The 143,377-nt window shown below is 39.6% G+C and overlaps 1 protein-coding gene across 1 annotated transcript; it reads right to left on the bottom strand.

Annotated features, from left to right (window-relative positions):
• Positions 1-44,384: 44,384 nt before the first annotated feature.
• cold (coiled) lies at positions 44,385-142,017 on the bottom strand. The gene is made up of 4 exons (XM_067139590.2): positions 141,816-142,017; positions 125,806-125,925; positions 73,947-74,125; positions 44,385-51,355 (listed from the first exon to the last, which is right to left on the bottom strand). The coding sequence occupies exons 1-4, from the start codon at positions 141,874-141,876 to the stop codon at positions 51,266-51,268; spliced, it is 450 nt and encodes a 149-aa protein (XP_066995691.1). The 5' UTR covers positions 141,877-142,017; the 3' UTR covers positions 44,385-51,265.
• Positions 142,018-143,377: the final 1,360 nt, after the last annotated feature.

Genomic DNA, 143,377 nt, shown 5'->3' with positions numbered 1-143,377 from the left:
GCAAATACATACGTAGCACAATCGCCGGCGTTTGGGTAGTATCCAGGCCATCCACAAACTAACATTCCAACATGTTTCTATATCGTAATTTGAAATTATTCAACGTAATCGCACTGAGGGGTAAAACCTTTTTTTCTAAATGTTCAAAGACAATTTCTGGTAATTGCAAAAAAAAAAAAGCCACGAAGGTCACGCTTTCCTGCGGATATGTTATTCCTCGAAAAACATGTAATTCCATCCACCCGCATACATCTTATCTTTTTTTAAAACAATCTATCACCTTCGTTGTCCACCCCCGCATCAAGGAATAAGTAAATGTAATATATGTTCCGAGAGCTCCAGGAAGTTAAAAAAAGGGGTAAACGAGCTCGTTAATCAAAGACCAAACAAAATAAATGACTGAGGTCAAAACAGTGCGAAAAACGATGGGAAAAAATAAATTAAACCGGTTGGCAATAAAAAGAAATAATATAGTGAGAAGCCAAAACTACAAGCCTAGAATCACCAAAAAAAGATAAAATGGAAATGAATATTCGAAATGGGATATCAATATGACACATGTACTCCAACACACCCACGCACTCACCCACATCGCCATTCATTTCGGCACTGATATTCAAACATAAGACATGGCACACAGATCCAACAGTAATATAACATCACAAATATCGCGACCCCAATGTCATCCAAGGGTCACTCAGACGGGCACAGGAATGTGCATAAGGAGCGTGCACGAGGAATACAGCAGCAAGACTGTGTAATCCAACGCACCAAAGTATTCCCATCACGACCGCGATTCGTACAAGGCAAGTGTGTTCTCGCGATGATGAAACAAAAGGCAATCACAATCTGATTCATGGCAAGCGACAAAGCTGACACAATTATACTGTATATGCTGGACCATCTCATAATCAAAAAGCATATCAATCAAGTACCAAGATCACATGCACACAGTCTGTTCATACAACAGAGTAAACATTGCATATCGAACATAAGAGGAAGTCAAATTTAAATATAAGATGCCCCCATCACTACCTGATGCCAATAAAGCCTCGCTTTGTTCGAAAACTTGCCTTTTATGTTACAAACTTCATATTTGGTCCGTATTGAAAATGTACATCAATTTAAGATTATTAAAATTTTATTAGTCAACCTATTCAATACAAATGATATTTGCAAAGTTAGGACTTACATCCTATTAAACTAAGGTCTTTTTTTTTTTTTTGCTAGTTGCTTTACGTCGCACCGACACAGATAGGTCTTATGGCGACGATGGGACAGGGAAGGGCTAGGAGTGGGAAGGAAGCGGCCGTGGCCTTAATTAAGGTACAGCCCCAGCATTTGCCTGGTGTGAAAACGGGAAACCACGGAAAACCATTTTCAGGGCTGCCGACAGTGGGGTTCGAACCTACTATCTCCCAAACTAAGGTCTAAAGGGACATGTTTCGCCCTTTAAAAGGGCATCATCAGCCTTTTTACACTCATGCTAAAGGTAAAAATCAGGATCCTGATTGTCGATATAAGAAAAAGTATATAAAATGAGAATAAAAATTAGAATGAATATTATACAATATGTGCAATCATGAGTTCTCAAATGACAATTGACAATTAAAAATCATTTAAAATGTTTGCGAAGAAATAAGAGTTGGTATGGTTATTACATCAGCAATCTTAAAATGATCTTATAAAACTGTACAAACTAGGCCTTGACCAAATAAATAATAAGAAAGTCTATGGCTAAAGTTGCCGTATCAAGGTTCGTGAAATTTGGCTGGAAGCAACCTGATTTTAAATGGAGAGCAAATTAGAATCCAAAGGCCACTCAAGACAACATAAAACCTCTCTCGTTGAAAAGTCGTAATGAACCTGTAGTATGGCGCATGTAGATTATAAAGTTGTGTCCAATCAATCCATTCATTAAGATATCGATATATATATATATCTCTCTCTCTCTCTTTTTTTTCTCTATCAACCGTTGACCCTTCCCATCGTTCCATCTAACGGTTTAGACCACATGGCAATGAAATAAGTCCATCCTCCGGTCCTTTCGCTGGTAAATTTATCCATTACCAGTAATGGAGACAGACAAACACATAGGCAAGTAACAGGGCAGCAAAGGCTCTGCACCCTAACACATCTTTCACTCAGTTGGCCTGGTCTAGCAAGTGAGAGAATTGCACATGACTGGGGGTGAGTGTTGCACCCTGACTTTAGCCTGTGGTAGTGAAAGTTCTTCGGAATGTGTGGAGGTTCCGTACACCACACACTGTAACTCACAAAAACTCACGCGCGTAACCTATCGTATCGCATAGTCTCATCTCCAAATGCCCTTTACGAGACTGCCTTACCCCTTATCCCCGCTATGAGTTTTGGTGCCACGAGCACAGAGGACCGCTCGCAGGATCCCGATATTGTGGTTCTCCCAGGAAACATGCTCATGTGAAACACAGATATATAGTAAGTAGACGGGCATAGCTCTATTTCATAGCATTGGTTCTAGTGAAGCCGGAAGCTTGCACCTGTGGCCATCTTACATCACTACAAATTCACTGTAAACATATAAGTTACTGTGCTACGTGAAGCTTTGGTTTCAGTTGTTTTATGCACATTTTGAATTAATATTTCAGCAAATTACATAGTGGCAGAATGGTAAATATCTGCATAGTGTTTAAGTGTAGCTTTTCCTATTCACGTAGCTAGAAGGAATAGGAGTTCCTGTACACCAATAAGTGGCTAACATTGATTAGCTATTAAAATGTCCGCCTCCGTAGCGTAACGGTTAGGGTCATTAGCTGCCGTCCTCAGGGGTCCGGGTTCGATTCCTCGTACTGCCAGAAATTTAAGAATGGCAGGAGGGCTGTTATGTGGTTGAAATGGTACATGCAGCTCACCTCCATTGGGGGGTGTGCCTGAAAAGTGCTGCACCACCTCGGGATGAGGACACGAGTTTACTTCTAGTTTATATATATCCCAGCGCTAATGGGGTGAAAAGGGGGTGAATTATTAAAATGAGTGTATCTATATCTCAAAAACTGACTGACTGACCGGGCCAAAACTACTGAACATAAAGAAATGAAATTTTGAGGATACATTTATGTTACAATGTAGGTGCTCACTAAGGGAGGATTTTTGGATATTCCATCGTGAAGGGGTGAAAAGGGGGGTGAATTATTAAAATGAGTGTATCTATATCTCAAAAACTTAACATTTAAAAGATGTGAAAACTGGTATATGGAATCTTCTTTAAAATTAAGGAAACACATTTTTTTCCGGTAAATCCTCCTAAGGGGTGTGAAAAAGGTGAAAAGGGGGGCCTTTTATGAGGATACTTATATCTCCAAAACTGAAGATATTACAGATGTGAAAATTGGTATTTGGAATCTCCTTTAAAAATAAAGAAAAACCTTTTTCTTTTTTCTTTTTTTTTTTCAGAAAAAACACTTAAGGGGGGATTAATGTCAGAAGGAATTTCTCTTCCCATTCTGTATTAAACTATCCCAATGTTCTTTTCAACATCTTACGAATTTACTTCCACTTAGTTGCACGAGTGAATGTACTTATCATCCAGTTGTCACACACAACAAGTACTCCACCTTCTCCTTCCACATCCCTACACGCAAACAGCCTAGTCCTCTTGCCTGCACTCTATGCTAGGAACACAGAGCTCTCTGAGAGCATGGATGGCCAGATGCTAATCGCTGTTCTAGACCACAGAATTCGTTGTGATGAAAACAGTGAAGGTGATAAAATTGTGCTAGTTGAAGTAAACAGCAGTGTCATAAAGTAGCGGAAGTGGACATTATCTCAAAATTTGAAACAAAGTATAGTGGAAAGGCAGGGATAAAATGACTCCTTTACAAGTAGCTTAATAGGATTAGACAGTATTTAGGTAATGTTCTCCTGATTTGATGAAAATGATAATTGCATCATACTATACATGAGGGAACAGGGAGGAAAGCAGTAACTATTGTGGTAATGCTTCGGACAGTATACCAGGCTAAGAGTGCAATCATTGAGAGTGAAATTTCTAGATCCTAATGGGTGGGTAGGAGCTGCGCTCAGATGGCCTTCACTTAAACCGCAGTGGTACGTATAAGTTAGGAAATTTGTTTGGAAGAGTAATAGGGAGGTACATTCAGGGAAACAGGGTTGTGTAGGGAGCGGTGATAAGGGTATAGAGATCTGGAAGTCAAGTAGGGATGACATAAACATGTTAGTGTTGAACTGTAGAAGTATTGTAAAGAAAGGAATAGAATTAAGTAATTTAATAGATATATATTTACCAGATATTGTAATAGGAGTTGAATCATGGCTGAGAAATGATATAATGGATGCAGAAATTTTCTCACGGAACTGGATATTCATTCTGGTGAAAGAAGAATTTGTAAGCTACGAAAAAATGAAAGATGAGAAACATGAAATTCTACGTGTAAGGCTCATTTCTAAAGATAATAGGAAACTTGATGTCTTTGGAGTGTACAGACAGGGAAAGGGTAGCACTGACATGGATTCAGAATTATTTGATAAGATAATCAGCTATGTGGGAAACGACATGGAAAGGAATGTGATTGTAGCAGGGGATCTGAATTTACCAAATGTCAATTGGGAAGGAAATGCGAACGACTGGAAGCATGACCAACAAATGGCACATAAGCTAATATGGGAAGGACAGCTGATTCAGAAAGTGATGGAACCAACTAGAGGGAAAAATATCCCGGATGTGGTGCTGGTAAAACCCGATGAGCTCTATAGAGAAACCGAAGTAATAGATGGCATTAGTGATCATGAAGCTGTCATGGCGATAATACGCTTTCATGGTGCAAATGATTTCTTGATCGCATGGCTGAATTAATGAAGTCATATTCGCCAGTAAGAAAACCACATTGGTGTTCTTGAGCTCACAATTCACAATGCGTCCTGTACAGCTGTCAACCAGCAAAACTATTTTTGGGTCCAGCCTATTATCCCACTTCAGTAGCCATTCTTTGAACATCAGGGCAGTCGTCCATGCATTAGAGTTGGAATGATAGTCCACTGGAAACTTATTGATGCCTTTAAAGCAACGTGGGATCTTACTTTTCCCAATCACTAACAGTCTTTTTTTTTCACCAGACATACTCGTAGAACATAAAACTCTTACTCGTTCCTTGTAGGGTTTACAGCCTTTAACACTTTCATATTTGAAAAAGTAAGTGTGTTCAGGCAAGGCGCGATAATACTCGCATACTTGAGAATGAAATCCTTGAAAACAAATATGATAACATTAACCGAATACATGATCACAATAAACGGAATATTTTCAACGGTTTACTATTTGTCAGTACTGTACTTCATAAAAGTGATTACATAACATGGTTGATAACATTATCTGTGATTATAATAAACGGCGTCCACTGTACTTATATCTCAAAAACTGAAGATGTTACAGACGTGAAAATTAGTATTTGGAATCTCCTTTAAAAATAAAGAAACACGCACTTGTTTTTTCGGAAAATCCATAGAAGAGGTGGGGGGTGAAAATAAGTACATAAGGAGTTGAAACATGTTTAAGAGGATACTATATCTTAAAAACTGAAGCTGTTACAGACATGAATGTTGGTATTTTGAATTTCCTTTCAAAATAAAGAAACGGGTATTTTTCGTTTTCCAAAAGTCCACTTAAGGTGGGAGTAGGGTGGAAAGAAGTGAAGAAGAAGACGAAGTTGAATTACTCTTATGAGTATACATTTATCTCAAAAACTGAAGGTGTTACAGACATACAGACATTAAAACTGGTATTTGGAATCTCCTTTAAAAATAATGAAACACGTATTTTTTTGTTTTCGGAAAATCCAGTTAAGGGGCTGAATAGATTTGGAAAAACAGGTGAATTTTTAAGATGAATACCGGTATATTTACATAATATGTCAAAAACTTAACATGTTAGAGACAAGAAAATGAGTATTTTTGAAAAGTCCTTTAAAAATACAGGAACATATACCTTTTTTGTTTTCGGAGAAGGCACTGTACAGGGGGTGAAAAGAGGTGAAAAATAGTTGAATTATTTTTTATGAGGATACTTATATCTTAAGAAGTGAAGATGTTACAGACGTGAATATTGGTATTTGGAATATCCTTTAAAAATAAAGAAACATGTATTTTTGTTTTTGGAAAATAAACTGATGGGGGGTGGGGGTTGGGGAAGGACTGATCAAGGGGTTGAATTCTTTTTATGGGGATAATTATGTATATCTCAAAATCTGAAGATGTTACAGTTGTGGGAATAGGTATTTGGAATCTCCTTTAAAAATACAGAAACGTATTTATTTTTTTGACTTGAGAGAAGACTGTTTCTCACATGTACAGTTCTATGTCTCATGGTCGTCGTAGCCCCAAAAGGTAATACCACAAACATGGTTTACAAAGAATTTCTGGAGTAAATGAAACTCAATTTTTGGGTGAGTTTTTATACTTTAGGAATTTTCAGATAATGTCTTAGTACAATGCCGAGGAACGATTACTTTGATCAAATTACGAAATCCACGTGAGCGAAGCCGCAGGTAATAGCTAGTTATGCAATAAAGTTTATTATGTGCTTTCACCCTCACCTCTGCTCTTCATCCATTTAGGGGTGTTTTGCTTTCAGCGAAATGGATTTCTAAACATATCTGTCAGTTTTAAAACTATTTCTCAAGAGAAAGCTTGTTGTAAAATCCTGGGGATACAGCATGAGCCGTCACCTTTGTAGAAGATCTTCAGAATGTGCATTATGTAGCATGAGTGTGAACAGCTACTGCTTCACCAATTTCCAGAACAGTACAAAGGTACAGGGAAACTGAATGTTATTCTAAAAGACCAGGATCAACCCAAGAAGAGCCACATTAGCTAGAGATGATCAGTTCCTCCGGCTACAAGTTCTCCGCGACTGACATACCACTGCTGTTGAAATCCAAAATCGAATCCAGCAAGTCCCAAGGATGAATATCTGTGAAGGAACTGTCTGAAGAAGGTCAGAAGAAGTCAGTCTCCCTTCCAGAAAACCTTCTACATTTCCAGACCTCACGTAACAACATCACATTGCTCGACTGCATTATGCGACAGAACATCGTAACTTTACGGTTCAACAGTGGAAGCAAGTGTTGTTCACTGATGAGTCTTGATTTTGCTTCTGCACCGTCATCTCAAGTGTGGAATAAACTTTGACGTATTTCGGGTATACAAAGATCATTTTCAGTACCGGGAATTTCCATTTCAAGCAGTATCGTCACTGAACCACTCTCGATTGCTAACCATCTAGCCAGTCATTTCACAGATGTGTCTGGCTCCGAGAATTACCATCGTGATTTCCTCATTCTGAAGCGAGAGGCAGAACGTCATCACCTCAGTTTTGCCAGTCATACTTCAGAGGACTATAACGTGCTTTTTACGGAGTGGGAACTCCGCAGCGCCTAGGCGCTTTGCAAGGACACGTGTCCCGGACCAGACAATGTCTATAACCAGATGTTGAAACACCTTAGGGAAGATAGACTGTTATATCTCCTTCGTGTGTTCAACCGAATCTGGATTGAGGGTGAGTTTCCATGTCAGTGGAGAGAGGGCATAGTAATTCCTGTCCTCAAGCCTGACAAAAATCCTAAGTATGCAGGAAGTTACAGACCTACTTGTCTTACTAACTGTTTGCGTAAGTTATTTGAGAGGATGGTAAATTGCCGACTTGTGTGGTGTCTGGAGAGAAAAGGACTTTTGTCTGAGTACCAATGTGCTTTTCGAACCGCTCGCTCGACCACTGACCACTTTGTACTCCTGGAGAGTTCTATCCAGGATGCATTTCTCTGAAAACAGCATTTGGTGGTTGTTTTCTTTGACTCAGAACAGGTCTATGACACCACATGGCGATATGGTATCCTTTCAGTCCTGCATCAATGGAAATTCCAAGGTAATTTGCCGGTATTTATCACAAACTTTTTGTCCCTCCATCTATTCCGTGTCCAAGTAGGGAGGGCATATTCGCAATACTACGTTCAGGAAAATGGAGTCCCACAGGGATCGGCTCTTAGTGTAACTGTGTTTGCGATTGCCATAAACGGTATTCACTTTACAAAGCAAAAAATTAAATGTATCCTCCTAATTCAATACCAAACATAATTCCATTATTAGATGATCATTAGATGATGGAATTAAGTTTTGTATTGAATTAGGAGGATACATTTAAGTTTTTGCTTTGTACAGTGAAAACCGTCAATATGGAATGATTCTGTTATCCTGTAATAAAAAATAAACGGTATTGTCGCTGCTGCTGGTTCAGCAGTAATACCGTCGCTGTATGTGTACGATTTTGCCCTGCATTATAGCTCCCAAAATATGGCAGTCGCAGAGCAGTAATTACAGCAAGCTATTAGGAGTGTGGAACAGTGAACTATGGAACATGGCTTTCGGTTTTCAACCTCAAAGACCTCTGTTGTACACTTTTGCCGGAAGCGCACTCTTCACTTGCATCCTGAGTTTTATTTGGGGAATGTCGCTCTTCCTGTGGTTGGCACCGATTTCCTGGGCTCCTTCTCGATAGCAAATTATTGTGGGAGCCATACGTGTGGCAGTTACAAGTGCAATGCACTAAGAAGTTGAATATTTCAAAGTATCTTAGCAGCACTACTTGGGGGGCTGACTGCATGGTGCTCCTACGATTTTATAGGGCACATATTTTATCCAGGTTAAATTATGGCAGTGCAGCATATGGATCAGCAAGGCAAAGCACCTTTGGAAAACTAAATAGCATCCACCACAGTGGGGTTAGGTTGGCAATGGGAACTTTTAGTACAAGCCCCATTGCTAGCCTGCTTCCTGAATCTGCAACCTTTACACCTGAGGCGCCAGCAAATGCTTCTATCCTATGCTGCAAATTTGCAACAGATGCCACTTTACCCAAGCTACCCTTGTGTATTCCACAATGGAAACCGTCGGCTGTATGCTGCTTATCCTCGAGCAACACGGCCTGTTGGAATCTGCTTGGATAGTAGTCGCAGACTGTTTGATGTACCTTCGATTCCCTGTCTTGTCAGACAACCAAGTCGGGTGCCTCCGTGGATAAGACGACGACCTGAAATAATCCTGGGTCTGCACACTGGCCCAAAGGAAAACACGGACCCCTCGATTTATTGGAGGCTCTTCCTGTCTGCTGTTGGCCGGTATCCAGACTCAGTCGTCGTTTACACAGATGGTTCGAGGGCAGAAACGAAAATGGGCTGTGCATTCATTGTCGACAATGATAGGTTCCTTTTTGCTCTCCCGGAAACCTGCAGTGTGTACACAGTAGAGCTCTATGCTATCTGTGAAGCTCTGCAGTACACACTGTCCGATGAGCGCTGACAATTTCTACTGTGTATAGACTCCTTGAGCTCACTACAGTCTATTGATACATGCTTTCCTCGGGACCCTCTGGTGCAACGGATCCAGGACCTGCTGGCCAGGTTTTCGAATGCCGGCACCAGAATCACGTTTATGTGGCTCCCAAGCTACGTGGGTATAGAGGGAAATGAGTTAGCTGATAAGGATGCCAAGGAGGCCACTCCACTTCCGAATAAGCTGAGAGCTATAAAAGGTACAACGACGGTATGGAGGACTTCCTTTCGGGCTTGTCGGAGGGAAGCAGTGGTATTATGTTGTCTTTCGATCGGCCCCGGTATAGTAATGTACTCCTATTTAATGAAAGGAGAACCCCCTCTGGTGTGTGCTTGCGGCGATCATCTTAATGTGATACACATCCTTACGGAGTGCGTGGACCTGGTTGATCTGCGCTGTAGGCTAAAACTTCTGAGTACCATCTCACTCATCCCGCGAGATGACGAGCAGTGAGCAGACTTTAGTCATCCATTTTATGAGAAATAGTGGTTTGTTTTATCACACATAAACATACTGTTTCATATTAGTCTTCGTATTATTGTTTACTACATTTTATTAAATTGACTCTGTTTTAGTTTGTGTTTGTATATTTCAATGTGTTTTTTAAAATATTAATATGTTATTGCATTTTCAGGCAATATCTTACTCTACCATAACGTATCCCCTATCACTTTAACTAAAGGCATTGCAAATTAGATCCACTGATTATTTTAAATTCACAATCATTGTTCATCTTCATTTGTTTTAAATTCTAGTAAGCGGCTACATTTTAAAATTTTTATTATCATATCATGTCGTCCATCTCATAACATTAGGGGCCGATAACCTTCGATGTTAGGCACCTTTAAACAAAGAAGCATCATCATCATCATCATTTCAGTCCACTGCTAGATGTAGGCCTCTTCCGTATGCTTCCATCGTCTTCAGTCTTGAGCCACTTGGAACCAGTGTGTTCCAGCTAACAGCTTTATGTCATCAAGCCATCTCTTCTGGGGTCTTCCATGCCACTCTTGTGTTCCCATGGTCTCCAGTGAACCATCCTAGAGGTCCATCTGTTGCAGTCTTGTCGAGCTATGTGTCCTACCCACTGCTATTTTCGTCTTGCTACTCTCTCCAGGATATCTGTTACATTTGTTCTTGTCCTGATGTCCTCTGAACGGATCTTATCCCTAAGGCTGATCCTTAGCATCTGTCACTCCATGGCTCGTTGTGTTTGCTGAAGCTTGCGACCACTTGCCTTACAGTCATTGTTTCTAGACTGTAAGTAGTAACCGGCAGCATGCACGTATTATAAACCTTGGCCTTCAGGTTAATTGGAACATCCTTGTTGGTCAGGATGAATCTTAGTTTTCGGAATGCTATTCAACTCATACCTATTCTGCGAGGAATTCTGCATGTTGGCTGTCTTTTCCAGGTTTTGTCTTGTGTCCAAGATAGATGTAACCATCGGCAGCTCCTACATATTGGTTTCCCATTTTAAGTGTTCAACCAGTCAATAAGACTACATAAAACTATAATGATGATACATAAGTTGTCCTTCTTATGGGACATCTTCAGTCACACATAAAATAATTGGAAATATGATAAAGACACATTAAAATTAGTAAATAAGAGGTCTGTGAATCTTGTGATGTGGTGTATTAGTTTCTTGTCAATCTTGAATCTTAAAATAACGTAAACATGAACATGATGTGAACCATGAAGTCCAGCTATTGCACAGGTTAAAATGTGGTTACATGTGTAGAATTGCACAAATATAATACAACATGAGTGACTATGCAAATTAAATTAATCATAATAGTTATCCTGACATTGTGTACATGTTCTTGAATGTGTACATAAATAGCGCAAATATTAATGCCGCCGGGCTGAGTGGCTCAGACGGTTGAGGTGCTGGCCCTCTGACCCCAACTTGGCAGGTTCGATCCTGGCCCAGTCCGGTGGTATTTGAAGGTAATCAAATACGTCAGCCTCGCGTCGGTAGATTTACTGGCACGTAAAAGAACTCCCACGGGACTAAATTCCGGCACGCTGGCATCTCCGAAAACCATAAAAGAGTAGTTAGTGGGATGTAAAGCAAATAGCATTATTATTATTATTATTATTATTATTATTAACATTAATGCCATGTTAAAACAGCTTCTTGTGGTGACCTGAAGAAAGGTGGACTTATGTTGAATGAAGCAAGTTGAACCTGGCTGTGTTGTTGACAATATGGGCCTAAAAAGGAAAGAAATATGAATGAACCAATGAAAAAATTGAATGTGAAATGTAAATTGTGTGCCCATCTGGTCACTCACCTCCTTGCCCGTCCCGTGCCGTCCAATTCACATCAAGTGTTCAAGCTAAATGAGCACAGTCCTCGAAGGTCGTTGAGAACTGACTTGGAGAGGAGGTTGTGGGGAGTTAGATGTGAGGGGAGAGGTGTAGGTTAAAGCATTACTTACGTGTCTTCATGTAAAGAATTTAATGATTATCTCCTTGAAAAGTATATTGATTTCCTTTTCATTCAGATTATAAGCTGGGTTGCATTTTTGATCAATGTTTATAAAAATGTGTTTAAAAATATTCAATAGATTCCCTTTCTTACTTAATTGGAGGATTTGAATGTCTTGCTTTACTGTCTGTGAATGTATGATAGGTATCCACCATATGAGAACCCACTGCCGAGAATCTGCCATATTTCGACGCATTAACATGTTCCTTATAACTTATGGTAAAATTGTGGCCTGTCTGTCCAATGTAACTTGGGGGACATTGCTGGCACTTTAATTTGTAAACTCCTAATTTTGAAATTTATTATTGACCTTTATTATTTATTTATTTATTATTATTATTATTTATTATGTATTATTTATTATTGACTGTAGGTGAAAAAGGCATAACTGTCTTCTTTCTTTTTAGTATCTTTAGTTAATGTTGAAAACAATTTCTTCTCGACTTTGCTAATAATTTTGTCCACAAACTGCCTGTTGAACCTGTTACTTTTAGCTATTAAATAAATAGTTTCCAATTCATTTTTATGATCTACTTCTGACATGGGTATAATATAAGCCCTATAAATCACACCATAATAGGAGGCCCTCTTATGTGGTACCGGGTGCATAGTATCTTATCTGATTACGTTCACTGCTTGAGTGGGTTTTCTAAATATTTTATACCTAGTTTATTGGAGTCATTAATTAATTTAATGCTTTATTATTCTCACTTTCAAACGAAAATTTTATCTGTAAATCCATATTATTTAATTGTTCCAATACCTCCTCTCCATTAGTAATGCTGTGATCAATTATTGTAAACATGTCGTCTACGTATCTCAACCATAATATTATCCATTTAATGTTGTTGATTTTATTATTTTCGAGAAAATCCATGTAAATTTCTGCCATAATTCCATGGGAAGACCTTCCTGTTTATAAATCTGGAAATTAAAGGTGAAAAGATTATTAGCGGTGACAAACTCAAAGATATTAATAAAATCTACTACCTCTTTTCCCACAAACAATTGAACCTATAGATGTAATATTTGTTGTGAGTATCCATAGGGTTTATATCTACATGGGAGGTGAAATATATTTTGATCATAGTTAAAATTTTTCTTCTTTAGGTGTAAGGAACCTGTCCCCAAAGTTCGTAAAAGTATTTTAGAATCACCCTGAGTTTATCATAAAAAACATAAAGGTCCAATAATACTGCCTTGAGGAATTCCCCTCTTAATGATTAAAGGATAACATAAAGCTTTACCTACTTTAATTCTCTGAGTTCTATTTTCTAGAAATATAGCCACCCATTCAGTCACTCTGTTGTCTAGTCCAACTGCACTCACTTTTGCCAGTAGTTTCCCATGATCTACCCTATCATCCCTTAGATTGAACATTCACAACACTGTCCATTTAATCTGCTGAATGCAAGATATCTGATATATCTGGAATCCCACCAGTTGGGCTTCAGTGGAGAAACCTTTCCTAAACCCGAAGTGCCTTCTATGGAACCAGTTATTAATTTTGCAATTAAGTCTAATATAATCAGAAAGAATGCTTTCCCAAAGCCTACATTCAACACGTATCAAACTGACTAGCCTGTAATTTCTGGCTATACGTTCATCGTCCTTTCCTTTATACACTGGCTATTCTAGCAGCTCTTCATTCATTTTGTATAGCTCCTTAATGTAAACAGTATTTAAATAAGTACTTCAGATATGGTACTATATCCCAACCCATTGTCTTTAGTATATCCCCAAAAATATTATCAATTTCAGCAGCTTTTATAGTTTTCAAATTTTGTATTATATTGTAAATGTATTTGCTATAGTAGGTAAATTTTAATACTTTGATAGTATTAGTCACCTCCTCTATCTGGACATTATCCTTGTAAGCAACAATCTTTACATACTGCTGACCAAATACTTTTGCCTTCTGTAGATCATCGCATACACACTCCCCTTTTTGTTAATGATTCCTGAATTGTCCCACTTGGAACCTGTTTCTAGAGGTGGGGACGGAGCGAGTAATACCAATGAGTAATCCGGTTGTAGCGGTAGAGCGCACCACCGATCCCCTCCGCTTACAACTGCGAGTACTCGCGGAGGACCTGAGCACAGTGTAGCGCACAACACACGTACGAAAGTACCTGTATTCAATCTGTGTGTTTCGAATGTACATATATTTCCTACGCTTGTTATGTTTTGTAGATAATGTAAAGTCTGTTAGATTATATTTGTGGTGTTAGTGTGATATTTAAACATATTCGTAGATAGTAGTTATATTTTTAGAACATTTAAAGGAATTTAAAGAAATTTTTACAGAACGTTGTTTCACAAATGCCACGAAAACCGTCGGATGCCTGGCAGTTTTTTGACATCACTGATAATAGGAAACACGCAAAATGCAAATTTTGTGGCCGCACATACGCGACGGGTGGTGGCACATCAAATATAATATAATACACTGACTGACAGAGCAAATGCAACACCAAGAAGGAGTGGTTCGAAAGGGATGAAAGTTGGGGAAAAAACAGAGACGGCACGGACGAATAATTGATGTTTATTTCAAACCGATATGCAGGTTACACAATGCGCACGGCATCGACTCAGTAGGATGTAGGACCACCGCGAGCGGCGATGCACGCAGAAACACGTCGAGGTACAGAGTCAATAAGAGTGCGGATGGTGTCCTGAGGGATGGTTCTCCATTCTCTGTCAACCATTTGCCACAGTTGGTCGTCCGTACGAGGCTGGGGCAGAGTTTGCAAACGGCGTCCAATGAGATCCCACACGTGTTCGATTGGTGAGAGATCCGGAGAGTACGCTGGCCACGGAAGCATCTCTACACCTCGTAGAGCCTGCTGGGAGATGCGAGCAGTGTGTGGGCGGGCATTATCCTGCTGAAACAGAGCATTGGGCAGCCCCTGAAGGTACGGGAGTGCCACCGGCCGCAGCACATGCTGCACGTAGCGGTGGGCATTTAACGTGCCTCGAATACGCACTAGAGGTGACGTGGAATCATACGCAATAGCGCCCCAAACCATGATGCCGCGTTGTCTAGTGGTAGGGCGCTCCACAGTTACTGCCGGATTTGACCTTTCTCCACGCCGACGCCACACTCGTCTGCGGTGACTATCACTGACAGAACAGAAGCCTGACTCATCGGAGAACACGACGTTCCGCCATTCCCTCATCCAAGTCGCTCTAGCCCGGCACCATGCCAGGCGTGCACGTCTATGCTGTGGAGTCAATGGTAGTCTTCTGAGCGGACGCCGGGAGTGCAGGCCTCCTTCAACCAATCGACGGGAAATTGTTCTGGTCAGTATTGGAACAGCCAGGGTGTCTTGCACATGCTAAAGAATGGCGGTTGACGTGGCGTGCGGGGCTGCCACCGCTTGGCGGCGGATGCGCCGATCCTCGCGTGCTGACGTCACTCGGGCTGCGCCTGGACCCCTCGCACGTGCCACATGTCCCTGCGCCAACCATCTTCGCCACAGGCGCTGCACCGTGGACACATCCCTATGGGTATCGGCTGCGATTTGACGAAGCGACCAACCTGCCCTTCTCAGCCCGATCACCATACCCCTCGTAAAGTCGTCTGTCTGCTGGAAATGCCTCTGTTGACGGCGGCCTGGCATTCTTAGCTATACACGTGTCCTGTGGCACACGACAACACGTTCTACAATGACTGTCGGCTGAGAAATCACGGTACGAAGTGGGCCATTCGCCAACGCCGTGTCCCATTTATCGTTCGCTACGTGCGCAGCACAGCGGCGCATTTCACATCATGAGCATACCTCAGTGACGTCAGTCTACCCTGCAATTGGCATACAGTTCTGACCACTCCTTCTTGGTGTTGCATTTGCTCTGTCAGTCAGTGTATAATATAATATAATATAATATAATATAATATAACTGTATTTATAGAAGCATTCTACTGATAGCTGTTTGGCATTGGGACGTGTAGTAGTATGTTGTCAGATATGTTTTGTAATCACATTTGCAAAGAAGGACATTCCAGTCAACATTCATTTACGTAATTACTTTTGTCATCCTGTAGATGAAATTATGTCAGTGTTTTTCATTATATTCTGATAGGATTCTTTATATTCAGGTTATTCTTCTCATTAACAGTGTACCGTATCACATGAACTTACGAAATAATTGTTAATACATTACTTTTCTGTTAACTTCCAATCCCCTTGTATACAAACCCTTTCGGTAGGTATGTGCCATACTTTGTTTCACTATTCGAATGAGTTAACTATACGAGTTACTAACATTTATTCCACATACTACCTCCTACTCCCTAGCAGTTACGTATATAACAATTATAGTGAATATATATGCAGTTATTTTCAGTTGTTACGTTGTGAGAGAAGGGTATTAATAGGGGGATGCAATACCTTCGCAGTGCCATACCTATAATGTGTTTAAATGTCCCGCGTCAGGACATTCACTCGGTACTACCGGGTGATGACGTCACAACTGCTCTGCTCCGTCCCCTGCACTACCTGTTTCTGCCTTAAAGTACACTTCCATTTTTCAGCGAGCAAGTGGCCGCGTAGTTAGGGTCATGTAGCTATCAGCTTGCATTTGGGAAATAGTGGGTTCGAGGCCCACTGTTGCACAGTGGGTAATTTCTAGCATCCAGCCGGCCAAAAATAATATTTTTCACTCCTGTCTTTGATGCGCATTTTCTGTGAGCCGTGTTTATAAGACTCTTGAGTACAGTAATTAAGTATTGAAAGGTCGCGCTGTCTGGTTATCTTATCTCACCGAAGGCCTAAAGTGGCTCTTCTCCGTTAGGGGATAATATTATGGCGATGTGAGCGTACAGTTATTTTTTTATGTGAGGGCTCAGTAAAGGCGTCAGAACTAAATATTTCTTTAGCGTGCAGTGTGATTATACTAGATGAAGGTATGTATTTTATACACTATGTAGCATTTGCTGAAAATTACTGTATTATTGTCTGGGATGTGTGCTTAAATGTCAGGTACAGGATGTCCAAGCGCTGTCTGATTATACAAATTTGAGCTGACTTTCAAAATGAATTACCTTTGATTTCTGTAATGAAAGTTTTTGGAGGAGTTGTGTATACTTTAATGAATAGAAAACTGTGACTTTTTGCTGCGACCATGAGAGTAATTAATTTTTTCAGAAGCCATGTACTCTGTAACCCGGAGGTCGGTTTTCTAACTGTGGAGGTACAGCAGGGAATATAAACGGAAGAATGATATTGCAAATGTTGTAATTGCACATTTAGGCCTTGAGGATTGTTCTGAGGATATATCCAAGTCAATAAGGGAATTGATCGGTGTTTTGTGTGCTAAAATTCAGTCACGCTGGACAAAATATAGTAGAAAAAGGGACAAATTCCTGAAGTACAACAAAAGTTGGTTGAACCAGAAAGTAAGCATTGTAGAAGGACGTGCATCACAACAATGTCGAGATGAGCCTGCCAGTACTAGCACTCGAGGACGTCCGCGTAAACTGTTCACAGAATTGAGCGAACGGTCTAAGAGAAGGAAAACTAGATCACTTCTTGAAGAAAAATCACAAGAAGAGATAGTTTCTGCCACTCAGATGAGTCTTCAAGCTTCTGGGAAAAAGGATGCCACTGATACTGTTGGTGAACTGTTACTTGCCTCTCCTCGACGTGAGGCAAAAATGAAAAGGTCACGCAATTTATTTTTGCAGGAACAACCGACAATGTCCCCTGTTCAGACTCTCGCTATGATAACTGAATTGGAACTGTCATCTAATCAGTACAAGGAATCAAGGAAAAATGCTAAAACATATAGCTGTAACTTGTAACCTCCATATTACCTAGTGAGCAAAAGTAAAGACGAATGTTACCCAAGTGATATTTTAATCACTGATTCATCTGCAGAGGTCAGATTACAAGCGATTCTTGACCATACAGTATGCCGAATTTGCCAAATACAAGGGACTATGTTGAATTTGGCAGATCAAGAATGTAAGTATCAGTATAAATTGGCAACGAAGTGGGGCTGTGATGGCAGTTTTGACCAAAGTCGTTATAAACAGAGCTTTTCACATGGTCGATCATTAAGTGACGAGTCTCTGTACTGCATTTCACTTGTATCCCTTCAGCTTTTGTTTAGCCACCCAAGCACTGGAAACCAGGATACAATTTGGCATAATCCTAGACCATCATCATCTCGTTACTGCAGGCTATTAAATTTCTTCATGACAAAGGTCCATATCAATATGACGCATACCAGCTTCAGAACTTTCTCGAAGATTACCATACACAGCTAAAATCAACATAACATAAAAGCAAAGGAACTACACAGAAGAATGGAACCTATGTAACATGAACTAAAAATTTTTAACAAGTGTCTACCTATACTTACCAAATTTTAATGTGTTAAAACTTTTTAAGTGTTTTATATTATGACCCATATGTTTTAATATGTCCTACATACTCATGTTCTAACTTATTGTAACTTTTTACCTTGACTACTGATATTTTAATTACATGCTACTGTATACATTTCCATCCCCCATTAGACATCCGGATGTCTAAAACAATAACAACTTGTGAATTGTCTAATGGCTGGAAACAAATCATGTACTAGCTGATGATTGCCGTTAAAGAGCCAAAACCAGTACTAGTTTAATCTATTTAAAATAAATTGAGTATTGATTGGTGGAAAAACACTTTTCTTATCTATACTATTAAATTATAGTTCCAGAAAGAAACAACCGACTTAATCCGGGTCGAGGTGCAATGTATTAGTGCCCAGGAAAAGAAGTTATTGCCTACTATGATAGTCCTGAATGATGAAAAGCAATAGTGGTTGAACATGAGCTACATTTCACTATGGTGGATAGAAAAGTCTGCAGTACATTGTCTTCCTAACAGTCTTCCCAAAGGTGTTATATATGTGGCGCATCCCCTAAAGAAATGAATTTATTCCTGAAGTGACCGAGAGAGTAATTAACCCAACAATAATTAAGTTTGGCTTATCACCACTTCATGCACGGATTCGATGTTCAAATGCCTTTTACATATAGCGTACAGACTTGTCGTAAGAAAGTGGCAAACAAGAGATGCCGAGGAGAAGAAACTGGTTGAAAAAAAAGGAAGAAGAATATACAGGTTTGGTTCAGGGAGGAAATGGGTTTATTGGTTGATATACCGAAGCAAAGTACTGGCAATACCACTGGAAGATTCTTCAGAGAGGCTTCCACTTCTGCGGATATTACTGGAATAGATCTAAATATAATAAACCATCTATGTGTCATCTTAGAAACTCTTTCATGTGTGGTATTGAACCCATAATTCTACGGTGAGAAAAATTTTTATTTTTCCCAAATATTTATTTGGTATTCAGAAACTACTGTATGTTTGAGGGCAGCCATTTTTGCGCTCCCAAGAGCCCGATGTTGCGTGGGAAGGTTCCCGCAAGGCGAGCTCGTGGATTGCCGGGACACTTCGGTGGAACTCGAGTGCCCGACAATTTTCTAAATTAATGAATTCTGCACAACGAGGGATTTTGACAAGATAGTAAAGGAAGAAATAAATAAGCAAAATTATTCATATACCCTTTGTGGAGGTAGTGACACCAGGGAAAATTTTAGATGCAGTTAAGCCCAAGTGTGTGTTAGCGTGAGAACAGTGAGCTAGTTACACGTGCCAAGGTCGTGGGCAGAAGAAAAACGCGCGAAACGCACGGGCAGAAACAATTTATTTCTCATGTTGTGAGTGTAGAAAAATTATAAAATTAACACCTAACATAAGTACAAGTCTGTCCGGAGTTCTGGGACAAGTCTTATCAAAATCGGTTTATTAGAAGCAAATTTGGCAGATTTCACAACCGAGCCTCATAGAGGGGATAGCGTCCTTCCGGAAATTATAAAAGAAACCCCCCACCGTAGATTTTGCAGAGTCGATCTGGAACTTGAAGCCGCGGGAGCTCGTGCCCGTCGTCATTAGAATTTCGCGCCAGATTGACCGACAATAATCAAATACATGTTCGTGGCTAAAGTCCATATATTTAGTAAGAAGAAAAGTGAATTGGAGAAGCTGTGAACGTTTGCAGACGAACTGGGAAGGTGTAGGCTGGTTGAAAAATACACAGCAGATTTTATTTTTATCATTTCCTGTACTCTTGTAAGTGAAGAAGGTCTGGGGGAAGCGATTCAAAATAGTTCGATTCCCTTATCGGCCGAACACCTGTTCTTGTTGAAACAACGGGGAGAGAAACCACTCTGGGAGACGCATCAGACAGTTATAGCCGACTGCAGAACGAGGGAAGTTCGTGGTGCAAGTTACAAAGAAAATGCATTATTTATGGTAATTTTAATCTCGTGTGTGTGTGAAGGGTAGTGTTTGGATGAGTGAGTTTTTAAATATGAAAATGTTATCTGTGAAAATGAGGGGCTAAGTACGAGGTTGCTGGGATGATGCAATCAGAATGCTGAGAATGTCACCAATGTGCAGGTCTGTCTATTTTATATTATGTTGTAGTTAGTAGTTAGTTACTGTCTGTCCTAACCAAATTTCCAGATGATTGTCGGGTGAGATTCGTAATTATCAGGCGAAAGGCGTTGTAAATTTTGGTCAGCGTGTGAAAATTTCAGTGTGTAAAGTTCATGTCAAGAACGGTAAAATGCGACGCTTAAAATTTTGTGTTGAGATGAGATATCATTCAAAGTGCGGATTTGTGAACGTTATAAGTGTAAATTTGTCGTGGCGAATATTGTAATTTCAGGTGTCAGTTGCATTCAGAAATGCTGGTCGATAATAATAATAATAATAATAATAATAATAATAATAATAATAATAATAATAATGTCTACCGCGGGATAAGGAAATTCTTCTATGTCAAATTTCATTTAACCAGTTATTTTTACAAGGATCGTAAGCATGTTTAGATAATGTCAATGAAATTTGTTAGAGTCACAGTCATTAATGGGAAGGAAATTTTGAGACATCGTGTATACTTGAATTGCGAAAGGTCGATGTGTGCTCTTGGATTTTTGAGGTTCGAAAGTCGTAATTATAGTAAAGTCAGAGATGGGCTTAATAATGGTTGTCGTTTTCACCAGGGGATCGATGTATGAAAAGGGGTCTCGAAGGAAAAGGGATTGAAAGCGATGGATTTATATGTACGTGGAGATGAGAGAGAAGTGTTACCGCTGAAATAAAGCGATGAGAAAGAGTGTTGAGACATTTTTGTAGAGGAAGTATTTAGGAACAGGCTGTGTGAAACAGGCTGTATTGTTTTCCGCAATCAATCCGAACTTGAGACGACTATGATGTGAAGCATTGTAAATTGATAGAACGATTCCAAGTGAAAACGACTCTAGTAAAACGTAAAGGTCTGGGTAGTAAACATCCAGTGATTTTTGTTAAGATAAGGTACGGCCTCCAGGATTAAAGAGCACTTTGGACACACGGTTGGGTTATATTTAATTTGTTCATTGGAGAGGTCATGGATAAGATGGTTGGAATTGATGATAGGCGATCTGCGAATTTCGAATGTGATGGTGATGATTATTATTTTGAAGGCATCCACTAAAAGGGAAACGTGTGTTGGGAATTTTCATTGGCAGCCCTGACACTTCAGTGCACAGGCTGAGATTGTGTTCGAGGTGGAGAATCGTTCGTCACGTCTATTTACTTTTGAGTTCACATATTATGATGAGGTAGACACTTGTATTTTTTTTCGAGAGGTAGGCACTTACCGTGTTTCGACTTGTATTCTTTTTGATAAGAGACGTAGTTCCGTCGTGCGTATTTTTTTGTCTGACCAGATTCAGTGTTACTGTTGGAGGTTTGTTGGAAATTGCGGTTCGCCTGATATGTTAAGGGAGACGTGGTGCGACCCACTTTGACGCCCAACGATAGATTTAGGACGTCACGTGTTTATTCTTGGAGTCATTGGTGATGAGACGTCCTAGGTCACGCCCGACGATAGGATTTGGAAGGCATCATGTATATACTGATTAGGTTTAGGGTGTACAGATTTCAAGTGAGCCCGACGATAGGTCTGGGATGGTAGCTGTACACGCTCAAGTCTCGGTTTAGATGTTCCTGTCTTTTATTTCTTTTGTGAAGTGGCCTGGGGGAAGGTAGCAGTTACAGTACGATATGATTTATTGTAGAGGGTCTATGCGAAGCTCTCATTGAGATAACGGGACTGTTGTTGATAAACGAGGGCTGTCCAAGTGCGGGACATCGACCCGATCTAGATTAAATATTTTTACTGTGTTTCTTCGTGCGTGTTAAGCTGTATGACTGTGAGATGTTAATTTATTTTTACGAACTTTATTGTTTCCTCGTCTTGACGTCCGTTTTCGTTTGATAGTGTGCATATTGACACTCAGTGTTTTAGAATGAGACTTGAGTTGCGAATGCGGTTTTGATTCGTCAGCCAGTAATTTATATTATTTTCATCTTGTCGTAGTTTCACTCGTATTCATAGTTAGAGTAACTAAGTAATCACTTTACCAGTAGTGTGTTGGGACAGACAGTAAATAGAGAGATCTGTACTGGTAGCATTGTTGTCAAGGGAAAGAATTCCTTAAATTTGTAGTAAATTTTAGCGTGGACTGGTAAATTTATTAAGCATAATAAACCCATTTTTAACCTGAAAATCGGTTCAATAATAATATTTTCAAGTGACTTTTCACTTTTTGATTAACTTCAGTGTTTGGCATTTCTTCTAAATGCATGATTAGTAAGTGTTTCCTGCATTTCGCAGTTTTGTTCCTTTAGAACGACTTAACGTAAGATCCTCTCGGATCATGTTGTTGTTGGTTCCTTCCGAACAGTTGTTTGGGGTGATGCACAGTTAGCATCGGGATTAACGTATCACTTAAGGGTGTCATGAATGACAAATACATGGTGGAATTTTAGGTCAATTGTGAATGATGCTGTTAACTTGTAGTGAACACCATGCTTTCCCATAATATTTCGCAACCTATCCAAAGCAACTGATAGTCAGTTTGGTTCGATTAAGGGTCCATTCGGCGGATGTTTCCGTATCCGTGAAGGGTATTTGACTGGTGGATAACCTTAATTGAGAGAAAATCAGGCGTTCTAATTGTTGAAAGTCAGATTTTCCACGGATCGTGTGGATTAACTCTCAGTTCTTGTTTGGAAAATAGGCGCCCGGTTTTCAGGTCTTCCCTTTTTCAGTTTTTCAGTTTCGCTGTCCACTAACATATTAGCTTCTCCGAAGCAACTCTTCGACATTGGAAGAAACGAAGTGACGTGATGTAATGTGACTGTGTTGGGAACTTTTCAAAAATCAATAATTAATTTTTTTTATATTTTGTGGCAAGAATGCATATTAAATTAATTATGTTATCGTGCTATTTCAGTTTAATAAAAGTTAGTAAGCACATTTTTGCTCCTCATTTCAAGTAGTTAGGCTTTCTTCTGAACCCCATCGTTTGGTTAAGATCGTGACCGAAGTTATTCCCGCAACGACCCATGATTTAAGAGTTCTAAATTGTTCTACTATAGCAGCCGTGGCCGACCAACGATGGAATGGTAAGTTCAAGGGTTCAGTAGAAGTGGCGCCCAACGTGGGGCCTTAATGTCACGATAACGATGAGGAGCCCAAAGTCACGATAACGATATGATGCCACGATAACGATAATGAAATTATCCATTGAAAATAAATGTTAGAAAAATATCAAATAATGTTGAGGCTTAAGCCACATTATAAATAATACAAGCGGGTGAAAATTATGGCTGAGCCACAGTTAAACGAATTATGCCCAATGAGAGTGCTAGATATTAACACGTTTAATGAGGAGCGTAACTACTTGGTAGATAATAATAATAATAACAGTCACAATGCATTTTAGGAAACCAGTATTTAAAGCTGTATTGAAGCTTATGTCATGTTGCCAATATAAATTTTGGAAGTGGTAATGCTGAATTACATTCAAAGTTTATGCGTTAACATGTTCTTTATTTACTTAATTTACGGAAGCGAAACTATTTGGGATATTTATCCAGAGTAACTTATTAACTTTAGAATTTTCTTTTTTATTAAACGAGTTTGTGATACCAGCCATGTAAACAAAATTTTATAAGACAACTGTTGGAATGTTGTCAGTTTCGGTATTAAATTATAACAGCGTTTGTATGTGAAAACGCAGTAGGTAGTGAATTCTTTCCTTAGTAGTTTGGAGTATTCTGGTTGCATCAACAGCCAGCGTACTCATTATTGTATTCTTTGTGATATTGTGAGATGGAAGGTCAGGTGACCATGGATCTGCTAAGGCAGGTGATGGAAGAAATGAGTAATAAGTTGAGAGAGGACATGAAAGTCCAGAATGAGAATTTGAGTAGTAAGATGGAGGATACGAAAGGGCAAATGTTAGATAGTTTGGATAGTAAGATAGATAGTTTGGATAATAAGATGGAGGACGCGAAAGTCCAGAGTGAGAAGTTGAGAGAGGACATGAAGGCTCATAATGAAAGTTTGGATGGTAAGATTGAGGAGTTACAGAGTAGTATTGAGGATACCCAGGCTAGGTGTAAAGAGTCTAGTGATGAGTTGAAGGCTGGATTGAAGAACGTAGTTCATGAGACATACACTATGTGCACCGAACTTAAAGAGGAAGTTAGGGGTGAGATAGGTAAACTCAACCAGCGTTTTGATGATAGCCGAGTGGAAATTAGGGATGAAATTGACAAACAATTTGCGGAAGTGCAGGTCAGTTTAAAGAACGATTTCGACAAACAGTTTTCTAAAATCCATGACAGTTTAAAAACCGATATAGACAAGCGTTTTGACGAAAGCCACGACATGTACAGTAGGTTATGCGATAGTCAGGATGAGATGAGAAAGGAACTTGACAAGCATTTACTGGAGAGCCAGGCGGCGCATAAACAGCTGATTGACAGTCAGGTTGAATTTAAGGACGACATTACACAACAGGTCGTAGAGATGCGGATCTCCAGTGATAAGGAAAAGGGGAAAACGCTAACCATAATAGAGGAACAACGTCAAATATTATCTGCGGACATTCAGTCACTGAATAACAAGGTAGATAAAATTAGTGTGGAATTGGAGAGTCAGGTATTGTCAAAAACCGAAATCATGGAGAAGAAATTGTTGCAAGTTAATGAGGAAGCAATTAGTAAACTCCAAGCGGCTAATGAGGACTCCGAAATTTTAATTAAAGAAATTCAAGAGGAGTTAGTTGAAATGAAAAACGAACATACCAGGGAATTCAACGACAGGCAAGTTAGTATAGAACAGGATTTAAGGGAAATCACGTCAGCCCAGGAAGAGACAGACAAGAAAGTTGGGTTCATTAAGAGCGAAGTGAGCAGTTGGATTAGCAGCGTGGTAGATATGCAGTCCAAGGTGGACAAAGTATTGAGTCAAGCATCGACAGCTGTTAACTCTGACCTCAGTGGTCAATTGCCAAATATCAATCATGTGAATAATAACGGTCAGAGCTCGAATGTAGATACCAGTCGATCTCAAAGCTCAGGGGTCACCAACGTTATTAACATGATCAAGTTACATGAGGACCAGCCCAAGAAATTTAATGGAGGTCCACATACCACGCCGAAGGGGTTTCTTAAGGATCTCAGGGAGTACATCCGGGACGCCAAGATTCCTGAGGAACGTCAGTTGAGGGTAGCTGAAAGATATTTAGAGGGGGCACCACTTTTATGGTTTAAAGGCTTCCGATACCACTTTGATACCTTTGATGAGTTCCAGAGGGCGTTTCTTAATAAATTTTGGAGTACGGAAATTCAGCAGAGTCTTAGATTAGAGCTATACTCACGTCGGTATAATGCAATAGGCCCTACAAAGTTCAGTGAATACTTTATTGCACAAATGGTAAAGTTCAGAGAACTTGAGGCGCCGCCCTCGGAGCAAGAGTTGGTACAGGCCATCCAGAAGCAGTTACCTCCCGAAGTACAAAGGATGCTCATTGCATCAAAGGTAGAGACCCCCATGCAGGCAGAAATGATCCTTAGGCAATTGGATCATACCCATAATCAAATAGCACCCAGAGGGGGACGATCGCACGAGCAACATGTAAACACTGTTAGCCAGGTCCCAGAGGGAAGTCCAGAGGCACCTGAGCAGGGGAAACCACAGCCGACTGAGCGGAGGCGTGAGTTTCGGAATAACTGGGAACCCTCGCATCCACGAAATGAGGATTGGAAAAGGCGTAGGGGTAATTGGAATTATCCACAAAGGAGGAACCCTTACTGGAGGCGATACGATGGGGACAGAGAAAACCAGAGGAATTTCAGGAATGGACTTAATAACCGCAGGGACTGGGGAAATAATCGAACCCAGAACTTCCGCCGTGATGAGGATGAACGGTACCGTGAACGTGTTCAGTACACCGACGGGTTAAGGAAGGACCACGAAAGGAAAAAATGGCAGGGGGCTATACAGCGCCAGGACGTCAACACCGATTGTTTCGGGGCTGAAAGTTTGGAATTCCAGAAGGCACATAGGCAAGACCAACGAAACTCCGGTCTGAACCCATTTGCGCCAGATTTTGAGCAGGAGTCAATGTCTACTCTTGATAGAAGAAAAACAACTTCAAATTCCCAGTAGGAAAAGGTTCAGAGTCTTTCATCCCAGATTCTGAAGGAGAGACGACCAAATGACGCACATTACATCAGTAACATCAAGAAACAGACTCCTGGCAACTCCCAATTCAATGATGACCGCAACCCGATAAGAAGATCAAAGGTTTATCATAGAGCCGAAGAAAGAATTCCACTACAGGATGACGCAGTCTTACCAGCTGGGGAAATGGTCACTGAAGAAGAAGAAGAAGAAGTACAACCCGTAAATATGATCGTCACGTCGAGAGAAAGACAGGTCGAGGCACCACTCCAAGGACAGGCAAGCAGTGGGAGTAAAGAAGAGGAAGACGCTGAATGTTTACAATGTTCATTCTTAAGAGAAGACTTTGTTGATGACATCTGTAACGCAATTCTATTGTTGGAAGAAGAAAACAGGGAAATACGTGAAAGTAACAGAGCCCTACGTCAAGAGTGAGATCGGCTGGGAAAGTTTACGTAGAATCATGGTTCATCTGTATCAAAATTCCCATGTACACTTTAGAATTTTGAAGGAATATATCTGTTTAAATATTTCCCCTTTCTGGGTAAACATTTCGTGGTTGTAGGTGGATTATGAACCCATAATTCTACGGTGAGAAAAATTTTTATTTTTCCCAAATATTTATTTGGTATTCAGAAACTACTGTATGTTTGAGGGCAGCCATTTTTGCGCTCCCAAGAGCCCGATGTTGCGTGGGAAGGTTCCCGCAAGGCGAGCTCGTGGATTGCCGGGACACTTCGGTGGAACTCGAGTGCCCGACAATTTTCTAAATTAATGAATTCTGCACAACGAGGGATTTTGACAAGATAGTAAAGGAAGAAATAAATAAGCAAAATTATTCATATACCCTTTGTGGAGGTAGTGACACCAGGGAAAATTTTAGATGCAGTTAAGCCCAAGTGTGTGTTAGCGTGAGAACAGTGAGCTAGTTACACGTGCCAAGGTCGTGGGCAGAAGAAAAACGCGCGAAACGCACGGGCAGAAACAATTTATTTCTCATGTTGTGAGTGTAGAAAAATTATAAAATTAACACCTAACATAAGTACAAGTCTGTCCGGAGTTCTGGGACAAGTCTTATCAAAATCGGTTTATTAGAAGCAAATTTGGCAGATTTCACAACCGAGCCTCATAGAGGGGATAGCGTCCTTCCGGAAATTATAAAAGAAACCCCCCACCGTAGATTTTGCAGAGTCGATCTGGAACTTGAAGCCGCGGGAGCTCGTGCCCGTCGTCATTAGAATTTCGCGCCAGATTGACCGACAATAATCAAATACATGTTCGTGGCTAAAGTCCATATATTTAGTAAGAAGAAAAGTGAATTGGAGAAGCTGTGAACGTTTGCAGACGAACTGGGAAGGTGTAGGCTGGTTGAAAAATACACAGCAGATTTTATTTTTATCATTTCCTGTACTCTTGTAAGTGAAGAAGGTCTGGGGGAAGCGATTCAAAATAGTTCGATTCCCTTATCGGCCGAACACCTGTTCTTGTTGAAACAACGGGGAGAGAAACCACTCTGGGAGACGCATCAGACAGTTATAGCCGACTGCAGAACGAGGGAAGTTCGTGGTGCAAGTTACAAAGAAAATGCATTATTTATGGTAATTTTAATCTCGTGTGTGTGTGAAGGGTAGTGTTTGGATGAGTGAGTTTTTAAATATGAAAATGTTATCTGTGAAAATGAGGGGCTAAGTACGAGGTTGCTGGGATGATGCAATCAGAATGCTGAGAATGTCACCAATGTGCAGGTCTGTCTATTTTATATTATGTTGTAGTTAGTAGTTAGTTACTGTCTGTCCTAACCAAATTTCCAGATGATTGTCGGGTGAGATTCGTAATTATCAGGCGAAAGGCGTTGTAAATTTTGGTCAGCGTGTGAAAATTTCAGTGTGTAAAGTTCATGTCAAGAACGGTAAAATGCGACGCTTAAAATTTTGTGTTGAGATGAGATATCATTCAAAGTGCGGATTTGTGAACGTTATAAGTGTAAATTTGTCGTGGCGAATATTGTAATTTCAGGTGTCAGTTGCATTCAGAAATGCTGGTCGATAATAATAATAATAATAATAATAATAATAATAATAATAATAATAATAATGTCTACCGCGGGATAAGGAAATTCTTCTATGTCAAATTTCATTTAACCAGTTATTTTTACAAGGATCGTAAGCATGTTTAGATAATGTCAATGAAATTTGTTAGAGTCACAGTCATTAATGGGAAGGAAATTTTGAGACATCGTGTATACTTGAATTGCGAAAGGTCGATGTGTGCTCTTGGATTTTTGAGGTTCGAAAGTCGTAATTATAGTAAAGTCAGAGATGGGCTTAATAATGGTTGTCGTTTTCACCAGGGGATCGATGTATGAAAAGGGGTCTCGAAGGAAAAGGGATTGAAAGCGATGGATTTATATGTACGTGGAGATGAGAGAGAAGTGTTACCGCTGAAATAAAGCGATGAGAAAGAGTGTTGAGACATTTTTGTAGAGGAAGTATTTAGGAACAGGCTGTGTGAAACAGGCTGTATTGTTTTCCGCAATCAATCCGAACTTGAGACGACTATGATGTGAAGCATTGTAAATTGATAGAACGATTCCAAGTGAAAACGACTCTAGTAAAACGTAAAGGTCTGGGTAGTAAACATCCAGTGATTTTTGTTAAGATAAGGTACGGCCTCCAGGATTAAAGAGCACTTTGGACACACGGTTGGGTTATATTTAATTTGTTCATTGGAGAGGTCATGGATAAGATGGTTGGAATTGATGATAGGCGATCTGCGAATTTCGAATGTGATGGTGATGATTATTATTTTGAAGGCATCCACTAAAAGGGAAACGTGTGTTGGGAATTTTCATTGGCAGCCCTGACACTTCAGTGCACAGGCTGAGATTGTGTTCGAGGTGGAGAATCGTTCGTCACGTCTATTTACTTTTGAGTTCACATATTATGATGAGGTAGACACTTGTATTTTTTTTCGAGAGGTAGGCACTTACCGTGTTTCGACTTGTATTCTTTTTGATAAGAGACGTAGTTCCGTCGTGCGTATTTTTTTGTCTGACCAGATTCAGTGTTACTGTTGGAGGTTTGTTGGAAATTGCGGTTCGCCTGATATGTTAAGGGAGACGTGGTGCGACCCACTTTGACGCCCAACGATAGATTTAGGACGTCACGTGTTTATTCTTGGAGTCATTGGTGATGAGACGTCCTAGGTCACGCCCGACGATAGGATTTGGAAGGCATCATGTATATACTGATTAGGTTTAGGGTGTACAGATTTCAAGTGAGCCCGACGATAGGTCTGGGATGGTAGCTGTACACGCTCAAGTCTCGGTTTAGATGTTCCTGTCTTTTATTTCTTTTGTGAAGTGGCCTGGGGGAAGGTAGCAGTTACAGTACGATATGATTTATTGTAGAGGGTCTATGCGAAGCTCTCATTGAGATAACGGGACTGTTGTTGATAAACGAGGGCTGTCCAAGTGCGGGACATCGACCCGATCTAGATTAAATATTTTTACTGTGTTTCTTCGTGCGTGTTAAGCTGTATGACTGTGAGATGTTAATTTATTTTTACGAACTTTATTGTTTCCTCGTCTTGACGTCCGTTTTCGTTTGATAGTGTGCATATTGACACTCAGTGTTTTAGAATGAGACTTGAGTTGCGAATGCGGTTTTGATTCGTCAGCCAGTAATTTATATTATTTTCATCTTGTCGTAGTTTCACTCGTATTCATAGTTAGAGTAACTAAGTAATCACTTTACCAGTAGTGTGTTGGGACAGACAGTAAATAGAGAGATCTGTACTGGTAGCATTGTTGTCAAGGGAAAGAATTCCTTAAATTTGTAGTAAATTTTAGCGTGGACTGGTAAATTTATTAAGCATAATAAACCCATTTTTAACCTGAAAATCGGTTCAATAATAATATTTTCAAGTGACTTTTCACTTTTTGATTAACTTCAGTGTTTGGCATTTCTTCTAAATGCATGATTAGTAAGTGTTTCCTGCATTTCGCAGTTTTGTTCCTTTAGAACGACTTAACGTAAGATCCTCTCGGATCATGTTGTTGTTGGTTCCTTCCGAACAGTTGTTTGGGGTGATGCACAGTTAGCATCGGGATTAACGTATCACTTAAGGGTGTCATGAATGACAAATACATGGTGGAATTTTAGGTCAATTGTGAATGATGCTGTTAACTTGTAGTGAACACCATGCTTTCCCATAATATTTCGCAACCTATCCAAAGCAACTGATAGTCAGTTTGGTTCGATTAAGGGTCCATTCGGCGGATGTTTCCGTATCCGTGAAGGGTATTTGACTGGTGGATAACCTTAATTGAGAGAAAATCAGGCGTTCTAATTGTTGAAAGTCAGATTTTCCACGGATCGTGTGGATTAACTCTCAGTTCTTGTTTGGAAAATAGGCGCCCGGTTTTCAGGTCTTCCCTTTTTCAGTTTTTCAGTTTCGCTGTCCACTAACATATTAGCTTCTCCGAAGCAACTCTTCGACATTGGAAGAAACGAAGTGACGTGATGTAATGTGACTGTGTTGGGAACTTTTCAAAAATCAATAATTAATTTTTTTTATATTTTGTGGCAAGAATGCATATTAAATTAATTATGTTATCGTGCTATTTCAGTTTAATAAAAGTTAGTAAGCACATTTTTGCTCCTCATTTCAAGTAGTTAGGCTTTCTTCTGAACCCCATCGTTTGGTTAAGATCGTGACCGAAGTTATTCCCGCAACGACCCATGATTTAAGAGTTCTAAATTGTTCTACTATAGCAGCCGTGGCCGACCAACGATGGAATGGTAAGTTCAAGGGTTCAGTATGTCATTGATAAAGTGGCATTTGGCATGTATGCAAAGGAAACTATACAATTGTACTTACAAAAATACAAATGGCACTACATGCCTGTAACTTTGCATAAACTCTTGGTACATGGAGAGGAGGTCGTTGGGCACTGTATTATACCTATTAGACAACTTTCCGAGGAAGCCCAAGACACCAGGAATTATGATAATAAACGTTCCAGAGTAGTATTCACCAGAAAAAATTACCAGTTTAGGGAAATCAAGGAAGAGGAAGTTGATTCCGCTTTAACGAGAAGTGCTCAACTTACTGTCTGAGCCTCCTGTATCTGGTTCTGTCGAAGGAGATAATGACAGTGACGTTAGCGATTCTGATGGAACTGCATCTAATGACTAAACTGTTTAGTAAGTACATATGTCCCTGTATCTGTTTTTAAACATTCTAAACAGCATCTTCCCCTATTAACATCTATTTAATTTCTTAAATTTATAACGAAAAATGTGATTAAAGTTACTAAAATTGCTAATTCTATTCTTAGCGTAGTAATTTGTTCTTTGTACTTGATTGACCATACTCTTAATTATCTCCAATAATACCAAATACATCCTAAGTCTTATGTAAATCGGTCCATTAGTTTCAGAGATACGATTTTTGGCCGGCTAGATTCCTTATATTAAGCACTGTGTGTTGGCGGCACTTAAGATGATTTTCTGTGGTTTTACACTAGGCAAATGCTGGGACTGTACCTTAATTAAGGTCACAGTTGCTTCCTTTCCACTCCTAGCCTTTTCCTATCCCATTGTCCCATATCTGTCAGTGCGATATAAAGTAGATTGTAAAAAAAAACCCACATATTCCTGCAAATCATAATACGATATTATGCTAGATACCATTTCAGGACCAGGGCATTCTCAAGCATTCTAAATCATCTTTTGTGCCACTGTTGAAAACTGTCCCAGAATTTATTACTACAGCTGTACAGTCACTAAGAAAAGAATGAGCGCATGGTATTGTAAGTCCCTCATATTTAACCCTTTGACCGCCAGCCTCATACGCGGTGTCCATGTCCTATACCGTCAAGGCCTAATGTACACTTTTTACCTTGCAGTAAATTATTCGTAATAACTTCTGTTCAATTTATGTAAATTAGCTGGGCATTTTTTTTTTTTGATGTAAATTAATTCACCTTTATATTATGAAATGATAATTCAAATAAATATTATCTTTCTTTGAAAAAGTATTTCATGATCAAAATACGTAAATAAAAAGTATTTTTACTATAAAAAACTGCAATATTTTAGAGAGGTGGTGTTCCCTATGCCATATATAAAAAGAGCTTTATGTACAATATTACAGTTACAATGTTTTTATTATTATTACATTAATGTGAAATTTTCTTATCTTACATTATATGCAAATGGCTGCAGTTCCTGGTTTGTTTTAAGCAAAAAATTATTACTAATGTCTATCTCACACAAACTGAACAATCAAAATTTCACTTTTTGCCTTAAAAATATAATACAAGAAACTATTTACTACAGTAATATTTGCACATATTTATGACATGCTCTAGCAAATGTGCTTAAGGAGGCACAAAGAGTGTACACCCTTCTTACACTGTTTACAAATGCATCTGGTCTTTTTCCTTTTACCATCTTGACTAGTACTAATCTTGCTGCATACGGAACAGTTGCATTCAGGAGTTCGGCTCACCAGATGCAGGTCTTTAGATATGACTCCCGTAGACGACCTGCACGTCGTGATGAGGATGAAATGATTATGAAGACGGCACATACACCCAGCCTCCCGTGCCAGTGAAATTAACCAATTAAGGTTAAATTTCCCGACCCTGCCGGGAAACGAACCTGGGACCCCTGTGACCAAAGGCCAGCACGCTAACCCATTTACCATGAAGCCGGACAGAACTTATCAATAAGAGAACTTTTGAGCTTGTGAAAAAAGAGGGGGAGGGGGGAATATTTGCACTACTTTCCAGTAGTATATACACCCTATATGTACGTCTAGATACACATAAAATGCAGTTCTAGTCTGCCTCTAACTTGCTTGCTCTTCCTCTCATTTCTGATGATTCAGAAAATCTATCACCCATAATATTATTACCAGAGACTGTTTCATCTTAGCCACTGCCAAAGTGTATGAAACTATCAATACTACAAATATTTCAGAAAACACGGGAGAGACGTATAACTCTATACATCTCATAAAACAAAACAAAAAAAAAAAGGAAGGGAATACCATACCTGATTTTGGTGTATGATGGGAAAGTTTATATACTAATCTTTGGTGGAAACAGTCTCATGAATGAATGAAGGAATGAATCCTAGTAAAAAAATAATCTTTATTACATAACAATTAATACAATAACCATTTTACAGTACAATTACCACAGTAATTATTGGACGGAGTATATTTGGGAACAGTCCCCAAAAGTGTATATAAAATGTCTCTTTAATAAAGATCCATCAGCAATAGAAAATATCACATTACAGTGAAAACTCCATTTACTGTTAACTAGGTATCTAACTACTTTGTACCTTACACAGAGAAAACCACTCAATGAAGTCCAGACAAGAATGCACCTGCTGACTGTTAAAATCATACACAAAATATTTTTAAAAATACATTAATAATAAATGGAAGAACTTAAAAATTTGCAAGGTTGTTGGAAAATGTACTGATGTGAAGTCTCCTTAAGATCACTTGCAGAACACTGTAAGAAACTAGCAAGTTTTGAGTTTTGGATTATCATGTTTGAAATGAATGATCTTTCCCATCTTTTGTTTATAGGAAAGAAACTCTGCACACTCAAGAGTACATTGCTGCAGTGAATATAGTGAATGTGTTCTCCCAGGTGTGTCAGTCTGTAAGCTAAAATCCTTGTCCCTTTTTGCCTACTGGGATTGTCATAGAGATGACACTAAAATTAAACACTATGGACAGCTCAAGACTCTTAAGAGCACTTGCTATTGAAGACTTATTTGATAAAGAATCAGACTGTATCAAAAAATCTTTGGGAATGAAAATATGTCACAGTTGAGGAAACTGAAGCATGCAGCCGAATAAGTATCTATGTTACATTTTTACTCATGTAGAGTATTTGGCAGAGCCTATGGACACAATTTCCACAAGTTATATTAGAGGATCAGCTTGTGCGGAATAAGGGTCTACGTGCGCACTTGCTTACCGCCACACGTACTGAAGCTCTCTGACCTTTTCAAGCTCATAGCTGCAAACACACCGGATGTAACAGATCCTTATTCGGCTGCACACTTCAATTAACTTTTTTGCTGCCAAGCTAAAATGCTGTAGTACAGCTAAAACTGCCAACCTAAATTGAGGTAAAATGTAAGGTCTTACTGAAAATTTTGTACTCACCTCAGTTATGAAGCTATATAGATGATTTTTTTTTTTTATGATTCACGATATATCCATGTATATGTCCTGTGATTTACTTTGTTGGCGCTTACATCTTTATGTTTAAAAAAAATTAATGAATTATTAATTTCCACTTTCTGTACTTAATTTTGTAAATTTCAATTAGTATTTGGCACAGAAATAATTATTTCACATACATGTTAATGTCACTATTAGAATCACTAAACTGTGTTGTCTTTTAATGTTAAAAGTTTTAAAACTCTATGTTCAAAAATGTCCAAATGATTTTAGTTTTTGAAACTGAAAATTGAGGTTAGTAGTAGTAGCAGTAGTAGTAGTAGTAGTAGTAGTAGTAGTAGTAGTAGTAGTAGTAGTAGTAGTAGTAATGAGGAGGGATAACAGCATTTGGTCTAATATCTGTCACATGAACTCTTATTGTCTGTCTCATACTTTTCATCACTAGAAGATATATCACTGTCACTTCCTAACAACATAGCCTGAATGTATATTTAACACAAGCGTTCTGAATAATATTTTGCCAACTTACTCTACACAAATTCAGTGTATGTATGTTCAGTCTTCAGCCCTAAGGCTGGTTGGATCCTCAACAGCTCTGCCATCAGCTGTCATAGATGGCCCAGGCATCACTGAAGAGGCGTACCAGGAAAATGAGGAGTGAGGTAGTTTCCCCTTGCTTTTCTCACTGAGCTAGAAATTGCTATTACATATCAGTCTGCCAAGCCCACTGAAATGCATGTACGAATAGACCCTATGAGCAACATTTTCACACCATTCATGGCAGGGACTAGCTGCAGAAGGAATGGCATTACTAGTATCGCTCATACCTCACTCACTTTCATATTGTCAAAGCCAAGGATAAGACAGAGACAGATCAATGAAAGTAACTAAATTGCTCTAGTCCATACCAGAAGACATAATGCACAAATTCGCAGTAAATACCTCGCGTCAAACAAACTTCACGCGAAGTCCGTGGCCACATCACATGGCTAGCGCGTGCAAACCTCTCCAAGAAATAAAAAATAAGAATGTTATATTCTCTTTGTCAGAGAGAAAATGGTATTTACTTGTAGTCAGAGATACCATGGATCGGCCAACATGCATACGCCATTTCTGTAATTTTGTAATCTCAGAATGACTTGCCAATCTCAGATTCGATCACTGCATCTATTCCAAACAACACTTACAGTAATACAGTGATGCAAGGAACAATTGTTTTTATAGTGGAAAACTTAATTGGCACGCTTCAACAAAAAGGAGATGCCAAGGTACACACCGAACTCTTGTATTTCACTAAGCATTTTGGAGTGTTTAGCAAAGCACATTGCTATAAAGAATGCGTGAGACTGACTAAAACTGTTTTGGGGGAATGTGACAAATGTGAAAGTATCGATTGAGGAATAATAGATCTCCCAGACCGGATGGAATCAGGACTGAACATCTTAAGCAAACTACAGATGAACTGTTTGCAGTATGGATGGTGCTATTAAACAAATGTTTAGAACTCGGGTGAATACCAAGTGAATGGAAGAAATCAACAATTAGGCTTTTCTAAAAGGGAAAGGGGAGTACTGATGATCCAAACTCGTACCGAGGAATTGCATTGGCGTCGGCTGCCCTGAAGCTATTAACAGGGAGACTGACATCCAGGATAAACGTAATTATAGACCCACTGCTGCCAGAAGAGCAATATGGCTTCCGTAAGCAAAGGTCAACACTCATGGCAGTAGAGAATCTACTACAACATATAACAATGACGCTGGAGAAACCTAACGGCAAACTTTATGTAGTCTTTGTTGATTCCTCGAAGGCCTTTGATTTAGTCAACAGAACTATACTTATAAACAAGATAGAAACGGTAACAGGCAGAACAAGAACAACGACCCTCATATCAAATATATTAGCAGAAAACTACACACAACTCTACGACGGAGTTGGGAATTCAAACTGGATAATGCAAACAAATGGCGTACTGCAAGGTGATCCCCTGAGCTCCACCCTATGTAATGTGCTCACATACGATGTTGGTGACAGAATTCGAGAAACAACAAAGGCAAAATTATGTATACATGCGGACGATACGGCAATAGCTTCAGAGCAGATAAATGACTTGCAAAAGGCAGTAGACATATTAAGTGACTGGGCCCAGAAAAGCAAAGTTACAATCAATTAGGACAAGACGGAAATTATAATTTTTCGAAACGGTGGAAGGCCAGTAAATGGCCCTTCGAACTTAAGATCAGGTTTCAGGAAAACAGGTACATTCCCCACTGCTTGTAATATTGAAGCTATCAATAGTTCATTTATGGAATATCTTAACACCCTGAGGACAGGAGACAATGTAGCAACTCAGAAGAGAAAGCGCTCCAAAGTGAACGTGGAACCAGGAAAAAGCACTGGACCAGAAGACATTGCAAATGGGAATGGGAATGCTGAGCCCACAAACAATGGTCCTAACAATGGCTTACATGCAGCTGGTTCTTCACAGACACAAACATTCAGGGAGAAGAAAAGAAGACAGGTATGATGCAACAACAGCAGCACTGAAGATGAGCATAACGTCCTTCTCGAATCTGACACACACTCTGATTTTCACCAATCAGAAGAAGAGCAGGAGGTGTTTTCTAAAAAGTGTGATTATGATCCTGCAGTAAACGATTTTGTCAAGCTAAATAAGTAGGATTAAAAGTATCTGTGTGAAAATTAAATTAATATTGACATCTCTTATTCAGTTACGTGCTTTGGATCATATGTAATAATAGGAATGTAAGTATTAGCTGCTGAAACAACGGAATTATGTGATTATGGGAAAGAAATTAACTCAAAGAGAAGCATTAGCCAAATACAACATACCTCGCAGTACTCTAATTCTCTAATTCTAATTTCCCAGTTACTCCACTGGACTTGAGATTTATTGTCAAAACATATTTAGATAGCACTGGGTGGAAAGAAGAGAGGTTCTCAAATAATATGCCTGGGAAATGCTGGGCGGAATCATTTCTGCATCGCCATAAGAAGACGTCCCACAGATTCGGTAGCAAAATTAAAAGGAGCAGAGCGATGGTGAATGAACAAATACTCGGAAAATTTTTCGACAATATTGAGAAAGAAGTTGAAAATGTTCCTCAGGAAAATATATTCAATTTCAATGAAACTAACCTTTACAAACTATCACTCATTGTATGGATTTCTAACCTTGTCGACGATCCGGGAAAAAAAATATCTTATGCAGGATGGGTTGCAAATACCCAGAAATAATAAGGAACTCCACTAAAGCTGCTGTTTCGGTGATGATGTGCGGCAATGCAGCTAGTGAAATGTGTCCACCCAATATCAACTACAAAGTGGAAAACATGTGGGACACATGGACTGAAGGTGGCCCTGAAGGAGCTCTGTATAATAGAACAACGAGTTGACTGCAAAAGTTTTGAGGACTGGTTTTTTTACAGTACTGATTCCACGTTTCAGAAAATTAAGTGGGAAGAAAGCTGTGATTGGAGACAACTTAAATAGCCACATCAGCAACAAAGTTTTGCGTGCATGTTTAGCCAACAATGTAACCTTTGTTGCTTTGCCGCCTAATGCAACACATCTCGTGCAGCCACTTGATGTGGCATAATTCAGGCCAATGAAGGTGGCAAAACGCCAGGTCCTCGATGGATGGAAAAGTACTCCACTGGGAAAAAGGTTTTGAACTATCCCTAAAGATACATTTCCATCATTGTTGAAGGAACTAATGGAGAAATTGAAAGTAAATGGCCCTTCGAACTTAAGATCAGGTTTCAGGAAAACAGGTACATTCCCCACTGCTTGTAATATTGAAGCTATCAATAGTTCATTTATGGAAAATCTTAACACCCTGAGGACAGGAGACTATGTAGCAACTCAGAAGAGAAAGTGCTCCAAAGTGAACGTGGAACCAGGAAAAAGCACTGGACCAGAAGACATTGCAAATGGGAATGGGAATGCTGAGCCCACAAACAATGGTCCTAACAATGGCTTACTTGCAGCTGGTCCTTCACAGACACAAACATTCAGGGAGAAGAAAAGAAGACAGGTATGATGCTCTACATATTTATACACTGAGAACATTGTTTAGCAAGCTTTTGTAAACTAACTTTATTTGTTAGCAGAAACAGCGAAAAGGAAGCAGCAACAACAGCAGCACTGAAGATGAGCATAACGTCCTTCTCGAATCTGACACACACTCTGATTTTCACCAATCAGAAGAAGAGCAGGAGGTGTTTTCTAAAAAGTGTGATTATGATCCTGCAGTAAATGATTTTGTCAAGCTAAATAAGTAGGATTAAAAGTATCTGTGTGAAAATTAAATTAATATTGACATCTCTTATTCAGTTACGTGCTTTGGATCATATGTAATAATAGGAATGTAAGTATTAGCTGCTGAAGCAACGGAATTATGTGATTATGGGAAAGAAATTAACTCAAAGAGAGGCATCAGCCAAATAAAACATACCTCGCAGTACTCTAATTCTAATTTCCCAGTTACTCCACTGGACTTGAGATTTATTGTCAAAACATATTTAGATAGCAATGGGCGGAAAGAAGAGAGGTTCTCAAATAATATGCCTGGGAAATGCTGGGCGGAATCATTTCTGCATCGCCATAAGAAGACGTCCCACAGATTCGGTAGCAAAATTAAAAGGAGCAGAGCGATGGTGAATGAACAAATACTCGGAAAATTTTTCGACAATATTGAGAAAGAAGTTGAAAATGTTCCTCCGGAAAATATATTCAATTTCGATGAAACTAACCTTTACAAACCATCACTCATTGTATGGATTTCTAACCTTGTCGACGATCCGGGGAAAAAAAAATCTTATGCAGGATGGGTTGCAAATACCCAGAAATAATAAGGAACTCCACTAAAGCTGCTGTTTCGGTGATGATGTGCGGCAATGCAGCTAGTGAAATGTGTCCACCCAATATCAACTACAAAGTGGAAAACATGTGGGACACATGGACTGAATGTGGCCCTGAAGAAGCTCTGTATAATAGAACAAAGAGTGGTTAGTTTGACTGCAACAGTTTTGAGGACTGGTTTTTTTACAGTACTGATTCCACGTCTCAGAAAATTAAGTGGGAAGAAAGCTGTGATTGGAGACAACTTAAATAGCCACATCAGCAACAAAGTTTTGCGTGCATGTTTAGCCAACAATGTAACCTTTGTTGCTTTGCCGCCTAATGCAACACATCTCGTGCAGCCACTCGACGTGGCATACTTCAGGCCAATGAAGGTGGCATAACGCCAGGTCCTCAATGGATGGAAAAGTACACCACTGGGAACAAGATGTTCAACTATCCCTAAATATACATTTCCATCATTGTTGAAGAAACTAATGGAGAAATTGAAAGTAAATCGCCCTTCGAACTTAAGATCAAGTTTCAGGAAAACAGGTACATTCCCCACTGCTTGTAATATTGAAGCTATCAATAGTTCATTTATGGAATATCTTAACACCCTGAGGACAGGAGACAATGTAGCAACTCAGAAGAGAAAGTGCTCCAAAGTGAACGTGGAACGTGGTTTCTAAAAAGTGTGATTATGATCCTGCAGTAAACGATTTTGTCATAGTGAATTATGAGGGAGAAACCTGGCCTGGTATCGTTTTTAATATTTCTGATTCAGGAGCTAAAGTTGCATGGCTAGGAGTGGTAGGTTGTGGACCTGGCCAAGAGACAAAGATATCCTTAACTATGAACTTTCCGATGTCATCTCTAACATAAACACTCCAGTAAAGGTATCCTCCAAACGGGAGTTATATTCTGTGAATGAAATGAGTGCTAAATGGAGTAAGTGATAACTTTGTGATTTTCTGCATGTTCATTGACATTATTGATTCAATTAAACATCATTTAATAAGTACAAGCCATTTTATTGTGAATTTCACAGTAAAATACTAAAAAGAATGCTACAAGTATGAACCATGGTAAGGAATGTGAGTTGGACCATAGTTAGGCACCTCGATATACAACTGAATCGTGCAGTCGAGTAAGGAACTAAGTCAAAATCGGTCATTTTCATTTTATTGCCTCATTTACCTCACATAACCAAGCCCTATCGTTTGGTAAAGGAAAGAAATAAGTCAGCCTTCTCCTTGTGGGAGAAACAGTGGATGGACATCAGGCATATTGTGAAGAAACGCACTAAGTCGATGACTTAGTGCGTTTCTTCACCACTTGCTATTCATGACTTAGTTCCATTCTTTGCCGCACGTTGCATGCGATGTAGGTATAACAGGGGTATTTTCAATTTACGGCGTTGGTACAACACAAAGGACAACATACTGGAGGGAAACAGAAATCGTACTGTACATGGTGGGTTATAGTGTACAGTATTTCAGTTTGTATCTCGGTGGATGACAAAGTGATCTTTGTATTACGTTTGAGAATATGACTCCGAAAAGGAAAGCACAGCCTGAGGGCCATAAACATAGTGTTCTGAAACACGCAAGACTCAGAGGACTGGCATATGTGAATAAACGCGGGAGAGTTGTGGAAGGCAAAGAAACCGGTTCTGACTGCAGGTAAGTAAGGAGCTTGAGAAGTATTACTAGGGATTGTTTAGTAAATAATATTCTAACATGCAACCGAACTTTCTACTCTTGTTTTAGATAACAATACATATGGTACAGATTTATACTTAGTATTAATAATATGTTATTCTTCTAGATGCAGAAAGAAGTGCTTTGAGATTATCAACGAAGAGGCTCGCATGTCCATTCTTTCCAAGTTTCTTCAACTTCCCAGTAAGGATGCACAAGACTTACACTTGCAGCGCCTCATCGAGAAGAATGAAATTAAGACCAGAAGACCGAGGAATGAAAATTCAAAGCAGCGAGCAGCAAGTTTCACTTACTTTGTTATGGATGGCAACAATAGAAAGAAGGTATGTCGTTCAGCTTTTATGAGCATGCATGCCGTCACTCAGAAAAGAGTATTCTGTATCACAATGCTTCTTCTTCATGGAGAAATTCCCAGGGACAAGAGAGGAACCAATCCAAATACCAGAAAGATACCAGGAGATGTTACTAAACTGATATCTGATCATATTCAATCATTCCCTCTGAAACGGACTCATTATGGAGGTAAAGAAGTGCATTACTTAGATGCCCGCTTAACTATTAAAGAAATGCACAACATGTTTGTCACAAAATACCCAGAGTGTGGAGTCAAGTACAGCTTCTACAGGACTTATTTTGTTGAGAATTATAACTACCGATTCGGACGACCACAGATCGATGTTTGCAGCAAATGTGAGGAGTTCACAGCTAAACTTAGGAGTCCACATATTTGTGAATCAGCAAAGCGTGCAGCTCAGGCTGAATATGATGTTCATAAAAGAAGAAGCAGGAAATTCTACAGGTCTTTGAAAGAAGTTGCAACACTATGCAGAACAAATGACAAAGTGACAGGCCTTGCCTTTGACTTTATGCAAAATCTGCCCCTGCCACACATACCGGTGCAAGAAGTGTTTTACATGAGACAATTGTGGGTGAATGTGTTTTGTATTCATGATCTTGCAACGGACAAGTGTGTTGTGTATATGTATCATGAAGGCCAAGGAAAGAAGGGTGCGAATGAAGTTGCTTCTTTCCTGAAAGATTACATAGACGAAATTGTGTCAGAAAATGTTGACCAGTTACACATTTTCTCTGATGGTTCTCCAGGCCAAAATAAGAACCAAACGGTCATAAGACTAATGCTAGGCCTGGCAGCTTCAAATCGATTTAAGGAGATTAGACAGTACTTTCCCGAGAGGGGTCATTCATTCCTACCATGCGACAGGGACTTTGGGGTATTTAAGAAAAACATTAAAAAAGTAGACAGAGTTAATACTATCGACGAGTATATGGCAATTATTGTAAACAGCAAAGCAAATGTTACAGTTAAGTTAGTAGACTCAAGTGCAGTATTTAATTTTGACAAGTGGTGGCCTGAGTTTTTTAAAAAAGTGACTGTATCAGCTGAAACATCGACAAAGAATACTCCTCGTGCTGGAAAGATTGCATTTTCTCCTTCTTCGTTTAAAGAATACAGATATAGGGCAGAGAAACCAGGAGTTCTTGTAGCACTTCCCTTTATAAACAGCACTGTGGAACATACGTTTCATCTTGGGAAAGGTAACTTTTGCACATTTTCCTTGCAACCAAGGGCAGCATATCCAGAGGGTGGGGTTCCAATAAAAGCTGAGAAGATAAAGGACTTGCGTAAACTGTTGAAATATGTTGCGAATGAGGATGCTTTGGCATTTTATTTGGACATTATTTCGCAGCCAATGAATTCCCCTTAGGTTAGTAGTCTCGGTTGTAATACTGTAGTTATTTGGCGCTTCAAGGTCATTTGTATTTGTTTTCCCTGTTTTTTTCTGTTGGATAAACTGTAAACAGTGCTTATGTATTACATTATGCTATGTTTAATATATAACAAATGTTGGTGTAGTTTGTATGAGAGATTCATTCCCAAACTTAAAACTTTTTTCGGTATTATTGGAGAAAGGAACTAAGTCAAAAAAGTTCAAACGGTCATAAAATTTATAAATTTTTCTTGAACATTTTCCTGTTACCTCCATTACATATCTATCACTGATCTAAATATTATATAAAATAATGGGAACTATTCACTGAAGCGTGTCGAAGAAAATCAGTTTTTTTGCTCTCCTGAAAAGTAGCAAAATCTGACTTAGTTCCTTACTCGACTGCACGATTCAACTATGTACCATGATTCAAATTTATTTTACTTCATGATTTATAAATATAACTCAAAAATAACATATATATTATATTCTGATCAACTTTTCTACTTATTGAAATATTTAAAATTATTTTAGCAAATTGTATGCACCAACAGTGGAGAAAATTGTAAGAAAGTAATGAAAAATGGACCATAGTTGTAGGCTGCCGAGATCCGATGTAGGCCGATGCTCCGTGAATCGTAAAACTGTCGTTATCTGATGAGATCCGATGCCGCAAAGGCCGGTTTTCAAATACAGTTTGTTCAGGTTTAACACAACAGATGACTAGCGCGTACATGCTGGCTGACCCATGGTATCTCTAACTACATGTAAAACATTTTCTCTGTGACAAAGAGATTATAACATTCTTATTTTCTACTTCTTTGAAAGTTGGCACGCACTGACCATGTCATGTGCGTCACAAACGTTGTGTGGCAAGTTTGTTTGACGCAAGGTACTGCTTTTATTGTGTTTTTGTGTATTATACTGTGAATTTTTGTAGGTAAGATGTTAGAATATTATTTGGAGCACTTGCATTAAAAGATACATTCAGGCTATGTTGTTAGGAAGTGAGAGTGATATATCTTCCAGTGATGAAGACAGTGCGACAGACAGTAACAGTTCATGTGACAGATATTAGGCCTAATGGTGTTATCCTTCCTCAAATTACTATTACTACTCTACTAATATTACTACTACTGACAAAAGTGAAGTTGACAACGATCTCAATGCTAACCAGCGAAATGCAAGTCAACATGACGACGAACCTAACCTCTATTTTCAATTTCAAAAACTAAAATCATTTGGACATTTTTTTAAACAGAAATTTAAAATTTTTAACATTAAAAGATAACACAGTTTAATGATTCTAACAGTGACATTAACATGTATGTAGAATAATTATTACTATGCCAAATACTAATTCAATTTTGCAAAGAAAAGAAGCTAAGAATTATATATCAAGGTGGAAAAAAATCTCTGGTACCATCAGAAGAGGAGAGCCATGTTCTTCGAACATATCTACAGAATGAACCCGGAAAGACTGACTAATCAGACATTAAGATTTTTTGAGATCAAGAAAACTATGGTGTGCTGGTATCAGGAGGTGAATATGGACCTGGAAGAAATGGGAATACAAGGAATGGAAATCAGCAACAGGGATGCTTACAAGTCGAGGATCAAGACCACCAAGAGGTACCCAAGCTCCGTGGACTGAAGAGAGGAGGAGATTGCAGAGTGAAAGGATGAAGGTGTAATTGTCAAGGATTAAAGCCGAGGAACAGGTGAAGCTGAATTCGAATTAACATGGTCCATAGTCGGCCAATACAAAAGAAGAAATGGAATTTTCACTGTTAATCAACTTCAAAACTTGAGCCCATTTTCAGACACTTCAAACATAAATGTAAGCATTACAGGAATACATTTAACGAAACTCATCACATAAAATAATAAAAGAAGAAAATGCAATAAAAGAGGGTGAAGTATTCATTACTGGGCATATGTGGTACTGACTTTCACATTTTAGTGGCATCCATTCCTGATCTATAACTGAGAGGTTCTTTGTCTATGGAAACTAATTCAGACAGACTGATTTTTTTTTGTAATATCTGAAGCCATCTATTTTCAGTTTCAACTCAGTTAATTAAGTTGTTTCTTTTTCAGGTGTAATACTATTAGCATATGGTTTCTCTTTCAGGTAGTTTATAAATTTATTTACTCAAAGTTAGTTTCAGCAGACTGAACAGCCTAACAATTACGGTATATATGAAAAATAGAAAAAGACTGAAGAACCTCACAGTTACAGAATAACTGTTGAAACTGAAAAGAAATGGCTTCCAATATAACAAATCAATTCCTTAGTTGAAATATAAGCTCCAAACACTGCAGACAGATAGAGCATTACCACCTATCACAGCTGAATTTTAAAAAGGCACAACTTATTCCTAAGTCTATTAGCCATCATGCTCCACAATGTCTCTTTAAATTGTTTAAAATTCTATACCATACCAAATTTCAATGCTTGATTTTCCAACTTGTTAAATTTTCCTGCTAATGTCACAATAATTATTTCTTTCTTCTTTACTATTGTAACTATAAAGCATTACTTCAACCAGCAGCACTTCACATTGCAAGAGAAAGAGCTTAAGATGACTGCTGTTTAAATTCCTGGGCAGTTCCACAATCTAAGAAATCACCAGTCAATTCAGTCTAGAGAAAAGTTTCCACACACCCTTCGAGATGTGATATGGAACAAGAGGTGCCATTGAAATGCAAAAGTGCCATTATACCAAACTTACAACATACGGTTCATAATGTGAACAGGAACCAAATTTCCAAAAATACATTTATTTGGAGTATAGCTGGAAAAACTAGCCATGCTGCTTATCACTAGGCCTATATTCTATAGTGTCATGCCTTGGGTTATTAGACTATCACATCTCGATCCAAATGGTCTCTGGGCATGACAGACACAAACGTATCTTTTTTTTTTAATTTTTAATTTTGACCACAGTACAAATAAAACTCTTATTTTATTTAGATCAATATGCCAGTCTACACTGAGAACCCTTAGTCACAGAGGATACAATTCAAACAAGCAAATATGGCATCAATATGCCCAATTTACACCTGTTACTAGTTAACATACTGTACCATCACAGACTGTTCAGAGCAACATGAAAAATGTCCTATTCAAGAGCTAGGCAGTATGTCGGCAGTATTTTACGTACAATTAATAACCATTTAATTGCTGACTATCTTGTTAGTGAGGTAAATTTTGAAGGCTTGTATTATCTATTTAAAATAAAGGTACAGGTAAAAGTACCTTTTAGGTTACATACACTGATATACCAAAAGTTATGGGACAGCAGTATTTAAAAGGTAATAGTCAGTGGCGACACCGTACCATGACGTCCTTAGAAGTGCCCAGACCTGTATCAGGTGTGATCTGATATCTCGAGAGTGAGTGGAACATCGTCTGTGCTGCTCGCGGCAAGGTGACGTGAATTATAGTCTTTCAAACAGGGTATGACAGTTGGGACTGAATGAATGGAACATTCCATTGTCGAAGTTGTGCAGGTATCTAACATTCCTTGATCGATAGTGTCACGTGTGTATTGGAAATACCTCATGGAAGGCATTACCATCCACAGTGAACAGCGCAGTGGGTAACCACAGATGCTTAATGATAGACATTAGCAGTGCATGGTTGTCCGTAGTAACAGAGAGGCCACACTGGCCCAAATCACATCCACATTCAATGCAAGAGGTACCAGAAGCATATCCAGAGCAGGTCAGTGCAGCAGAAGACCTGCCAGAGCACCCTTGTTAACACCAAGACACCGGGCACAGCATCTCACCTGGACGTGCAACATTGCTAATACGAGCCTGGAGGACTGGCGACATGTAGTCTGGTCTGATATGTCAGTGTTCCAGTTGTTTCGAGCTGATGGTAGGGTTTGAATATGGCACAGGCCCCATAAAGCCATGGACCCCAGTTGTCAACGAGACACCATACAGGCAGGTAGCAGCTCCATAATGGTGTGGAGTTTATTCACGTGGCATGGGCTGGGTCTGCTGAACCACCTGAACAGGTCATTGACCAGTGACTACTACAAAGAACTACTTGGTGACCACAGGCAGCCCTTCATGAACTTTACGTACCCCTACAATGATGAGATATTCCAGCAGGAATTCCACAGTGCCATCACGCCCATGTTGTCCAGAACTGGTTCAAGGAGTATTCTGGAGAATTTTAATGACTGCTGTAACCACCTCATTAGCCTGATATGAACCCTGTCAAGCATCTATGGGATGTGGTGGTGAGGTCCATTCACACACATGACCCTGCATCTACAAATAGCAGGAAGCTGTGGGTAGCTATCCAAAGGGCATGGGTCAGAATCTATCAACAGGTGTTTCTTCCACTTGTAGAATCAATGCCATGATGAGTTACTGCACTTGGCCAAGCTAGAGACGGGCCTACATGATACTAGACCCCTATCCCATGACGTCTGACATGTCAGTGTATAAGACACATGGTTTTTGATCAAGGAGATGACACAACCTGATTATCAGCAAGGTGTTCGCCCCAGTTACTGACTTATGCAGCTGACACTTGGACTTTGACTAGCAGGCAAGAGAGTAGAATTCAAGCCAGTGAGACAAAATTTCTAAGTAGTATGATAGGAAAGACAAGGAAAGACAGAGTGAGAAATGAAGATGTTAATGAAGTTGGGATAGGAAAGCTAAATGAGAGAGTTGAAAAGAATAAACTAAGATGGTCTGGACATGTACAGAGGATGGAGGAGAATAGAATTCCAAGACGGATGCTAGAGGCAAAGTGCGAGGGCAAGAGAGCAAGAGGAAGACCTAGAACAAGGTGTACTGAATCAGTGAAGAGCGGCATAAGAAGACGAAATTTAGACTGGGACAAGATCATGGAAGAGTGTTGGTGGAAGGCAAGAGGAAGATGGAGAAGTACCATAAATATTCCAACCCGGCAGGAGCTGGATAAGGGGAAATGATGATTATTTTTGCCCCAGTCTTCAAAATAATACTAAAATGTTAAACAGGCAGGATATCTACATCCCATTGTCATCTAAAATACTATGTACTAGTTGCCTTATTCCATTATTTTATATAAATGAGAAAACCTCTCGCTTCTAAATTGACATCTGTATTATTATATAAAACACACATCCCCAGAGCACTCAACACCACCTTCAAATCTGCTTGCAACATGAGATAAATTTATTGATGTAACCCATATTGGGACTCTTGGCAGTAGGAACTACAAAAACTTGCAACAGATCTCAATTAAAATGTAGTAGGAATTAACTCAAGTCAAGTGCTTTCACAAATGCATTCAAGATTAGGGCTCGGATTTTTTTGATGTGTCATATTTTTATCCTGGCTTGTTTTTCAAAGCCTAAGGTAATCTAAGCACATTTCTAACATTTACGAACATGAAGCAGATTTTACTGGTCAAATAAATGTGTATTTGACCATAAAATCTTTATATACCTAGAACAGCATGAGCTCATTTGAGCTGCTAAAAGTACGATTCATTGTGTGCGAAAAAGAAACAAATAGCTACTTTTCGATCCCTCTTTCCCGATAACCAATGTTCAGTTTTCTTGTTCTACGGAGTAGTGGTAAGAAATTTCAACCACACACTACCTTTTTTTTTTAAATAGTATGTGGTTGAGACTCCTTACCACCACTTATCACATGCACTATTTATGCCCCTGTACAGAATTCTTTTGTCTCTGCTAATGAGTAGTTTAGTGCAGTTTCGAGATGTCTCTGACAGTGTGAGGTTCTGTTAAAGATTTAGGTGAACAGTATTTTAGTACGGATGGATATATTTTATTTTGTAAAATGTGAAAGGTAAAATTTTGGCTGAGAAATGTTTTACAAAGAATATCGCTAAACATAAAATCTGTGTAAACAGAGAATTACCCGCAGAAAGCAGACAGAGATTGCTGTTTGAGAAACCATACAGCAGTTCATCTCAGTTTTCTAAGGATCAATATGAAATGATGGTTTCATCAAACATCCCTTTATATAAAGTATAGGGACCTACTTTCCAAAAGTTCTTAGAAAAGTATACAACTTATCCCATTCCCTCTGAGTCCACATTAAGAAAGAACTATCTGACTTCCTGTTACGATGATACAACAAACTTATTGCAGGCACTCTCAAACATGAAAAACCTGGAGAAACCTTTTCTGTGATGTGTGAGGTGTTGGATAGGGTGAACAACACCTCCATCGCTGTTATTTTCGACACTGCAATGAACTTGTTGTGGCAGGAAAAGTAGTATGAGGGAATGTAATTTCGACACTGCAATGAACTTGTTGTGGCAGGAAAAGTAGAATGAGAAAATGTAATGGACGCTGCTTACATGGTAAAAGGAGCAAAATGTCTTAAGATTCTGTATCCCAAAATGGTGCGTGTAACTTTCCTTGTGCATGCCTTACATAGAGTGGCCGATGAGGTTAGAGGGAACTACCCTAACGTGGAAACGTCATTGCTAACTGCAAGAAGATTTTTGTTAAGGCTCCACTCCCCACAGTCCATTATGACACAGGGGACTTGGCTTAATGCAGCAAATTGTTATTGCACGAACTACAGCGAGAATGATAAGATCTTCAATCAAAAACTGTATGAGAGTTGTTTTCATCCAGCATGTCAAAACACTTAACCTGCATAAAATCAAATATCTCTGCCAATATCAAAATCCATGACTCGCCTTGAAACTGTGGGCATGCAATTGTGTGAAACATTGAAGCAAAGTGAAAGAGAGTTATAGAGAGCACAGGGCAAAGTAGCTGACATGGTTAGGGAAAAATTACGACGTGTGCTTGAACAAAATCATGAATATACAACATTGTGTAAAGCTGCCGACATACTTTGAGTATTAGAAGCAACATTTGATGAAAAGGAATCAGAAATTTCCACAAAACTCTACTTGCTGATGATCTGACATTCTTAATGTCAGACCCTCTGAAAATGCACTTCGTCATCCAGTGCAACTCAAGGCTAAGGGAGGTATGAATTACTTCATCTGTTGAAAGTAAATGCATTTTCTTCAGGTCACATTTTGGTAAATTTTAGAGCATAAATGCATGCCTATCTTAAGAGCTTTTAGGTCATAGAAATCCAAGCCCTAGTCATCATGATGTAAAAGTGAAATGATATTAAAAACAACTCAAGTTAGAATAGCACGTCTGTGCAGCATGGGTTGTAAGGACCAGGTTACCTTATCATACATAAATGTGGTTTACTTAAGAGATATACTACTAATGTCATATGAGTAATATAGAAACCATAGGTACTTCAATGGAGCTTGTTAAGAAAAGGCAAATGACTCAAAAGTAATTTTCATGAAATTCCTTGTCACTCTAAATGAGTATTATACCCAGAATTCAGACCACTCATAAAAAAATGAAAATGAACTCAACTGGTTGATGACAAAACAATGGCACACAGTGCTATTAATAAAAATTATTATTAGACTCATATATCTCTGCGCGAATACCTTGATTTTCCTCCTTGAAGCCAATGGTGTACACAAGTTGACTACACAAGAATACAGAAATAAATTAGCAAGGAAATAATGCACAGGATCAGAAACCAAATATTTTCATAATAAGAGTTCTGAAACATGGAAGACTTGTTTGCTCACACTATTTTTGGCAAACACATGAACAAAAAAATCATTCATAGTAAATAATGGAAACCAGAAAGATTCCATTAAAGTTAAATTACCACCTTCCCTTTGGTTCCACCAAATTAATTTCTTTCTTTTCTAAACCTGTTATTTCTGACAGTATAATTTGAGTTTTTGCATTGTAAAATGATAAACAGAGATAAAGACAGAGGTATTAAACATGTTTTTAATACGAGGCTTTTACCAGCCATTTCAAGTCTGAAGGGTCCATGGAGGCATTAAAGTTCTGGAAATCAGCACTGCTTGGTGAATAATAATATGTACAATTGTGGAATGAAAACTGCAATACTGATTATGGTAGTGATATTCTGTACCTTAATACTGTATATAGGCTGCAGTTAATACAACACACTGTGTCTAATAAAATTGTATAAAATTGAAAGCACTAAAAATGTAGTTAAAACTCATGTAAAAACTTAGTAATATAATTATCGTGAAGTAGACCATTCTTCTGTAAAATTATACAAAAATTGCTTCATGTCAGTGTAGCAGGCTTTTACAATCAAAAATGTTCTCATCATACTATAAATATTGCAACCTTTGTTTACAGCACAACAGGAGGCTTCTCATCCATTTGACCCCATGCTTCCTTCTACTGCAGGATCATTTTGCCTATTACAAAAACGGCAGCAACTCCAGCAGTCAGGATAGCAATGCTGGAGTGAGGCAGACTGCCACTAAGCTGAAACAGAAGGGCATACACTGATCTATTGATGTTTCATTTTTTCTGGCAGGATTAATGCCAGATGGCCTTCTCTTAACACCTAGCCAGATTAATATAAGACTACATAATTTTTATAATATTTACAAACATTACAACAGAACACATAACAAAAAATGTATGATGAGTGAGACTAATAGTACCCAGAGGGTGCATCAAAACTTAAGATTTAAGAGAGAAGAAAGAAAAGGTATAACAACAGGTCGTTAAGACGTCAACCTGACACCGTGGTTAGCTGGTTCAAGTCCCGTTGATGGAAAAAATCACTATCAGAATGTTGGCCGATAGGGTAGGGGAGGTGGTGTGATGACAAATTTTATTCACTAGATTGCATACCGCCGGGTTGAGTGGCTCAGACAGTTGAGGCGCTGGCCTTCTGACCCCAACTTGGCAGGTTCGATCCTGGCTCAGTCCGGTGGTATTTGAAGGTGCTCAAATACATCAGCCTCGTGTCGGTAGATTTACTGGCAAGTAAAAGAACTAATGTGGGACTAAATTCCGGCACCTCGGCATCTCCGAAAACCGTAAAAGAGAAGTTAGTGGGACGTAAAGCAAGTAACATTATTATTAGATTGCATACCAAACGCCCAGACATGTATAGTTGTAGAGTTGTCCAAGCAAGTATTTACCAAGTGCATGCTGATACGCTCTGATTGCCGGAATAAAATGTGAAACACCGGTTACTTAAACCCACTGTACTTTTACCTTGAGTTACAAGTCAGGTCTGTAGTGCATTCGACTGCTGTTGATGAACCAACTCGACTTCCGTGTATCGTGGTAGCCTGTCAGACAGTATGCACTGCACTAGGCATTTTTAATCATCTTAAACATAACCATGGTTTTTAAGGAAGGCCTTATCCAAGACTGCAAATTAATTTTGTATGAAATAATATAAACTGCTGCCAGTCACATGTTGTATTCAATTTATTACCCAACGTGTTTCGCTGTTTGCTTTATGTCGCACCGACACAGACAGGTCTTACAGCAACGATGGGATAATAAACACCTAGGAATGGGAAGAAAGTGGCCGTGGCCTTAATTAAGGTACAGCCCCAGCATTTGCCTGGCGTGAAAATGGGAAACCACGGAAAACCATCTTCAGGGCTGCCGACAGTGGGGTTTGGACTCACTATCCCCCGGATGCAAGCTCACAGCTGCGCGGCCCTAACCGCACGGCAAACTCACCCGGTCCAACGTGTTTCAGAGACTTTGCTCCATCGTCAGGAGGTGAACATGGTGATATACACTGAGTGGCCAAAAGTCACGAGAAGACACTGAATGTGATATTAATAACGAGTTGCTCCTCTGTGAGCCCTCAAAACGGCAGCAATACGGTGAGGCATCGACTCTACAAGGGGTTGGAATCATTCTGGAGAGATCTGGACCCAGCATTGACAGCATCCCATAAATGTTCGACTGGATTAAGATCGGGGGATCTAGGGGGCCAATCCATGGTCGTAACTGCTCCTCCAACCACATACGCACCACCATAGACCGGTGACATGGCGCATTGTCCTGTTGGAACATGGCATCTCCATCAGGATACTCTACGGCCAGAAAGGGATGCAGATGGTTTGAATGAATGTCTACATAACGCGCACCTGTCAGCGCTCCCTGTAGCCGGAAAATGGGGCCTAATTGCGACCATGAGAACGTCGTCCAGACCAGAAAAGAGCAACCTCCCACCTGGACACAACATTGTTGACACGCTGGATCCACAGTTTCATAGGGCATACTCCACTCTCTCACACGCCCATCAGCTTGATACAACTGGAACCAGGATTCATCGGACCATACCACACGCCGCCACTGTTCCATAGTCCATTGCCGATGTTTGTGGGCCCAAGAACATCGTTGAGCTCTGTGTCGAGGTGTCAGCAAGAGGACAAGAGTTGGTCGTTGACTGGTGAAGCCTATGCAGTGCAGTTGCCTCCTTACAGTCCTGGTAGAAAAGGGTTCCTGACTCCCAACATTCAACTGGGCAGTGACCTGACTCACAGTAGCCCAGTATGGTTCTGTGGAGGCAACATGATATCTGTTCGTTAAACACCCGTGGTCTTCCTGTGCAACGATTTCAGTGGGTGGTAACATTCTCTCTGAGATATTGAAGATCCACCCTCGACTTTTTTGACCTCGGAATCCCAAATTCACATGTAATCTCCATGATGCTATGACCTATGCACCGTGCGCCGATGATCATCCCACGATCAAAGTCGGTTAACTCACGAAGTGTTGCCATGTTCGCGACATTGGTGTCTGTGACAGACTGCTCAGCTATGCCACAGCTAGCCACAATGCTCAGGGGTCATACACGGCACATTTTCTAATCGGACACACCTTCCTCCGACTTTTAGCCACCCAGTGTAAGTTCTTGCTCTACTTAATACACAATTGTTTGCCCATTATGATCTAGTTTTATGCAACCAGGCACATTTACCACAATTCTGAAATACATCAGTCCTCTCCCTAAACCGGGTTAATATAATAAGATGTGTGGTTACGGGCTAGAAGACAGCAGGAACCACGAGCACCACTATTAATTCACTGTTGGTACCCTGAACGAACCTTTGAAACTAGTACAGATATGAAGAACAAATACATTACAGAAGGAGGCGCGTGTGCGCACCCGCCCACCGACCCACCCACCCCACACACACACACAACGAACAGGTACTGTATAGGCTGGGAAAATGCCTGCCATGAAAGTTATTGCAAGGCTTGACATGCAGCGGGCGGTTCCTTCCTGTGTGTGCACCTCCTGTTGTAAGGTATGTGTTCTTTGTACCTGTGCTCATTTTGCAGACTTATTCGACATGTAATGAATTAATAGTGGCGCTCCTGCTGGCTTCTAGCCCATAACCACACATCTTGTTACATTACCCTGGTATAGGGAGAGGCTCCGTGGCTCAGACGGTAGCGCGTCGGCCTCTCACCGCTGGATATCGTGGTTCAAATCCCGGCGACTCCATGTGAGATTTGTACTGGACAAAGTGGAGGTGGGACAGGTTTTTCTCCGGGTACTCCGGTTTTCCCTGTCATCTTTCATTCCAGCAACACTCTCCATTATCATTTCATAGCATTTATCACTCATTAATAAAAATCACCTTGGGAGTGGCGACCCCATTGTAATAACAGCCTATATATGTTTCATTCATTACATCCCTGACCCAGTCAATGACTGGAAAACAGGTTGTAGGTTTTCAGGGAGAGGGACCGATGTATTTCACAACTGAATAAAATCGAGGTGGATTGCATAAAACTAGATCACAAAGGATGGGTTGGCCACCCGGTATGTTGCCATTTTCACCAGCTGACGATGGAGCAAAGTCTCTGAAACGTGTTCTTTTTTTTTTTTTTTTTTTTTGCTAGGGGCTTTACGTCGCTCCGACACAGATAGGTCTTATGGCGACGATGGGATGGGAAAGGCCTAGGAGTTGGAAGGAAGCGGCCGTGGCCTTAATTAAGGTACAGCCCCAGCATTTGCCTGGTGTGAAAATGGGAAACCACGGAAAACCATCTTCAGGGCTGCCGATAGTGGGATTCGAACCTACTATCTCCCGGATGCAAGCTCACAGCCGCGCGCCTCAACGCGCACGGCCAACTCGCCCGGTGAAACGTGTTCTGAAATAAATAATTTGCGAAAATTGGTGACTGGCAACCGTGTATATTACTTAATACAGAATTTTTGATCATGTTCGTCACTCAGTAAGAGGAGTTCACTTTGAACATTTCATCTGATACAGGAATAGTGCATCCCAGCTGGCATGACAAACATATCCAATGTAACAATGCAACAGTGCTGGCAAGGTCAGATTGTACAACATTACAAAAGGTTGGATAATCTGCAATTATGCATTTCTGGACCCATGTTTTCATACTTGTTTTTCGTCTTTCTCTCTACATGAAGAATTTCCTGTTGAGTTGTGATACAACCCGTATACCTACACTGCCTGGCAAAAAAAATTTAAGCACCCAGAAGGGGAGGAGGAAATGAAAATTCATGTGTGGAGAGGGTATGTGGTATTGTTTCAATGATTACAAAATCGAGTCAAATTTACAAAGAACTTGGCAATACAAGCCCACTTATCAGTATGACTCTGCACCCCCTCTGGCCTCGATGCATGCACTGATTCGGTTGGGAAGGGTGTCATACAGCCGTTGTATCCTATCCTGAGGCAGTCTGGCCCACAACTGTTGTAACTGGTCCTTGATTGGATACTGGCACTGGTCCGGAGTTGGGGATCTTGCTGGCCACGGGAGTACCTCAACATAATGCAGACAGTTCATAGAGACACGTGCCGTGTGTGGACAAGCATTGTCCTGTTGGAAAATAGCACTACAATACTATCGCATGAGAGATAACACATGCGGAAGTCTGTGACGTACGGTTGCACAGTCAGAATTCACCCAATCACTACCAGCCGTGACCTAAAATCATACCCAATGGCTCCCCATATCAAGACGCTAGGAGTAACACCTCTGTGCCTCTCCAAAACACTGGAAGAATGGGACCTCTCCCCAGATCACTGTAATACTCGGAGAGGATGGGTCATCCAGGGTAGGGCAGAACCGCGATTCATCGCTGAACACAATGCGACGCCATTCATCAGCAGTCCATTGCTTCCCGGTACAGGCACCACTCCAAACACAGCTATTGGTGTTATGGTGTTAACGGCAGCCTATGCATGGGACAGTAATTCCCAAGTCTGGCTGCCGCTAGTCTCCGACCAATGGTGCAGGATTACACAGAAAGTTGCAGGAAACCCATTAGTCATTCTTGGATGGCAAGAGCATGTGCGCAGCGGTTACGATGTGCTTGGTGCACAATACGGCGATCCTCCCTTGTGGTGGTCAGAAGTGGTGAGCTGGAACCTTGACAACGAATGTGCCTGCTCTCACGTTCCCATGCAGTCCAACATTCGGCCACTATCACATCAGAATGCCCCACAAATCTGGATATTGCTCGATTCGACCAGCCGGCCAAATGGAGACTCGCAACAACGCCCCTTTCAGATTTGAGAGGGATAATTTGAAATTGATAAATTAATGATAGACAGATGAGTTTATATTGAATTTCTGGTTGGAGTGCAGAAGTGATGGTGTTAGCTGGTCAGATATTGAATGATCACTATGAAGGACATAGAGCCAAATACAAATTGAACATCATGTGATAACTAGAGCCTGGATTCATATGCGCGGAAAACTCCAAAAATATACATGCACATATGCACTAAAAATGTTGGAAATATGCACGTAAATATGCACTAAAAATAAAAGAAAATAATCTTACCAAATGCATTATTAAATTTTAACTTGGTGTTAAATTGATAAACATGTTTCATTCCTTGCAAAAATGATGCATGGCAGTAGGTTACCAACAGTTTTTCAACGTTTTCAGGAGTCAAAGACTTTCTGTTGTCGTAGGCAGAATTAGTTTATACGCTGAAAATGATCGTTCTACATCGACGGATGTAACTGGGCAATACTAACCTTGTACACTGGCACTGACTGCTCGGAATATTCTTCCAGCAAAGAATACCCGATTCCACTATGTAGTTGCTTATGGAATTGAGTCCAACACCGCACTGAGTTTCCTTTTAACTTTTTCTCCAGTTTCAACAGGAACACCATTTAAAAAACTAATGGGGTTTTGAATTAACTGAAGGGATTTGTGTAGGGGTGTACCGCGACTTTCTAGGCCCTTAATCCCCTTTGGAAGGCAAATAATGCACATGGATGAAACTGATATCTTTATATACAGTTTCAGATTCAAATGCGCACTATGCATCACGAACAAACGCAGTATGACTATCTCAATGATTTTAACTACATCTTTCACTTGATTAAAGGTCTCTTGGGAGAACGTTACTGCGGATAAACAAGTACCCCATCTTGTGAGAAAAGTTTCCAGCGGAAGAGAAACCTGAGGTAGATGAGTTCTGTACAACTGTACATGAGCCAGTGCTTTTAGAAACAACTTTTCCCCACTTGATATTAATTTGTTGACAGATGAAAAGAGGGGGTGTATCTCTTCTGCAATACGATGCAATCCATGGGCCAAACATGCGACATGGATGAGATTTGGAAAAAATACTCAAAGACAATGACCAGCTTTCAAACTAGCTTTCAGCATATACGAAGCTGCATCTGTGACTAAAAGGCACACTTTGTAACAATCACTCTCCGATTCACTAGCCCACAAAAGTTGCATGGAATCGTTAACAAATCTTGCAACAGTAGCGTGGTTTTTTTTTTCCAAGCACTTTGCATGAAAGTAAATGAGGTTTGCTGGGTTCTTCTGGACATAATTTACTCTCTATGAAGTTTGCAATGTATCGACCATACGAATCAGTTGTTTCATCTACCGATATCCAGACACAGTTTCCTCTTATGTCAGATCGCATCGAATCCACGACAGAAGCGTGCACTGAAAGTAAATATGGGAAGGGTGGAAGGAGGCTAATTTGCTTTATGCTGCACCAACACAGATAGGTCTTATGGCAACGATGCGGGACAGGAAAGGCGTAGGAATGGGAAGGAAGCAGCCGTGGCCTTAATTAAAGTACAGCCCCAGCATTTGCCTGGTGTGAAATGGAAAACCATCTTCAAGGTTGCTGACAGTGGGGTTCGAACCCACTATCTCCCGGATGCGAGCTCACAGCTGCGCGCACCTAACTGCACAGGCAACTAGCACAATGCTTTTCAAGAAACGTGCGTAGATGTGGATTATTCAATTTATGCAGCAGAATGTTGCTGCATACAAAAGCTTTACAAATATCAGCGCAGGAACGTTCAGAAATCTTTGATAATCGATCACAGATAAGAGAAAAATTTATCTGTATATGCACTAACGTTCAAAATATGCATTTTTAAAATATCTGGGCCCTACTGATAATTAAAACATACGTATACAAAGACAATGTTGCAGGAATAATTATAACATTAACACACATATAATTACAAAAAATTTTGGTTCTGATCTTCTTGTCATAATATGATGTCTTTAAAATGACTTTGGACCTCAGGCAAAGAAGTAAATCTGGAAATGATAGCCAGAATTAGGAATGAATAAACATATAGAAAAGAAATTAAAAAGGAGAAAAGTTATTTATGAGACTAGCCTCTGTTGTGAAATGTACAGTATATCTAATGTCTGATGTAGAACAAGCACTGACTTGCTGGAAGAAGCAGGCAAGCGATATAAACAAAGAGGTGGATAGCGAATAAGCACCGACTTGTTGTAGGAAGCAGGCAGTGTAAACAAAGGAGGAGAAAGGGAGAGAAGAGGAGGCAAAAAGGGAAGGGGAGGGGTGGAAGGAGACTATTTGTTTAATGTTGCACCAACACAGATCTTATGGCAACGATGGGGGACAGGAAAGGCCTAGGAATGGGAAGGGAGCAGCCGTAGCCTCAATTGAAGTACAGCCCCAGCATTTGCCTGGTGTGAAAATGGGGAAACCACGGAAAACCATCTTCAGGGTTACCGACAATGGGGTTCGAACCCACTATCTCCCGGATGCGAGCTCACAGCTGTGCGCACCTAACCGCACGGGCAACTCGCCCGGTGGTGGAGGGGATATCTAGGGTGGGGCTGACGAATGCAGAAAGAAAGACTGCTGCTGAGAGGGGAATTTAAAGAGATTATAAAAGAAAGAATTCTTTTTACCTGAGACATGATTACTAAAGATAGGAATATCGTCGCCATAAGACCTATCTGTGTCGGTGCGACGTAAAGCCCCTAGCAAAAAAAAAAAAAAAAAGATAGGAATTAAAAGGTCAAATAAAATGTTTGATTTCTCTGAAATTTCATTTAGACTGAAGTTAGGATTGAAAAACTGTTCCGGATGGACAAAACAATTTTCCGTAAAATTGAGTAGGGGGGTCTTTTTGTATAACTTTGAGAATTTTCATGTCTTGGTTGATATTGGTGAACTTATGGTTAGTATCACCCATGTGCTGACCCATGGCTGAAACTCTGTTATATTTCAGGGTGTTAACACGCTCTAAGTACCTTGTATGGAAGCTCCTACCTGTTTGAGGGAACTCTGACGGCACAACGTCCGTTACCTCTCACTCGACAGTATCATGGTGCCATTTTCCAACAGGACAATGCTCGTCCATACATGGCACACATCTCTATGAACTGTCTGCATGATGTTGAGGTACTCCCGCGGCCAGCAAGTTCACCAGCCTGATAGAACGTGCATGAGACTAGCTCGGGCGTCAACTTCGTCCCAGAGCCAGTATATGAAGGACAAGTTGCAACAGCGGTGAGCCAGCTATCCTCAGGAGAGAATACGACTTTATGACATCCTACCCAACCGACTCAGTGCATGCTTCCAGGCCAGAGGGGTGCAACGTCATACTCATAAGTGGGCTCATACTGCGAAGTTCTTTGTAAACTTGTCTCTATATTTCAATCACTGAAATAACATCACATACCCTCTCAACACATGAAGTTTCATTCTGTTTCCTCCTCCCCTTCTGGGTGTTTCAATTTTTTTGTCAGGCAGTGCATATACAAACCAACTGTAGATTACTGATGATGCTTGTTGTTTAAAGGGGCCTGATATCTAGGTCATCAGCCCCTAATCGTACGAGGTTGAAAGAAATGATACGATCATTCAAATTTTAAAATGTATCCACTGACTAGAATTTAAAATGGAGGATGATTAAAAATGATTATGAATTTAAAAAAATTAGTGGATCTAACTCGCAATGCCTTTTCTGATAAAATGATAGAAAATGTAGATTACGGTAGAATACGACATTGCCTTGCAATGCAGTAATATATATTATTCAAATTAATATTTAAAAAATGCATTAAAATGTACAAACACAAACTAAAACAGAGTATATAGAATAAAATGTACTAAACAATAAAATAAAATCTAATAAAAATACTACTTTTATACATGATAAAATAGGCCACTGTCCTTCCAAAAGTGGATGACGAGGTCTGCTGACTGCTTGTCATCTCGTAGGATGAGGGAGATGGTACTCAGAAGTTTTAGACTACGCCGCAGATCGACCAGGTCCACGCACTCCGTTGTGATGTTTACCACGGTACGATGAAAGCCGCAAGTACAAACGAGGGGGAGAGGTTTCCCTTCAGTAAGTAGGAGTGCATTACTACACCGTGGCCGATCCGAAGACTACATAATTCTATTGCTTCTCTCCGAGAAACCCTAAGAGATGTCTTCCATACCTTCGTTTTTCTTTTGATCGCTCTCAGCTTACTTGGCAGAGGGGTGGCTTGCCACTCCATCTCCAAATGGGACATAACCAAATGTCTCAGATGAGAGTGAATATCACTGGCTGGAACCTTGTAAAGCAACGAACAGCAGCAAAGTGACAGCCTACTTGGCAGCCTTATCAGCTAACTTGTTTCCCTCTACACCCATGTGACTTGGGAGCCACATAAATGTGATTCTGGTGCTAGCATCCCAACACCCGGCCAGCAGGTCCAGGATTCGCTGCACCAGAGGGTGCTGTGGGAATCATACATCTATAGATTGTAGCGAGCTCAAGAGTCCATACACAACAGAAAGTGCCGGCGCTCATTGGATAGCATGTACCATAGAGCTTCGAAGACAGCATAGAGCTCCACTGTGTACACAATTACAGGTTTCCGGTAGAGAAAAAAACAAAAAAAAACTGTTGTTACTGACAATGAACGCACAGCCTACTTTCGCTTTTGCCCTCGATCCATCCGCGTAAACAACTACAGAATCTGGATACTGGCCAACAACGGATAGAGCCTCCGATAAATGGCGGGGCCCGTGTTCTCTTTTGGGCTAGTGTGTAGATCCAGGATTACTTCAGGTCGCTGTATTATCCACGGAGGTACCCTACTTGGTCATCTGATAAGACTGGGAAACGAAGGTAACATCAAACAATCTGTGACTGCCATCCAAATGTATTCCAACCAGCTGCGTTGCTTGAGGATAAGCAGCATACAGCCAACAGTTTTCATTGTGGATTGCGCAGGGATAGATTGGGTGAAGTGGCATCTGCCGCAAATTTGCAACATAGAATAAAAAAATACTTGTTTCTTTTTTTAAAGGAGATTCCTAATTCTAGTTTTCACATCTGTAACATCTTCGGTTTTTGAGATATAAGATCCTCAAAAATAATTCAATCTATTTCACACCTCCCCCCCCCCCTAAACCCCTCAAATGGATTTTCCAAAAACAAAAAAATGTGTGTTTCTACATTTTTAAAGGAGATACCAAATACCAATTTTTACGTCTCTAAACTGCCAAGTTTTTGAGATACAGATATACTCATTCAAACAATTCACCCCTCCCTTTTCATCTCCTTAGGGATGGAATATCCAAAAATCCTCTTAGTGAGCACCTACACTGTAATATAAATGTATCCCCAAAATTTCATTTCTTTCTGTCCAGTAGTTTTGGCTCCGTGATGATGAATCAGTCAGTCAGGACATGTTATTTTCAATATACTGCATAGATAATATTATAATAATTGAAGGAATTTAGGACACATCACATTATTAACATTAGAAATGTGATTTTGAAGCCCTACATATCACTACTAAACCTTTATATCGACTATTACGAATGAAAACCTCATATGTCCGATTTAACTAATTTTACAGGAGAAGTGGAAAACTGCTCTTCTTTAGATTTCAAAGCCTCTCTCAATAGGTTTATTGAAAACTTACAAAATGTTTACTTAATACTGTACCAGGAATGCAGGTACTTAAGATATTTCTTGATTATTATGAGATACGAATAAGTAATATGCTTCAACTCGCCTTAGCTTGTGTTTCTAACAAGTCTTGCAGGAGGTGGATAGGAAGCCTCTTCCAACCCACCACAGCCAGACAACTCACAACACTGACCTCTACCAAGGACAAGTTACGTTACACGTTCGAGAGAATTCCATTTCAAAAAAATTTAAACTTCTATAATAATTGACCTAGCTACATGAGAAGTACATCATTGTGTGCGTAGTGACATAAACATCTCCACGTACAAGTTTCAGGAAAATCCATGCAGGGAAACAGGAGATATGCCATGAGAAAGTAATCACACTATTGGATGATGTCAGAGCCGAAGCCCGTATAAAAGAGGGCTGTCAGGCTAGGGCATTTAGTATTTATCGTTGGGAGTTCTAACCCATCAGGCTTGCCATGTAATGCAGCGATATTGCTCGAAATGCTGTTGAAAGTCTGCCAGAAACTCTGTTCAAGTGAATTCTATATTCTGTGAATGCAGTGAATCTTATTATCCCGTGTGTAAATGAGGATGTAGAAAATTTTCGAGTCTTTGAAATGTCTTGGTGAACAGTGAAACTTAGAATCTACGTGGTCAGGTGTCTTGAATATGTTCAATTTTTCCAAGTGAAACATTAGGACTTTTCAATATTTCACGTTATTCAGTGAACGTTAACCCAGCGTATTACACTCTATATAAAAGAAACTGTGATTTAACTTTTGTAAATTCCCAAGTGTCTTAAAACATTACTCTCGTTCAAACTAGGTGGACATAACTGCCCCGTTCTACATGTGAATATTCTGAATAGCACAAGTGGTTCATTGAGTGTCAACTTACAATCAGTTATTACGATTATTATTATTATTATTATTATTATTATTATTATTATTATTATTATTATTATTATTATAACATTTCTAAGAACTTGTGTTATATTTCTGTGCCTAAAGAACCAACATAATCCTAATATTCACTATGCACTATGCACAGTAACAAGACATAATAAAGTATTGATTAGGTGGATGGTACGCATTCTTTGTGATTGTGAATACCAAGTATCAATACGGACATGAAACTGATAGATTACAATAATCTTAATAACACAAATAAACTCTTACGTGTCTTGCAGTGTTTGTGAGACAAACTCTTTCATAGTTTCTTATTTTGTGATAAATACCAATTATTCAGGGACATTCGAACTTAGTTATCTTCTTACAGGTGGCAAGAAACCACTAAATTCATCTCATTTAATTTCCATGTTTTTCTTGGAGTGGGTGTTTAAGTTCAAATAGCTATTCAATTAAACACATAAAGTGATAATAGTTGTGTTTGAAACATAAAAGGGAACATGCTCAGAGAACTTTTAAAAGGTGGACACTCGTGCTAAGTAAAAATTACAAGTGAAGCGACCCCACAATGAAATAATCCAGAGCTTCCAGGACATCGATGGATTGTGGTACTACGGTGGTGAGCAGTCTTCGATGGATTGTTGGTACTATGGTGGTGAGCAGTCTTTGATGGATCGTGGTACTATGGTGATGGGCAGACTATGTGGGACGGTGGTACGATGCTGGGATGACGCCTGGAGAAATAGCTAGGAAGACGATGTTTAGAAATTGTATAGAGGTGATATGAATTTAATTTGCCAATGATGAATAAGTTCAAGTTTAGGATAAGATCTTACTCATAACATTATTGTACATATTGTATGGTGTTCTAGCGTTCTCAGTTCATGGCATATTCAAATTCGTGCTCTCAACATAAACTTTCAGCTAGTACGGGCAGTTTACTGGTACAATACACACCTGTTACTGGATTCATGAGTTTTTCATACTTTAGCAGTAAAGTGTTAAGAGGTTTTCATTATATTTCAATACATTTTAAAGAATCTAATGTATCTTATATTGCACAGAAGTTGGAAATAAATTCATTTTTGATTGAAAAATATTACTTAATTTAGGTGACCACAACAGGTAATTTGAGAAGTTGATCTTTCGGCAGTTGTTTTATGTTATTAATAAACATTACTAATGGCAACTATATCTAAAATGTTTAATCATAATCTATGGCCAACAAATATTTCACACTAAATTCTGCCTAATCAAAAATACATAGTTTACTAACGGGTCACTGGAAGGCAGTTGTTGTTGTGTTTTTTGGTAGCTTGGTCCAAATATCCCCATTTTAGAAAAATCCAACATACAAAGTTTTCAGTCTTGGGTGTCTATGTATGTGCGTGTATGTATGTATGTATGTATGTATGTATGTATGTATGTATGTATGTATGTATGTATGTATGTATGTATGTAAACAGAGAGAAAGAGGGGGAGAGGGCAGAAGCAACTGCAAATTATCTAAATAAGAAACCTCTCCGATAACAAGCTATTCATTGTGGATTCCTGGTAGTTTTTGTATCAGTCATGCACCATGCATGAAGTAGGTCCAGTGAATTGAAGTTCCAACTGATGTTCCCTTTTCTAGATGAGAGGAAAAATATTAAATTAAGAAGGATCCACATACAGCCTACTATACATAGTGAATAGGGTACCAAGTTTTGATGTGTGTGATATCTTTGTTTAGACGATGGTCCAATATCAGTATTGTGGCGGGTTCCACCAATCAAATGCAAGTCATGGGGAGGAGCTGCATTGCCTGGACTGAATGCCGAGCGACGTCACTGTGTCGGGGCCTCGCTACTCTCTGCATAGCAAACCAATCAGGAGAGAGCCGGGCGCTTATTGGCCAGTGCTTCTGCTATCTCCATTGCCCTGCTACCTCATTAGAGAGAGGCCTGTGGCATCATGAGAAGGATCTGGACAGTGAGCACAGAGTATTTTCTTTTGAGAGGACTCTGGAGGCGTCTCCTTTCTTGAAGTACCCAGATGGCACAGTTTTCTTCTCTATGTTATTCTGTCTCACGGGTCTTCTGTTTTTTTTAAATTAATGAATAATTATATAAAATACTGCAATGAGCCATGTACTATATGTAATTTTATAGTAAAAAAATATATTATAGGTGGGAAACTCCTCTCAATTGTAAAACGCAGTGCAATACGGATTTTAAGATCTCAAATCTTCCGGTATTATTAGATGTTATAAGAGTCTAAAAAAAAAATATATATATATATAACTTAACTCTCTTAGTGCCAGTCGCTAAGAGCTATCGTCATAAAGTGAACAAAACTTGTCAGCGTCGCTCTGAGAGAAGCTCTGTTTTTTTACTCTTTGATAGGATTCTAGACCGAAAATTGCTCCTATCTTGGCACAACCATTAAAGCTACCATGTTCTGACAAAAATTTTTGTTCTCTGACTATCAATAATCTTGAGCGATATTTAAAGTTCCTTGACTTCTTTGCGCACGACTCGTAACAGTATGACATCAAAGTGTAAGAAGAATGGTGTAAGAGAGGAGAAAATTAAAGAACTAATGAGTCTAGGAACTGTTGTGGAGCTTGTGTAGGATTGTCCTGGTCAACATTCCTTTCTTCCCAGTCACTATTAGTGTCAGTATCATCACTATCACTTGCTTAGTTATATACAGTCACATTCCACGCAGGTAATTCGTTGCCTGAGGTTCGGAATCACTGTCCACGAAGTACGAGAGATCACCAGTCGACACGCCAGTCATTAGCTATACGGCTGTTTATTTTCACTGTCATCATTTAATTGTGTTTACTTGTGTGATTGCCATTGATGGTGTACTTCTTCCATATGCTAGATTTTAGAATTTTGAACTTTTGACACCCCTGCAGATAATTTTAGAAGAAACAAAATAAGTTTCTTTGTTCTTGTATTATGTTTGTGCGTTCTCCAGTGTTCGTTTTTACTCCATTTTTAAGCGTGTGGTAATAGGAATAATCAAATGTTCCGACTTTTATTTTCCTAATAAATTATTTTAATCAATTAATTAATAACGTGAGAAATAAATTTTATAATAATCTGAAAGTTACCTGAACTTAGAGGACTACGTTTTGCATTCCCTGATTAAGTTTCACTTTCATATCTTTGAAAACAGAGGAATTACATTTCTTTTCTGAAATCCTACAATTTCCATTACAACAGACTGGCAATTTGAGACCACACCTTTACATTTGAGCCTGGCACTAAAAAGATTAATGAAAGAATGTATTAACATTGGTGGAATTCTGAAAGGATGTTATGTACTCACTTCCCCGCTAGCCGCCTGCAAATGTGTCTTGAATCGCTTTGTTGATGATCAACTGCTAGCTTCAGGCAGCTGATCAGTTACAGGTACAGGAACTGTGGCAGGAGTGGGAAGGGGAATGTTAAGGTAGGAGAAGCTTGCTATTTGATTAGAGATTCGTATCATCGGTAAAAGTAATATCTCTTTTACTTTTTTTTTTTTTTTGTGAAGTTACTGCCAAAATTTCTCCTAATAATATGTTTGTGCTGTCTGTAATTTCTTTAATATCAAAACTCGGGTTGGATTTCTGATCTACTTCAATATAAACTATTTCAAGAATGTTAATATGCGTACCTTTATTCGCTATACTGTATGTAAAATTGTTCAATCTTGTTCTATTGTTGTAAAAACATGGTGTAAGTCACTAATATGTGTACTCATTGCTGAATATCTATTGCAGGGCCTCTCAAATGTATAAAATCGCATGCGTGCAAATTGAGGTGCAGAGTTCCTGTGCACAGTGCATCAGTCCCATTCGCCTTGGTTCGGACCAACACTTCGTCTATGGGCTACTCGGCTAAGCTCGGCTCGGATTTGGAGTGCTACAGAGCAAGTGAGGAAGAGGGAGACAGGCAGAGCGAGCGAGAGAGGATGGGGAGAGAGAGAGACAGCGCTACTGCTCCAAATCGAGGAGTGGGGGTCTGCACTCTGGTTAACCAAACGAAGTCGTCTTTTGCACCGTGCTCAGTGCATGCATCAGGTGCATGCCCTCTGAGAGGCCCTGATCTATTGTATTTTGCTGCATTGATATGTTCGAGGTAACGTGTCATGAAGTTTCTTCCAGTTTGACAAATTTACGCTGTTTTTCACTGTGAACACTTGAGTTTGTAAATTCCTGAATTTAAATATCTGTTATTTAAACTGATGCTTTCATGGCCTGTAATTGTAGAAATGATAATAAGCTTTAGAGCTTCTGCCATGTCAGAAAACAAGGTGAAATTCTTTACGATTTGCAAGGAACTTTGCTACGCGTCTTCAGAAGAAAATCTTGTCTGTTCATGAGCAAGACTTCTGTAATAATGAAGTTTAATTTGTGAATGCTTTACCACTGGTCTACGGTAAGTGGTACTTTTGTTCGCCACTACTTGGCTCACTGTGCACTAGCCTTCCAAGCTCAAATTATGATGTCTCTCGTTCGATCGTATATGCATGTGAAGTAAAGAGCGCACAAGGTCATCAGACAAATCAGGGACGAATGCGGTAGAAGAAACAATAAATAAAAACGAAATTAAAGTAAAGTGCAATGAAAGATTGACAGGATAAAAGAATAGAATAGAACTGAGATGGAAAGAACAGTGTGTAATAGAAAAAAAACAACGAGAAAAGTGAGAGTCAGGCATGATATGAGGGAGGAGGAGGGCGTACTACGAGACTGAAGACACGGGAGTGAAAAGAAGTAAGAATAATGCAGGAACATATGTATACAGGTTATAAAAGTATGACCCAAACACAGAGCCTATACTCAGAGTCAACTCAAGTCCTAAGCGGTTCCTTTGATGCTATATATGTTATAAACGCTGCTTACATTACCCGCCAGGTTCAAGACGAGAACCGAGATTGAGTGGGGGAAAGAGGGGAAGTGTTCACATGTGTGAGAATATTTTCTTCAGTTTATTACCGGGAGTCACTTAGGACTTGAGTTGATGCCGACTACAGAGTGAACCATCTAGTGATGAGGAGAGTATAATTTGGAAAACACAAACAAAATAACAATAATAAAAGGACAGGGAAGATCACTACCAACGTAAATCCTTAATTGCTGGCAACCAAGTATTACCTAATTGATAGCCAGTGTCCCTGTTGAAATTATTACGATTTTTATGTATTTCCACAGCTCTCCGAATAATCCTAGACCTGTAGTTTTTAGTGTGGGTAAGAGCTCGAACATCTTGAAACATGACATAATGACCCGTTGAAATGGCGCGCTTAGCTAATGCTGACTTGTCTAGCTGGCTGAAACTGATATTTCATTGGTGTTATTTTGTGTAATGCTATGACGATTGTATATTAATTGGCTATTGGTGTTGTTTGCATGGAATTTTATTTCGTAGTTGTTTTTTAATTTTTTGACTTGATAAATATGGTTGTTCTTGTTGAAAATGAAGGTGGCAAAATTCTTCTCGTTATTCTTTTCTTTCGTGAGTTGTGTTTGGTTTTTTAAAATTTTGTTAATTATTTTACACTGACTGACAGAGCAAATGCAACACCAAGAAGGAGTGGTCAGAACTTTATGCCAATTGCAGGGTAGACTGACGTCACTGAGGTATGCTCATGATGTGAAATGCGCCGCTGTGCTGCGCACGTAGCGAACGATAAATGGGACACAGCGTTGGCGAATGGCCCACTTCGTACCGTGATTTCTCAGCCGACAGTCATTGTAGAACGTGTTGTCGTGTGCCACAGGACACGTGTATAGCTAAGAATGCCAGGCCGCCGTCAACGGAGGCATTTCCAGCAGACGACTTTACGAGGGGTATGGTGATCGGGCTGAGAAGGGCAGGTTGGTCGCTTCGTCAAATCGCAGCCGATACCCATAGGGATGTGTCCACGGTGCAGCGCCTGTGGCGAAGATGGTTGGCGCAGGGACATGTGGCACGTGCGAGGGGTCCAAGCGCAGCCCGAGTGACGTCAGCACGCGAGGATCGGCGCATCCGCCGCCAAGCGGTGGCAGCCCCGCACGCCACGTCAACCGCCATTCCTCAACATGTGCAAGACACCCTGGCTGTTCCAATATCGACCAGAACAATTTCCCGTCGATTGGTTGAAGGAGGCCTGCACTTCCGGCGTCCGCTCAGAAGACTACCATTGACTCCACAGCATAGACGTGCACGCCTGGCATGGTGCCGGGCTAGAGCGACTTGGATGAGGGAATGGCGGAACGTCGTGTTCTCCGATGAGTCACGCTTCTGTTCTGTCAGTGATAGTCACCGCAGACGAGTGTGGCGTCGGCGTGGAGAAAGGTCAAATCCGGCAGTAACTGTGGAGCGCCCTACCGCTAGACAACGCGGCATCATGGTTTGGGGCGCTATTGCGTATGATTCCACGTCACCTCTAGTGCGTATTCAAGGCACGTTAAATGCCCACCGCTACGTGCAGCATGTGCTGCGGCCGGTGGCACTCCCGTACCTTCAGGGGCTGCCCAATGCTCTGTTTCAGCAGGATAATGCCCGCCCACACACTGCTCGCATCTCCCAACAGGCTCTACGAGGTGTACAGATGCTTCCGTGGCCAGCGTACTCTCCGGATCTCTCACCAATCGAACACGTGTGGGACCTCATTGGACGCCGTTTGCAAACTCTGCCCCAGCCTCGTACGGACGACCAACTGTGGCAAATGGTTGACAGAGAATGGAGAACCATCCCTCAGGACACCATCCGCACTCTTATTGACTCTGTACCTCGACGTGTTTCTGCGTGCATCGCCGCTCGCGGTGGTCCTACATCCTACTGAGTCGATGCCGTGCGCATTGTGTAACCTGCATATCGGTTTGAAATAAACATCAATTATTCGTCCGTGCCGTCTCTGTTTTTTCCCCAACTTTCATCCCTTTCGAACCACTTCTTCTTGGTGTTGCTCTGTCAGTCAGTGTATTTATGTAGTTAATAGAGTATCTATTGTAGTTGCTATTTTATAAATAGTATATCTCTTCTGGAATCTTCCTGTGACATGGGGATATTGTAGGCTCTATTAACCTTCCGCCAGGTGCAACTGCTCTGACAGGCACGCGTTAATTCTTATTTCGTATCCATCATTTGCGGGGACAGATCTACTTCCAACTTTCAGTAGCTTCCTGTTTCTGTGTGGCTTTCATGCCCATATTGGCCAGTTGGACACTAACCCTCCACACATTCCGTTATTGCAAAAATAATCTGCCAGGCACATCGCGCTTGATTGTGCACCATTACATGAGGTAGGTGTTCTCAATTTATTTTGATCAGAATCTTTTATTTTACTTACCTGACAATGAAATAATGCAGTAGTTAATAATTTTTCAATAATAGTAATATTACCCATCCTTGTGCTTGTCACGCACGTTGTGCCAGAACGCGATGTATATTTCTATTATATTATTTATACTTCAGGATGTCAAGTTCGATGAAAGTGTACAACTTGACTGAATCTGATGACCTTGCAGAGGTAATGAGATATCTGGAAGACAATGATGAAGACCTGAATGAGGATATTGATGATGACAGTGCTACAAGTTCTGAAGACCATTTAGAGGACCACGATGGTGATTCTTAAACTGATCAAGAAGACAATGGAACAGATGAAGAGGATGAAACAACTTCAGGTAGCAATTACTTTTCGGGAAAGGATGTAATAAATAAATGGAGTCATAGTCCACCTGTGAGAAGTGTTGAAAAGAGACCTCACAATCTTCTTACTCGCCTTCCTGGAGTAATGGGAAATGCTAGGTTGACAAAAACTGCAGTAGAGTGCTGGAATAATCTAGTTACCAAAGAAATTTTGGATATTGCAGTCAAATACACAAATCAATACATCAGCAACATCACAGATGAGTTCGTTCAGGAAAGAGACATAAGAGTATCAATGTGATAGAAATAAGGGCCTTTTTAATACTTTTCTACTTAGCAGGAGCTTGTAGAGGAAATAGGCAGAGTCTAGAGGAAGTATGGGAGACAAACGGAGATGGAGTAGAAAAGTTTAGCCTGGTGACGAATATTAAAAGGTTCAAGACTCTAATGTGTTACCTACGTTTTGACATTCAAGGTAGTAGGTTAGCCAGAAGAGCAGAAGACAGGCTAGCACCAATTTGTGATATTTTCTCCCGGTTTGTGCTCAACTGTCAGAAATTATATGAAATGCTTCCAGATTCTCATGGAAAGTGTCCTTTTCGCCAGTACATTCCATCAAAGCCCAACAAATAAGGGATAAAAATGTATGCACTTGTGATGCAAATATGTGTTATTCTTCCTTTTTTTTTCTTGCTAGTTGCTTCACGGCACACCGACACAGATAGGTCTCATGGTGACGATGTGTTTTATTCTTATAACCTAGAAGTTTATACTGGGAAGCAACCACACAGACTTTTCAGGATCAGTAACAAGTCAGCTGATGTGGTTAAATGCATGGCTGAACCTCTGTTTAGCTTAAGTCGTAATATAACAGCTGATAACTGGTGCAGTGACTTAGAACTTGCTGAGGAACTAAAGGAGAAAAGACTATCCTACATGGGTACAATGAAAAAAAGAAATACAGCTGCCACCTGAACTTGTCGTCTCCGAAATAATCTCTTGGAGTAATTTAGAAATATTTTCCACATCCATGCCATTAATTCTGGAAAAAAATCCCAATACTGGTCACTAGATATCCCAAGCAGCGATATAATATACGATATGTCTTAAAATATAATTAATACATATCTTTGGTTCATTTGAAACGGAAGAAAGTAAGAAATTCAGCTCACTTACCGAGTCATAGTAAGAATTATATCAGCAGAACTGCATACACACTTTACATGTTGCTTCACAATACTACATTCGATCAAAACAAACAATGCTGCATAAAGACCGCCAATTTCAGTGAAGTCGCCGGCGGGTGCGCGAAACCCATGCGTTACTTGTGGGCGACGAGATCCGCCGGGCGGTCCCAGCACACACTGCACCCTAACGCCTATAGGCCGTACTTAAGATATGTAATAGTATGTAATACAACCATTAGAGTTCAAGTATCTCTGATTTTTCACTTAGGGGCCGATGACCTTTGATGTTAGGCCTCTTAAAGCAACAAGCATCATCATCATCGATTTTTCACTTCGTTCCTAATGAATAAACTCGAAAAACGATGCGCTGTCGTCAACGTGTTAAACATTCCTATTCCCAATCAATGTTTGATTACTGTGATACAGCACTAGTGAATCTAAATACCGAACAAGCTTTGAAATTTCAACAAACACAAAACTCATGCACTCAATATGCCTTCCAACTGTGACATGACGCTCATGTTACATCATATTTCAAAACACTGGGATGACTACGCATAAATGAACAAAGGAATTTTCACCTAATGACACGTTTACGAGCTGCTTTCAACGAACACTCCTACTTACCTATCTTCTAATTTTAGTTTCATTTCCTCATTCCAAGAAATTAGTAATCGTTCTGCTACCCCACTTCAACTTCTACTAAATCAGAAGGAATCCCTACAATCATTATTTTCTAGTTACTGCATCAAGTTGCTGGAACACACTCCCAATGGACATTCAGCATTGTACTTCCTCTCATACATTCAAATCTGCCTGCAGAAGGTTTTTCCTGGGCACATATAACTCAGCTGTCCGAGTCAGTGAGCGTATGTTGTGTGAATGGGTTTTCCTTCATCTATTATGTACTTCAGTTGTTGTTGTTATTCTAATATTTTCTCTTTTTACTATTATTAGTATTATCACTCCTATTGCCTTACTAATTTGTAACCTGATCTTAGCATCTGTCCCCGGTATTTAGTTTTTGCAGAATTACAATTTCTTACTTTTATGTTTATATGTTTAAACTAGCAAGATACCCGTGCTTCGCTACGGTATTATACTGAAATTTATAATTGAATGCTTATTGTTTTATATATAATCTGCCGAAATTCGCGATCTGACTCTTTTTCTAAGGGAATCCGCCAAAATTCGCGATCTGACTCGTTTCCTAATAGATTACGGCAAGTTTCCTCCCAATTTTCAATCCTTCTCTCCAGCAATCGATTTCGTACTTCCGGGGCTAGGACCAGGTATTCCACCCGGTCAGTTTGGTCCCTAAATCTTTGCCATCTTTTCCTATAAGCATTTTTAATATGGATCAAATCCTTCAGGAGATCCGGCGTGGTGTCGTCTTGGGTGCCTTGGCAGTACTGAACCCGCCGGCGGACTACATTCTTAGTCATTACCCGTCCAGGACCCGTTTCCAGCGCAGTCCGCATATTTGATGACGGTCCAGAACATTATTATTATTATTATTATTATTATTATTATTATTATTATTATTATAGATGTTCTGGACCCCACAGCAAGATGCAAGACCGCTACTTGGTGGTAAATTACATCTGCTGCCATTGTCATTGTTGACAATGTGACCAGCACTATTGTCGCGCGTAGGCAAAAAAATTAAAAGAAGGCGTGTTTCTTTATGTTTAAAGGAGATTCCAAACACCAACGTTAACGTCTATTACCTTCAGTTTTGAGATATAAGTATCCCCATAAAAATAATTCACTTTTTTCACTTCATTTCACCCACCCCCCCCCAAAGTGAATTTTCTGGCAAAAAATTATTGTTTCTTTAATAGTCAAGGATCTTCTAAATACCAAATATCACGACTCTAACTTCTTCAGTTTTTGATTTATGTGTTCTCATAAAAGGAATTCAACTGCTTTTCACTTGCTTTTTTTAAATTCTTCATAAGGTTCAGTGAAAGTTCTATCTTCTAATTAATTGTATTCCAACCATACCACTGCAATGAAATCACCAATTTGAAATTCATCAAACAGAGATCAAAATAGTATTACACATACAGAAACTTAAAATCCACGCTAAGGTTTTTACGACAGACCCGTTGTATATCAAGACAGCAGATGTACCAACAATTCTATAATAAACTTACAATAACATAAAAATTGCATTTATCTCCTTGGCAGCATTCAGAACATTTCCAATCTTCATACCAGACGTGAGTACACGACGACATGAGTTTTGATCGTATCCTTTCACATTCTGATTTCTTAGCACATCTTTTAGAAATGTAAAACTGCTTCAGTGCTTGTGGGGACCAATAAGGCGTACCTGAAAAATGATGATTAACATACAGTACACAAAAGCAAAAACTCAATATACCAACAAATGACAACACGCAAACCTAAAATGAACTTTTAATGAATGCTTCCAAGATCTGATATATAGCATGATAGCCTTTTGGGTTTATGCCTTATGGAATGACAGAAACTGAACACTTCCTCTCAAAAGTGGACCATGATGGTTCTGATAATGCTAAAGTTGGACAATACAAACCCAAAAGGCCATAATGTCCTGGCATTTTAAAATATTATGTAAATTAAAAAAATGGACAAAAGATTATATAAAAGGCAACCACCTTCTCTTTCCAACACATACAGTATTTTACAATTACCGCTGTCCTTGACTTCTCACGCACTGCTGACAAATATTCATACGTATTAAATAACAAAATATAGGTGAATAATAAATATATCATAGTACATCACCAAAGGCCATTTTTAAGCCTCAAAGACACTTTACATGAGAAATTTGTCATCCCCTTTAAACTATCGGTAGCGGTTTAACGTTGCTCTAATACATCAACGATTATCAGCGATATGCAAACTATTTTAACTATTTTGATGTGTCTTAATAGATAATCACGTCAAAATTAAATAGCTGTCTTATCCAGTTCAAACTTTTGAGATAACTAAAACAATATATGCTGATACTACTGGAGAAGTGTAATGGATAAGCTCTTTAATAATTAAAAATGATTTTCAAACCGTAAGTGCATTTCTGAATAAATGTACGCCTCAGAAAGTTACATTGCTAAGAATTCTTTTGTTTTTAATGTTAAATAAGTAACGAAAGCATGAAAAATATTTAAAGACGACTTGAATATATTTTCATACTAATTATGTTTTTGGTTTTACATCCTACTAACTACTTTTATGGTTTTTGGAGGTGCTGAGGAGCTGCACAAGTTCTTTAATGTGCTAGAAAATCTACAGACATGAGCCTGACGTATTTGAGCACCTTGAAATATCACCGGGCTGACCAGGATCGAACCTGCTGACTCGAGCTCAGAAGGCCAGTGCTCTACTCCCTGAGCTACTCAGCCTGGCAAAATTATTATTAGAAAAAAAGAAAACAGCACAATGGCTTTGGATGTTTCTTGTATAGCCCTGAATTAGTATGGGCTAGTGCTAGCAGCGCAGAACCGGGCATTCATTACATCTTACTCTAGTATCAGTAGCAATTAGTTTGTCTACATCAGAGATGCTCACGCTGGGTATTTCATCCCGCAGGCGATCAGCATATGCTATTCAGCCACAGTGACGTCGTTACGTCACAGGCTGTGAAGGCTGGGTGAAGTTCTTCCAGTTACTCTCGATAACTGTGGCAATACCCGAGTTTTGAAATGAAGGCCGAAAATAACAAAAGATAGAGGACCTCGCCAAACCTGACCCATGATGAAACTCGCTCGTAATTTAGAGGCTAGCTATTATAATCAGACGCCCGGTAAGTTTTAAATACTATTTTCAGGAAGTCAGTGAACAGGAAAAGTCACATAACACTACAACACTGTGCATTAAGCATTAAACTTGTTGAATTATGTAAATATATTATGTTTTGCTGAATGAATGACTTTTCTTAATGGAAATTCCGTCATTTCCATCCAAGGAATTGTAAATCGTAGCTTGTAATTTTAAACTGTGCATCATTGTAAATTGTAATACAAAAATTGCAATGTGTCCATTTTCTTTGAATGTATAATTATAAGAAAATAAAACTATCACTGATTTAATCGAGTGCAGTATAAATCAAACTGGAATATCTTGCTGCCCACATATACGTCAAGCCAGACCGGCCACACTGGGCTAGCCTCAACGGGCGCCCAGCTGAGCACCTCTGGTCTACATCATAATGCTGCAAGCAATATACACACGAGATAAAATAACACTTCAACGGAGATTTAGAGAACCCTTACTGAGGTATTTTCTTCTGCAACACTCTTTCAACCATTCCGTTGCTTTATGCTCCAGTACAACAGGTTTCTTTACATAAAATGTGCCACTAAGGTTAATACTTTATTTACAACTAGCATTTGTACCCTTCTTTGCACGGGAATTTGCAGTGCATTACACGTTTCCTTCAGAAATTTATGCAAAGTAACATGGCTCTATTGACGCGTTTAATACGACATGTTAAAATGATATTTTCCTGCGACAGCCCAGAGCAGTAACGAAAATATGAACCTGAACAAAGTCGAGAGAGAACATGGATGATTTCCGAATTTATTGTACGGTACAATTCCTGGTCTGAAGTTGTGCGAAATTCTCCGTGGTTCACAGGTTGCATATTGTATCTCTGACCACTTGAGTGGCGCTCTGACGTTGATGATACCTCTCTTAATACCTGCCCTACCAAAAAGAGTAAAATAGCTCTTTAGTTTTTCCCATTACCCACCTTGAAGTGACATGCGCGACATACCCCACGGGCCTTGGACTAAAAATCCAATTTTTCATAACCATCTGTGTTGTTATCCATCGTACGATAAATACGTACATGGCAAAGAAGGAACGGAAATAACAAATTCTTGAAAGTTTGTTATATACAGTCTTTTGATAGACCTAATATCAACGAAAATATTTGAGAATAATCTTCCTATAAATACCAACTCTATGTGGTTATCATAACATCATATGCACCTGATAACACAATCCAGAGTGAGTAGATTCCAAATAAATAGTTTGGTTGAAATAAGTCCACCAGTTTTCCACTTATAGGAATATACAAACAGACACTAAAGGAAAGGTTCTACCTCACGTTTCCTCTGTGTTCAGATACATTAGGTGGGGTTAATTTTCAAGCTGAGAGAAATATTATGCATCTTCTGATTTTCTCCTGTTATGGATACTTCAAATAACTGTAGGTGTGCGAGGGTGTCCGTCACTGGTTGCAGAGCATGAAGACTGTAGAAATTAGTATTTTTCTCTGTCATTTGAAGAGTAAGCGAAATTATGTACATAACAAAATCTACTTAAAATGAAGGGGTGTTTCACATGTAATAAGCAGATTTTAAATATAATCAATAGCGTAAGAGGAAATTGAAAAGAAACCCTTTCTTGTCTTCCTATAAACCCCAGTCTACTCAGTGATTTTTTAAAATGATATGCATATCAAAACGTGCTCCTGGACAATTACACTCTAAATATGAAGTTTGGTCGAGATATAATCAATAGTGTAAAAAGAACATTGAAAAACTCTTCTTTAATTCCTACAAAACCCCAGTCTATTCTGTGATTTTTAAATGATATGCATATTGAAACCTGGTCCTGGATGATTAGACTGTACATATGAAGTTTGGTAGAGATATAGTCAATACTGTGAGAGAAAAATGAAAAAAAACTCTTCTGGCCTTCCTAGCCTTCTTATAAATCCCCAGTCTGTTTAGTGATTTTTTAATGATATGTATATCGAATCCTGGCCCTGAATGGGTAGACTCTAAATGTGAAGTTTGGTTGAGATACAATCAAGAGTGTAAAAGAAAAATGAAAAATCTCTTCTGATCTTCCTATAAACCCCTAGTCTGTTCAGTGATTTTTAAAAGATACGCATATCGGAACATGCTGCTGAATAAGTAGACTCTAAATATGAAGTTTGGTCGATATATAATCAACAGTGGAAGAGAAAACTTAAAAAAACTCTTCTAGTGTTCCTATAAAATCCCAGTCTAATCAGTGATTTTTAAATGATATGCATGTCGAAACCTCCTTATGGATGGGTCGACTATAAATATGAAGTTTTGTTGAGATCTATTAAGCCGTTTACCCGTGATGGTGGAACAAACAGACACAAAAGCTAAAAACTACTGATATGATCTTGGGTTGACCTAAAACGGATAAATACATCAAAATTTGGCGAAATAAATAACATTACAGACAACAGACCCCCCCAGAATTTTATTTATACGATCTTTCAGAGTGGCACGTCCAGAAAGTAAATGATCAATATACTTTACATTAAATATTCATTCTTTTATTTCAGCATTTTATTAACTTCAATATTTATTAAGGGGCTGCCTGGCCGAAGCGGTAAAGGCGTGCTCAGTTCGCCCGGAAGGACGTGGGTTCGAATCCCCGTCAGGAATTCGTAAAATTCAAGAAACGAGATTTCCACTTCCGGAGGTGCATATGGCCCCGAGGTTCACTCAGCCTAAACCAAAAATGAGTAGCACCGAGCTCGATAGCTGCAGTCGCTTATGTGCGGCCAGAATCCAGTATTCGGGAGATAGTAGTTCGAACCCCACTGTCGGCAGCCCTGAAAATGGTTTTCCGTGGTTTCCCATTTTCACACCAGGCAAATGCTGGGGCTGTACCTTAATTAAGGCCACGGCCGCTTCCTTCCCACTCCTAGCCCTTTCCTGTCCCATCGTCGCCATAAGACCTATCTGTGTCGGTGCGACGTAAAACAACTAGCAAAAAAAAAACCAAAAAATGAGTACCAGGTTAATTCCTGGGGGCAAAAGCGGCCGGGCGTAGAGCTAACCACTCTACCCCATCACGTGCCGCGGTTAACAATGGTGGAAGCCTTTACATTCCACTCCTCCAAGGGCCTTCATGACCTGTACCAAGGTGACTGTCTTTTTTAATATTTATTACCCCCTCGTGTGTGCTTCTACAATTGTAGGGGGCTAACCTTGGTTACCCTCTTCAATTGAAGATCCTCTTCGCGGTGAGGGGGACTAGTAGCTCCTTTCTTGCGATGCCGAATGGAGCCCTATTGGGTAACCATTCGGCATACAAGGAGGAGGAAGCTAAAGCACCGCCCAACCCTAAGGTGTAACGCGACCCGTGCCGATGGGGTGCATGGCACATGGGAGATGTGTCTTGAACGGAGCCTTCGAGATACTTGGCGACCTCTCGAAGTAAGTAGCCTTACCCAGGTATGCGGGGCTCTGCCTGGGCGGACATATATTTCCCTAGCTACTCGTGGGACCTACATGAGTTCCGTAGCCACCCATAAACCGGAGAGCTCTTCTGGGGCCTCCGAGAGAAATACCAGCACAACAACAACCGAAGGGGACTCTTCGGAGATACCCTCGGACAGTACGACTTCAACAGTTAGAGGGCTCACTCAAGAGGTGGGCAATCTGCAGGTGAAGAAGAAGAAGAAACAGCGCTCTGGCGCTGAAAAGAGGAGGTACAAGAAGGCCTTAAAGGCCCGGGAGCAGGCCAAAGAAGGCCTAACTCCTGGGGCTGAGGGGACTTCTACTACCACAACAGCGACAACAGTGGAGGGATCCAATGGGCACAAGAGGCGGGACCCTGAAAAGGGCTCTGCTTCTAGGGCACAGAGGACCCCACCCACTAAGATGCCAGCGGGGAAACGACTTCTGTCGGGGGCAACCCCAGAAGAAGATCGGCAGACCCGCAAGAGACCCAAAGTGGAGTACGCCAGGATAGCTAAAGCTGGGATCAGGATGGCCATAGTACCTGTGGGATATCCTGACCAGCAGCTATCCGAGAAACAGGTGGAAGCTGTGGAAGAGGCTATCACCAATCTGATAGACGAGCTTCCGGAGCAGGGGCCCATTAAGCCTCAGTTCCTGGACTGCTATCTGTCAAGGGGTGCGGCCGTCATCATAGCGGAAAACAATGAAACTGTAGCATGGCTTTCTAGCCTTGTTACAGGTATACAACCGTGGGAAGGAGCCAGGCTCACAATTGTGGGCATGGACAAACTCCTTTCCTACAAGAGAGTCATGGTCTGGATACCAGGACAACCAAAGGACAATAACGTCCTTTTGGGAAGAATGGCACGCCAGAACCATGGCTTAAATCCCGCCAGCTGGAGGGTCTACGACCGCAAGGAGGAAAAGAGAGGCGTCCGCCTTGTGGTCAGCATGGACTCCAGGGATGTGGAGAAAGTGGTGGGGAAGAAGATCTTCTGCGGGGTGCATGTGGCTACCTTCACATTAGTGGAGGGCAAGCGTGACAAGCAGAGGACCAACCCCACCACAGATAAAACCGAGACCAGCAGGGGCGAAGAGCTGGAGCCCGGACAGGAACCGGGGCCAGCCAAACCCCAGGATCCATCGCGGGAGACGGAGCTGCAAGTTCCGGAGACCGCATAAGGTAAAGTATTCTATGAAAGTAAAGAATGATTACTTTCATACAAGCAAATATACAACATTGTATAGCGGCCTCTAGGGTACTTAATAGAAGTATCCAGAAAGGCGGGTTTTCGGTCGCCCTGATACAAGAACCCTGGCTTAGACAGGGACATATCATGGGACTAAATTGTGCAGGTTTCACTCTATTCAGTGGAATAGCAGAGGAGAAGCCTAGAGCATGTATACTAGTTAAGGATCATAACGCTTGGGCTATACAGGGTTTCATTACTAGAGACCTAGTAGCAGTCCTAATGAGATATGAAGAGGGCGGACAGCCAAGAGACTTGGTTGTCTGTTCTGCATATTTCCCAGGAGACTCTGAATCTCCACCCCCGCCGGAGGAGTTCAAGAGACTGGTGATATACTGTAGGAAACAAGGATTAAACCTCGTAGAAGGAAGTGATGCCAATGCTCATCATAGCATTTGGGGAAGTAAAAATACAAACCGAAGGGGAGAGCACCTCATAGAATTTCTATGTACAACTGATCTTGAGATCATGAATATTGGTGATACCCCTACCTTCATTAATAATAGGAGCGAAGGGATCATAGATCTTACCCTGGGTTCCATGGGAATCATGCAGGAATTTAAAGACTGGAAGGTCTCTCTGGAGCCTTCCTTGTCAGATCATAGACACATTGTGTTTTATATAGAGGGCTCCATCGAGATCCCGTCTTACAGAAACCCTAGACGAACCGATAGGATATCTTTTAGGGAGGACGTGAGGAGGGGACTGGAGGGAGGACCCTCAAATACAATTAAAAACAAAGAGGAGCTGGAGCTCAGTGTGAGTTTTCTCACACGGACACTGGTTACCTCTTATGAATTAAACTGCCCTATTGTTAAGGCAAAAAGAGTAACAGGAAGCTTCAAGTGGAATAGTTATCTTGAACACCTGAGGAGAAATACACGAAGGCTCTGGAATAAATACAGGGAACTTCAGGATCAAGAAAGCCTAGATTCTTACAAAGAATCACAAAGAAGGTACAAGTCAGAAGTCAAGAAGGCTTCTAGGAAATCTTGGAGACAATTTTGTGACTCCATTGAAAGTCAACATGAAGCGGCAAGGCTTCATAAAATTTTAACCTTGGATAGAAGGGCAAGGCTGGGCTCATTGGAGACTCCTTCTGGTGGATACACATCCACAGAGGGGGAGACCCTGAGCTTACTGCTTGATGCCCACTTTCCAGGTTCGGTAATCACGAATAGTGAGGTAGAATCGAGCGGATCCTTCAGACCCGATAAAAGTGGCTGGAGGGAAGCCGCAGAGATTGTTACCCCAAGAAGGGTTAAGTGGGCATTAGAATCCTTTGCCCCTTACAAAAGCCCAGGTGTGGATGGGATCTTCCCGGCGCTTCTTCAGGAGGCGGGGGGGGGGGGGGGTCCTTATACCATACCTGGTCAGAATCTTTAGAGCCTGTCTCACTATGGGGTACGTGTACTCCTTGTGGCGTCAGGCGAAGGTGGTATTTATACCTAAACCCGGAAGGTCTTCATATACTAGACCTAAGGATTATAGACCCATTAGTCTAACGTCTTTTCTACTTAAGACCTTGGAAAGACTGGTGGATAGACATATCAGGGAGAAAGTATTAAGAGACTTTCCCCTGCATTCTCATCAACATGCATATCAACCAGGGAAGTCGGTTGAGACGGCACTACACCAGCTGGTTTCTAGGCTGGAGAGTGCCTTGGATCAGCAACAACTTGCTATGGTTGTATTCCTAGATATAGAAGGGGCCTTTAACTATACATCTTTGGGCTCCATAGAACGTAGTCTAGAGAGAAGAGGAGTGAGCAGTATGCTCATAAAATGGATTATGGCCTCACTGCAGGGCCGTCAAGTTCTGTTTACTCTCAACGCTGTAATGTTGAGAGCTAATATAGACAGGGGGTGTCCACAGGGAGGAGTATTATCACCAACATTATGGTGTCTGGTAGTGGACGAACTACTTACCAGGTTAAATGTTGGAGGAATATACGCCCAAGGCTATGCAGACGACATAAGCCTGATGGCGGTAGGAAATTTCCCCAGTACGGTTTCCGAACTCGTACAGAGCTCTCTACGTAGGGTGGAAAGATGGTGTCACGAGACAGACTTGTCGGTTAATCCCGATAAGACGGAGCTCGTGGTATTTACCAGGAGGAGGAGGCTAGACGGACTGTCAGAGCCTTTCCTATTCGGAAAAAAATTAGTTAAGACAACCTCGGTTAAGTACCTAGGGGTAATCCTTGAGGCAAGACTGAGTTGGAAGAAACATATAGATCATAAGGTGGATAAGGCTCGCAAGATTATGTGGGCCTGTCGCAGGGCCGTCGGGAAGACTTGGGGCCTAAGACCTAGGGTGGTCCAGTGGCTCTATATCTCCATTGTACGGCCCACGATCACCTATGCATCTATAGTCTGGTGGCCAGGCTCAGAGAGTAAAACTGTGAGCACCAAGTTAAACAGTGTCCAAAGACTTGCGTGTCTAGGAATAACAGGGGCACTGGATACTACACCATTATGTGCAATGGAGGCCATCCTAGGTTTTCCCCCCTTACATTTATATGTTAAGGTAATAGCGGGAATGAGTGCCTATCGCCTTTGGTCACTCGGAGGATGGTCCTTCAAAAACCCGAATAGAGGTTATGCCTCTATTCTTACAAGGCTTCACCAGACTTGCCCTATGACAATGATGATCGGGGATCTGATGAAGCCTAGCTTTAATTTGAATTATAAATTCACAGTGGTGATACCCACAAGGGAGGAGTGGGCCGCGGACGCTGGGGCCCGTCTTAAGTCTGGGGGCTGTACATGGTACACAGATGGCTCGCGGACGGAGGCGGGCACAGGCGCCGGGGTCTGGGGGCCTAAGACAAGGCTCTCCCTTCCTATGGGTAAATATGCTACTGTTTTCCAGGCTGAAGTATACGCAATACTAGCCTGTGCTTTAAATATATGGAAAATGCCTGGACACAGAAGACACATCACTATATGTAGTGATAGCCAGGCAGCGTTAAAAGCACTATGTGCAGTTAAAACAACATCAAAACTGGTATGGGAATGCCAAAGGATGTTAGATCAGCTGTGTGAGCTTAGCTCAGTTACCTTATTATGGGTTCCTGGGCACACAGGAATCAGTGGAAATGAAGAAGCTGACAAACTAGCGAAACAGGGCTCAATGGGTTCCTTCACAGGACCAGAGCCCTTCCTGGGAGTGTCACTCCGAAGTGTGAGACTGGCAATATCCCAATGGATAAACCAGTCTCACCTAGATATTTGGAAGAGGTTAACCATAGCAAGACAGGCACGTGAACTTATCAAAGGGCCTAGTCAAAGCTATAAAAAGGTCCTAATGAATTTGAATAGGACCAGAATGAGAATGGTAGTTGGACTGTTAACAGGCCACAATACCTTACAGAGACACCTACACATCATGAAAATCACCCAGGATCCGATGTGTAGAAGATGCGGTAAGGAGGAGGAGACCTCCGCGCATGTGTTATGTCAGTGCGAGGCTTTTGCAGGCACTAGACATCGATACCTGGGCTCACATTTTGTGAGCCTGGAGGACATCAGGAACGCCAAAATCCGGACACTGGTATCCTTTATAGGAGCACTAGGTCTGGACTAGGCAAACCCGTTCAAGGGGCACAAAGGGTCTTCATAGACCTACGTGTGGAGCTCTGCGAAAACAGGGCTCACCCATTTCTTATCTATCTATCTATCTAATATTTATTAAATGGACAATGAACTAAAGAAGGTGAAGTGTGCAAAATACGCAGTACTGGCATTTCTGAAAGATCCATTTGTACGACTAAGAAGGAACAACAAAAACAATGTACATAACGTCCGTACATGGGTTCAAAACTGGGCAAAATTAATGGGGAAAAAAAAAGTAAACCAAATTATTTAGTCCTCTGGAAGGCAGATGACTAAGAATGTTTTAGTAAATCTGTCCTCATTCTTTTCATCATTACCTAAAACCGTTGCCTACGTTATAATACAAGGCCTGGAAATAGAGCCCGTAAAATGCTATGGAAGTGGTTACACTGAAGTTCAATGCCGGGCAGCCAGGATCGCTATCTTGCCCCCTGTCTACCAGGCTCACGCCTTTAAACGTGTTCATTAACTGAGTTGGTTGTGAATGTATTATGTATTTGTCTGATGTTAAGCATTCGCAGTTCCAGTCATGGTTTATTCACGAGAAATTAAAGGTAGTGGAATTTCGTTTCACAAGTTTCCAGTGAATGTTCCTAAGTTTTAATTCGAGTTACGTCATAAGAATCGGGCGATCCCAAAATTTGTCACTGGACTTTTTTTAAACTATGCTACCGTCACCGGCAATCATTTGAGAGGCATCTTCAAACTCAGAAATCTTAAATTAGGAAACCAACGAGGAAAATAATTTGCCCAACAAAGTTCACGAAAATGAATGTAGCAAGAGCTAAAAATATTGTATTTTCCCCTGAAACAATCTCTGGTTTGTAAAGTATGGAGGTGGTTTTGTCCCGAGAGCATAAAATACAGTTTAAAATAAGCCATTTGTTTTATAGAGCATTTTATTAAATTGTTCAATGCGCATAACGTCTGCAACACCTCACATGGGACATATTCAGGAACGAGAACAAACGAGCATCTTTTAACCGGGCGAGTTGGTCGTACAGTTAGGGGCGCGCGGCTGTGAGCTTGCATCCGGGAGATAGTGGGTTCGAATCCCACTGTCAGCAGCCCTGAAGATGGTTTTCTGTGGTTTCTCATTTTGACACCAGGCAAATGCCGGGGCTGTACCTTAATTAAGGCCACGGCCGCTTCCTTCCAACTCCTAGGCCTTTCCTATCCCATCGTCGCCATAATACCTATCCGTGTCGGTGCGATGTAAAGTCACTAGCAAAAAAACTCAGAAATCTTAAATTAGGATACCAACCAGAAAAATAATTTGCCCAACAAATTTGGAGTAAATAAATGTAGTAAGAGCTAAAAATATTGTATTTTCCCCTGAAACAATCCCTGGTTTGAAAAGTGTGGAGGTGGTTTGTCCCGAGAACATTAAATACAGTTTAAAACAAACCATTTGTTTTATGAAGAATTTTATGAAATTGTTCGATGTGCATGACGTCTGCAACACCTCACATGGGACATATTCCAGGAATGAGAACAAACGAGCATCTTTTAGTACTGAAGATGAACCTCAGTTTGTTAATTAATGAATTCCTGTCATATATAAAGAAAAAAAAGATTCATGAGCGAAATGTATCAGGCATAGATCTTGAGTGCCCAATCCACTGTGGTGTGCGTAAAATACCTCATAAGTATACATTTGCATTATGCATTGGCGAGGAACCTGACAAGCGATGACATCGAGCTCTTCTTCAGCTACCTAAGATGCCAAGCGGAATACAATGACATTATGGTTCGTGTGGCAAAAGAACAAACAGACTATAAAGGCTGTTTAGAATATATCTCTTCTCCACCTACTCAAAGTCCAACGTTGTGTCTTATTCATTTTCGAGATAGAGGAGCCGTTAGATACCAAAAATCATCGTCTGTGGCACTTCTGCAGTGAACGACAGAATTTGTCACGTCCGCTACGCAGTACTTGCCCCGAAGAGAGTTACTAAAAGGTGTACGGTTTTTCTTTTCGAAAGACATGTTCAACAGTGAAATTAAGTGTCGAAAGTGTGAAGACGATAAACCATCTCTTTTTCTAACCATCTCTTTTTCTACTCTGAAAATTTCTGAAACCTCCATGTGACAACATTGCTTCGAGCCACTCAAGTAGAAGAGATAAAGTTTTGAAACTTGATAAGAAGCCCCTCAAAAGGAAAGTTTTTAAACTTCAGTGACATATCCAAGCCAATGCAGCACCGCTCTATAAATAAAGTACTTTTAATACTTGCAAAAACATTCAGTTCTTTTTATTTAGGATATAATTTACTTATTGACATATACGAGCATGCGAATACAAGGGGGCAATGACGCGATCCTAGCGGCTGAATGGTGAACTAGGATGTCACCCGTTTCCATGAGTGCATTTCAAGGCCTTGTATTATAGCGTAGGCAACGCCTAAAACCCACCCATCTAAACTGTCTCAGCAACTGCACTTATGGAGGGTGTGATCCCGCTGCTCATGGACAGTGATTGTGATAGTGACAGTGATAGGTGATTCACATACGTATTTTGTTATGTATGCTTTGTACATTATTGCAGGATTTATATCATCCTGTTTTCCTTGTACAGGGACGAGGATGAGGTGAGATGAAAGTATATGGTGTGCTTTATACAGCCCGATGCCCTTCCTAATTGCAACCTCATCTAAAGAGCTAATGAAGACGAAATGAATGTTGAATTAATGAAACTGGGCAAGGAGGTGGAAGGAATCAGCTGTGGCCTGCATTAAGGAACTGTCCCAGCTTTTGCCTGGAAGTGAAAATGGGAAATCACAGAAAATCACTCTCAGGACAGCCAACAGTGAGGTTGAAACCCACTTGTCTCCCGATTGCAGAGCTTGACTCAATACCCAAAACGCATCATACTCTGAACACTGGAACCATAATAGGATGATTATGACTTATTACCAACTTGTGGATTCCACAAATTATGTAGAACTTGACTCAAGACTAAGGCTCAAATATTCAAACATTATTACAATAGATACTGTACCAGTAATGCTGGTACAGCATTCATTTTGCATTAAAAATAATAAATAACGAAGTATTTCTGCCACTTGAGAATACATCATCTGCATAACCTCCAACGTTGAGATAATGACGTATGGCACACTACTTCTGACCACAGCCAAATTACACGTCACCCAAGCCCAGCTGATATTGTATTTCATTTAATACCTCCACTAATTATTTGGTACAAAAGAATGAACAATGGCAACGTGTGTGCTTTAATAATGCCTATAAAACTCGCTAGTTTTTGCAACGATCGTAACAATATCGTGGCATTTATTAGAGGTTTAAGCAAGCTGATGCATTAAGTGAGTTGCGACTCACAGGTCCCACTTCTCGACTATGTACACGCAGCGAAAACTACACCAGATATCCTGTCAATGATCCACAGCCGTGCCCTGCTAGTCAGTACGCTGCTGGACTAGGTCAGATGTACATTGCTAAGGCACATCAATTATTGTGCGCGGACTTAAACTTTCTACGGTAGCAAATTAACAAATCAATACTTGTGATATTTCACTTCGTGAATACATCATGTTTAGAACTTAAGTTATGTTCTACGCTAAGCTTAAAATCCTTTCAAAGTGTTTAACTTATAAAACTGTGTTTAAATCAAAGCCAAGACTTAAAACCTTAGGATAAATCTCTTCTTTGTTCTTTGGAACAGAACTAATAATTTTCAGTAATAATTATTTTTCAAGGCAATGCTTGAGAACATACCGTATGTATTTACATGGTGTAAATAATTTTCAAGTGTTTATTTAATTACGTTTCAGAACTTGTGAATATTTTCTCCTCGTACGACTCCAGGAACTTGTGTCCTATTTTTGCGTGAACAGTGATTCTAATGATGAACAGTCTTTGATTTATTCCATGTTAACACTGAAATGAAATGGTGTATGACTTTTAGTGCCGGGAGTGTCTGAGGACATGTTCGGCTCGCCAAGTGCAGGTCTTTTGATTTGACTCCCGTCGGCGAGCTGCGTGTCGTGATGAGGATGAAATGATGATGAAGACAACACATACACCCAGCCCCCGTGCCAGCGAAATGAACCAATTATGGTTAAAATTCCCAACCCTACTGGGAATCGAACCCAGGAATCCTGTGACCAAAGGCCAGCACGCTAACCATTTAGCCATGGAGCCGGACAACACTGAAATCATTTGTCTTCACTTCTAAAATAAAAAGACTTTCATTTATTTTCAACATCTACGAACTTGTATTTTCTTCCTCTGTGCTCTTAGAAAGGAATTAACTTTGAATCTCACCATGCGTAAATAATTTAACTCATCATGACTTGTATTTATCTCGAAATTGTGTTTTCTGCTTAACTTCTACATAATCTCTGCACTTGTGAACCCTGACTTTGAGAACATCCGGCAAGGGACCCTCATCACTCGATACATGGTTCTATGGCAATGGCATCTGGATATGTGGTTCTACAGTGATGTCAACTGGAGGATACACGGTTCCATGGTTTACTAAGGCATCATGAACGGATTCTAGGAGTACTGTAAAGGTGATGGGAACACTGTTGAAATAAACCAGAACTTAACAAGACTTATGCGTATTTTTGGGAAGAAACCTCTCTCTTTACCCACTCAATGGTGTACAGCACACATCCTGCATCTAACTGCGCCCCTCAAGCTAGCCTCAAGTGTGGTCATTTCCTGGTATAATACGAATCTTCTTAAACATATTTCAAATTTGCATAATTAGTGATATTTCAGGTATTCTTTAAACCTCCAGCAGAGGAAGAAAGATGCATAATTTCTAATCAGCAAATTATACACCATAAACCTGAGTAATACACTAAAAATTTGCATTTAAAGTGAAGGAATTATATTTCACTTCTGGATATTCACCCTCTGGGAAAAGGAAACATTAAAAATTGAACACAGTTCTACATAGCATGCATAATTCTATAATATTAAAATCATACAAGGAAGGTTTTCTCATTTCACTCTGTTTCGATATATTAATATTGACATTTCAAACTATCCACAATGAGGGACATCAAAACTTTTCAAAAATTCAGAAAGAAAAATATTTCGTTAGCTGGAAAACATGCACACTCTGACAAAGATATCATCATCATCATCATCATCATTTTACAGTTCCAGTTTCCTGGGTACTGCTGGTGAGCCTCTTCCATTCTGTCTTATTGAGATACGTTCTGTTGTTAATGACGTCCTCCAGTGTCCTTCCCGGATCTGCAATGTCCATCCAGTGGGTTCTTGGTCTTCCACCATCCATTTCCCTGCCACATGTCGCTCCAAGTTAACATATGCTGTCCCTGTTGGCTCCATCCCCATTACATGCCCAAACCACTTCAGTCTGAACATGCTGATCTGATCTAACAATGCTGTAACAATCCCAGCTTCCTTCCTAACCAGATCATTCCTCAACTTGTCCAGTTCGGTTTTTTGAATTGTGGACCTAAGGAACTTCATCTCCGATGCCTGCAACCTTGCTGAGTCTTTCTTAGTGAGAGTGCAGGTTTCAATACCATAGGTTAAGATTGGTATGAAGTACTGATGAACATCACCAGCTTTGATTTTGTTGGTACTTTCGGATCCCAGAGGAATGTTCGTAGTTGCTGGTAAAAGTGAGAGCTCTTCTGCACTCTTATTTCCCACCTCCTTTGTAGCTAGTGTATCTCGAGATATTACACTGCCGAGGTATGTAAAGTTATCCACACTTCACACTTCCTAGTGGATGGTTTCCTACCATGATGCTCGCTGGTTGTCTCTCTCTCTGTTTATTGTCATCTCTACTGTTTTGAGTTCGCTTATCTTTGGACTGAACTCCTGGAACTTAACCTTCTATTCATTGAGTCTCGACTGTACTTGTTCCTCAGTTTCTCCCCAGATCATTACATCATCAACAAAGGCCATTGCATTTAGATCACCAGAGGTTTTATTGACGTTCTTCATTATGTAATCTCTGATAGTGATAAACAATAATGGGGATAGTGCACTGCCTTGCTGGACTCTACTTTCGGTCTTGAACCAGGATGAATGTCTGTCACTCAATCACACACAGCTGGTACAGTTTTCATACAGCATCTGAACTTTCCTCACCAGTCACTCTGGCACATTCCTTTTTGTGAGGCATTCCTGTTTCTTCTCTCTTGCAATGCCTTCTCAATGTCAAGGAAAACAATAAACAGATCTTTGCCTTTTCCCCAATACTTTTCCATTAACATATGGACACTAAAGATTAGGTCTGTTGTGGACCTGTTAGGCCTGAAGCCATACTGTTCCTATTCAAACTGTGGCTCTAAGATGACTCGGAATCTGCTCTCTAAGATTTTCCCAAGAATCCTAAGCCCATGAGAAAGGAGTGTTATTCCCCAGTAGTTGGAGCATTTTCGGTGATTTCCTTTCTTAAACAGGTGGATAATGACACTCTTGTTCCAATCTTGCCATCTTTCCAAACTGCATTCAGCACTCTGTGTAGCCACTGTAAATACTGGACTCCTGCTGCTTTAATCATGCCCGTGCTGACTTCATCGATTCCTGGGGATTTATTAACAATTTGTTGGTTATTTTGATCCACCTTTTCAATACAAATTATGAAAAGGTGGATCAAAATAACCAACAAATTGTTAATATATCATAGCATAGTTCAATACGGGCCTAAAAATGAGATTAGTTACATGTAATCCTGGGGATTTCCCGTGCGGTATCTTCTTAAGGGCTGCTTCTGTTTCTGCCCATGTAATGGGAGGTACCTCTGTGCAGGTTTCAACAGCTGGTTCTTTTGTTCTCTAATCTGCTTCTGTCCTGTTCAATAGGTGATCAAAATGATTCCTCAGAACCTCTCTGATGTCCTCTTCTTTCCTGGCCAGGTTTCCATTAGGATCCTCAACTACTTTGATGGTTTCAACCAAATTCCTTTTGTTTTTGATCACTCTGAACAATATTTTCATATTGCCTCTGCTGTCTTCCTTCAGTTTTGAGTAAATTTCTACCAGCACTTTATCTTTTCCTCTTCTACTACACTTTTAACTCTCAATTACTTGTCTCGGTAAAGTTGCTCAAGGTCTCTGATCTTCCCCTCGTCCCTGACCTGTTCTGGCTTGGATTTCTCTCTATCTTGTTCTTTTTGTGCCATGTTCCTTTCCTTTATTGAGGATCTTACTCTCTCATTCCACCAGGCTGTCTCTTTTTTCCCTTACTCCCGCACTTGTCTTCCCGCAAACCTCTACTGCTTCTTTTATCAAGGTGTTTTAAAATCTTGTCCACTCTACCTCACCACTCTCCACTTCTTCCGTAGGCAGTTGTCCTCTTATACGGTCCTGATAGTCGGTCCTTTTTCCAATCTGTTGTAGTTCCCACACCTTAATCTTAGGTAATTTCTTGGTTGTTATCTTTGGTACATTAATGTCTTTCAGATCTGCTACTAATAACCGGTGGTCACTATTGAGGTTCTCACTTGGAATCACCTTAACATCAGTCACAAGTCTACTTCTTTCTTTATCTGTGATGGCATAGTCAATGACCGTCTTGCTCTTTCCATCCCAGCTGTAACGGGTAATCTTGTGACTGACTCTTTTGTTGAGCCAACTGTTTTTTACTACCAAACAGTTTCTTATGCAGAAGTCTAGGAGGTGTTCGAGTTCTGAATTCCTTCTCCCATAGCCATGTGGTTCCATCACCTTCTCATAGCCATTTCTGTCTGTCCTGAGCTGTGCGTTGAGGTCCCCAATGATGACTGCCCTCTCTTCACTGATGATCTCTTCTAGGTCTTCGAGAAACTTGTTCATCTTGATTGCAGCCCATCTGAGAGGCATACACTAGCACCAGTGTCAGCTTCTCTTTCCCAAGGTGAACTGTGGCCTTTATTATCTTCTCATTGATGTACTGGATTTCTGTAATACCATCTAACTCTTTAGACAATATCAATCCTACTCCATTTCTCATCTCTCTGTTGTTACCATTCCAGTAGAGGGTATAGTTTTTCCTCAACTCTTTCTTCCCTTTACCTTTCCATCAATTTCACTCATTCCTAGGATTGATATTTTCCTTCTCTCCATGATATCAATCTACAACATTCTACAAATCTCTGCAATTATCTGAAACATGCCATACATGTGATCAAGTCTAATACAGAAATCAAACGTGCACATTATCAATGTCCAATTTGGGGACATGGTACTGCACTGAATTGTGGTGCAGACTGAATAAAATTGAAGATTTATGCTCTGCTTACATTTTTTCTGATACTTTGATCGCTATGTTAAAGCTTAATGGTTGAATACAGTCAAAATGAGCCAAACATTACCATCTGATGCACACCTCGGTGTTATGAGCCAAACACTGTCATTTCCAGGCAAGATGTATCAGTACACACAGGATCAGAGGAAGCCTGTTCCAGCACACAATCAGCCTTGTTATTTCAGTGGTTGTAAGGTAGCAGCTAGATGCAATGTTCCACCTTGTAGCACAGGAATAAAAGGGGCAATTGCATTTGGCAGGGGGAACTGGTGGACATCAAGGAACATATTTAGGAAAGGTGCCTACTGCAAAGAAGGACAAGTTGTCAGTTGCTACCCGAGATTAGAATCCGTTTTTAATGCAGTCGAAACTACGGAAGTAAACAATTTCCAAAGGTGTTCTGAAAATACATGGCACCATGAAAGTTGGCTGCATGGTACGAGTCATGGAGAGGGTGGATATGAACCCCATCATTGTCAGCATTTAAGATGGTCTTCCATGGTTTCTCTTTTTCATACCAGGTAAATGCTGGGGCTGTGTCTTAAAGCCACTGCTGTTACCTTGCCATGTCTTAACCGAAACTCTGTGTTAGTGTGACATTAAAGGATTAGCAATAAAATGTTTTCTTATTACGGCTCCAAGTGTGGGAATATTCTATCCTGATGGGGAGATTCACTTTTAGTAGGAACTGCCCCAATTCCCATCAGTGGGTGCATTCGTGCCAGCATTGCTGCTTACTCCTTCGGTCTGTAGCGCAGGGGAATGCATCTGCATCAGCTTTATTCTGCCTTCATAGATAGTTTTTTTTTTGTACAGTTGGTCTTACCCAAGTAGACCACAGGAGAGAAGTGAAGGTTGGCTAAGTGGATGTGTATGTACTGACGTGATGGTTATCACTGCAGTGGGTGAGGAAGGAACTAATACAGGGAAAGAGTCCCTGTCATGAGCTGGATACAAGCACAAGCAAGACAATGGAAGAATACACAGGTGTTGCAAAAAAGTAACTATCCTGCTAAACTGAAAACTTCAAATACTTAAGCCCTGTTGAATATTTGACACCTGCACCAGTCCTTTCAGCCAACCCAAACTGTGGGCAAACTGATCCTCACAGTGCAGCAAGCATGGGCTGAAATTCTGCAGGATGTAATTCAGGGCCTTACTGACCGCATACCATGCAGGATTCAGCAATGTATTGCTGCTCATGGTGGGCACACCCAGTACTGATCTGTGTCCAAATGTGTGCACAAGAGCACCTGAACATATTACTGTTCCATCAATGCCTCACATCCGTCCACCATGCACACTTCATGCGATGAAGGCAAACTCCTTCACGGTGTTGTCATTTCCAGATTCTCTAATGCAGGCATGCCAAACAGTGCCTGCAGTAAGACGTCACATGGCATAGAAATGACCTTGCATGCGTGCAGGCAGAATTTCCCCGCTATAGGCAGGAGGGAGGCGAGTTGAACCGACAGTACATTTGCTCACAGCAGGGATGAGTAAACTAGATCTCTTTGTGCCACATGAAACAAAAGGACGATGCAAGAAGAGTGGTAAAAGGGTGGTGGTGGTGATGATTGTTGTTTAAAGGGGCCTAACAGCTAGGTCATCGGCCCCTAATGGTCCGAGATGCAACAAAATGATACTATAATTGAAACTTCAAAATGTATCCCCTGACTAGAATCTAAAATGAATGATGATGAAAAAAAGGACCTTGAATCCAAAACAGTCAGTGGACCCAATTTGTAATTCCCTATTTTCAGAGATGATGCTTGTCCAAAAAGGTCCAAAAGCCAGATCACTGGCCCCTCATAATAGTAATCAATGATAAAGCAGAACCATGGTGTGTGTTCTACCTATAGTGGTACTAATCACAGGTAACATAGACTCATGGTGTTTCTCACGTGGTAATAATCACAGGTAATGTAGACCCATGGTATGTAGACACAATGGCACCACTCACAGGTAACACAAACCCATGGTGTTCCCCACATAGTGGGACTAATCACGGGCGCCGGTATTCCCGTGGCATTCCTCACTTGGTGGAACTAATCACAGGCCACGTATACTCATGGTGTTGCTCACATAGTGGTACTAGTTGTAGGCAATGTAGACCCATGGTGTATCACACATTATGGTAGTACCCATGGTGTTCCTCACATAGTGGTACTAATCACGGGTGCCAGCCAAACCCGTGGTGTTTCTCACATAGTGGTACTAAGACATGGCGTGGTGGTAGGTAGTTGTGTGGCGGCAAAGCTCCCTCAAATTGTGAAATTTCAGTGTGTTATACCATGTGTATGCAGCTAGAAAGGTATGTAATTTTAACATTTAGCATTTTACTATCAGACTGATAAATACGTGTGCATCGTAATTCTGAAAGAACAGTAAAATTCCAAAAAGTGAGTACGAATTGTGTAGGTTAGATGTAAACACTGAGTAGTGAATGCACCGTTACCAATAGACAATTTCAAACTAAGAAAGTACTATCGCCGTTGAACTATCGATTCACCGTTTCGCAAATTCTCCGCTATGAATTCATGTGCAAAATGTGGTAAAACTATTGGCAAACGGAATAGTTCTCAGAAAATTAAGTGCAGAGCATGCCAGGGTTGGTACCATAGTAAATATGTTGATTTAACAGAACAGGATGTGGACATAATAGAATCGGAGGGACGGTTATGGAAATGAAAGACATGTCAGGTTGTAGCCAGTGGTGATAAAGCGCAGGCGCCATCTGTTAGTGATATCTACCAACTACTAACTGAGTTGAAGAATAAAGTAGCAAAAGTTAAAACAGAGATGAAAAGTGTAAAGACTGAACTAGAGAACGTGGAAATAAAGAACATGGAAACCGAACAGGAACTAGGCAAGAGTTTAGAATTAACTCATGAGAAACTTGACACTGCCGCGGAGCTACTTAAGCTACAATCAAAAGAAATAGCGCTGTGCTTAGAAAACATTGACAAACTGAAAGAGGAGAACCTTCAACTTAAAACCCAGCTTAATGATGTAACATTGCAGCTTGACGATTTAGACCAGTATGGTAGGAGGAATTCCATTGAAATTCATGGAATTCCTGAAACGAAAGCAGAAGACACGCTGGAATTATTGAAGATGTTAGGTCGAGCATTGGACATTGAAGTGAACAACGAAATGATCGACATCTGCTACAGATTAAAGAAACAACCCCATCAGTCTTCAGCGGGAATCATTGTGAAGTTTGTGCGGAGAACAGATAAAGAAAACTTTATTCGGAGACATAAAGTGAAGAGGAATCTGAACGCATCCCAGCTTGGGTTGAATAATCTACATAAACCAGAACTTAACTCCTTATCGTAAGAAGATTCTTGGGCATGCGCACAGACTGGCGAACGAGAAGAACTACGTGTATTTGTGGGTTGATCCTTCAGGCAACATAAAGCTTCGCAAGCAGGAAGAGGACCAGTACTAACCTAAACACACTTGAAGACGTTAGTAAGTTAAACTAAAATGACTTATCTTTCAAACTCATAATGGATTCTAATATAATTTCTATTTATTACCAGAATTGCACGTAGTGAATCACACTAGGAAGCGACCGCATACTTGCATCAAGGGTGGAGGAAAGTTTGACCCACACCAGAAAGAGAAAGCCTAGTTGCACATAGCGAATCACAAGGGGAAGAGACCGCATACTTGCCTTGAAGGCGAAAGAAAGTTTGACTCACACCGGAAAGACAAAGTATAGATGCAGAGAGAGTGAACTGGCGTTGATATACTCACAAGGGGAAAGCTAACCCCTACTACGTGCTCTGCGCAAAGACTATCAACAAACAAACGCGGAGAAACACACGAGAATTCGCTATGCCGAACAAGACCGATAACAACACATGTGAGGAATGCAACTCACAACTGAGGGAAGAAGACAAGATAATCACATGCGATGGGAACTGCAAGACACGATACCACGTGGAATGCATGGGTATTTCTGTGTCAGCTTGTAATGTGCTGAAAACCAAAACGAACAACTTTTTCTGGTTCTGCCCTAAATGTAGGCACCAACTTGTTATATACGGCATTAAAACAGCACCAACCGAAGAAGACGAAACAAGACTCGCTATCTTAGAAAACAAGGAAACATCCTTAGAAATAAGGAACGATGTGACCGAACTAAAGACTACTATCGACTCACTCAGCGAAACCCTATTAAATAAACTAGCTCTCATGCTTGAAGTACAAGTAAAACAATCAGAAATTCTGACAGATCAGATGAAACTCAGCACAGATAACCAAACAGTTAAAACTATCCAAAACACAGAGGAGCATCAACCATTGTATTCGGAGGTGACCCAAACCCGAACACACAATGCACCACTAATATCTAGACCACAAGGCCAAGAGGAAAAAGAAGTTACAACATACACAGACAATCTAGATAACTCTATGAACACTAATACCCAAGATATGGAAGGGCACGGAAATGACAGGCATGTAGAACCAAAGTGGACAGAGGCAGTCAAGAAGAGAAGAAACATAATAACAGGAACAAATACAGAGGAGAACGGATTACAGGCAGCGGTAAAACGAGCTTGGCTATACATTGGGAAACTTAAGGACACCACGACCACTGACAGCATCAAATCATATATAAAGAAAAAGTGTTCCGACTGCAAAATCGAATGTGAAGAACTAAAGACCCTTGGTAGCAACAAAGCATTTAAGTTAGGAATTCCATTTCAGATATTAGAAGAAATTGAAAAGCCAGAGTTCTGGCCAAAAGGAGTCATAATACGACAGTTTATTTTTCGGAGAAGGCAACAATACAGTGGAGTCGACCTCGAATAAAAAGACGACGACGAACAAAACGAAGAGGATCAATCAACGAAATATAAACATAATATCGTGTGATACTGAAGACCTTAAAACAACATTAATCCCAAGTAAATCTTTGGAAGAAGAACTTCATTTGGACATTCTAATTTGGAATACTGAAGGACTTAAGTCACTTATTATTATTTATAAGTTTCATATTCCGTATTGATTGGATTCAATGTAACAGACAAGAAAAATGTTCCACCGATCAATACATTTATTGTGAATGAATTATTGCACTAGTACCGGTTTCGACCTATCTTGGCCACCATCAGCTAGCACACAAATTTACAGTCATAGGACAAAATTACAAAGATTTTACGTAAGAGCATCCGGATGTGTAATGAAAAATGGAAGTAAAATATATTGCAGTATGTTGCGTTAAAATATCTCTGATTAAAAGTGGTGATGGTTAGAATAAACTAAAACCTTTTGATTGAGCATGGACTTGAGTACATAAACACATTAAAATATATCTGCCACATCATAAGACACTAAAAAATATAGCACATTAAACACATTGTATATTTTAAAAACATCTATTAAAATTTGAGTTGTTGTCACAACAAATCTCCAAACATATCGGTACACAACCTCCACAGCAACAACAATAACAACCATATAACGTGCATAGACGAGAGAAGTGTCACCACCAACTGCTCTAAATTAAACCCTATCTTGCAGTATATATAAATCTTACCTGACTACATCAACAGTTGAACTGCACAGTATTCAATTTTCAAATTTTAATGACAAGAGTTCTTATAACATACCAATACAAAGTATATCAGCCATAGAACATTCTCGATATTCAACTTAATCAACACAAGAACTACAAGAGGATTGAAGAATGAATGCAACGCAACATGAACTCAAATTTTAATAGATGTTTTTAAAATATACCATGTTTTAATGTGTTTAATGTGCTATATTTTTTAGTGTCTTATGATGTGGCATATATATTTTAATGTGTTTATGTACTCAAGTCCATGCTCAATCAATAGGTTTTAGTTTATTCTAACCATCACCACTTTTAATCAGAGATATTTTAACGCAACATACTGCAATATATTTTACTTCCATTTTTCATTAGACATCCGGATGCTCTTACGTAACATCTTTGCAATTTTGTCCTATGACTGTAAATTTGTGTGCTAGCTGATGATGGCCAAGATAGGTCGAAACCGGTACTAGTGCAATAATTCATTCCAAACAAATGTATTGATCGATGGAACATTTTCTTGTCTATTACATTAAGTCACTTATCTCGCTAATTCCAGAAAGCTTTTGGTGCCAATTTAATATAATCATAGCAACTGAAACCTTCCTTACAGAGCGAATCAGCATACCATACCTGTACAGCAAGCATGCCTTAGCCACTCCAAAAGAAAGAGGAAGACCGGAAGGTGGAGTCAGCATATTCCACAAAAACAACATAGGTGCTGTAAAGGAAGTTCACACAGAAGAAAACATGATACTTATCAGAACAAACAAAATTACTGTTATAGGTATCTACATAGGCCCGACTAGAAAGGTAGATGATGTAATTGAACATCTAGTGAAAGCCATTACATTATCGAAAGAAGACCAAAACGTGGTCCTGGGTGGTGATATCAACTGTAGAATCGATAGACTCGATCACAAATCCAGACTTATACTTGACCTTTTATATGATGAAGGATACACATTGATTAATAGAACGGAAAAAGTTACCTACATTAGTCCCAATGGGAAAAGTACTATTGACCTAGCTTTTGTTAAAGGCGAATGCTATAAAATACTTGCTCGAAAAGTTATGTACCAAGACCCAGTGGCCACATTAAGAAAGCACATTCCAATTTCAGTATCTGTTGACTTCGGTAAAACAAGAGGAAATATTAAGAATAATTTTCAAATGCTCACCACAAGGAACACAGATCTTGAAGTCCTTGAAAGGAAGATGAGCAGCCTAGAGAAAATCCCAGAAATGATTGAGGAGGGATTCACTGACCTAGCGCTGGACATGACGCTGAATCTCATTAAGGAAGCCCAACTAAAAAGAACTCCCAAAAACTGCAAAGATATGGTTCGATAAGGAATGTTACGACCTTAGAAAAGAGACTTTAGAACTTCTGCAAAAAGTAAGACAGTCGGATAGTAATTACATACTGGCAGATTATGCGGCGAAGAGAAAAGAATATAAAATAACAATCAGGAAGAAAAAAGCTACATTCTTTGAAAACCAAGCTCTCACGCAAGCTAGGGATGCTAAGAGGGACTCCTTCATCGCTTTAAAGAAGAGAAAGGATTGTATCACCCCAGACTTCCCAATAGCATCATGGGAACAGCATTTCTCTAAGACTCTAAACGCAAAAAATGTTCAAATAGCTCTACCACTTCGTGAGAACACGGAAGCAGTGTTCGAGCCGATAACACAGGACGAAGTTAAAGCAGCAATACTCAGCTCAGAGGATAAAAAGGCTGTGGGACCAGACGGCATATTCAATGAAAATCTGAAAGACACTATCGATGTACTACTAGCATAGCTGCCAACTTTTAGAAATCAAAAATAGGAAGATCTTTTAATTCTTGTATTTCATCATATATATTGCAACATGGTCTAAGTGAAAAAAAAGACAGGATGAAAGGCATGCATACCTACAGTTACAATGTGATTTGATCATTAAAGTTAAAATTTTAAACTAAAAAACATTAAAATGGTTACAAGAAAATGTACCCCAAAACCAAACCAAACCCCATGGCACTACAGCCCTTGAAGGGCCTTGGCCTACCAAGCGATCGCTGCTCAGCCCGAAGGCCTGCAGATTACGAGGTGTCGTGTGGTCAGCACGAATCCTCTCGGCCGTTATTCCTGGCTTTGTAGACCGGGAGCGCTATCTCACCGTCAGATAGCTCCTCAATTCTAATCAGGTAGGCTGAGTGGACCTCGAACCAGCCCTCAGGTCCAGGTAAAAATCCCTGAGCTGGCCGGGAATCGAACCCGGGGCCTCCGGGTAAGAGGCAGGCACGCTACCCCTACACCACGGGGCCGGCGAAAATGTACCTCAATCACTCTAATTTATGTCACATTCATACGAATAATAATAATAATAATAATAATAATAATAATAATAATAATAATAATACAGTCGAACCTCCATATCTCGAAACTCTACTCGAATTTTCATTATCTCGAACTACTTAGATTTTCCGGCCGTTTGTCCTATTCTTCCGTGTATTTATTTCACTATTCTAGAAATTAGGTTAAAAGAATTTCTCGATTTCTCGAAGCAAAAAATACTATGTAACTCGAATTTTGTGAAACATCAACTGCGCAATACGGCATTTGCGGTTTGTGAGAAACAGCTGACAAGTAGAGAAAGGGTTCCGGTGAAGCTGAAAACTAATATGACGGGAACCGAAAAACTCGAACTTCTAGTGATCGCCAAATCGGCAAAGCCTCGCCGTTTCTCGGGTGTCAATTAATTACCGGTCACAAACGAAATCAAGCCCAGAAGTCGCGGATGACAAGCTCCATTTACGAAACTCGGCTGCGTGTAGTGACGAAGTTTCAACGTGTAGGGAGGAAAGGTTAACCGCAATAAACAGAAGAGACTAACAGATATTTTCCAAACGTGTTAACGGAGCTATGTTTCTTATTTCACTACTGCATGTACTGTACCCTGTCTTCTAAAAAAAATACTATAATAAGGGTTATAATTAAAGTGATGCTGTAAAAGAGGTTCTTTGTATATTTTTAAGTACCTGCACCGTTAAACATAACGTATTCAGTAAAAGCCCGTAGATACATTTGATTGAATTATGTGCTATACATGCTCAAAAACGGTATTCTCTATATTTCGAAATTTCGATAACTCGAAATGAAATGTATCTCCCGAGGTGATTCGCATAATAGTTTCTTTTATTAGACTGTAAAATGAACGATAATGTAATTTTATAGGTATCTCCGAACACTTGGTGATACGTTTGTTAAGTTTTGTAGCCATAACGTGAAGAGAAAATACCAGAAACTGTCACCAACACAACTCCCTGAAATAAATTCAACTCATTAAAATTATTAAGTAAGAATAAACAAACATGCAGTGAAGTACCGATACGCGAAACTAGCACGTACAAGACAGATCGGCATGCTCATATATTATTAACATACAACTTTGACACGGAGAAAAGCATATAACCGCTAGAAAAAACACGTGGCATACAATTCCAACGAAATTACGCACAGAAACGATGTTAATAGTGTGCGAACCACACGATAAGAAACTCATTCTTTCGTCCCGATTAACTGAGTCGCTAGCGCTCGCTAGCCTCTCTTTATTGTAGGACGATTGCCGTCCCGAATCCCCAGCCGTAAAGCACACATGCTGCTGTAGAGAGCTGGAAACACGATACACGAACGCGACGGACTCACGAAATAAAGCATCAAATAAAAATGCTTGAAAATTAGGTTGGGTAAATTACACAAGCACATAAGAATGTATCCTTTATCCTAGGGAAAGAGTATTGACTGTACTCGAGGTTATATTGGTCAAAAATAGGAAGAATTAAAAATAAATCGGAAAATCGGAAGACTGAGTTAAAAAACAGAACGTTTCCGGGTAAAACGGAAGGGTTGGCAGGTATGTACTAGATATATGGACCACTCTGTTCAACAAATGTTTCACTTCAGGGAAAATTCCGGAAATTTGGAGACAATCAAACTTAAAAATGTTGTACAAAGGAAAGGGAGACAGAGATGATCCTGATTCATATAGAGGAATTGTTCTAGAAAATAACATCTACAAAGTGTATTCAATAATTTTAGAGAACAGGCTCGTCGCAGAGACCTACACAAATATTCCAGAACAGTAGTTCGGCTTTATGAAAGGAAGAGGAGCACTACATGCAGTAGCAAACCTCATCGATAGCATACATGACACAATCAGATATCAAAATGGTAAATTCTTTGCAGTCTTTGTTGACTTCAAAAAGGCATTCAAATCTACTTGACAGAAAAATTATAATTACAAAACTGGCCAATATGATTGGACAAGATAATCCACTAACCACAGCAGTCAACAATATCCTAGCCTTCAATCAGATCACAGTACAAGATGGGAAATCATCATCGAACAATATAACTCAGGGAAACGGAGTATTGCAGGGCGACCCTTTAAGCCCCCTCCTCTTCAACATAACCTTAGCAGATATCATGCAGGTCATTGACAATAGTTCAGTTGTACTTTATCAATATGCAGACGATATTGTTATGGGTTTGAGTAGCAGGGAAGAGCTACAAAGATCAATGGACAAACTTGAAGAGTACGCAGTCAAAAACAGCCTTGTGATAAATAAGAATAAAACAGTTCAGATGGTTTTCCGGAAAGGGGGGAGAATCGCATCTAGTGACAGAATACAATGTGGAGGGGTGGACCTAGACATAGTGAACTCGTTCTCATATCTGGGTGTCACTTTACAACCTACGGTCACCTCATTTAGAATTCACGTAAGAGAAAGATCTTTAGCAGCCATCGTAAGCATATATGACATTACAAACCCGAGTAGACTATCGCTAGATACAGCCATGGCCTTATTTTACGCCAAGGTCCTCCCAGTTCTCACATATGGTATGGAACTTATTTGGGAAAGACTAACGGTGTCCGACCTTTGGACTATTGAAAATGTAAAGGCCGGATTTCTGAAACGAACACTGGGCATCTCCAAAATGTCACCATCGCGACTTGCGTATGAATTATCCAAAGGAACGTTTTTACTGGAAGATTTGAAAATGAGAATGCAGCTTCCACATACGCAGCAAGAAGAGGAAGTTCCCCAAGAGAGAAAGAGGAAACAAGCAGAAATCAGCCTGGACTTTTACTCAACTGATGCTATGATTGACCGCAGCTGGACCGGTCCAAATAATGGCATGAGAAGTGCTTTGAATAGGCTGGCGGTACATGGGTTTCACCATCGTCTATGCCGGCGATCAGGCTTCCATGAACCATCTCTACACTGTGTGTGTATGTTGTGTGACAAACATTGCGATCGCTATCATTTCAGCAAGTGCAACAAGAGAACAAAATCTTTACTAGAATATGCAAAAGATTAATGTATTTTTAATGCACATTTGTGCGCTATTAAATAAAATTTTAAAAAATTATTACCAGAATGTGAGAGGACTCAATACCAAACTAAATGAATTTTGAGTAAGTAGTACCGATTCAGAACATGATGTATTGTTAATATCCAAGACATGGTTAAGTAGTGACGTCGGCAATACTGAACTCTTAGATAATAGGTATAATGTATATCATAGAGCTAGAATGGGTAACCAAGAGGGGAGGAGAGGTACTTATTGCTGTTAATCAGGAGATTATGTCACAGCAACTAGATTTAAAATTTAAGAATATTGAGGCAGTATGTGTTAAAATAGTGTTGCAACATCATACATACTACCTTGTATCTGTATACTTTCCACCTGCCAGTGATCTAGAAACATACTTAACATTTTATAATTTATTTGAAACTAATGAAAAACTTCACAGCCAGGATATCATACTTGTAGGCGATTTCAACCTTCCGTAAATAGTTAGTTCAGATTATGATATGTTAAATGGTGGAATCGCATACAAGTCCCTAGCTAATTTTATGTCTCTGTATCAATTGAAATCTCTTAATAACGTTTTGAACGTTCATGATAGAACTCTTGATCTCATTTTAACTAATGTAAGTGGTGTAACTGTGAGCAGAAAGCAATATCCGTTAGTCCCAGAAGATGCACACCATCCTGCACTAACAATTATTCTAGAACCAAGAGGTGAACGTGACCGAATAAAGCAAAATCGTACTATAGCGTATGAATTTTCAGAAAGCAAATTTTCTTGGTATATATAACATGTTTCGAAGAGAAAATTGAAGATGTAGATGAAGCAGTAGAACATTTTTACGTAAAAGTAAATTCTGTATTTGAAGTCACGGTCCCGAAAAGGGCATTTTTTTCAAGAACTAAATAACCGATTTGGTTTACTTCAGAAATAATCCATAATATTAAGGGGGGACCTACACCTATAAGGATAAAAATTAGTCAATTTTCAATTTATTTTTTTCTACGTTTATTGATCCCTCCTCTTCAAATCACTGCAACAATTTCTTTGATATGTATCATACTTTTGAAGTTATGACCAAAAACGTGCAGGACTGTCACCGACGTTTTCCTACACATTGGTAACTTTGTTGCTCGTTTCCCGAAACTTTGGATTTTCAAATCCGTTTTCTTAGTAACTGCCAGAATTTTCAAGATAATGAAGTGAAATTTAGTATACATGTGTATCTTATAGGGAAGAACAACATGACCTAGAACTGTTGCTGTACATGGCATAGTTTCGTTTTTTTTTTAATTAATCTGTGAAAAAACTTGCAAAAAAGTTACACTTTAATATAAGCTTTTAAAAAAATTATTTTTTCCTTTATAGATTCCAATGATTCTAGGTCAATCTCTAGCTACTGCATTGGTAAATACAATGAAAAAAGAATTTTAGAAAAACAATGATATTTGTGTAAAATATTAGGGAAACGGAACAGTGTACAATTTGCAGCCACCATTTTAAGTGCCTAATTTCATGAAATGCATTCGCCATATGATTTGTAAATACAGGAACATATTGGCAAAGCGTAGTGTGATTGGCAGACCAAATTACAATTCTTTGGTACTTTCTGTTGCTGAGGAATAAAAAAGTGAAATGTACATGATTTTTTGTTGTTATAGGTGTAGGTCCCCCCTTAAGTTGAAAGAATTGCATAGAAGACATCAAAAATTTTCTGATCACAGTAAAAATATATATAAACAACTCAGGAAATCAGTTAAAACCTTAATCAACAAAGCGTACAATCGTTATATCTCTGAAATTCAAAACATCACGAAAGACACTAAATCATTCTGGAATTTTATTAAAAATAAGCGAACTCCTCTATGAACCACGTGACCTTGCCGCGGTGGGGAGGCTTGCGTGTCCCAATGACGCAGATAGCCGAGCCGCAGGTGCAACCATATCGGATGGGTATCTGTTGAGAGACCAGACTAAAGAATGGTTCATCGACAGGGGGGTAGCAGCCTTTCGGAAGTTGCAGGGCGGCAGTCTGGATGATTGATTGATATGGCCTTGTAATAATACTGAACGTGTCTTAGCTGTGTTGATACCGCTACACGGCTGAAAGCAATGGGTAAACTACAGCCGTAACTAACTCCCGAGGACATGCAGCTCTCTCTGTATGAGTGATGTACTGATGATGGCTTCCTCCCGGGTAAAATATTCCGGAGGTAAACTAATCCCCCATTTCGATCTCCGGGTGGGGACTACATGAGAGGGGGCGATCATCAGGAAGATGGATACTGACATTCTGCGAGTCGGAGCGTGGAATGTTAGAAGTTTGAATGTTGTGGTAGGTTAGAGAATCTGAAAATGGAGATTGATAGACTAAAGTTAGATGTAGTTAGTATAAGTGAAGTACGTTTGCAGGAAGAACAGGATTTTTGGTCAGGTGACTACCGAATTATCAACACAAAATCAAACAAGGGTAATGCAGGAGTTGGTTTAATAATGAATAAGAAAATAGGGCAGCGGGTAAGCTACTATGACCAGCATAGTGAAAGAATTATTGTTGTCAAGATAGACACCAAACCAATGCCCACCACAATAGTGCAGGTCTATATGCCTACTAGTTCACCGGATGACGAGGAAATCGAAAGAATATATGAAGAGATAGAAGATTTAATACAATATGTAAAAGGTGACGAGAATCTAATTGTCATGGGAGACTGGAATGCAGTGGTAGGACAAGGAGAAGGTAATATGGTAGGAGAATTCGGATTGGGACAAAGGAAGAAAAGAGGAACTCAGCTGGTTGAATTCTGCACTGATCATAATTTAGTCCTTGCCAATACTTGTTTCAAACACCACAAACGACGGCTGTATACGTGGACGAGACATGGAGACACCGGAAGATATCAAATAGACTTCATTATGATTAGACAAAGATTCAGAAACCAGGTGTTGGATTGCAAAACTTTCCCAGGAGCAGACGTGGACTCCGACCACAACTTGTTGGTCATGAAATGACATCTGAAGTTGAAGAAATTGAAGAAAGGAAAGAATGCAAAAAGATGGGATCTAGACAAGTTGAAAGAAAAGAGTGTGAGGGATTGTTTCAAGGAACATGTAGCACAAGGGCTAAATGAAAAGGCTGAAGGAAACACAATAGAGGATGAGTGGATAGTCATGAAAAATGAAGTCAGTAGGGCTGCTGAAGAGATGTTAGGAAAGAAGAAAAGATCAACTAAGAATCAGTGGATAACTCAGGGATACTAGACCTTGATTGATGAACGACGAAAATACAAGAATGCTACAAATGAAGAGGGCGGAAAAGAATACAGGCGATTAAAGAATCAAGTGGGTAGAAAGTGCAAGGTAGCTAAGGAAGAATGGGTGAAGGAGAAGTGCAAGGATGTCGAAGGTTGTATGGTCCTGGGGAAGGTAGATGCTGCATACAGGAAAATCAAGGAAACCTTTGGAGAAAGGAAATCTAGGTGTATGAATATTAAGAGCTCAGATGGAGAGCCACTTCTAGGGAAAGACGACAAAGCAGAAAGGTGGCAAGAACATATCCAACAGTTGTATGAAGGTAAAGATGTAGATAATTTGGTTCTGGAACAAGAAGAGGCTGTTGATGCTGATGAAATGGGAGATCCAATTTTGAGGTCAGAGTTTGACAGAGCTATGAGAGACCTAAATAGGAACAAGGCACCTGGAATTGATGACATTCCTTCTGAATTGCTGACTGCCTTAGGAGAAAGAAGCATGGCAAGGTTATTCCATTTAGTGTGTAAGATGTATGAGACAGGAGTCCCATCCGATTTTCGGCAGAATGTTGTTATACCTATTCCCAAGAAAGCCGGTGCTGACCGGTGTGAAAACTACCGCACCATTAGTTTAGTATCTCATGCCTGCAAAATTTTAACACGTATTATTAACAGAAGAATGGAAAAACAAGTTGAAGCTGAGTTGGGAGAAGATCAATTGGGCTTCAGAAGAAATGTAGGAACACGAGAAGCAATCCTAACTTTACGGCTGATCTTAGAGTATCGAATCAAGAAGGACAAGCCCACGTACATGGCATTCGTAGATCTAGAAAAGGCATTCGACAATGTTGATTGGACCAAGCTATTTACGATTCTGAAGGTGATTGGGATCAGATACCGAGAAAGAAGAATTATCTACAATCTGTATAAAAACCAGTCTGCACTGATAAGAATCAAGGGCTTTGAAAAAGAAGCAGCAATCCAGAAAGGAGTGAGGCAAGGCTGCAGTTTGTCCCCGCTCCTCTTCAATGTTTACATAGAACAGGCAGTAAAGGAAATCAAAGAGGAATTTGGAAAGGGAATCACAATCCAAAGAGAGGAAATCAAAACCTTGACATTTGCCGATGATATTGTTATTTTAGCTGAGACTGCAGAGGACCTTGAGAAGCTGCTGAATGGTATGGACGAAGTCTTGGGTAAGGAGTACAAGATGAAAATAAATAAGTCCAAAACAAAAGTAATGGAGTGCAGTCGAACGAAGGAAGGTGATTCAGGAAATATTAGATTAGGAAATGAAGTCTTAAAGGAAGTAGATGAATATTGTTACTTGGGTAGTAAAATAACTAACGATGGCAGAAGTCAGGAGGACATAAAATGCAGACTAGCACAAGCAAGGAAGAGCTTTCTTAAGAAAAGAAATTTGCTCACTTCAAACATTGATATAGGAATTAGAAAGATGTTTTTGAAGACTTACATTTGGAGCGTGGCATTGTATGGAAGTGAAACATGGACGATGACTAGCTCAGAAAGAAAGAGAATAGAAGCTTTTGAAATGTGGTGTTACAGAAGAATGCTGAAGGTGAGATGGATAGATCGAATCACGAATTAAGAGATACTGAATCGAATTGGTGAGAGGAGATCGATTTAGCTAAATTTGACAAGAAGAAGAGATAGAATGATAGGGCACATCTTAAGACACCCAGGACTTGGTTTTTGAAGGAAGTGTAGGTGGTAAGAACAGTAGGGGTAGACCAAGGTTTGAATGTGACAAGCAGATTAGAGCAGATGTAGGATGCAGTAGTTACGTAGAGATGAAAAGGTTAGCACAGGATAGGGTGGCATGGAGGACTGCATCAAACCAGTCTATGAACTGTGACTCAAGCAACAACAAGCGAACTCAAAAAGATCCACCCTTACAGAGTATGAAACTTAATAATATTACGTTAGATAATAGTCAAAGTATTTCCAATGGTTTTGCAACGTTCTTTAAATCTGTATACTCTTCTTCTCCACCTTCTTACACTATTCCGGATACACAGCGATTACTGGTAAACGATTCCCTAGGAGTTGAATGTATAACCACAAGCGAATATAAAGAAGCTATTACGAATATTGAAGTCCAAAAAATCATGTGGCCCTGATGGGATACCTCCATACATCCTAAAAGCATGTTCTGAAGTGTTACTCATTCCTCTTCTGAGTGTATAATTTGATACTTAAGAAGCAGACATTTCCCAAAGCCTGGAAAATACCGAGAGTTGTCCAATCTTTAAATCTGGGGACAATAAGATGATTGAGAATTATCGACCTGTCTGTATTTTATGCTCTCCGTGCAAAATCTTAGAACAGATTTTATGCTGTCGTATTTTTGCTCATGTAAAGAGGGCTATAAGTGAATATGAGCATAGCTTTATGCCGGGTAGATCAACAATAAGCAATCTTGTTAATTTTACGCAGTATTCTTTTAATGTTCTACATAGGTGAGGAAATGTTGATGTAATTTACTTGGATTTTTCGAAAGCCTTTGACAAAATTGATCACGACATTTTATTGAAAAAGCTCTCTGAATTTGGAATAACTTCACCAATGCTAACACTGATTTCATCCTATCTTAGAGACAGAAAACAGTATGTAGCATATCGCAATTGTAATTCAGACATTTTTTCAGTGTATTCTGGTGTTCCACAGGGTTCAAACCTGGGTCCACTGCTATTTAACCTTTATATCAACGATCTCCCATCTAAGGTTAAGTTTTCAAACTGCCTTTTATATGCAGATGATGTTAAGCTTTACAAAGAAATAAAATGTGATGGAGACATCGACAAACTACAGAGCGACTTGAATCAATTATACGAATGGAGTATAGAAAATAATTTATATTTCAACATAAAGAAATGTTGCTTCTTAAAAATTACACACGGCAAATCCCCTAAAGAACATGTGTACTCTATCAACAATGAATTACTGACGCAGGTTAATTCAATTAATGATCTAGGAGTACGCATCACAAACAATTTGTCGTTTAACCCACACATTTATGACACAATTAATGATGCCAACAAAAAACTGGGCTTTTTAATCCGACACACCAGAGACCTGAAGAATATCCAAGCCCTCACACTTTTGTTCAACACACTTGTGAGGTCCAAACTTGAGTACGCGTCGGTAATTTGGTCTCCCCTTTATAAATCCTATCAAAACCATGTGGAGAAAGTTCAAAAACGTTTCCTACGTTATCTTTACTTTAAAAAATATAACAGGTTTGTCCCTAGCGGCATAATTCACTATAAAGATCTCCTGAAAGAATTTAACTTCACTTCATTATTAAATAGACGTATAATAAATGATCAAAAATACCTCCATAGTTATCAATAATGTGGTAGATAACAGTTACTTTCTACAACAATTCTCGTTCAATACCCAGAAAGGCAGTTTAAGACACAGGCATCTCTTGTTTCTTCCGATTTCTAAAACAGTATTTTATAGAAGCTCACCGCTGTTCAGAATGTGCACTACATATAACGTCACAGTTCATAAATTTCCTGATCTTGATTTAGACTTTGCTGTTAGATACAATTATTATGTAAAATTATTGAAGAAGGTACACAGTTAAAGTAATGATCGCACTATGCTGGGCACTTTGAGTTCAGTTAAAGCACTATTTCTGAAGGTATGCCCTATAGGTGTACATATGTACTATATTTATACTTATTTCTTGCTTAGTTTGTGTTTCATTTGAGTGTTTTATTTTATTTGAATTTATATAATGTAAATGTAGATTAAAAAAATGTAGGGAAAACTGCAAACAAATTGTCAATATTAGCGTCTATTTGTACGTAAGATTTAGTGTGCTATTCATACTGATTGCCACAACTCATCTCTTACCAAACATATATATTTCATGCCTTACTTTCCATGATTTTCTTTTTATATGTCAGTTGCTTTAACTGGTGTCAGTTTAAGATTAGAGTTATTTATTTTGTAGATACTAATTCTTAGTTTATTTTATGTTTCTGTATTTCTACTTTTATTTTATTCAATTTAGATATAAAGTATTTTAGGTCATAAGTCCACTTTGTACTTGAAAAAGTATTAATGTGCTGTAAATTCCATTTGCTACTTATTAATAATGCTGTATACTTTTGTTTTTAGATATTAAGTTCTTTCTGACATTTGTTATTTTTAATAATTAATGTATAGTGACTAAGCCACCTGTAATTGGAGAAACATCTGTTGGTGTTATGAAATAAATAAATAAATAAATAAATAAATAAATAAATAAATAAATAAATAAATAAATAAATAAATAAAATAAATAATCACAGGCAACCTAGACCCATGGTGTTTCTCATAAAGTGGTACTACTTATAAGTAACGCAGACCCATTCTGAACACAGCGGAACTGACCGGTGGAATGCACACAATGATACTTATCACAAGTAACGCCCAAATCCGTAGTATTCCTCGCACAATGGTACTGCTCCTATGTAATGTAGACACATGGTTTTCCTCGCAAGGTGGTACTAGTTGCAAGTTGTTCCACACGTAATGGTACTAATCACAAGTAGTCTCATGGTTCTAATGTCACCATCCCTTTGTCACCCCCTTTAGTCGCCTCTTATGACAGACAGGGGATACCGTGGGTGTATTCTTCGTCTGCGTCCCCCACCCACTGGAGGTTGTGGTAAAAGGAAAAGTTACGGTAGATTTGACTCAGAATGGTTGCACCGTTTCCTAAGTCACAAACATGAAGGAGAAGCTCAGTGCTCAGTGTGTAAAAAGCAGGTTGTCTGCATTATAAGCTGTATCGTGCACATCAGTACAGTGGTATTACTAGTGATGTGAGGCTGAAATTAATAGCAGAATTACTAAGTACTTTGAAAGCTGTATACTTAAGTGATATGTCTTCAAAAAGTAGTTTGTTAGGAGAACATAAAACAGTAATGTCCAAACAACGGTAGTTCCAAATATCAGCTTTTCTTTTTTACCAGAAATCCTGTCAATCTTTGGAAGTACTTAGATGTGAACAGTTCTTTTCCAGAATGAAGATCAACAAATCTTGATTCCAATCTCAGCTAATAGACATACATCTCCATACAGTAATGAAAATGGAGTCTACCATCACCATCAAGCCTAACATCGACCAAATTATTGCCAGCAAATGTCAACAGGACTCAGGAAATCACTGAACAACTGATGTTTTATTTTTCAGAGGAAGCGAAACCACAATAGCCAGGATGTAGACAAGTGCACACCAGAATTTTTTTAAAGTTATTTCATCACACCTTTGTTTTGTCAACTAGAATATTCTTAATTTATTACTTTATGTATCTTGAACATGTCAGAATTTGGTTCTTCATTTAATATTTGGTTAATGTGTGCAGCATTTATGTAGCCTAAAATTCTATTGCCTTTGTATATATCAAAAATGTGTTTATTATTATTTCATGTAAATTAAGAACTTACAGTGCCTTATTAATGATATTGGTGAAGGGCAGTTCTCATTTAGAAGTAGCACACTTCATTTGTACTGTTCATTAATGACAATTACATGTTTTCACTTGTTTGTATAAATTCTTTTGCAGCTGTACCCAACCAACTATACACAAGTTAGCACTAATCACTATCTGTGCAAACATTTTCTGTCCAAGAACTTGAGAGAAGAAAGGGCAAATCTGAAAACTGAGTGGTTGGGCTGTCATTTCTTATAACTAGAAACTAAATGTTAGTGATTTACTAAACAACATTTTTAAATTTGTGCATAATGAATTTGAATTATGAGAAAGGAAGCAGAACTTCAGTGGATGAGAGGCTGAATCTGAATACAACCTGAGAAAAAATATTTTTAGCTGAGAAGAAATATGCTGTCAAATGTGTGTTTATTTAATTTAGTAATTACTGTCATTGTTGGATGGAGGTTACCTTGTCATGAAATGACGCAAAACATTACATACTCCAACTTGGTACAAACACAAATTATCTATGTAGGTTCGCTACAGCAAGTGCCCGCACAGTTTGGGTCACGTAGCTGGTTTATTTCAACAGTGTTCCTATCACCTTTACAATACTCCTAGAATCTGATGCCTTCGTAAACCATGGGACCATGTATCACCCAGCTGACATCACCATTTAGAACCACATATCCAGATTCCATTGCCATAGAACCATTTTCGATATCCCTACCTTATCTGCTGTCTTTCAGCATTTTCACATTTATTTTATCGCACTGCAACCACTCTAAGAGTTGGATTTTATTTTTGGATTGTTGATGGCCAGAAAGGTACCACTGTATGAATGGAGTTAACATGAACTCCAATCTCAAGAGGCAACCGTTATTTCCTTCCTCTGTTGAGGTGTTTAGACTGCCATGCTCTCTGAAAGTCACTTATCATACCATACACGATTCTAATCATCACACGTCAACTTCCAGTGATGGTAGGGTCGAGTGTTGGAGTCTGTTGTGACCAATTTCTCCCCATATATGATCAACACAATTTAAGTCTGAAGATTGAGCGAGCCAGTCTCTTGGATGGATGTGCTCCTGTTGAAAAACCAAATCTGAATTATATGATTCGTGTTGGAGCGCCAAGTATGTGCTACTTGACCCTTTGGTATAATGTTATAGTGACACTGAAAGTCAATTTTATTTCATCATCACAATGCGTTAACACCATTCAGTCAAATATGAATTTTTGTTTTTAAGTTGGCAAGTAATGGAAACCTCAGGGCACAATTTTCCGTCCTATTTTTCTAGAATGCAGACCGACAAATGAGAGACTGAATTGTCATCTGGTGTGCTTAAAAATTGTGCTGTAATTCTCATCAATATTTGAATTAAGCATACATTAGGGGAGGCATGCCAAGATGAAGCGCATGCCAGGCGAGCTGTGTGAACGGAGAAATCCAAGGAGATGCGTCAGGGGTGCACAGTATTCCCTGCTACCTCCCTTCCCACTGCAAGAGTGCCTAGGTTAGTATCAAACAGTAGATTTTTGCTAATAGCACAAGGATCAAGAATTAAATTAGCCTAAATTCAACAGACTTGCATTCTGCAGCATCAATTAATGCAACAATAGTTGAGTTTCAATGTGTGTTCTGTTTGTCAATTCCTTAGTATAGTAACAATACAATGCTAAAAGACAAATACTTGAAATCTTCCATAACTGGAAAGTGTTGTCATTGGTGTAACAAACTGGTCAGAATTCACCCAAAAGTTCTTGCTTTACTAATGTAGGAAGACCAGTATCTAATATAATACTGAGTACAACTCAATTAAAATGTTACCGAGCAAGGGGCCATGCAGTTAGTGTAGCGCAGCTGTGAGCTTACATTCAGGAGGTAGCGGGTCCGAACCCCACTGTGAGCAGCCCAAAAGATGACTTTCCATGGTTTCCCATTTTCACACCTGACAAATGCTGGGACTGTACTTTAAATAAAGCCATGGACGCTTCCAACCCACTCCTAAGCCTTTCCTCTCCCATCGTTGCCATAAAACCTATCTGTGTCGGTGCAACATAAATTAATTGTTTTTTAAATGTTGATCTGTGTCACTGGCAATTTCAGATTAATAATATGAAAAATTTGTACATAAAACAGCACATGGATGGTGCAGGATACCCAGGTCTTTCTAAGGCACCGAAAGCGGCTAACATGGCTTGGATGGCACAACGGAGACAGCTAGAAAGTTTTGGAGAAATATTACTAACAACTCAATGCCATCTGGCTTTATTAATCACCACTGATCTGCTGCATTTAGGGCAGCCACGCAGGTGGCAGATTCCCTTTCTTAAATAATTTCAAAGAATTTAGAAATTTATCTAATACCTCCTTTCATAATTTTATTCCAATACCTAACTCCACTTTCTATAAATGAATATTAACCTATATTTGTCCTCTTGAATTCCAAATTTTTCTTTATGTTGTGATCTTTCCCACTTCTAAAAACATCACTGAAACTTATTTGTCTACTGAAGTCATTCCACACCATTTCTCCACTGACAGTTCAGAACATACAGCTTAAAATTATAACGGCTGGGGAGATCCACAAAATCAATACAGCCTTACAATCACTCTCAGTGATCAATTATATTTACAAAAAACATTGTAAATGTTTCGGCTCCTAAGAGCCATCTTCAGCTGTTATAAACAGTCTAAATTAAAATAGTCATAAATACGACACAGTCTACATAATGGTGTGCACAAACATAATAAACATTTAAAACAAGGTCTAACACATTAAAAACATTGTATACACATTAGGCCCTATGTATCAAGTACATTCAACTTTAATCTTAAAATAAGTTCATAGTCAAAATTAAAATCAAAAGATGCCATTTCTTCAAATTACAACAGTCCCATTTTTAAACCCTTCTTAAAGTTAAAACATATGCTTCTGTTGCCAGCACGTGTTATTGAAAAAGGGAAATACTCCTCAAAGTTGAATTCTTTGGCTGTGTTGAATCGTGCGGAACTTTTTCATTTTCAACAATCTAGTACAAACATGTATCTGGAAAAAGAAATGAACTAATATGGTGACAATCAAATTATGAAGTATAAATTAGTGAAAAAAAATTAAGAGGGAATATACTTACCCTATTTTGTTCCTTTAGAGCTGATTCCCTTTCTAAGTAATGTGGCAGGTTTGGCAGCTATTTGTAACAGCTGAAGATGGCTCTTAGGAGCCGAAACATGTACTGTGCTTTTTGTAAATATAATTGATCACTAAGAATGATTGTAAGGCTGTATTGATTTGGTGGATCTCCCCAACCGTTATCATTTTAAATTTCGGAGTCAATAAGGAATAAGGATGACGTTTTAACTTGTAACATACAGCTTATATTAAATAACACCAGTATGTTTTTATTGTTTACCCACCTATTCAATACAATACAATCTTAAAAATTAGGACTTTGTCCTTATCAAAATTGTCGACATAAAATTAATACATTGGATGGTACATGTTTCACCTATCAATAGTAGGCATCATCAGCCATACTTTTACCTTAGGAATAGACCAGGTACCTGATTGGAAATGACTTATGAATACTGTTGAAAAGTAATTATGTCTTGTAAAATGGATTAGAGATTGTTAAACAACTATTACAATATGAAATGTAGTATACTATTTGCTTAACAATGTTTGTGTTAATATTTGAGTCTAAAAACATGACAATTAGTTATTCATGATATCAAAAGATATTAAAATAAAGTTAAAAATCGGAAAGCACATTCTATTTAATTGTCAAATGGTGTGTTATTAAAAACTTTAGGAATGTTGAGCATTAATTTTTTTTTTATCTGGTAATAGTCCTTGGTTCTTGAAGTTGATAAGTATTAATTTTTCATTTATGTGCTTAAAAATTTGAAGAATGTTCATATGGCGTGGTTCTTTTACCAGAAAGGCTGGGATGAACCCGCCTTCCAGTTTTCTCTTCACGGCGTTGCTCACAGGAGCAACTGCCGCCTTGGGTGCAGCGATCTTCTGGGAAGATGTTCCAGTTGTAAATGACAAACATGGGAGAGACTGTACTATCATGCTGAAGTCTAGTGTGTTGGCCGGTGCATCTAGAGAATTAAACTTATGGCGCGCTTCCTGGTAGGAAAGACCATCCAGGGTCTTGATCTCCTGGATCATCTTCTCACTCAGGTATACCGGACAGTTCCGGTCTCGAGGAAAATGAAGACCAGGGCAGTTAGCGCACCTTTATGGAGTTGTGCACTCTTCTGCCCCATGAGTTTCTCTTCAACACATACCACACATAGATGGATTCCAACGACGAGATACCATGTGTCTGAATCTCTGGCAATGGCATCGCATAGGAGGCGGAATGTACGGCCTCACATCGCAACGATAGGTTGTTACCATGACTTTCTCTGGCGACACTGACAATTGGGAACATGCATCATTTTCAAAAATATTTTTTTTGAAAAGTACACCAATGAAATAGTACGTAAACGTATTACATTGTGGTATGTTGCCTTGTTTTCTACCATTAAAAAAATATTTAATAGTGCCTTTCCGCAAGGCGAGTGAAACGGCCTCTGACGTAAGCGGCGCGCTGTGACGTCGCGATCCAGTACCGCATGGAGCTCTACCAGCCGTTGTGCATCAGCCGTTGCTAAAAGCCGATTGTTTATTATTCACGATTGCGAATAACTTCGAAATGACAGAAGAAAGGTTCGAAACAGCACAGTCAGACAATCTACCATGTGTAGATGTCATCATTCTTGAAAAATGTGACTTTTGTGGCCGCAGAAATTTGCGGATAACAAGCAAGTTTGTAAGTGGCGTCTTTTATATACGTGCAATGTACTGTAATCCATAGTATTAGGATAACAACGAACCTGGATAGATATCACATCACTTTCAACATTTCCTTCTAGACTGATTCCCCTATTAAAGAATAACATTACATTTTCGGGCTTTCAGCATTAGTAAAGTAAGAAATCGGATTTCAGCACTAACATAAACATATAGGTAGCATTATAGTACTAGTCCGCTTCTGTGATGTAGTGGTTAATGTGTGCCACTCCCGGAGGCCCGGTTTCGATTCCCGGCTCTGCCATGAAAGTTGAAAACAAATAGTACGAGGACTGGAACGGGGTCTACTCAGCCTCGGGAGGTCAACTGAGTAGAAGGGTTTCGAATCCCACCTCAGCCATCCTCGAAGTGGTTTTTCGTATTTTCCTACTTCTCCTCCAGGCACCTAAGGCCACGGCCGTTTCCTTCCCTCTTCCTTGTCTATCCCTTCCGATCCTCCCATCCTCCAACAAGGCCACTGTTGAGAATAACAGGTGAGGCCGCTGGGCGAGGTAATGGCCCTCCTCACCAGTTTCATCACCATACCCAAAGTCTCACGTTCCAGGACACTGCCCTTGAAGTGGTAGAGGTGAAATCCCTCGCTGAGTCCGAGAGAAAACCAACCCTGAAGGATACACTGATTAAGAAAGAAAGAAAGAAAGAAAGAAAGAAAGAAAGAAAGAAAGAAAGATCATAGTACTATAGGGCTATAATCTATCATTCCCAAAAAAATATATATATTTATGGTTGGGACAACTGGCCTACCCACTTCCAGGACCCATGAAAGAGAATTAAATATCTTTGTGGAGGGAAAAAGTTAAACATGATAAAGATAAATATGACTTCATCTAGTTTTCACAAGTCGGGCTGAGTGGTTCAGACTGTTGGGGTGCTGGCCTTCTGACCCCAACTTGGCAGGTTCGATCCTGGTTCAGTCCGGTGGTAGTTGAAGGTGCTCAAATACGTCAGCCTCGTGTCGGTAGATTTACTGGCAAGTAAAAGAACTCCTGCAGGACTAAATTCCTGCACATCGGCGTCTCCGAAAATCGTAGAAGTAGTTAGCGGGGCGTGAAGCCAATAACGTTAATTACATTTGGCTTTTAACAAGCTGAGCATATCAGGAAAGAAAAGTGTCCCGGTGACATTTTAGTCGTTCAATACAGGAATGTCTTTGGGTGCTGTGACTTTTACTTTTTTTTTTTTTTTTTTTTTGCTTTACGTCACACCGTCACATATAGGTCTTATGGCGACGATGGGACAGGAAAGGCCTAGGAATGGGAACAAAGTGGCCGTGGCCTTAGGTACAGCCTCAGCACTTGCCTGGTGTGAAAATGGGAAACCACGGAAAACCATCTTCAGGGCTGCCGGCAGTGGGGTTCAAAACCCACTATCTCCCGGATGCGAGCTCACAGCTGCGCGCTCCTAACCGCACGGCCAACTCGCGCGGTATTTTTACCCTTCGGTTTATTGACTTGGCTTGTATAACCTAAAACTTAGGCTAAGTTGGATAATATTTTAAACACCTACATCACTATTTTCACCTGTGTGCAATTATGTTATTTATTTCATTAATATTATGATAATTATTATAATTGAGCATTGTTAACTTATAAGACCCCAACAGACAAGCGTTGGTTTTGTGTAGAGTTATACATTTGTTAAATTCACGTTGTTTCCTTTCATGATGTACACGCCTATTCTTTGTTACATTATAGAGTATTTAGATATAGCCTAAATTTCTTTACCAATTGAGCTCTTCAATAAAGACATACATAACTGTCCCATGCCAAGATATATTGGTAGAATTAGAGCTGTCAAAATGGTCCATAACCCCTTTGATTTATTATCTTGACATGGATCACCCAAAACATAGGTTAGGTTTGGAGAATACTTTAATAATCAGCATTATTTAATGCACTGTTTTACTTTCATATTCCAAGATGTAATTGAAGCATTTAAATAAAGCATCATACATTAAAATTTAAAGTTTTACCACTAGAACAGCTGACATGGAAAAGTGATTTGAAAATTCAAACAAATTCATTTTACGTTAAAATCTTCAAAAAAAAAAAAATAATAATAATAAATAAACTGTAGACTTTTCCGATATATCACCAGCATTTCTCCGGCTCGCCAAAATCCATTTCTCCCTCGTTTTAGCATCTTTGGAACATTTATAAACAATTTGTTTGGTACGGTATGCGATGTGCTATTGCAGATGACACAGTGATCTGGGGAGTCAACAACACAGAAGTGCAAATCCAACCAGAGGCTTTAAATGACAATATTGAGAAATATGGTACAAAAATCAGTATGGAGAAAAGCATTACAGTGATGATGGCAAGAGGAATAAGAGAAGGAAATGTAGTTGTTAGTATCAGGGGACAAAACTTTGAGGTTGTTGAATCCCTCAAATATTTTGGAAGTGAAATAATGCTACTTGTTTTACGTCGCACCGACAGAGATAGGTCTTATAGCGACGATGGGATAGGAAAGGCCTAGGAGTTGGAAGGAAGCGGCCATGGCCTTAATGAAGGTACAACCCCAGCATTTGCCTGGTGTGAAAATGGGAAACCACGGAAAACCATCTTCAGGGCTGCCGACAGTGGGATTCGAACCCACTATCTCCCGGACGCAAGCTCACAGCCGTGTGCCCCTGACCGCACGGCCAACTCGCCCAGTAGTGAAATAATGAAAGATGCAAGGATGGATAAGGAGATCAGGCAGAAGGGTACAAATACGTTCTACCAGAATGTAAAGAACCTGGTGTGGAACTGAGAAGTTCCCATGAAATGCAAAGAGATAATCTACAAGATGTACCATACCCCTATATTAATGTATGCACAATAGACTTGGACTTTGACAACAAGAATTGAGAGTAAAATTCAGGCCAGTGAGATGAAGTTCCTGAGGAGCATGGTAGCAAAGACAAGGAGAGACAGGGAAAGATATGTTGAGGTTAGATAAGAGATAGGGGTAGAAAAACTGTGTGACAGGATGAGAAGAATAAATTGAGATGGTTTTGGACATGGAAGAGGGAAAGATACCAAAACAAGTGTTGGAGGCTAAGGTAGAAGGAGAGGGCAAGAGGGAGACTCAGAGCAAGATGGATGGACTCTTGTCAAGAAAGAGAAAAAGAAGACTGGACTGGAATACAATTACAGAAGAGGAGTGGTGGAAGGTGAAGCAATGGTGGAAAAGTGCCATCAACACCCTGACCAGGCAGGAGCAGGACAAGGGGAATTGGAAAATGATTATTATTATGATGATGTAAACAGCTTTGTGATCACTACAGACGGGAATTTGTCTATTTGCCTATTTCATTCCTGTGTTCAGAAATGTAGGCTTTTGAGATATAAATCCGTTTTAAGATCTTTTTAGCTATTTTTCGTTGGTTTTATTGTGCCTATAAATGCCTATTTCAGGGGTTTGTGCCTACTTGGAGTATAATTGCCTATTTGATGCCTTTTGACTGTATTTTTAAAAGCCAATTTTCTTCCAGTGCATTATGTTGTAGCTAGTGGGCTCGACAGAATTTTCCTCTCTTTTCTCAATATCTGTTTAACCCACGAACAAAAATGGGAATTTTCAGAAGTCACCAGAAATAGTTCTAGGGAAATTTCCATCACGGGAAACAAGGAACAATTTGACCTCGAAGCCTTCAACCCCTCCAACCTCCTAAGACATATGCAGGAACCAGTCAACGTCGAACTATGTGGCACAACCCATATGCCCTGTACTGTAGGGAGATCAGAAGAATGCACATGCCCGGTGAGGCACGGGGCGAAGGGGTTTTCACCAGCAGAGCCAGTGATGCAATGGTTACCATAGCAACTCCGCTACTACCCAGGCGACTTTATATTATCTTCTACTGGCAGCTCTTCGCTCTTGTCAGTTGTAATCCAGCGAACTGTAAAAGTGTGAGTCAATGTTTTCGTGTAGCAGATAAGAGCCGATCTGTCTGGGCAGAACAGGAAGTTCGTGCTTGCAGGCCACATTCCTCATTCTTGCATTCTTCTCATCTCTACACAGTACCTTCCTTTGGATGCGATCTGTTGTACGTGTACGCTTTACGTTCAGAAGGTGTTATGATTTATTGTGAAGTGGAAGAAGAAGAAGTGTGTTTGCGGCAATGCCCAAAGAAAAATCGTCAAGGTCCTACTGGCTGAAGCAGTGGATCACAGGGGATCCCAATTTCACAACGGAAGGAAGGGTAGTCTATTAAGCTTGCTGTAAAGAGGTTTGTTTGTTCCTTTTATATTTTTTATGATTGAGAACTATGATCCATTTCATTGTAGCATATATAGGCCTATTAATTTATGTATTGCGGCAAGTAGTTTTGTTGCAATGCAATATTAGTCGTGAATTTTCAATAATTTATATTGCTAAAATGCAAATAATCATGAAATAACTGAACGAGGGGTTAGAACGCCGGTGGTATCTTGTCACAGAATGGATGAAAATCTAATCGGTATTCTGAACTGTGATTCATTACCTGTGAAAATAGAGATTTACAACTGAAATGCAATTTTTAAAACTCCCATTAAAAAATAGCAAATTGTATTACACTTCCGCTAAGCCTTCGCGAAACACAGGTTGCAGATCCAATGTAGCCCGGGTAGGACGATGCCACAGCATGTTTTACAAGGTGGCCAAGACTATCTTTACAAGACCAAGCCAGCAAAAAGACTGTTGGTCTGGAATGGTGAAGTCCGGTTATTCTCCGGACCACCTTTTGAGCAGACTAAAGCGGAAGTGGCAGGAGCAGCGCTTACGGTGTTGTCACACGGTAGGTGAGGGGCCAAGGGGGGTGCGCTACTCAGAGCGAGTTTTGGCAACGGTGCAGTCAGTGCAGAGCTGCCATACTTACTCACTCAGTGGATGTCCTGAACACGTGGGTGCAGTTCCAATCATAGTCTGTTTAAAACAGCAGTGAGAGAATTTTATCAGCGTGCTTCGCTTTTACAAAAACGGTGTATGTGCGTATTGTGTGCTAACTCATAATTCTTGTAGTCTCTTGTATGTTTGTTGGTTTCTTCTTACTTGTTATTGGATATTATTGTGCAATGGATCCGAACAAAAATTCACCAGACTGTTATCAGTTGAAGAAGAAACGCAAGAGTTTTACGTCCGGCGAGAGAAATATGATTCTGTCTGTTTATAAGCATTTCCAAGCGAATAGTATTGACGGCGGGATTTGTTTACCTCGTGTGCTGACCCCGGCTCTGATTCCGACTTGGGTGTGCAGCCACTCAATAGTGACACAGATTAATTACTAAGGCACAAGATAAGCTGACGCTGAAACCTCCTGCATGATAATAATAATATGTAATAATATTTTATAAAAATATATTTGTAATAAATAATTTATTGAAATTGTGCTGGACAAAGCGGAGGTGGGACAGGTTTTCGCCTGGATCCCCAACTTCATCTGTCAGTTTCAAGTTAATTCCAGTACGAGTATATATAATCCTAACTTCTCTCGCTTATTCATAAATCGCCAGTGAGTAGCAGCTCATTTCAATCAGGAATCAGGCCATATATTTAGATAATATGAATAATAAATAATAAAACATTATATATATATATATATATATATATATATATATATATATATATATATATATATATTGATAATAATAATAATAATAATTGAATGAAAGTAATGCTTACTGTATATGTCAAAAGAATTGGTTCGCAATGCTTTAAGCGTGAAATTGTAGTTATTACTTTAAAATTGTGAAAGCCCCCATGGCTCAGGTGGCAGCGTGTCGGCCTCTCAACGCTGGGTTCCATGGTTCGAATCCCGGTCACTCCATGTGAGATTTGTGCTGGACAAAGTGGAGGTAGGACAGGTTTTTCTCCGGGTACTCCGGTTTTCCCTGTCATCTTTCATTCTAGCATCTCTCCAGTATCATTTAATTTCATCTGTCAGTCATTAATCATTGCCCCAGAGGAGTGAGACAACCTTCTGCAGCCGGCTCAATTCCTATCCTTACCGCAAGATGGGGCTTTATTTATTCCATCCCTGATCCGGACAATGACTGGAAAAAAGATTGTAGGTTTTCACATTTAAAATGTAATTCAGTAAATTAATTGTTTGAAGATGTAAGCCGTTAAAAAACTGTATGGGATTCTAACACGCATACGTTAATCTATTAATTATTTTAAATTCATTCGAGGTTCAATCCGTGAGCTGTGCTGTATTATAGTGGTGGAGTACAACTTTGAATCGCGTGCCGGCTCATTTGGCAACCACGGCGAGTGTGACGAGACAGTGACGTCACTTCCGCTTTAATCTGCTCAAAAGGTGGTCCGGAGAATAGTAACCGTTGTGCTTGGGAGGGGAGAGAGGGTGAAGCAAGGAGAGTCTGAGGAGTGCAAGCTCCCAGGTTAACAAGCCTCTAGCATCCCCTCTAGAGTCTTGGTAAATTGTGACAAAAATAAGGTTTTTTTGCTAGTGGCTTTACGTCGTACCAACAAAGACAGGTCTTATGCCGACGATGGGATAGGAAAGGGCTAGAAGTGGGAAGGAAGCAAGCAGCCGTGGCCTTAATTAAGGTAAAGCCCCAGTATTTGCCTGATGTGAAAATGGGAAACCACGGAAAACCATCTTCAGGACTGCTGACAGTGGGGTTCGAACCCACTATCTCCCGGATGCAAGCTCACAGCTGCACGCCCCTAAAATAAGGTTATGGGCGCATGTCACGACAGTTTCAAATTACACGGTTTTTAGTTTTGAACGAGTGTGGCAGCCTTGTGGGCACACATTATGCAGGATCTGTTGAAGGCAACAGAAAATAGTCTTCATGACAGCCAACCCGGCTGACCAAAGCCGGCGTATAGAAACAAATAAAATGTTCACAAATCTGATATTTATAGTGCCGCTGTTTTCATTCTTCTATATAAGTAAGAATACTGCTAGGTGGGTCCTTGGCAAGCATAAAGAACGGATCTCTCCTTTCCGCTACTCCAGTATTGTTTTAAGTCTTTTTTATTATATTTTTCACACGGTGAACTCAACACGATACTGCCAAATTATAAATGAAAATCCTTGAGGAAATATTTCTATGTAAATTACTTATTCCCTTGTTCCTACTTTAAAGTTTTGTACTTCTAGAAACATCATCTCTAATAGTCTTCTTTTTATGAAACAAATGCATGATATATACTAAGCATTATTGCCAATTAGCTCAAATGTAGAAATTTAAGATATAGGGGCAATGTAATTTATGTCAATTTTATTAATTTTCAGATCAAATGTGAGAAAAATACCACACAGATCAACTTAGAAATACTGCGATGCATCTGATAGGAGTACAGAAATCTGTATCAACGCAGTCTTTCTACCAGTCCACTTTGGGTAGCGACCAACAACCATTTTCTTCAGACATATGCACTGCAATGTTGGGAGCTAATATGCCCCTGCATAAGCCGGAGCATCTTCAAATTTCAACAAGCTACTGGGAGCAATCACCAAGTTGGAGAAGAGTGGCATGCCCCTGGTGGAGTCATTTAGAATTGAGGAAGAAGTCAAGGGAAGTTTGACCCAACCTCTGGGAAGGCAGCCGCTGTCAGCAAAATAAAACCAGATGAAGTAACTTCATTAAAGTTTCGTCCAATCACCTCATGTGATGTTGAGAGATCTTTCTCTCAGTAAAACAACATTATGCATGAGAGGAGAACAAGATTGCTACCGGAAAACATTGAAATGTTGCTTGTAAATTCCTTTTATAGTAACTGAGCGTGTTATTGAATTATAAGTAATTTTTTCATGCCTATTATGTTGGCTATGTTACACGTTAGTGCCTATTTAAATGCCTATTTTGGCTAATTTAAGAGCCTGTATGCCTGCCTATTTTAACTGTTTTTAGTGCCTATAATTCTCGTCTCTAGTGATCACTTATACCTTCTAATACTTCAGTTTCTCTATAGAGCTCATCTGAATTTACAAGCACAACATCGAGAATATTCTTCCCTCTTGTTGGTTCCATCACTTTCTGATTCAGCCGTCCTACACATATTCACTTATTTGCCATTTTTGGTCATGTTTCCTGTCGTTTGACATACCTTCCCAACTGACATTTGGTAAACTGAGATTACCCGCCATAAAAACTTTCCTTTCTGTGTCGTTTCCCACATAGCGATCATCTTATGAAATAATTCTGCATCAGTGTCACCCTTTCCAGGCCTGTACACCCCAAAAAACATTAACTTGCCTATGATCATTAGAGATGAACCTTACACAGAGAATTTTATGTTTCTCATCCTTAACTTCTTCATAGCTTACAAATTCTTCTTTCACCGGAATGATTACTCCCCACTGTTACTATCCTGTCTCTACGATAAGCACGCCAGTTCTGTGAGAAAATTTCCATATCACTTCTCAGCCATGATTCAACTACCACTATCTGGTAATAATATAGCTATTAAACTACTTAATTCTATTCTTTTTTTACAATACTTCTACAGTTTAACACTACCAGTTTTATGTTACCCTTACTCGGTTAATATAGTCTTTGTAAAATGTATATACATCGCAAAGCTGGACAATTCAACTATGACGCTCAGTCATTATGAATGTGCGGCCAATGACCTTAGATGTTAGGCCCCTTTAAACAACCAGCAACAAGCAAGCATTATGAATGTTAACTGTTATTTTGTAAGTTGTGCAAGTATTATTCTGTGGTCTTTATTATCTGTGTATGTGCATGATAAATTTATTATTTAGAAAGAGGCTTAACGAACACTCTGAAAGTGATTAAATACAGCCCAAGCGAGAGGAGTGTAGGTGGTAAGAACAGCAGGGTTGGACCAAGGTATGAATATGACAAGCAGATTAGAGCAGATGTAGGATGTAGTAGTTACAAAGAAATGAAAAGGTTAGCACAGAATAGGGTGGCACGGAGAGCAGCAACAAACCAGTGTACGGACTGAAGACTCAAATAACAACATACAATATATATATATATATATGCAGAAAAAATATCTAACATAACATTCATTTGACAATTACAATAGAGCAGCCTTATGGCGGTAGATCTACAGGCACATAAAAGAACTCCAACACCTCAGGATAACCAAAAACCATAAAAGTAGTTAGTAGGTAAAACCAATAACATTATGATTAACAAATACATTACTGCGCTAAACTGGACCAATATAAAGGATATACAAATAATCGAAACTTACTTCCCCACGAAATCTCTGAAAGACAAGCATCCTGTCCCTGTTCACAAGTTTCGATGTTTTTCAGGCATTTCTCGTGGTTATTTTCCTGCCTCTCACAGGTATAACAATCCAGAGTGTTTCCTATAAAGAAAATAGTACATTAGTGCCTTACATCTGACAAACTGGCTTAAAAAAACATTAAATAAATCAGACAGTTATACTACATAGTTTTTCTTAAATTCTGGAAACCGTTCTGACACATGTTTGCAGCAGACCAAACCAATTAATCTTTGTTTTCAAACTTCTTAGCATAGCACATCCACAAATGTACACGTAAGATTATCTTCAACTCTATTCATGACAATGGGTACATTGTTCTACGGGGTTATCTCTAATCATCAGTCATTATCACAATCTATGTATATATAAAATAACATGTCCTGATTGACAGACTGATTCATATACACGGAGTCAAATCTACTGGGCAGAAAGAAATGAAACGTTGGGGATACATTTAGTATACATTGTAGGTGCTCACTAAGAGAGTATTTTTGGATATTCCATCCCTATGGAATGAAAAGGGGAGTGAATGGTTTATATAGGTATATCTATCTCTCAAAAAATTCGCAGTTTAGAGATGTAAAAATTGGTATTTGGAATCCCCTTTAAAAACAAAGAAACACATATTTTTTCGTTTTCCGAAAATCCTCTTAAGGGGGTTGATAAAAGATGAAAAAGGGGTTCAATTCCTTTTATGAGGATACTTATATATAAAAAACAGAAGATATCACAGACATGAAAATTGGTATTTAGAATCTCCTTTAAAAATAAAGAAACATGGTTCATGTTTGTGGATTACTGTAGTCACGTCCTAGTTCGTGAACCATGGGCAACGGCTGAGTGGCCTAGAAAGTGGTCCTGAGAGTCGGGATACCAGTTGCTATGGAATGGGAGTGGGCATCTCGGACATATTCTGAGTCGTGGCCCTCCTTGTGCTCAGGCGGCTAGGACTATATAATTCACTGGTGGTCCATAACCCGTTAGAGGAGAGATCCTCACTTGGACTATGTGCAAGTAGGGTAGCATCCTGCTTCATGAATTTACCGAGCTCAGAACACTTTAAGCAAGCCTCGGACCTACGGGAGTATCGGAGTCCCACTCCCATTTGACAGGCGAGGGACTCCTTGGAAACAACTTGGCGAACGAAATGGAATTCGATGGAGAGCTATCAATATTAATGGGGCTTATGAAAGAAAGAAAGTAGAACTGGCTGAGTCAGCAAAGAGGATGCATTTGGATGTGCTAGGAGTAAGTGATATTCGGGTAAGGGGAGATAACGAGGAAGAGATAGGAGATTATAAAGTGTACTTGACATGTGTTAGAAAGGAAAGGGCAGAGTCTGGGGTAGGGCTCTTTATCAGGAATACCATTGCACGCAACATAGTTTCTGTTAGGCACGTAAATGAGCGAATGATGTGGGTAGATTTGTCAGTTGCAGGAATTAGGACTAGAATTGTGTCCGTGTATTCACCATGTGAGGGTGCAGATGAGGATGAAGTGGACAAGTTTTATGAAGCATTGAGTGACATCGTGGTCAGGGTCAACAGCAAGGATAGAATAGTGCTAATGGGCGATTTCAATGCGAGAGTTGGGAATAGAACTGAAGGATACAAAAGGGTGATTGGTAAATGTGGGGAAGATATGGAAGCTAATGGGAATGGGAAGCGTTTGCTGGACTTCTGTGCTAGTATGGGTTTAGCTGTTATGAATACATTCTTCAAGCATAAGGCTATTCACCGCTACACATGGGAGGCTAGGGGAACCAGATCCATAATAGACTATTTTTTTTTTGCTAGTTGTTTTACGTCGCACCTACGCAGATAGGTCTTACGGCGACGATGGGACAGGAAAGGGCTAGGAGTGGGAAGGAAGCGGCCGTGGCCTTAATTAAGGTACAGCCCCAGCATTTGCCTGGTGTGAAAATGGGAAACCACGGAAAACCATTTTCAGGGCTGCCGACAGTGGGATTCGAACCTACTATCTCCCGAATACTGGCCACACTTAAGCGACTGCAGCTATCGAGCTCGGTCATAATAGACTATATCTTAACAGACTTCGAATTCAGGAAATCTGTTAGGAATGTACGAGTTTTCCGCGGATTTTTCAATGATACAGACCACTATCTGATCTGTAGTGAACTAAGTATCTCTAGGCCTAGGGTAGAGAAAGTGAAATCTGTCTGCAAACGAATAAGGGTAGAAAATCTCCAGGACGAGGAAATTAGACAGAAGTACATGGATATGATTAGTGAGAAGTTTCAAACAGTAGACAGTAAGGAGGTTCAGGATATAGAAAGTGAATGGGTGGCATACAGGGATGCTGTAGTAGAAACAACAAGGGAATGCCTAGGAACAACTGTGTGCAAAGATGGGAAAAGGCGAACATCTTGGTGGAATGATGAAGTGAGAGCAGCTTGTAAACGTAAAACGAAGGCTTATCAGAAATGGCTCCAAACAAGGGCGGAGGCAGACAGAGATTTGTATGTAGATGAAAGAAACAGAGCGAAACAAATAGTTATTGAATCCAAAAAGAAGTCATGGGAAGATTTTGGTAACAACCTCAAAAGCCTAGGTCAAGCAGCAGGGAAACCTTTCTGGACAGTAATAAAGAATCTTAGGAAGGGAGGGAAAAAGGAAATGAACAGTGTTCTGAGTAATTCAGGTGAACTCATAACAGATCCCAGGGAATCACTGGAGAGGTGAAGGGAATATTTTGAACATCTTCTCAATGTAAAAGGAAATCATTCTTGTGGTGTTGCGAACAGCCAAGCTCATGAGGAGGAGGAAAATGTTGTTGGTGAAATTATACTAGAGGAAGTGGAAAGGATGGTCAATAAATTCCATTGTCATAAAGCAGCAGGAATAGATGAAATTAGACCTGAAATGGTGAAGTATAGTGGGAAGGCAGGGATGAAATGCCTTCATAGAGTAGTAAAATTAGCATGGAGTGTTGGTAAGGTACCTTCAGATTGGACAAAAGCAATAATTACACCTATCTATAAGCAAGGGAACAGGAAGGATTGCAACAACTATCGAGGTATCTCATTGATTAGTATACCAGGCAAAGTATTCACTGGCATCTTGGAAGGGAGAGTGCGATCAGTCGTTGAGAGGAAGTTGGATGAAACCCAGTGTGGTTTCAGACCACAGAGAGGCTGTCAGGATCAGATTTTCAGTATTCGCCAGGTAATTGAAAAATGCTACGAGAGCAACAGGCAGTTGTGTTTATGTTTCATAGATCTAGAGAAAGCATACGACAGGGTACCGAGGGAGAAGATGTTCGCTATACTTGGGGACTATGGAATTAAAGGTAGATTATTAAAATCAATCAAAGGTATTTATGTTGACAATTGGGCTTCAGTGAGAATTGATGGTAGAATGAGTTCTTGGTTCAGGGTACTTACAGGTGTTAGACAAGGCTGTAATCTTTCACCTTTGCTGTTCGTAGTTTACATGGATCATCTGCTGAAAGGTATAAAATGGCAGGGAGGGATTCAGTTAGGTGGAAATGTAATAAGCAGTCTGGCCTATGCTGACGACTTGGTCTTAATGGCAGATTGTGCCGAAAGCCTGCAGTGTAATATCTTGGAACTTGAAAATAGGTACAATGAGTATGGTATGAAAATTAGCCTCTCGAAGACTAAATTCATGTCCGTAGGTAAAAAATTCAACAGAATTGAATGTCAGATTGGTGATACAAAGCTAGAACAGGTCGATAATTTCAAGTATTTAGGTTGTGTATTCTCCCAGGATGGTAATATAGTAAGTGAGATTGAATCAAGGTGTCGTAAAGCTAATGCAGTGAGCTCGCAGTTGCGATCAACAGTATTCTGTAAGAAGGAAGTCAGCTCCCAGATGAAACTATCGTTACATCGGTCTGTTTTCAGACCAACTTTGCTTTACGGGAGCGAAAGCTGGGTGGACTCAGGATATCTTATTCATAAGTTAGAAGTAACAGACATGAAAGTAGCAAGAATGATTACCGGTACAAACAGGTGGGAACAATGACAGGATGGTACTCGGAATGAGGAGATAAAGGCTAATTTAGAAATGAACTCGATGGATGAAGCTGTACGCATAGACCGGCTTCGGTGGTGGGGTCATGTGAAGCGAATGGAAGAGGATAGATTACCTAGCAGAATAATGGACTCTGCTATGGAGGGTAAGAGAAGTAGAGGTAGACCAAGACGATGATGGTTAGACTCTGTTTCTAACGATTTAAAGATAAGAGGTATAGAACTAAATGAGGCCACAACACTAGTTGAAAATCAAGGATTGTGGCGACGTTTAGTAAATTCACAGAGGCTTGCAGACTGAACGCTGAAAGGCATAACAGTCTATAATGATAATGTATGTACACATTTTTTTGTTTTTGGAAAATCCACTTAAGGAGAACACAACACAAAAATCAAGTTGCCTCACAATCAAAGAGTGTATCGGACAGTGTTCAACTATATATTTGCTTTTGCTGTGCGCCGCTCCGTAGCCCGGTGAACCAAGGAAACATGAGTAGCTGTGACGTCACTGCGCTGTAAGTGCAGAGCGAGCCATCCAGATGATTACTGCAGTACGCGCTCAGCTGCTCTTCCGTTTACTTGAAGTGTTGTTTATTATAATAGTGCGATGACTGTTTGTCGAAATGCCTTCCTGTAGTGTGTACGGCTGTAACAACAAAACGAGTAGAAACCGAAAGTGTAGAGGAAAGAAATACATTTTCATAGGTTTCCAAATCGAAGTAAGTCGCCTCGAAGGTTTAGCAGTTGGGTACAATTTTGCAAGAGGAAACACGTTTCTCCCGGTAAGGGAGCTACTGTGTGCTCAGTGCATTTCAAAAATACAGACTATGATGAAACGCAACTTTTGAAAATGAAGGTGATGCCTACGGAAAGGCTGCAAGGTCCGAAATTGAAGCCAGGGTCTGTTCCTTCAATAAAATGTCCGGCGTCGACAGATGGAGATACTTCTCAGGCAGGAATGCTAATTAATACGGAAGCCGCTTCACAAAATACACTGTGGGAGTACTCGTCATAAACTAAAAAGAGCAGGACGGAAAGGTATGAGGCTAAAAGACAAAGGGAGTTTGTTGACACAGTAGTAAACGGAAGTGATAACGATAATGATGTACACGATGTTCAGAATGATATGAGAGAAAATATTTCACCAGACAGACACGAATGTAGTGTAGAAATAGTGTGAGTTAGGAAGTGAAATAGCTAGAAAATACTTTGACGTTGCAACTTCCAGCACAGCCTTGAACAGTGACGTAATGGGAGAACAGTTGAATGACAGTTTCTATGAACCAGATGAAAGTGACAGTGAAAGTTATATTAGTGATACTGATAACGAACACACTCAGGACGATGTACATATTACAGGTTCATATTTCTTTGTAGCTGGGACAAGTTTGCTCACACTCTTTGAAATTTGTTACATTTGTAAAAGTAAAGTGAAAAACATTTCACATTACATTAAAGGGACTATGTTGTGCGTAAAATCACTTTGCGATTGTGGTAATAAAGTCCGTTGGTATTCTCAACCTATGGAAGGAAAGAAACCGGAAGCAAATGTCCTAATATCATCAGCATTATTGTTGTCAGGGCATTCTGTTTGAACCATTTTGGTCATTCTGCAACTCCATTAACTTACATATGATGTCACGAACTGTATATGATAGAATTATTCATAGAGTAACTGGTCCGATAGAGGAGGGTGCTTGGGATCAAGAAAGGACTAATGTTATTGATTGTTTGAAAAGCAGTGCCAAACCCATTTGGTTAGCCGGAGATGGCCAGTATGATTCTCCCGGCTTTCCAGCCAAATATTTAGTGTATTCACTAATGGATATAAATACAGGACACATAGCTCATTTGGAACTTGTTCAGAGAGTGATGGTGAAAGATGATCTTGAAAGGGCTGCGTGTGAAATCGCGATGAGGAAGATTGTAGAGGAAGAAAATTGTAATATAAAACTCTTCCTTTCAGATAGACACAAAAGAGTGAGGTATTTACTGAGAACGCAGTAACCTGATATTGAACATGAATTTGATGTTTGGCACATATCAAAAGGTCCAATGAAAAAGATGAAAGCTCTCGGTAAAAATCATCCAGAAGTTCAAGCGTGGAAGGCCAGTATAAATAATCATTTATGGTGGGCACCACAAACATGTAATGGAAACAGTTCTGTGTCAATTGATAAATTTACGTCAATTTTGCACCACGCATAAGTGGTTAGAAAACGGTGAATGGAAATCCTGTGAGCACGATACATTAACGGAGGAGGAAGATAGAAAGAAAATGTGGATTGAAGGAAATTCAAGTTCATATGAAGCCTTGAAGAAATTTAGACAAATCTTTTTTAAAAGATGTGGAACATATAAAACACTATGTTCACACCGGAAGCCTACATAGTTATCACAACCTTTGTTTGAAATACGCTCCTAAAAGAGTTAATTTCTCGTACAGAGGCTTAAAGCTCAGGTCAGTGATTGCTGCATTGGACTATAATTGGAACATCAATAAATTGAAAGCTGGTATCAAAACTCAGTACTCAAAATCAACAGAAGCCTGGGTGATAAAACAGAAATATGAAGCGTCAAGCGACTGGATGGAAGAAGGCAATAATGAACAAAATAAATCTCTTGCAAACTAACTATAGTAGAGCCTCACCTGAAGATCAAGCAATGGATCTGTCACTGCCTAAAAACATCGCTCCAATACCTCGACCTTCCAATGACGACCTGATCAAAAAGCACTTCTCACGATTTCACTCGCAGCAATAAACGAGGTACCGTACTTCATGTCAAAATAATACATTATCTATATTTATCATACAAACAAGCTTAGAAAACTCTTACATAATTCTACTGTCTTAATTTCATTTTTTCATTTACAGCTTGAAGCCCACATAGGTGCCATCGGGTTCCAGAAATGTGTTCCTTATGGTGTTGACAACACATGATAGGATGACAACTCTGTTCTTTTTACCAATCACAGTCCATGAATTTACCCACGAAGTGAACTGTTTGTAACAAATAAAACGCCAAGTTCTATGTGATGGATTTAAAGCTGTCAGTAAACGTTTCCTTGCCATACCCTTTGTTTTTAAGCTCATGTTATGCCTTGTCATTGTCAATACTTCACGGTCTAAAATAAGCCTTGTAAACGAGGGATTTCTTGTTATACACATAAATTTCTCAGATTTCACTGCTTTTACATTGTCTAATTCACAACAGCATACACTTTCTTCATCCATATCCATCACGGTACACTCATTACATTTACACCAAATTCGCATGCCGGCACGGCCTGTAGTGTTTAGCATATCCATGTCAAGATCGCTATCTGAATGGACATGAGTAAACGTCGTTCGTTCTGGCTCATACTGATACGGACAAATGATATTTACATCCATTATAAATAAAAATAAGCCCACTAACACTGGCAACAGACGAACACGGCAGTAGCAGACGGAGTGCGGGAAAAGACTGTGCAAGTTTACTCCCAGCGTCAAGGCTGCCAGGTAGACTCTACAGCGCAGTGACGTCACGACCAGTTACTACTTCCGCACATAACTTGAGAATGGTTGGACATAGAGGCATTGGATTAACAGCACTGTTATTACATTCCCATAATACATCTGTAGCAATGAATAACGAAATATGTGTTTTTGTGTTGTGTGCTCCTTTAAGGAGGATGAAAAGAAGTGAAAAACAGGGGTGAATTTTTAAAAAGAAATGAATTATTTTTATGAGGATACTTATATCTCCAGAACTGGAGATGTTACAGTTGTGAAAAATGGTATTTGGAATCTCCTTTAAAAACACTTTTTTTGTTCTATGAAAATCCACTTGGGGGGAGGGGTTGAAGACAACTGAAGAAGGGGTTGAATTCATTTTATGAGGATTCTTATATCTCTAAAACTGAAGACGTTACAAATGTGAAAATTGGTATATATCTAGGCCTACATACAGTATATATAAGTGGAAATAGGCACCCACTAAAGAAGGGTTTCAAAAAATTCCACCCCTAAGGTGATGAAACGGTGGTTAAGCCCTTAAAACCGTTTGACATACAAGCTTGAAATTTCATATGATGGTTGTGCTGTATGCCTTAGATTTTAAATAAAAAGTGGTCTTAAAATAATACGCCATTAAGGTGTTTTAACTGGGAGGGAAAGGACTGAAAAAAAAAAATATCTCTGAAACTGTTTGACTTACGAGGTTGAAATTTCCCATGATGGTTGCTCCTATATGTCATGAATTTTAAATAAAAAGTTGTCTTAAAATAATGCATCCCTAAGGGTCTGAGGCCTGATTATAAAAATATCAATTTCTCTGAAATCGCCTGACATACAAGGTTGGAATTTCACTAGGTAGTTACTCTTCAATATCTTAAGATTTTTTTAAAAAATTGGTCTTAAAACAATGCACCCCTAAGAGGTCTCTACTGGGGGTGATGACCAATGACAAACATATTTATTTCTCTGAAACTGTTTGACTTACTTACGAGGTTGAAATTTCAAATGATGATTGCTCCTATGCGTATTACATTTCAACTAAAAAGTGGTCTTAAACCAACACATCCTTAAGGGTTTCTGACAGGGGGTGAGTTCTGATGACATATTATTCATTTCTCTGAAACCGTTTAACATAAGAGGTTAAAATTTCACTTGATGGTTGTTCCTATATGTTTTAGATTTTAAACAATATGATTTAATTCAAAATATTTCACGTATAAGGATTGGGATTATGTAGAAGTTGTTGAAGTTGAAAGCTAAGTTACCACAACAGTCAAGGTACTCGACCGAATTTCCGACACCTTTTCTTTATTGCCCAAAGAAAAGTTATTTGTAAAACTCAGGGGTTTAACTGAAATAACCTTGAACTTGATACACACCTGGAGGAATATTTTTTGAGACTGTATACCATTAATGGTCCCAACTAATTCTTGCGAACTTTGAATGTATAATATTTAAAGATTTAAACCTCTCAAATTACTAATCACTTTCCATATAATAGGCCTAAATAATAATGGAGGCTCCATCTTACTTTTTATCAGAGATCGGTGCTGCCCTCTATACACACTAAATTCTGTCTTAGGTTTTAAAATAAGAAGTGGTCTTCAAAAAATACATCCCTAAGGGGTTTTGACTGGAGAATGAGGAATGATGACCAAAATGTTAATTTCTATGAAACCTTTTGAATTATGAAGTTAAAATTTCAAATCGTCTCCTAGGTGTTACATAACAAAGTTTGAAACAAATTCAACCCCTCAGAGAGTTAAATGGGGGTTATGATCCAAAAACAGATATATTTACTCCTTCCTCCAAAACTGTTTACTGTACGAAGACAAAATACCAAACAGCAGTATATATTTTAAATCCTAGGTGTGAATTAGAAAATACTTTTAAACATCCCACCCCTAAGGTTTTAATTGGAGTTATCTCCACAAATAAAATTATTCATTCCTCCAAAACCGTTTGACGTACAAATTTGTAATCGTACGAGAAGGTTCTTCGCTTATGTCCTAGATGTAAAATATCATACACTTCAAAATATTTCTCCCCTAAAGGAGATGGTGGTCGACTCTCAAAGAAAAAAAACCCAACATGATATCCATTCTTTCAAAATTGTTTCAGGCATGATCTTAAAATTTTACATGAAGGGTGGTCTTCTATGTCCTAGATGTTAAGAAATATATTTTTAAAATATTCACCACTTAGAAAACATTCATTCCTCCATTACTGTTCATCGTACAACACCGAAGTTTCACAGAATGATCGCTTTTACATAATAGATGTTAAATAAGGTAGGCTTCTTCTGTATGCTGTTCAAATGCATGTTAGATAAGAAAATTAATAATAACTCCCCCAAAACCGTTTGACGTACGAACTGAGGGTGTATTTTACAGGCTTAGTCGACAGCAGACTCTCCAAAATGTAAAATTTTGAAAAATAACTTTCAATTTAGAACCGTAGGGAAGCACAGGTATCTTGCTAGTTCTTCCTATGACAAATATCAGCTCCACTAACACCTCCCTTCAAAAACTGATTAGCTGCTCACTGCGCATGTTTGGATGAATCTATGCCCTAACATCCGTAAACTTGTTGCTCCTTGTCCAAACAGACCCGCAGAATTCTAATGTACAATGCCACCTAATGGAACTAATACGAAGCTCAGTGTAATGAAGCCACAATAAATGTTGCACTCACAGTTTGGTGACACACCCCACTCCCCCTCCGAATTAATACTAAAAAGAATAGTCTAGCCTAAACTGTCTACCAGTTTTCTTTTCATAATGAAGACAAAACACTATAGAGTATCAGGTTAGTAACTTTTTTTTTTTGCTATTGGCCTTACGTCGCACCGACACAGATAGGTCTTATGGCGACGAGGGTTAACAACTAATATAAAACCAAAAAAATGGTTTACACTAAAGCTAATCCTAATATCCTATTCTCTGCATAACATGACACACCATTAAAGTACAAAGAGAAAACTGCTAGGCCTATATACGCCTACCAGTAAGTGACTTAATACATAATCGAATCCAGGGCCGTTTTGTGGGTGAGCCAAGTGGGGTGGTGATCCCATGACCTGCGCTAGGGCGGTCCCACACCAGAGGAGGAAGGTAACTGGTTTAATATTTCTAATTCATTCCTGGGATTCAAAATATTTAGAAACATTCTGAAAGCCACATCAACAATACAGAGTGATAATAACAATAGTGATAATGGTCATAATTTAATCCATTTCTTTGAAATCCTTCACAGAATTAGACACTGTACCAGGAACGCAGGGTACAAGCCGTATTTATTAAAAGTGATGCCGTATAACATCACGCGCGCCAGGAACTCCAAGCTCGATGTATTTACATCTGCCAGGGCGAGCAAGCATGAGAGTTAAACAGTTGTGAGTGACGTAGATGTAGGAGCGAGGTAGACTAACCCGCCCAACTCATCAACTTGCCTCGTGACAAGGTCTGGATTTCTGGAATCATGAATCACACATTCGAGAACTTTTGATTTAGAGATTTAGAAAACTTCTTTAGTAATGGTCATATCGTCTTGGGAGATACGCCATTCTGTAGCCAATTACAAGAACGTCTCCACTATCAAATCTCAAGAAAATCCATCAAGAGATTTTCGAGTAAATCCACTTTTAAATAATCACGTTATCTGATGACGTGTAGGCCTTGAACATATAAAAGGCGAGGCTACCCAGCAAAAGACAAGCATTCTTCGACAAGGGCTCTGCATTGCCAGACCCTCTGTTATTCTGTCCGTCAACAGTAGAGTCGAGTGACAACGTAGTAATTATCAAGCGTGACATGTAAGTCCTCAAGCCCAAGAACAGAACTCAGTGTAATTCTCAAACTACACAACTTAATTTTTCTTTGGTCAGAAACCAAGCGAAGTGTTTAACTTATTCCATTGCTATGCAGGTGTTAAAACATTATTTCAGTGACTGTGATATTTTGAATGTGTTTAAAATATTTCATCGAGATAACACAGGTGTTGGCCTATTTCTTGCAATTCAACACTTAAGTGCTCCTTAACTGGTGATAAATTTTGAGCTAGATAAACTGTGCCAACCGCACTGTTAAAAGTGAGCGACGTAAACTGATAATCCATTATACTGTTAGTCTTAACTGAATTCGAAATGATTTCTACTCATTCTTGTACATAATTACTTCTAAATATTCTTCAGTGACTTTATTATTTTACGAGACACACTGTGCTAAGAGTGACTGACAAGTTATTATTTATTTCCTCACTATTAGCACTGTCTTACGGATAAAATCTTAAACAGCTATTTTTGTGTCAAGTGCAACAATATTATTATTCGTTGTGGCAAGTAACCACAGACAGTGCACTACAACTGAACGGTATTTAGTTTCATCATTTTCAGTGGTAAATAACCATGAACTGTGTTTCATCATTTTGTTTCTTAAATCAATGCTATGTGCATTTTCAATTTTTGAAGTGACATTCAATAATTTCTATCTGCAAGTGTCAAGTGAAGTTTTTGGCATATTTCAAACTACGTATTGTGCACCTACATCAATTGAAGTCAGTTTTCAGTGTCCAGAGATTCTGAACACGTTGGGGGACTGTACGACTGTGGACACTTGTATAAAGTTAAACCACAAATGATTACCCGGCATCAAGATCACCGCAGACCTTCGAGATCTTCAGGAACGAGGTACGGGTTTGATTCCATGCTGGTGAGCGGACTTGGGAGTACGAGACCAGTTCCATGGTGACGAGAGGATCCTGGAGTACAAGCCCAATTCCATGGTGATGAGAGGACCCGGCAGTACTTCACCATTTCAGGTGTAATGTAATTTATTCCTGCTGCTTTATGACAATGGAGTTCATTTACCATCATTTCCACTTCCTCAAGTATCTATTTCACTAACATTGTCCCCTCCCCGAGCTTTGTTGTCAGTGATGTCAACAGAAAGACAGACTTCCTTTTACGTTCAGATTTTCAAAATATTCCCAGGGATCTACTACGAATTCACCTGATTTACCTTTTTCGCTCCCTTACCGTCCAGAAAGGTCTCCCTGCAACTAGACCTAGCATTTCCAGATTAATACCGAAATCTTTACACGACTTCTTCTTGGATTAAACAATAATTAGTTTTGCTCTGTTTCTTTCAGCTATGTACAATGCCTCCATGCTTGTCTGGAGCCATTTCTGATACGCCTTCCTTTTACATTTACAAGCTAACCTCACTCCATCATTCCACTTTTTCCTATCTTTACAAACAGGTGTTCCTAGGCATTCCCTTGCTGTTTTTACTACAGCCTCCCTGTGTGCCACCCATTCTCTTTCTATATTGTGAACCTGTTTACTGACTATTGTTTGGAACTTTTCTGTAGATTTTCTTCTTTTATTTGTCTGTAGGCAGACTTTACTTTATCCTAGGCTTAAAGATACTCAGTTCATTACAGATCATTCAGTGGTCTGTATCATCAAAAAATCCCAAAAATAACTGCACATACTAACGGATTCCCTGTACTCAAAGCTGGGTGTGATATTGTCTATTATGGATCTGGTGCCCCTACCCTCACATGTGTAGCGGTGAATAGCCTTATACTTGAAGAATGTATTCATAACTGCTAATGCCAAGCTAGCAGAGAAGTCCAGTATACACTTCCCAATCCTATTAGCTTCCCGCATTTACCCATCACCTTGTCATATCCTTCAATTCTTTTTTGAACTCTCGTGTTGAACAAACACAAAATTAATATTTTTTCAGCACCTAAAAATCTTTCCCTAACAATTATTCTTTACCCTTGTTTTAAATTTTTAGAGAGATATCACTATAATTGATATAATGTTTTAAAAAATCAAACGGCCTCAGCTACAACGTGCAAGCATTTTGATTTGATGCTGTCTGGGCTGCCTGTGCAGCATTTTCGACATTTCATTTTGCTCTTTTGATCTTTCTTGGGCGAGCTATGGTTGAAATTAACTCACTTTATGGAGTAAACACCAGATGTGTCACCAGAGATTTTTTACATGCTGACATACAATATGGAGTATCGAATTGACTCTTTTTCTTTTCTTCAAAAATCAAAGTAGTTCTGAAATAATTACCTATAGCCCTTGCCTGATGCCATTTCTTGATGGATACAGTACTTTTGTATCCATTCCCTGACACAGGCCAGAGTAAAGTGTAGCTTTCACCAAAGTCCCAGTCTCATCCATGGCTGTGACAATATGGAAGCTGCTGGGGTATGGGTGGTGCTGAGTATTGACATTCAGAGCACGACTAGTGCATCTGAGTGTTATGAAAGGTGTTGCTCATAGGGTTAGTCATGCTGCAATAGCACTTTCTGACCCAGCGGGGAAAGCAATGGCAAACTACTTCACTCCTCGTCTTGCCTAGTACGCCTCATTTTGGTGCTGCCATTGGTTTTTTGTGGTTTCCTTATAACCGCATAACCTTTGGTGGTGCTATTTGAGGATCCAACCAGCCTCTGGGCTGATGACCTAACAGACAGACATCATTGGCCCTGCAAATTGATGGGATGGCCCAGATCAAATTCAAAGATACAGAATCACTTGAAAAAAAATCTGATTCATACAAAGAAAAGTGAGAAATTTGGTGAACAACCTTATAGACTTGTAAAAGTGTATTGATAAAAAATATATTTAATGAATACTAAGTTAACTTGTATTGTGAATTAAATAACATTTCAGAAGGCGAAGGTTTCTTTTCCATGTCTCCAACTGCTGATATATTTGAGGAGTGGATGTAGTTGAAATTGTCGCAAGCAATACACAGAATCAGAAGAAAAATTAAGAAGAGGCGTGAAAATACTATCATGAATTACAGCTTAGTCATACACTTTTCACATCAATTCACATTAAAACCATGACGAGTTAAAAGTAAAACAATATGACTACTGCAAAGCCAAAAACCTGCAAAAATTCCTTATTAGTATGTGTAATTCTTCCAGTGTCCCTGGTTAGGCCTATAGACTTGTGCGATTTTTCTTTCACCAATTACAACGTACAGCATTATTTTTCCACTTTAATTTGATTATTCCAGAAAACAATTTAACAAGTGCTCTGCCATTAAATTATAGCCAATAGTACACTGTAATCTGAGTGATGTTCAAAAATGTGTGCGTATGTAAATATAATTCGACCTATACCTTTAGGTACAGTGACCAGGGGCCTGTTACACGAACGAACTTTGCAACTTTTCAACTTTGCACTTCTTGCAATGTGCAAAGTCTTTCTGCTCCACCATGATCTAGGTTGTACTTTTCAATTTCTTCGCAAAGAGAAAAGTCTCTGTGAATGAGCGATCCGATCGAGTTTATTCCATGAGCAAACTCTATAGGCGTAATACTCTATGATTTTCATGCTTTACTTTTCGCGGCGAACTTGACGATATAATTGTGGTACAGTTTAAGTTTTTATCATAGGAAAGAAAGGTCAGTATTACAAGAAGCTGGCTGTGCTGGAAGTTGTCAAGGAGAAACGTGACATCCTTTTTTACAACTTTAAAGATAGCCAATCAAATGATGACGCACATGAATGTTAACGAAAGTAGGCTACCGTCAACACATCCACACACAGAAGGAAATTCACCCTTCATTAGCAATCCTGTCGCTATATTATGTGGATTATCAGGCCAACGTACTGTTAGGAAATAATACCTTTACTATAACACCTACGACTTTGGTAACAGTTCTGCAAATAATTGATTTTGATGTCCCATGCATTGGTGCTACACCGTGCAGCTGGGCACCATTTACTAACCAATGTATATAAGCATATAAGAATTTGATCTTTTTCGGAAAGGAATTGATTTATTTTTGTTGCATGTTTCAATAAATGACCGATCATTTCAAGAATATAGTCAACCTCTGTCGGGGTAATACGAAGTCACTCGCGGAAGTCCGTCGAAGTGAGGTTATGAAAATTAATCTCGTCTTTGTACGTTTTATTGGGTTCTTCATCACTGTCCTCACTTGATGCTAACAAAATCTCACGTCATAACGTGTTTATATCAGTAAACAAACTTCTACGCCGAGAAACTAATGTATATACTTGTTAATTAACAGATGAAAAGGGAATCATCTCTTTGCAAGATTTATGAAAACCTTTTGCTTCATTTCTTTGCATTTTGCATTTCTGTACCAATGGAGGAACATAACAGGCTTGAAAAGTGAAATGATTCCTAACTTTTCATTTTGCAAGCTAAATCTGAAAAGTGATGGTGGAACAAAACCTGAAGTGCAAAGTTGCAAAATTCGTTCGTGGAACAGGCCCCAGGCTGCCAGTAAATTCAAAATAAATAATTCCATTCTGCTTTGTAAAGAAGAAATCAACGAAGGGAGTGTGTGACAGGAATTTTACACGACATAAATACCACTAGATGAAACCTGCATAACCAAAGTACGTGAGTGAGAAGGTTGTAACAAACCCAGCAATAAGTAAAACTCACCTAGATGAGCAGTCGATAATATTAGCGGCAGGAAGATATGGTATATATAACTTGGACTCATTCTTCACAGGACAGCCGCCTCCTAATTCCTTGTATAACGCTGTGTCCAGTCACTAAAGCCTCCAATTATACTCATAAAAAATCCACCACCACGCCCTTATAGTCAACAAACACGAAACAGCAACGCTAGGGCAAAACAAACTTCTTCTTCTTCTACTTCTTCACTCTATAATTTGATGGCCTTCTTCTTCTTCTGCTCCTTCTACTACTACTCCTTGATATGTTGTGTTGGGCTCCTTGTAAGTTTCGCCCAGTCAATATTCTTATAGGACAATAGGCGACACTGAGCGAGATATCGAGGGACAGCTACTGGAGCTCACTCTAGTGGATAGAACTGAACAGTACTGATTTTCTCATAAGAGCACTTGTATTTTTGTGTGAAGTTTTAGGTGTTATTTATGCGTTTTCAGTGAGTTGAGATAAATAAATAGTAGTGAGCGTCATTTCTTGATATCTTCTCTCAACATGAAGGGAAAGGTATGTGCTGTGTTTGGCTGCAGTCATAACGAAGTAGAGAAAAATGCTCGGTCGTTCTTCAGGTTTCCTCGTGACAAGAACATGTAAGTAATATTGTGTTTGCATATATATTCTTCCAGTGACAGAGACTTTTATAGTACTTCATAATCTTCTGACCTGCTCGACCCATATTTTAACTGGCATAAAATGTAATACGCATATTTTATTCTATAGTGCAGCAGTTAACCTTCAATACCGATGTGTTGTTAAAGGGGTGATCTGTGGGTTTTGAAATGTCACACAAGCGATTTGGATAAAGTGTACAAGAAAGAAGGGACGTTACGCTTATATAAGAATTATAAGATCTGTTCAGATCATTTCCAGGCCAGCGACTATAGAAATCCTCGACAATACAGCCAAGTGCATGTTACATTTTTGCTCTAATTGTACGTAAATATTCCTTAAAGCATCACCATCGACAATATTTTCATACTTTTCTTTCTTTATCTCTCTTCTCAGATTAAAGCCGGGATTTTGTAGATTATCTTTCTGTTAGTAGGCTTCATGTTAGGAGGAAAATTGTCCAGCTATTAAATGTTAATTCGCCGGGCTGAGTGGCTCAGGCGCTGGCCTTCTGACCCCAACTTGGCAGGTTCGATCCTGGCTCAGTCCGGTGGTATTTGAAGGTGTTCAAATACGTCAGCCTCGTGTCGGCAGATTTATTGGCACGTAAAAGAACTCCTGCGGGACTAAATTCCGGCACCTCGTCGTCTCCGAAAACCGTAAAAGAGTAGTTAGTGGGACGTAAAACAAATATTAAAATTATTAAATGTTAATTCATTGCATCAATGTGTAAGGAATATCTTTCCGTTAGTAGGCTTCATGTTAAGAGGAAAATTGTCCAGCTATTAAATGTTAATTCATTGCTTCATATGTGTAAGGAATGTGCCGATATTTTTATTGACAAGTGTCTTAATGTGATGATACAATGTTTTTAAATGAGAAAAAAGACAAATCCAACCGTAAGAGTTCAGGCAGGAATGCTA

Source organism: Anabrus simplex, chromosome 2 (genome assembly GCF_040414725.1).
Source record: "Anabrus simplex isolate iqAnaSimp1 chromosome 2, ASM4041472v1, whole genome shotgun sequence".
NCBI lineage: Eukaryota > Metazoa > Arthropoda > Insecta > Orthoptera > Tettigoniidae > Anabrus > Anabrus simplex.
The sequence above is the reverse complement of the archived record's forward strand: the minus strand, read 5'-3'. Positions and strand labels throughout refer to the sequence as shown.

Coding starts and splice junctions, on each gene's coding strand:
- cold (XM_067139590.2), bottom strand. CDS start 141,876: ATGAGTCCAAGTTATATATACCATATCTTCCTGCCGCTAATATTATCG. Junction 125,926..141,815: donor ATTATCGACTGCTCATCTAG/GTGAGTTTTACT, acceptor TTTTCTTTATAG/GAAACACTCTGGATTGTTAT. Junction 74,126..125,805: donor TTCAGAGATTTCGTGGGGAA/GTAAGTTTCGAT, acceptor ATCATTTTTCAG/GTACGCCTTATTGGTCCCCA.